Here is a 144,179-nt window from a genome sequence, read left to right on the forward strand (position 1 = left end):
GTTGTGTAGTAAGCTGTTAGTAGCCCATGTGCCTCACATTAATAATTTGGTCCCTTTCCCCCTCATAACTTAGCCTACTGTTCTGACTTGGTGGTGCACATGTAGCCTATAGCCTGTTTTAGAGAAATGTAATAATTTAATATTGTATGAGCTTTCATTGTCTGCTTATATGCCCCCTTTATTTATCCTTCGGTTCTGACTTGGCCCATGTTCTGAATTCTGTCGCTGTACATTTCAAAAGTGCTGAAATAATAGTTATACATCCAAGGTCGCCCATTAATGTCTTCATCGAAATTACGGATTGCCTCTTATCCGCTCGTCGTCCCCTCATGCCATAGTTTGTACATCTCAATTGTCATTAGAAACCACACTTGTTTAAGCAAGTCAGCCATATCAGCTATTTTTTTTTTAAAGGCAGTAAATGAGGCTGAATGAACTGTTTCGCTGCCAGACAAGTCTCCGCTGATAGCCAGGTGTAACATTGGTAAGATGTTGGGACTGCTGTTGGGACTCTGCTGTCTGGACAGCTTTATGTAGGCCCTAACAGTTAGTGGGCACTGTTTGTCACCGTTATAGTCCAATTCATGTATTGTTTAGTGTTGTGTTGTGGCTTTGCAGCCATGCATCAGTTTGACCCCGCCAAGATTGACATGCTAAAATCGCAACTGTAGACTACACTTTAACAATGGGGTAAAAGGTGATTGGTTCAACTGGACCGCATCATTTTTGTTGATGCCTCATTCAAACAACCATTGGTCTTGTATTGTACCATGACTCAGACAGGAGCTGCTATTGATTGGTCTTGCAAGAAATTGTGGTTTGTGATTTTCTCACATTCATTCTCTCTGGACAGACCTGTGTGAAATAGTATTTTCTATTTCTATTGAGCTATTTCTTGTTTCCTCACACACTTACTTTAGTTGCAATTGATGGACCAGTCATGCTTAACCATGTGTACCTAAATTAACAAATACTATTTGGACCAGCATTGAACAGTTAGCTACAGTACTCCAGATGACATAGGAGGACTGTTTTCCATAGAACATATGTACAAGGGTGAACATAGGTGGGGTAAACACCTACAGAATGAAACAAGTACATGTTATGTCACTCTTATTCCTTGTATATCATTCACAGAAACATTCACTATGTGTAACACCTGAGAGTGCATACATGATTGGACACCACAGCCAACCAGCTAATGTGACACACTTTATCTAGTCTGTTTTACTCTGTGGTTATTGTGGTTCTGAAAGGAAGCAATCTAGCAGAAGGAGGATCCTCCTCTATTGGTCTCCTTCTCACAGAGCACTCTGCAGTAGTCTTTGTGCTTCACAAGGCATGTCTGTTTGAGAATGTACTGAAAGTTCTCCCATCACATCATCACAAAATGGCCCCTCCCCCTGGACCACAACTTAGACTAGATGGTGTTGCATCACACATGAGATGCTTAACTCAGAGGGTTGAAAGAGGGTTCATTAGCAGTCATTTGTGGTTTGTAGCTGATTTCAGATAACTACATATACAGTACATTGCAGTCAGTTGAATAAATAACTGTTTTGCTGTGGCTGTAAGATGTCAGGGGCAACATGAACAACAAGTAAAGATAAATAATAATAATATGCCATTTAGCAGACGCTTTTATCCAAAGCTACTTACAGTCGTGCGTGCATACATTTTTTGTGTATGGGTGGTCCCGGGGATCGAACCCACTACCTTGGCGTTACAAGCGCCGTGCTCTACCAGCTGAGCTACAGAGGACCACATAGATAGTGAGAACAACAGTGACACCACATAGACATCCTTCTGAAAACCACATAGAGACACAGAGACACAGAGAGCAGGTAGGAGGTCCTGTGTGCACAAAGCCAGCAGGCCAGAAGACCAAAGCATAGATATGGCCTTATCTCGGGCTTACAGAAGACTGCAGAGTATCTGTGAACTTGTTCACTGTGTGGGGGTGGGTCTTACTATCAACACAACTAAAAGAATACAACACATTACAGAGGAGAGATGACGTGAATAAAAAGGTTGTGTCCGTTAATTATGCAGCTACGACCTGGAACTCAATAAAAAAAAAACTACATTTAAACAGATGAGTCATTGTCTTCGTCATGTAGAGATCACACTGCTACCAGTTCTATTTTGAGTGATGCTGTGGCTCTTCCTGGTAACTAAGCTACACTTTAAAATAGCTTATTGGATGTTAGCAGTAATGATCTAGTGATGTAGAATGCCTGGCCTGTTAGATGCATGTGAATCTATGATGCTGAAATGGGTTTATAACATCTTATTGATTTGTAATAAGCATGTAATAACTATATTTCCTTGTTATAGATTCTTAACAGCCACACATTGTGTTTGTTGGGCACTTGTTTGACAGCTATTTCGGCTACACACAAACTATCACAGGAAAGTACGTTTTCAACGATTCAACAATTTGAACATTTTCACAACTTCTTAAAGTTGCTGCAACTCTAATTGTAAAGCAGTCAGAGGGACTTCCATATACACTGCTGCTCCTATTGAAAGATAAATGAATTGCAGTCCTGCAAGGTGGACTTATACCTTCACATTTTGTCAATAGTTTGTGAAAACTGCTCAGTCACAATGTGTAGTCATATCTGAAATCAGTCTCAACAATATAAATTCTGTTCAAAGTATATTCGCTAGGATGTTTATTTTTCCTTCAAGGCTTTCCTCATGAAGAGAGTGAGTTGTGCTCTTAGTGACATGGTTGTTTGTGGTTTAGATGCACTGAGGTGTGTGTAGAGAGCGCGTTGTGAGGACTGAAGGTCATTGCTGGGGATTTAGGGCATTCAGAACACCACAGAGATGTTTTCAGGATCCAGCTAAAAAAGAGTTTGAGACAAACTAAAACACTAGTCAATAGGTGTATATTTACAGTGCGTTATGCAAACAAAAAGAGCTTTGTTACATTGAGCACAAGCCTAATATGATTGTTGCAAACTGAATCTGTGGGTGAAATTTAAGAACAGAGAAAAATATGAATGCCTCTATATGAAAGCAGATGAATGTTTTATTGGATCTAAAATGCACAACAGTTTTTTTTTAACAGGAGATTGACAGAATAAAAGTAATTGTAACGCACAATGAAAAAGCCATAGTTGTACATATAGTATAGAAAACACAAAATCAATGCAAGTTATTAGAGAGCAAAAATTGACGTTTCAGTCCATGTTTTGGCACCTCACCCCAGAATACACAGTGTCTCTCTCCATGGCGCTCCTCTGTCTCTGGGTCTTTGGCTTCTTGTGGATGACATTCAGAGCAGCGTAATGGACCGACGTGAGTGTGTCATCATCTTCTTGATCCTAAGAGGAATAGCAAAACAAATTCCAAAGACATCAGGAAATTATCTGGTATTTTGATAGAAGGGCCTGTTTACAGTGTATATCTTTATAATAATAATAATAATATGCCATTTAGCAGATGCTTTTATCCAAAGCGACTTACAGTCATGCGTGCATACATTTTTGTGTATGGGTGGTCCCGGGGATCGAACCCACTACCTTGGCGTTACAAGCGCCGTGCTCTACCAGTTGAGCTACAGAGGACCACATTTATGGTCTGCATACCTGATTATGAGAACTGGGGACTGCCGGACCACTTGACTGAGTGTGCGTTCCTTTTAGACAAACACATGGTGGAATCATCATCATCATCATCATCATCATCATACATTGAATTAACCCAGTTTCATGACTAAAACATGTAATGTATACTGCACCAACAGTTTAAGCATATATTGTGGCAATGATAACACTTACCTCTACACAGCAGAGAGGTTTTCTTGGTCATCTTATACAAAACACAACCAAGGACAATGATGAGGATGACACAAAGAGCCAACACTACACCCAGACAGTACACCAAGAGAACATGGTCCTCCTTACAACCATCTGTAGAAATACAGACAGTGATAGAGGAAATTCAGGACATTTTGTTCAACCAGGCATACAATTTATTCACAGCAATGTGAAAGAATGTTAGACATTTTCAGAAATGTCAGAAATATCACTAACGGTCAATGTTCAGCTTGGTCCCGTTGCCAAACAGTATCTCCCCACATGAGGCCACAGCACAGTAGTAAGTCCCAGCATCAGAGAGGCTGGGGTTCCTCTTGGGGAGGTTGTAGACACAGCTCTGTGTAGGAGACCCAGCATCATGGCTCCTCTCACACTGATCACTCCTGTCTCAATTGGTGTAAATGATTCCTAGATGGGATACTGCTGAGCCATGTCTGAACCAATAGACACTGTGTTCTCCTGCACAGGTCTCAGTGTGTATTGTACAGTTCAGAGTAACAGAGTCACCTGGCTGGACTGACTCAGACACAGATTGCTGTAGCACAGACATGCTGTTGGAATCTGAACCTGAAGAGAGAGACGGAGTAAGATCACAGTGTGTAAATTGTATTGGCCTGGTATTTTCATTTAGCGCCAAATTCTAAAGTATATTTCTAATTTGATGGTGCAAAATTTAAAATCCAAAATTAGGGAAGGAAGTTAAGTTACCTTTGACAATCAAAACAGTTCCTTCTCCAAATTTGACTTTGCCCACTTCCATAGCACCACAGTAGTAAGTAGCAGAGTCCCCTGACTCTGTCTTGGAGATGGTCAGGTTACAGCTGTCAACTCCTCTCTTCACACTCAGATGTTTAGTCTCAGTGAAATCCTTGGTAAAGTTGTTGAAGTAAAAATCTTGTCCACTGGAAAGTGTCGATGTCATGAGAAGGGGTTTCTGTCCAAAAGTCTGCTTGAACCAAGCAACATTGGTATTCACATCAGTTGGCCAAAAGCAAGTGATGTTCACACTAGCTCCACGGTGAGTAACCATCACTGGATTTGGTTGAACAATGTCCTTGGTTAATGCAGAAACTCTCAACGCAAACAAACAATATTTATCAAAGATCAAGGTAAAGACTGAAAACCATCGAAAATACTTGCTACAAAGTAATTCAAATGGATTCTAAAAGCCAAAAATATGTATATTGTTTTAAAGGATCTAAATTAAAATTCTTACCAGAGTTGGCATAAAACAAAAAGATTGCACAATGTCTGATCATCATTGTAACGTCAATCCTTTCTGCACTGTATAGATGTAGGGTCTTTTATATATATGTGATACTTATATATGACACTTTACATAGTGTCAGAATGACGTGTATGCGCTAACGAAGTCAAGCGCAGGACACCGAGCTACTGGCAGACGTACTTTACTGAACACAGTATAGAAAGTACAAAACCAAAATACCTCCTAACAGGGAGGAAACAATACTAGCACACAACAGCTTGCCGACCTCACGAAAAACATTCACACACAATAAACTATGAGAGACAGGGGTATTTAAAGGGAATACAATGCAACATAATAGGAAACAGGTGTAAACAATAAAGACCAAACAAGACAAACACCGAAACATAGATCGGTAACAGCTAGTACTCCGGGGACGACGAACGCCCAAAGCCTGCCCGAGCAAGGAGGAGGAGCAGCCTCGGCTGAATCCGTGACAGTACCCACCCTTGACGAACCCCCCTTGGGGACGGCCAGGAGGACGCGGAGCAGGGCGAGTCGGATGACTCCGGTGGAAATCCCTCAACATGGAGAGATCTAGGACGTCCCTCCTAGGGACCCAGACCGTTCCTCCGGACCGTACCCCTCCCACTCCACGAGATACTGCAGGCCTCCCATCCGATGCCTCGAATCCAAGATGGAACGGACTGAGTACGCCGGAGCCCCCTCGATGTCCAGTGGGGGCAGCGGAACCTCTCGTACCTCATTCTCCTGGAGTGGACCAGCTACTACCGGCCTGAGGAGAGACACATGGAACGAGGGGTTAATGTGGTAATTAATGGGCAGTTGTAACCTATAACATACCTCGTTCAATCTCCTCAGGACTTTAAATGGCCCCACAAACCGCCAACCCAGCTTCCGGCAGGGCAGGCGAAGGGGCAGGTTTCGGGTCGAGAGCCAGACCCGATCTCCCGGAGCATACACCGGAGCCTCACTGCGGTGGAGATCGGCGCTCGCCTTTTGCCGCCTGATAGCCCGTTGCAGATGGACATGCGCAGCGTTCCAGGTTTCTTCCGAGCGCCGAAACCACTCGTCCACCGCAGGGGCTTCGATCTGTCTCTGATGCCAAGGTACCAGGGCCGGCTGATAACCTAGCACACACTGAAAAGGCGTAAGGTTAGTGGAGGAGTGGCGGAGTGAGTTTTGGGCTATCTCTGCCCAGGGGATATATCCCGACCACTCCCCCTGCCGGTCCTGGCAATATGACCTCAGAAACCTACCTACATCTTGGTTCACTCTCTCCACCTGCCCATTACTCTCGGGGTGAAAACCTGAGGTAAGGCTAATCGAGACCCCCAGATGTTCCATAAATGCCCTCCAGACTCTAGAGGTGAACTGGGGACCCCGATCAAACACTATATCCTCAGGTACCCCGTAGTGCCTGAAGACGTGTGTAAACAGGGCGTCAGCAGTTTGTAGGGCTGTAGGGAAACCTGGCATAGGAATGAGACGGCAGGCCTTCGAAATCACGAACGACCAAGATCGTCGTGTTCCCCTGGGAGGGGGGAAGGTCCGTGACAAAGTCCACCGATAGGTGAGACCACGGCCGTTGTGGAACGGGTAGGGGTTGTAACTTCCCTCTGGGCAGGTGTCTAGGCGCCTTACACTGGGCGCACACCGAGCAGGAGGAAACATAAACCCTCACGTCCTTAGCTAAAGTGGGCCACCAGTACTTCCCACTAAGGCAGTGCACTGTCCGACCAATACCAGGATGACCAGAGGAGGGTGACATGTGAGGCCAATATATCAATCGATCACGAACCTCGAGCGGCACGTACTTCCGACCCTCTGGACACTGTGGGGGAGTAGGATCGGTACGTAACGCCTGTTCGATGTCCGCATCAACCTCCCACACCACCGGTGCCACCAGACAAGACTCCGGAAGTATGGGAGTGGGCTCAATGGACCTCTCCTCTGTATCATATAGTCGGGACAGGGCATCTGCCTTAGCGTTCTTTGACCCTGGTCTATAGGTGAGCTTAAATACAAATCGGGTAAAAAACAAAGCCACCCTTGCCTGGCGAGGGTTTAGCCTCCTCGCCACCCGGATGTACTCCAGGTTACGATGGTCAGTCAAAATGAGAAAAGGGTGTTTAGCCCCCTCAAGCCAATGCTCTCCACACCTTCAGGGCTTGAACCACAGCTAACAGCTCCCTGTTTCCCACATCATAATTGCGCTCCGCCGGACTGAGCTTCTTAGAAAAGAAAGCACAGGGGCAGAGTTTTGGGGGCGTACCCGAGCCCTGAGACAGTAAAGCACCGATCCCAGCCTCGGACGCATCCACTTCAACTTGGAACGCCAAAGAGGGATCCGGATGTGCCAGCACCGGAGCCGAGGTAAACAGGTCCTTCAGATGTCTTAAAGCCCTGTCCGCCTCAGCCGACCACTGCAGACGCACCGGACCCCCCTTTAGCAGGTAGGTAATGAGAGCTGCTACCTGTCCAAAGCCCCGGATAAACCTCCGGCAGTAATTGGCAAAACCCAAGAACCGCTGCACTTCCTTCACCGTGGTGGGAGTCTGCCAATTACGCACGGCAGAAACGCGGTCAATCTCCATCTCCACCCCTGACGCGGACAACCGGTGTCCCAGGAAGGAGATGGACTCCTGGAAGAACAGACATTTCTCCACCTTCACATACAGGTCATGCTCCAACAGTCTACCAAGCACCAGGGACACATGCTCGGCTCGCGTAGCGGAGTATATTAGAATGTCATCAATATACACCACTACACCCTGTCCATGCAAGTTCCGGAAAATCTCATCCACAAACGATTGGAAGACTGAAGGAGCGTTCATTAAACCGTATGGCATGACGAGGTACTTATAGTGACCCGAGGTGGTACTGAATGCTGTCTTCCACTCATCTCCCTCCCTAATGCGCACCAGGTTGTACGTGCTCCTGAGATCCAATTTTGTGAAGAATCGCGCCCCGTGTAATGACTCCGTCATACTAGCAATCAGAGGGAGAGGATAGCTGTATTTGATTGTGATCTGATTGAGACCACGGTAATCAATACACGGGCGTAAACCCCCATCCTTCTTCTTCACAAAAAAGAAACTCGATGACGCAGGGGAAGTGGACGGCCGTATGTATCCCTGTCTCAGAGATTCGGTGACATATGTCTCCATAGCCGCCGTCTCCTCCTGAGACAGAGGATACACATGACTACGAGGAAGCGCAGCGCCTACTTGGAGGTCTATCGCACAATCCCCCTGTCGATGAGATGGTAATTGAGTCGCCTTCTTTTTACAGAAGGCGAGTGCCAAATCGGCATATTCAGGTGGAATGTGCATGGTGGGAACTTGGTTCGGACTTTCCACCGTCGTTGCCCCTACGGAAACACATACACACCGCCCGAAACACTGATCAGACCATCCCTTGAGAGCCCTCTACTGCCATGAAATGTTGGGGTCATGAGATGTTAACCAGGGAAGCCCCAACACCACGGGAAATGAAGGAGAATCAATCAAATACAAACAAATTATCTCCTCATGACCCTCCTGCGTTTTCATCCTGAGAGGCGCTGTGACTTCCCTAATCAATCCTGCCCCAAAGGGCGGCTATCTAGGGCATGGATGGGGAAGAGCACATCAACTGGTACAATAGGTGAACTGGCGATCGATAAAATTCCCAGCTGCGCCTGAATCTACTAGCGCCTTATGCTGGGAATGAAGAGAAACCTTGGGAAACACCACTTTAATACACATATGCGCAACAGAGAGCTATGGGTGAGTTGGGTGCCTACTCACCTGGAATGACTCATCAGTGCGCTGCCTACTGCCTCGATTCCTAGGAGACCCTCCCCAGCACCGACCAGCAGTGTGTCCTCTGCGGCCACAGTTGGTGCAGGGGACGGCCTCTCTCCTGGTCTCTCTACTGGTCTCCCTAGTTCCAGCACCTCCGAGCTCCATAGGGGTCGGCTCGGAAGTGCTGGGGGATGGAATGGACGGCCCTGAATCCGGACGTCCGCGGGTTGCCAACAGGGTATCCAGGCGAATTGACATGTCCACCAGTTGATCGAAGCTGAGGTTGGTGTCCCTGCAGGCCAATTCCCGACGCACGTCCTTCCTCAGGCTACATCTGTATTGGTCGATGAGGGCCCTCTCATTCCATCCTGCGTTGGCAGCCAGCGTCCGGAAGTCCAGTGCAAACTCCTGTGCGCTCCTCCTCCCCTGTCTGAGGTGGAATAGACGCTCACCCGCCGCTTTACCCTCTGGTGGATGATCGAATACTGCCCTGAAGCGGCGGGTGAACTCTGCATAGTTGACAGTAGCGGCGTCTATTCCCCCCCACACGCTCTCGTATCCCGAGGGCACCGGGTGGATGGTTGCCAGGTAGAGTTCAACCTGGAGCAGGAAACCCTGACACCCGGCAGCTGTGCCATCATAAGCCCTCGGGAGCGAGAGCCGAATCCCGCTGGACCCCGGAGGTGAAGCAATGGGCATCGCCGATGGTGGTGGTATCGTCGGAGGAGGTGTAGGCAGACCCCTCTTTCCCATCGCTCCATAGTGCTCACCAACCGTTCCATGGCGGTGCCGAGAGCCTGGATCATGGCCGCTTGTTGTTCGACGCGTTCCTCCATTGATCCAGCTGGCACCGCCGCTCCTGCTGACTCCATGTGTGGTGTGTGATTCTGTCAGGCTGACGTGTATGCGGTAACGAAGTCAAGCGCAGGACACCGAGCTACTGGCAGACGTACTTTACTGAACACAGTATAGAAAGTACAAAACCAAAATACCTCCTAACAGGGAGGAAACAATACTAGCACACAACAGCTTGCCGACCTCACGAAAAACAATCACACACAATAAACTATGAGAGACAGGGGTATTTAAAGGGAATACAATGCAACATAATAGGAAACAGGTGTAAACAATAAAGACCAAACAAGACAAACACTGATACATAGATCGGTAGCAGCTAGTACTCCGGGGACGACAAACGCCGAAGCCTGCCCGAGCAAGGAGGAGGAGGAGCAGCCTCGGCTGAATCCGTGACACATAGCCTTTATACAGTGTAGGAAGGAACACTGAAATTAGAGATTGTATTGGCTGTCCTAACAGGAATAAAAGTACTGTCTAGGATATATATATATATATATATATATATATATATATATATATATATATATATATATATATATATGTACATTACCAATCAACATTTTTTTACATTGTAGAATAATAGTGAAGACATCATAACTATGAAATAACATATATGGAATCATGTAGTAACCAAAAAAGTGTTAAACAAATCAAAATATATTTAATATTTGAGATTCTTCAAATAGACACCCCCCCCACACCTTGTCAAAACACCACTGATTGGCTCAAAAGCATTAAGAAGGAAAGACATTCCATAAATTAACTTTTAAGAAGGCACACCTGTTACTTGAAATGCATTCCAGGTGACTACCCCATGAAGCTGGTTGAGAGAATGCCAAGAGTGTGCAAAACTGTCATCAAGGCAAAGGGTGGCTATTTGAAGAATATAAAATATAAAATATATTTTGATTTGTTTAACACTTTTTTGGTTACTACATGATTCCATATTTATCCAAAATCGGCAGGTTATATATATGTAACACGAGGAATAAATACACAATGCACTATATAGTAACGATAATTTGGCTATACATGGGGTACCAGTACTGAGTCGATGTGCAGGGGTACGAGGTAATTGAGGTAGATATGTACGTATAGGTAGGGACAAAATGAGTAGGCAACAGGATAGATAATAAACAGTAACAGCAGTGTATGTGATGAGTCAAAATAGTTAGTGCCAAAAGGGTCAAGAGGATAGTCTGGGTAGCTATTGGTTAACTATTTAAGTAACTTTAGCAGTTTATGGGTTAGGGGTAGAAGCTGTTCAGGGTCCTATTGGTTCCAGACTTGGTGCATCGGTACCGCTTGTCATGCTATATCAGAGAGAATGGTCTATGTCTTGGGTTGTGGGGTCCTTGACAATTTATAGGGCCTTCCTCTGACACCACCTGGTACAGAGGCCCTGGATGGCAAGGAGCTCTGCCCCAGTGATGTACTGCGCAGTACGCACAACCCTCTGTAGTGCCTTGCGGTAGGATGCCAAAATGTTGCCTTACCAAGCAGTGATGCAGCCAGTCAAGATGCACTCAATGGTGCAGCTGTATAACTTTTTGAGGATCTGAGGGCCCATGCCTAATCTTTTCAGCCTCCTGAAGAGAAGAGGCGTTGTCGTGCCCTCTTCATTACTGTGTTGGTGTGTGTGGACCATGATAATTCCTTAGTGATGTGGACACAAAGAACTTGAAGCTCTCGACCTGCTCCACTACAGCGTCGTCGATGTGGATGGGGGCGTGCTCTGCACTCCATTTCCTCTAGTCCACAAGCAGCTTCTTTGTCTTGTTGATGTTGAGGGAGAGGTTGTTGTCCTGGCACCACTCTGCCAAGGCTCTGACCTCCCTGGAGAATGTCTCATTGTCGTCGGTGATAAGGTCAACAACTGTTGTTTCATTGGCAAACTTAATGATGGTCTTGGAGTCATGCGCAGCCACGCAGGCATGGGTGAACAGGGAGTACAGGAGGGGACTGAGCAAGCACCTCTGAGGGGACCGTGTTGAGGGTCAGCGTGTCGGATGTGTTGCTGCCTGCCCTCACCACCTGGGTGTTGTTGCCTGCCCTCACTCATCTGACCACTTCCGTATTGAGCATGTCACTGGTACTTCCTGTTTGAGTTTTTGCTTGTAGGCAGGAATCAGGGGGATACAGTTATGGTCATATTTGCCAAATGGCTCTAGTGGTAAATAGCATGGTCTACTGCTTATTATGGGGTTTTCTAACTCAGGCGAGCAGAAACTTGATACTTCTTTAATATTAGAGATCGCCCACCAGCCGTTGTTAACAAAGAGACACACAGCCCCTCCCCTGAGCTTCCCCAACTCCACCTGTTACGAATTCCCATGATGGTGACTGTTATCAGCAGCTCACAAACCTGAGCTGCACACTCCACTCCCCTTCCCCCACGACCTTAGCCTGAGAGACTAGGGGGTATCATAAACATGCCTCTAAAACTCTCTCTGACCTATTTGACCTGTAACCTGATAGGTTGCTGGGGAGGTTACTAGGAGGCCCATCCTCTTGACTATACAGGTCACACAACACTTGCAGTCTCCCTCAAGCAGCAGCAGAGAGCAACATCTCTGTCTCTGCCCATCAACAACTAGACTCAATAACATATTTCTGGGCTTGTGGGATGGTGTGCATGCACAAAGTGAGTTATATGATATTTGTAAATTGTTCATCATAGTTAGTTGTTAATGTTGTTGTATGCAGCCTTTGTGTATAGCTATATTGAAATGTGTAGGTAGCATATACATTTTCATACAGTCCTTCCCTTGTTAATAGCCTTGTTGCTCTACTTGTGCTATGAGATAGTATTGTGTACAGTGAATACTTTACCTCTGTTTCTCCTGTTTCAGAACCACTTCCATTCCACTACCTTTACCACTTTTCATTCCCATGTACATCCCCATGTCCATCATCTCCAGTGTGTTTAAATAAAGTTACTGTGTGTGTCAACTCTTGGACTGCCTTTACAAACCAGTAAAATACGTAGAGCTGATTTGCTCTCTTTCAGCACTGTTCTGTCCTGTCGATGTATAGAAAAAACAGCTTGATTTTTATTTACCATGTCCTTGTTCAGGCACGACTCTGAGAAACATAGGATATTAAAGTTCTTCAAATCACGTTGATATGCTAGTCTCGAAGGAAGCTCATCCAGTTTATTCTCCAGTGAATGGAGGGTAAAGGCGGTTTATCCACTCTCCAGGCATCCCGCACGCCAGCCTCTATATTTGGGTCGCCTCCTCCTTCTTCAGGTGTCGGGATTTGGGCCTGGTCCTGGATAAGCAATATGGTTTCGCCTCTGACTCATTGAAGTAGAAGTCCTCATCCATATTGAGATTAGTGATAGCTGTTCTGATTTCCAGAAGCTCTTTACATCATAGGAAACAATGGTGGAAACATCATGTACAAAAAAAGTTAAGATCAGTGCAAAGACCCCCACAAAATAACACAATTGGTCAGGTGCCCGTATAATGGCCGCTATTCCCTCCAGCGGCATTCCACATCAACATCAGCGTTATGCACTCAGCATTATGGAGATAGGTTGGGGATAACACCCTGTGATAGACTACAATCCTGTCCAGGGGTGTACTGTACATCAAGCCGCCTCACGCTACAGAAACAGGATATAGGCTGCTGCTCCTATGAGGCTCGTGCTAGACGACCTCCTTTTGACACCTAACTAGAAAACCTCCTGACTTCAGAGTCGATAATGAAGGGGGCTCTGCTTTTTTACTAATAGGTTCTCCTTTGTGTCTTTCTCACTCAAACACCCACAAGGACAGCCACACACAACCCCCTGTGTCTTCTTTGATACAAGTGTACCCTACATCTTTGAAAGAAAACTAATAGAATTTTGACGAGGACATTCAACATTTGCTAAAAAAGAGAAACCCGGCTTTACGTGTTTACTGGTCTCTGACCTGGAGATGTACATGGGGATGGAAAGTGGGAAAGGTAGTGTTTCTGTAGAAGGAAATTAAAGGCAATGAATATACTGAACATACGATATCACAAGATCTGTAATAACAGTAATACAGGAATGTATAAATGGCATATAATCCCTGAACATGTTTACAGGTAAGAAGCTGTACAGAGGCAGCATACATAATGCAACAATATCTAACTATTAAGAACAATGTAAACATGTCCCATAACTCACCTCGTGCACACACACCGTCTCACATGTCCAAAGAAATATTAATGAGTCCAGCTGTTGTTGTTAAGGACAGAGATGAGATTGCTGCTCTTTCTGTGGCTGCTTGAAGGAGAAGGGGGAGGCAGGAATTCGGGATCTGGGATCCAAGATGACTGCCTGTGATTGGCTGATCCCACAGTGTGATAAGGCCCCTGGCAACCATGACCCCTAGCAACCAAACGGTTTGGCTAGGGCCAGAGGTGTGAGAGGCCAGTTTTCGACCCATTGCCTAGCCTGCTAGGCTACAGAGGGGAGGGGAGCCTACTGCAGGAGTTACAAAGTTAAAGAGTTTGTCCCTGAGGGAGGGCTGTGAGAATGAGATGGTGTGTTAAGAGTCAACGGCAGGGAAATCGTAACAGTTACAATACTCCAGATGACCCATAGGAGGTCTGTTGTGCGTAGAGGTGTACAGTGCTAGAGAACATCAAATCAAATCAAATTGTATTTGTCATATATGCCGAATACAACAGGTGTAGACCTTACCGTGAAATGCTTACTTACAAGCCCTTAACCAACAATGCAGTTGAAGAATTAGAGTTAAGAAAATATTTACTAAATAAATTAAGTAAAAAATAAAAGTAAAAGTAACACAAAGAAATTACATAACAACAACCAGGCTATATACAGGGGGTACCGGTACCGAGTCAATGTGCGGGTGTACAGGTTAGTCAAGGTAATTTGTACATGTAGGTTGGGGGGGGTCAATGTAAATAGTCCAGGTGGCCATTTGATTAATTGTTCAGCAGTCTTATACAGTGGGGGAAAAAAGTATTTAGTCAGCCACCAATTGTGCAAGTTCTCCCACTTAAAAAGATGGAGAGGCCTGTAATTTTCATCATATGTAAACGTCAACTATGACAGACAAATTGAGAATTTTTTTCCAGAAAATCACATTGTAGGATTTTTAATGAATTTCTTTGCAAATTATGGTGGAAAATAAGTATTTGGTCACCTACAAACAAGCAAGATTTCTGGCTCTCACAGACCTGTAACTTCTTCTTTAAGAGGCTCCTCTGTCCTCCACTCGTTACCTGTATTAATGGCACCTGTTTGAACTTGTTATCAGTATAAAAGACACCTGTCCACAACCTCAAACAGTCACACTCCAAACTCCACTATGGCCAAGAACAAAGAGCTGTCAAAGGACACCAGAAACAAAATTGTAGACCTGCACCAGGCTGGGAAGACTGCATCTGCAATAGGTAAGCAGCTGGGTTTGAATAAATCAACTGTGGGACCAATTATTAGGAAATGGAAGACATACAAGACCACTGATAATCTCCCTCGATCTGGGTCTTTAATACAGGTAACGAGCTGAGATTAGGAGCACACTCTTAAAGAGAGTGCAGTTTTTTACCTGTATAAAAGACACCTGTCCACAGAAGCAATCAATCAATCAGATTCCAAACTCTCCACCATGGCCAAGACCAAAGAGCTCTCCAAGGATGTCAGGGACAAAATTGTAGACGTACAAGACCATCGCCAAATAGCTTGGTGAGAGAAGGTGACAACAGTTGGTGTGATTATTCGCAAATGGAAGAAACACAAAAGAACTGTCAATCTCACTCGGCCTGGGGCTCCATGCAAGATCTCACCTCGTGGAGTTGCAATGATCATGAGAACGGTGAGGAATCAGCCCAGAACTACACGGGAGGATCTTGTCAATGATCTCTAGGCAGCTGGGACCATAGTCACAAAGAAAACAATTAGTAACACACTACGCCGTGAAGGACTGAAATCCTGCAGCGCCCGTAATGTCCCCCTGCTCAAGAAAGCACATATACAGGCCCGTCTAAAGTTTGCCAATGAACATCTGAATGATTCAGAGGAGAACTGGGTGAAAGTGTTGTGGTCAGATGAGACCAAAATGGAGCTCTTTGGCATCAACTCAACTCGCCGTGTTTGGAGGAGGAGGAATGCTGCCTATGACCCCAAGAACACCATCCCCACCGTCAAGCATGGAGGTGGAAACATTATGCTTTGGGGGTGTTTTTCTGCTAAGGGGACAGGACAACTTCACAGCATCAAAAGGACGATGGACAGGCCATGTACCGTCAAATCTTGGGTGAGAACCTCCTTCCCTCAGCCAGGGCATTGAAAATGGGTTGTAGATGGGTATTCCAGCATGACAATGACCGAAAACACACGGCCAAGGCAACAAAGGAGTGGCTCAAGAAGAAGCACATTAAGGTCCTGGAGTGGCCTAGCCAGTCTCCAGACCTTAATCACATAGAAAATCTGTGGAGGAGCTGAAGGTTCGAGTTGCCAAACGTCAGGCTCGAAACCTTAATGACTTGGAGAAATTCTGCAAAGAGGAGTGGGACAAATCGCTCCTGAGATGTGTAAAAACCTGGTGGCCAACTATAAGAAACGTCTGACCTCTGTGATTGCCAACAAGGGTTTTGCCACCAAGTACTAAGTCATGTTTTGCAGAGGGGTCAAATACTTATTTCCCTCATTAAAATGCAAATCAATTTATAACATTTTTGACATGCATTTTTCTGGATTTATTTGTTGTTATTCTGTCTCTCACTGTTCAAATAAACCTACCATTAAAATTATAGACTGATCATGTCTTTGTCAGTGGGCAAACGTACAAAATCAGCAGGGGATCAAATACTTTTTTCCCTGACTGTAGGTCCTGGATGGCAGGAAGCTTGGCCCCAGTGATGTATTGGGCCGTACACACTACCCTCTTTAGCGCCTTACGGCCGGATGCCGAGCAGTTGCCATACCAGGTGGTGATGCAACCGGTCAGGATGCTCTCGATGGTGCAGCTGTAGAACCTTTTGAGGATCTGGGGACCCATGCCAAATCTTGTCAGTCTCCTGAGGGGGAAAATGTGTTGTCGTGCCCTCTTCACAACTGTCTTGGTGTGTTTGGACCATGATAGTTTGTTGGTGATGTGGACACCAAGGAACTTGAAACTCTCGACCCGCTCCACTACAGCCCCGTCGATGTTAATGGGGGCCTGTTCGGCCCTCCTTTTCCTGTAGTCCTTGATAATCTCCTTTGTCTTGCTCACATTGAGGGAGAGGTTGTTGTCCTGGCACCACACTGCCAGGTCTCAGACCTCCTCCCTACAGGCTGGGACTAAGATTAGCCTATGAGTGTAAATGGGGGAAATACCTACAGAATGAAACAAGTCCATTGTATATCAGTCTCACTCCCTATCATTCACATAAATATCCATTACTAACTGAAGTGTACCACCTGATAGTTCAGTTGGGGTCAGGGCTTTACCTGTATGGGTAGGGCTCTTGGCTGTAGCCTGGATACACCTTCTACTCTACACTCTGTAAACACAGTTCAAGAATTAATAAAACCTATAACTTGTAAGTAATTAGATGCTGTGTGGGTCTGCATGGCAGTGGGCTGTGTTTCTAATTGTGTCATGGGCATGAACAACAAAGAATGAGAGCAACTGACTGACACCACATACAGTAGACATCCTGCTGAAAACCACAGAGTGTGTAGAAGGGTATCAGACCAATCCAAAGCGTTTTGATGGCGTCGTTTTGAGCTCACAGCAGACCAAAGTGTTCAGATACCTGTGAACAGCTCACTGAGTGCATGTTGAGTGGGTGGGTTTAGCATGGTAACAGTGGTAGTCTCTGCAGAAGCCCTCTGCACAAACATTCATAGAGGCATACTGTATGTACAGAACACAAGGAAAATGTCAATTGGTATCAGTTGTTTAAGTTGTTGACACAGGATGCTGTAGAATGGTCTTGTAAGTAATTCTCTTGATGGTTTTACTTGTTTGTTGGTTTGTGGTTTTCTCACCAATCTGGACAGACCTGGGTTAAAATAGTACACTATTTATTTTCTCCCACTTACTTTAGGTGCACTTGATTTATCTTGCCTCCATTGCGCCGGTCAAGCTTAAGCAAGTTTACCTAAAGAATTGGAAAGAAAACTAATACTATTTTGACCATGTCATTCAACAGTAACAATACTCCAGATGACCAATAGGAGGTATGTTGTGTCTAGAACATGTCTTGTCTTGTCATGTTCAGTATCAGGGTGAACAGGGGTGGAGCATCATGAGTATGTGTGGGGGAAACACCTACAGAATGAAACAAGTAACTTTTAGTCAGTCTTACATTATCTGTATATAATTTACAGAAACATTAACTAACTGATGTATAACACCTGAAAGTGCATGTCTGACATGACACCCCAGCTTAACTAATACATGTGACACATTTGATCTAGTCTGTTTCACTCTCTGATTAGCAGTGGTGGAAAAAGTACCCAATTGTCATACTTGAGTAAAAGTAAAGATACGTTAATAGAAAATGACTCAAGTAAAATTGAAAGTCACCCAGTAAAATCCTACTTGAGTAAAAGTCTAAAAGTATTTGGTTTTAAATAAACTTAAGTATCAAAAGTAAATGTAATTGCTAAAATATATTTAAGTATCAAAAGTAAAAGTAAAAGTATAAATCATTTCATATTCCTTATATTAAGCAAATCAGATGGCACCATTTTCTTGTTTTTTTATTTACGGATAGCCAGGGGCACGCTCCAACACTCAGACATAATTTAGAAACGAAGCATGTGTTTAGTGAGTCCGCCAGATCAGAGGCAGTAGGGATGACCAGGGATGTTCTTTTGATAAGTGTGTGAATTAGACCATTTTCCTGTCCTGCTAAGCATTCAAAATGTAACGAGTACTTTTGGGTGTCAGGGAAATGTATGAAGTAAAAACTACATAATTTTCTTCAGGAATGTAGTGAAGTAAAAGTAAAAGTTGTCAAAAATATAAATAGTAAAGTAAAGTACTACTTAAGTAGTACTTTCAAGTATTTTTACTTAAGTACTTTACACCACTGCTGATTTAGTGTTGTTCTCATAGGAAGCAATCCTCCTCTATTGGTCTCCTTCTGACAGAGCACCCTGCAGTAGTCTTATAATGATTGTCTGATTGAAAATGAACTGTAAGTTCTTCCATGACATCATCACAAACTGGCCCCTCCCACTGAGCCCATAGATCTAGAATAGATGGTGCTGTATCACGCATGACACATTTAACTCAGAGAGTTCAAATAGGGTTCATCAGCATTTCTTTGTGGTTTGTAACTGATTTCAGATAACTAAATATATATTAGAGTTAGTTTAATAAATAACTGTTTTGCTGTGGCTGTAAGCTGTACGGTGCAACATGAAAAACAAGTAAAGATAGCTAGAATAACAGTGACACCACATAGACATCCTGCTGAAAACCACATAGAGACACAGAGACACCGAGACACAGAGAGCAGGTAGGAGTGTCCCTTGTGTACAAAGTCAGCAGGCCCTCCTGACCAAAGCGTAGATATGACCTCGTCTTGGGCTTACAGAAGACTGCAGAGTACCTGTCAACTTGTTCACTATATGGGGGTGGGTGTGAGTGACATATTATCAACACAACTAGAAGAGGACAACACATTACAGAGGAGAGATGATTTGAATAAATAGGTTGTCTCTCATACTTAATTAACTACTCCCTGTAAGTCAATACAAAACTAAACACAAACACATGAGTCATTGTCTTCGTCATATATAGAGCACTCTGCTACCCATTTTATTTTCAGTGTTTGTTTTGCTCCTTCTGGTAACTAAGCTGCAATTTATAACTTTGTTGATGTTAATAGTAATGATCCAGTGAGGATGACTGCCTGTGGTGTTTGATGCATGTGACTCTATGATGCTGAAATGGATTTGTAACCTGTAATAGATGTGTAAGCATGTAATACATACTGTTTATTACCTTGTTAAAGAGTCTAATATACATTGCTTTTGTTGGCCATTTGTTGACTGTTATTTCGACTAGGCACATGAGCTACCACAGTAAAATCCCTTCAACGATTATTCCTTTATTAGTTAACATTTTGAACATTTTGAAAAGTTGCTGCAACTCTACTGTTGAGCCAGTCATGGGGACGTACATGTAACCTACTGCTCCCTATTGAAAGATAATACAATTGCAATACTTCAATGTGCACATAAAATACATTCACAGTTGGTAGATTATTTATTAAAACTGCCCAGTTACAATGTGCCCATTGTCATATTTGAATTCTCTTTTGAACATTATCAACTGTAATATACTCAGCTATGAAGTTTATTTTTTAGTTCAGGCTTTTCTCATGAAGAGAGTGAGTTGTGCTCTTAGTGACATGGATGTTTGTGGTTTTGATGCACTGAGGTGTGTGAGGACAGTGTGTGGTGAGAGCTCACGGTCATTGCTGGGGGTTTGAGATGAGTTTGTGAGTGGAAAATCTATTGAGGGTCGTCAGAACACCACAGAGATCTGACACAGGATACAGCTTAAAAAGAGAGTTTTAGAAAAGCTTTGTTTTATTGAGAATAAGCCGAATATGGTTGTTGCACACTGAATCTGTGGGTGAAATTGTTGTAGAAATGTAACGACAGAGGAAAATATGAATGCAAATCACACAATACCTCATTTAACAGCAGTTTAATCGTGATTTGATCTAAAATACACAACATTATCAATGTAAATAGGAGGTTGACAGAATACAAGCCATTGTATTGTACCGCACTTACAATGAAAAAGCCTCAAGTTACACATAAAGCGTAAAACACAGAGAAAGTCTATACGGAGGAAAAGTCTATACGGAGGAAAAGTCTACGTTTCAGTCCATGTTTTGGCACCTCACCCCAGAGTACGCAGTGTCTCTCTCCATGGCGCTCCTCTGTCTATGGGTCTTTGGCTTCTTGTGGATGACATTCAGAGCAGCGTAATGGACGGACGTGAGTGTGTCATCATCTTCTTGATCCTAAGAGGAATAGCTAAACAAATTCCAAAGACATCAGGAAATGACCTGATATTTTGATAGAAGGATTTGTTTACAGTTAATCAAACATTTTTGTGAACTGGGGACTCCCGGAACACTTGACTGAGTGTGCGTTCCTTTTAGACAAACACATGAAGGAATCATCATCATCAACATAATCATCATCAACATCAACATCATCATCATCATGATCATCAACAAAATCATCATCAACATCATCAAGAAGGCCTCTGCAGTGTCATCAAACAAGCAAAAGGACAATATAGGAATAAGGTGGAATCATATTGCACAGGCTCCGACGCCCGCCGCATGTGGCAGGGGCTACAGTCCATTACGTATTACAAAGGAAGACCCAACTGTGATCTGCCCAACGATGCCTCTCTACCAGACGAACTCAGTGCATTTTATGCACTCTTTGAAACAACAACATCGAGCTGGGTGTGAGGGCCGTCACCAACCCAGAGGGGTGATCTCATGAGGCCAACGTGAGAAGGGTCTTTAATCAGGTCAATACCCAACGGTATTCCAGGGACGCATTCTCAGAGCATACGCAGAGAACAGCTGGCAGGCATATTCACGGTAATTTTCAACCTCTCGTTGTCCCAGTCTGTAATCCCCACTCTTTTAAGATGACCACAATCATCCCTGTTCCTAAGAACTGTAAGGCTTCATGCCACAATGACTACCACCCTGTAGCACTCACTTCTGTAATCATGAAGTGCTTTGAGAGGCTGGTTATGGCACAAATTAACTCCACCATTCCAGCCACCCTAGACACACTCCAATTTGCATACCGCCCCAACAGATCCATAGATGACGCAATCTTAATTGCTCTCCACACTGCCCTCAACCACCTAGATAAGAGGAATACCTACGTGAGAATGCTGTTCATTGACTACAGCTCATCGTTCAATACTATTATCCCCTCCAAGCTCATCACCAAGCTAAGGACTGGGTCTCAACACCTCCCTCTGCAACTAGATCCTGGACTTCCTGACGGGCCGACCCCAGGTGGTGAGGGTAGGCAACATCACCTCCACCACGCTGACCCTTAACACAGGGGCCCCACAGGGGTGTGTGCTTAGTCCCCCCCTGTACTCCCTGTTTACCCACGACTGTGTGGCCACGCATGACTCCAACACCATTATCAAGTTTGCTGACGACACAACGGTGGTAGGCCTGATCACCGGCGACGATGAGTCAGCCTACAGGGAGAAGGTCAGTGACCTGACAGTGTGGTGCCAAAGCAACGAACTCTCCCTCAACGTCAGCAAAACCAAGGAGCTGATCGTGGACTACAGGAAACGAGGGGGTGAGCACGCCCCCATCCACATCGACGGGGTGGCAGTGGAGCAGGTAGACAGCATCAAGTTCCTCAGTGTCCAAATCACTAAAGACTTAAAATGGTCCAAACACACACGCACAGTCGTGAAGAAGGCGCAACAGTGCCTCGTCCCTCTCAGGATATTGAACAAATTTGGCATGGGCCCGCAAATCCTGAAAAGGTTCTACAGCTGTACAATTGAGAGCATATTGACTGGCTGCATCACTGCTTGGTATGGCAATAGCACCTCGATCGCATGGCGCTACAGAGGCTTGTGTGGACAGCCCAGTACATTACTGTGGCCGAGCTCCCTGCCATCCAGGACCTATATATCAGGTGGTGTAAAATGAAGGACCGGAAAATCGTAAAAGACCACTACCACCCTAGTCATAGACTATTTTCTCTGCTGCTGCATGGCAAGAGGTACCGGTGCATCAAGTCTGACACCAACAGGCTCTTGAACAGCTTCTATCCCCAAGCAATACGACTGATAACTAGCTAACAAAATAGCTACGGGCCGAATAACCTTGTATCTTTATTGACCTTTTATTTTAGTTTTGCACTTGTATTGTCTCTATGCACACTCACAGGGCCCTACTCACTCACACACACTGTCTCTCCAACAAACACAAACACTCACTCCATCATTTTCACACTCACACATAATATGCACATACATTTATACTGACTCTACACACCAGCACACCCACTCACATGCAAGCTGCTGCTACTCTGAACTGACTTTTTAAATATTTCCTGTGTATAGTATGCTTACTTACTTACTTTGTTGTGTATTTCGTATTTCTTATTATTATTTCTCGTGTTATTTTTTCTAGTAATACATTGTTATTGATTATTGCATTGTTGGGTTTTGAGTTTGTAAGAAAGGCATTTCACTGTACTTGTGCATGTGACATTAAAACTTGGAACTTGAAACATCATCATCATCATAAAATGAAGACCAAAAACATGTTTAAAAAAGTTTTACTTACAGATGCACCAAAATAATTAATAGTATATTTTGCACCATACTATTGATACCATTTACCTCTGCACTGTCCACATTATCTCTGCTCATCTTGTACATGATGGACACAAGGACAGTTATCCAGATGAAATAGAGACCCAGGCAGTACACCAACATAAGATGTTCTTCCTTGCCACCTTCTGTGGAAATACAGACAGCAGTTTGCTCAACCAATTCACAGCACTGTCAGACAATATCAGAAATGTCAGATATATTACTTACTTACGGTCAATGTCCAGATTGGTCCCGTTCCCAAAACAGTATCTCCCCACATGAGGCCACAGCACAGTAGTAAGTCCCAGCATCAGAGAGGCTGAGGTTCCTCTTCGGGAGGTTGCAGACACTGTCCCCATGTGTGGAAATGCTTCCTGGATGCGATACTCCTGAGCCATGTCTGAACTAATAGACAGTTCAGAGTAACAGAGTCTCCTGGCTGGACTGACTCAGACACAGGCAGCTGTAGCACAGACATGCTTTTGGACTCTGAACCTGAAGGAAGTGACGGAGTAAGATAATTGTGTGTAAATTGTATTGACCTGGTATATTCATTTATCGCCAAATTGTAAAAGTATACTTTTTATTTGATGGTGCAAAATGAAAATCCAATATTCGGGAAGGAAGTTAAGTTACCTTTGACAATCAAAACAGTTCCTTCTCCAAATTTGACTTCGCCCCACTTCCATAGCACCACAGTAGTAAGTAGCAGAGTCCCCTGACTCTGTCTTGGAGATGGTCAGGTTAAAGCTGTCAACTCCTCTCTTCACACTCAGATGTTTAGTCTCAGTGAAGTCCTTGGTAAAGTTGTTGAAGTAAAAACTATCTTGGCCACTGTAAAATGGCGATGCCATAAGAAGGGGTTTCTGTCCAATAATCTAATTGAACCAAATGACATTGCTAATCACGTGACTTGGCCAAAAGCAAGTGATATTAAGTAACCATCACTGGGACTGGTTGAACAATGTCCTTGGTTAATGCACAAACTGTCAATGCAAACAAACAATATGGATCAAAGATCAAGATAAAGATAGAAAAACATCTCAAATACTTGTTACAAAGTAATTCAAATGGATTCAAAAAAGCCAATAATATCAAATCAAATCAAATCAAATTGTATTGGTCACATGCGCGAATACAACAGGTGCAGACATTACAGTGAAATGCTTACTTAAAGCCCTTAACCAACAGTGTATTTATTTTTAACAAAGAAAGTAAAAATAAAACAACAACAAAAAAAGTTTTGAGAAAAAAAGAGCAGAAGTAAAATAAAATAACAGTAGGGAGGCTATATATACAGGGGGTACCAGTGCAGAGTCAATGTGCAAGGGGCACCGGCTAGTTGAGGTAGTTGAAGTAATATGTACATGTGGTAGAGTTAAAGTGACTATGCATCAATAATTAACAGAGTAAGCAGCGTAAAAAGGATGGGGTGGGGGCAGTGCAAATAGTCCGGGTAGCCATGATTAGCTGTTCCGGAGTCTTATGGTGGGGGTGAAGCTGTTGAGAAGTCTTTTGGACCTAGACTTGGCACTCCGGTACCGCTTGCCGTGCGGTAGCAGAGAACAGTTTATGACTAGGGTGGCTGGAGTCTTTGACAATTTTGAGGGCCTTCCTCTGACACCGCCTGTTATAGAGGTCCTGGATGGCAGGAAGCTTGGCCCCAGTGATGTACTGGGCCGTACGCACTACCCTCTGTAGTGCCTTGCGGTCGGAGGCCAAGCAGTTGCCATACCAGGCGGTGATACAACCAGTCAGGATGCTCTCGATGGTGCAGCTGTATAATTTTTTGAGGATCTGAGGACCCATGCCAAATCTTTTCCAGTCTCCTGAGGGGGAATAGGCTTTGTCGTGCCCTCTTTCTACGACTGTCTTGGTGTGTTTGGACCATGATAGTTCGTTGGTGATGTGGACACCAAGGAACTTGAAGCTCTCAACCTGTTCCACTACAGCCCCATCGATGAGAATGGGGCGTGCTCAGTCCTATTTTTTTTCCTGTAGTCCACAATCATCTCCTTTGTCTTGGTCACGTTGAGGGAGAGGTTGTTGTCCTGGCACCACACGGCCAGGTCTCTGACCTCCTCCTATAGGATAAGAGCGTCTGCTAAAGAGCGCTAAAGAGCGCTCTGGATAAGAGCGTCTGCTAAATGACTAAAATGTAAAAATGTAAAATGTAAATAGGCTGTCTCATCGTTGTCGGTGATCAGGCCTACCACTGTTGTGTCGTCGGCAAACTTAATGATGGTGTTGGAGTCGTGCCTGGCTGTGCAGTCATGGGTGAACAGAGAGTACAGGAGGGGACTGAGCACACACACCTGAGGCCCCCGTGTTGAGGATCAGGTGGCAGACGTGTTGTTACCTACCCTTACCACCTGGGGCGGCCCGTCAGGAAGTCCAGGATCCAGTTGCAGAGGGAGGTGTTTAGTCCCAGGATCCATACCTTAGTGATGAGCTTGGATGCACTTTGGTGTTGAACGCTGAACTGTAGTCAATGAACAGCAGTCTCACGTAGGTGTTCCTTTTAAGCAGATGGGAAAGGGCAGTGTGGAGTGCAATAGAGATTGTGTCATCTGTGTATCTGTTGGGGCGGAATGCAAATTGGAGGTGGGTCTAGGGTGTTGGGATGATGGTGTTGATGTGAGCCATGACCAGACTTTAAAAGCATTTAATGGCTACAGACGTGAGTGCTACGGGGCGATAGTTATTTAGACAGGTTACCTTGGCGTTCTTGGGCACAGGGACTATGGTGGTCTGCTTGAAACATGTAGGTATTACAGACTGGGTCAGGGAGAGGTTGAAAATGTCTGTGAAGACACTTGCCAACTGGTCAGCACATGCTCTGAGTAAGCGTCGTGGTAATCCGTCTGGACCTGCGGCCTGGTGAATGTTAACCTGTTTAAAGGACTTACTCAAATCGGCTACGGCGAGCATGATTAAATAGTCATCCGGAACAGCTGGTGCACTCATGCATGATTTAGTGTTACTTGCCTCGACGCGAGCATATAAGTTGTTGCCTACCCTCACCACCTGGGGGCAGCCCGTCAGGAAGTCCAGGATCCAGTTGCAGAGGGAGGTGTTTAATCCCAGATTCTTTAGCTTGGTGATTAGCTTGGATGGTGCTATGGTGTTGAACGCTGAGCTGTAGTCAATGAACAGCAGTCTCACGTAGCTGTTCCTTTTGTCCAGATGGAAAAAGGCAGTGTGGAGTGCAATCGAGATTGCATCATCTGTGGATCTCTTGGGGCGGAATGCGAATTGGAGTGGGTCCGGGGTGTCTGGGATGATGCTGTTGATGTGAGCCATGACCATCCTTTCGAAGCATTTCATGGCCACAGATGTGAGTACTAAGGGGCGATAGTCATTTAGACAGGTTACCTTGCCTTTCTTGGGCACAGGGACTATGGTGGTCTGCTTGAAACATGTAGCTATTACAGACTGGGTCAGGGAGAGGTTGAAATTGTCAGTGAAGACACTTGCCAGCTGGTCAGTTTATGCTCTGGTAATCTGTCTGGACGTGCAGCCTTTTGAATGTTATCCTTTTTAAAGGACTTACTCACATTGGCTACCAATAGCATGATCACACATTTGTCCAGAACAGCTGATGCTGTCATGCATGGTTCAGTGTTGATTTGATTTTGATTTTATGTTATTAGGATCTCTTTTAGTCCTCATTTGGACTAATCATCCAAGAGTGCTTAAACATTAAAATACAATTTATAATACGATCACATTTTCACATATAACACTGTTACAAACAACAAAAATAATACACTGACATATTGACCAGATAAACACTCTAACAGTCTGAAAAGATAGATTGCTTGCCTCGAAGTGAGCATAGAAGATATTTAGCTCGTCTGGTAGGCTTGCATCACTGGACAGCTCGGCAGCTGGGTTTCACTTTGTAATCCGTGAAAGTTTACAAGTCCTGCCACATCCTATGAGAGTAAGAACCGGTGTAGTAGGATTCGATCTTGGTCCTGTATTGACGCTTTGCCTGTTTGATGATTAGTCGAAAGGCGTAGCAGGATTTCTTATATCCCGGATTAATGTCCCTCTCCTTGGCGGCAGCTTTAACCTTTAGCTCATTGTAGATGTTGACTGTAATCTATGGCTTCTGGTTGGGATTTACGTCACGAACGGTCAATGGGGGACGACATCGTCGATGCACTTATTAATGAAGCCTGTGACTGATGTTGTAAACATATTCCAGTATGTGCTAGCAAAACAGTAATGTAGTGTAGCATCTGCTTCATGCATACCACTTCCGTGTTAAGCGTGTCACTGGTACTTCCTGTTTCAGTTTTTCTTGTAACAGGAATCAGGAGGATACAGTTATGGTCATATTTGCCAAATGGCGTGCGAGGAGATATTTGTATGCGTCTCTGTGTGTGGAGTAAGGTGATCTACAGGGTTTTAGCGTCTAGTTGCACAGGTGACATGCTGACAGAGAAATGAGGTAAAACGGAGAACATGACCCTTCATGACTTGTACATCAAGATGCCTCACGCACAGAAACAGGATATAGGCTGCTGCTCCCGAGGCCATTCCGCTCGCAAAAGCCAAGGCTCGTGCTAGACTACCTCCTTTTGACACTAACTAGAAAACCTCCTGACTTCAGAGTCTGGAGGCTGTTTTGATGTTGTCGTCACGATGCGTCGATAATGAAGGGGGTTGTGCTTTTTTACTGATAGGTTCTCCTCTGTGTCTTTCTCACTCAAACACCCACATGGACAGCCACACAACCCCCTGTGTCTTCTTTGATACAAGTGTACCCTACATCTTTGAAAGAAAACAAATAGAATTTTGACGAGCGAGGACAATCAACATTTGCTAAAAAAGATGAGCAACTCAAGCTTTACGTGTTTACTGGTCTCTGACCTGGAGATGTACATGGGGATGGAAAGTGGGAAAGGTAGTGTTTCTGTAGAAGGAAATGAAAGGCAATGAATATATTGCACATACAATATCACAAGAGCTGTAATAACAGTAATACAGGAATTTATAAATGACATATAATCCCTGAACATGTTTACAGGTTACAAGCTGTACAGGCATACATAATGCAACAATATCTAACTATTAATGACAATATAAACATGTCCCACAACTCACTTCGTGCACGCACACAATAGCACATGTCCAAAGAGATATGAGTGAGTCCAGCTGTTGTTGTGAAGGACAGAGATGAGCTTGCTGCTCTTTCTGTGAATGCTTGAAGGAGACTGAGAGGGGGATCTAGAATTTAGAGACCTGAAACCCAAGATGACTGCATGTGATTGGCTGTCCCCACGATGTAATAAGGCCCCTGGCAACCATGACCCCTAGTAACCAATCAGTTTGGCTAGGGCCAGAGGTGTGAGGGGCCAGTTAACGACCCACAGCCTTGCCGGCTAGGCTTCAGAGGGGGAGGGGGCTCTGCAGGAGTTACAAAGTTAAAGAGTTTGTGTGCTTGAGAGAGGGCTGTGATATTAAGATGGTGTGCTAAGAGTCACCAGCAGGGAATTCATAACAGTTACAAAACTCCAGATGACCCATAGGAAATATGTTGTGCATAGAGCATGTCTTGTCTTGTCATGTTCAGTATAAGAGTGAACAAGGGTGGAGCATCATGAGTATATGTTGGGGAAACACCTATAGAATGAAACAAGTCAATTGTATGTCAGTCTCACTCCCTATCATTCACATAAATATCCATTACTAACTTAAGTGTAACACCTGATAGTTTAGGAGTGGTCAGGGGTTTACCTGGGTGGGTAGAACTCTTGGCTGTAGCCTAGATACACCTTCTACCCACACTGTAAACTAATGATTACAACTAAATAATTAATTAAAACTGTGATCTTGTAAGTGATAAGATACTGTGTGGATTTGCATGTCAATGGTCTGTGTTGCTAATTGTCATGGGGTGAACAACGAAGAATGAGAGCAACTGACTGACACCACATAGAAATCCTGCTAAAAATCCACAGAGTGTGTAGTAGGCCAGCGGGCCTGTCCAAAGCATATATATGGCCTCATCTTGGCATTCAGGAGTATACCACATCAGTGGTATACTCAATAAGTGCATTGACGACGTCGTCCCCACAGTAACCGTACGTACATATCCCAACCAGAAGCCATGTCACAGGCAACATCACTTTACCGAGCTAAAGGCTAGAGCTGCCGCTTTCAAGAAGCGGGACACCAATCCGGACGCTTACAAGAAATCCTGCTACGCCCTCAAACGAACAATCAAACATTCAAATCTTCAATTCAGGAATAAGATTGAATCCTACTACACCGGCTCGGACACTCGTCGGATGTGGCAGGGCTTGCAAACTATTACGGACTACAAAGGGAAGCACGGCCGCGAGCTGCCCAGTGACACGAGCCTACCAGACGAGCTAAATTACTTCTATGCGCCGAGGCAAGCAACACTAAAGCATGCACGAGAGCACCAGCTGTTCCGGATGACTGTGAATCATCAGCGCTCTCCGTAGCCGATGTAAGTAAGACCTTTAAACATGTCAACATTCACAAGGCCGCATGGCCAGATGGATTACAGGACGTGTACTCCGAGAATGTGCTGACCAACTCAAGTGTCTTCGCCCGACATTTTCAACCTGTCCCTGACCGAGTCTGTAATACCCACATGTTTCAAGCAGACCACTATAGTCCCTGTGCCCAAGAACAGCAAGGTAACCTGCCTAAATGACTACCGACCCGTAGCACTCATGTCTGTAGCCATGAAGTGCTTTGAAAGGCTGGTCATGGCTCACATCAACACCATTATCCCAAAAACCCTAGACCCACTCCAATTTGCATACCGCCCCAACACATCCACAGATGACGCAATCTCTATTGCACTCCACACTGCCATTTCCACCTGGACAAAAGGGGAACACCCACGTAAGAATGCTATTCAGCGTTTCAACACCATAATGCCCTCAAATCTCCTCACTAAGCTAAGGACCCTGGGACTAAACACCTCCCTCTGCAACTGGATCCTGGACTTCCTGGCCGGCCACCCCCAGGTGGTACGGGTAGGTACAACACATCTGCCACACTGATCCTCAACACGGGGGCCCCTCACGGGTGAATGCTCAGTCCCCTCCTGTACTCCCTGTTCACCCATGACTGCATGGCCAAGCAACATCAATAAGTTTGCAGACGACACAACAGTGGTAAGCCTGATCACCAACAACAATGAGACAGCCTATGGGGTGGAGGTCAGAGACCTAGCAGTGTGGTGCCAGGATAACATCCTCTCTCCCTCAACATGATCAAGACAAAGGAGATGATCGTGGACTACAGGAAAAGGAGGGCCGAGACGCCCCCATTCTCATCGACAGGGCTGTAGTGGGCAGGGTTGGAGAGCTTCAAGTTCCTTGGTGTCCACATCACCAACGAACTGTCATGGTCCAAACACACCAAGACAGTCGTGAAGAGGGACCGACAATGCCTATTCCCCCTCAGGAGACTGAAAAGATTTTGCATGGGTCCTCAGATCCTCAAAAGTTCTGCAGCTGCATCATCGAGAGCATCCTGACTGGTTGCATCACCGCCTGGTGTGGCAACTGCTCGACTTCCCGACTGCAAGGCACTACAGAGGGTAATGTGTACGGCCCAGTACCTCACTGGGGCAAGCTTCCTGCCATCCAGGACCTCTATACTAGGCGGTGTCAGAGGAAGGCCCTACAAATTGCCAGACTCCAGCCACCCTAGTCATAGACTGTTCTCTCTGCTACGAACAACAGGCGGTACCGGAGCGCCAAGTCTAGGTCCAAAAGGCTTCTTAACAGCTTCTACCCCCAAGCCATAAGACTCTTGAACAGCTAACCAAATGGCTACCCGGACTATTTGCATTGTCTCCCCCCCCCCCCCTCTTTTTATGGTTAATTCTACATTCTGTTTATTATCTATGCATAGTCACTTTACCTCTACCCACATGTACATTTTACCTCAATTACCTCGACTAACCTGTGCCCCCGTACATTGACTCTGTATCAGTACCCCCTGTATATAGCCTCGCTACTGTTATCTTTCCTCATCTATTTTTCATTTGACACTTATTTTTCTTAAAACTGCATTGTTGGTTAAGGGCTTGTAAGTAAGCATTTCACTGTAAGGTCTACACCGGTTGTATTCGGCGCATATGACAAATACAATTTGATTTCATTAGAGTTTGACTGAAACTCACGTGTGAATAGAAGGTCCTATGGTTTGTTCTTCAAGGTCCAACTGACATTAGAAAGATGACAAGAGCATCAACCACAGTGTGAGGTGACAGGAACTACAAGGCTGGAGCCAGAGATTACCTCATATTATTGGTTAGTAGCGCTGACACCCAGACAGAGCTTTGATCATGAGCTATAAGGCCGTCTCTGAAAAGACCTGTCTACCTTTGTAGCTGTAGCTACAGCCAAGCTAGGGTTAGCTTTAGGGTTAGGCTAGGGCTATAGGATTAGGGTTAAGGCTAGGGCTAGATTTCGGCTAGGGGTTGGGCTAGGGTTGTGGCTAGGGCTGGGGTTAGCACATAGTTAGTTGAACATCTATAAACCATCTATCCAAATAAAGCATTACCAGCAGCAGTAACCCTGATAATGGCCTTGTGGTCACCTTTGAACTCAACCGAACCCAAACACTTCTCCAAACATGTCAAACCCTATGGGGTATTTTCCGTAAGTCACTATATCCATTTGGATATACACATTCCACATAACATTTCTGTAAGAGTGTTATTCTGCTTTCTGAAATTGACATTGTGGTCCAATACCAACTACAACGCCCCCTACCAATGAAATGCCCTTTGACTCAGTGAATTAAGAGATATTCTCTGATTCCCAGCCAGACAGAGCAGAACAGATCTACACACATAATGATGAGAACCTATATACCAGCTCTACTGGTCTATGGATTGAGTAAGAAGGCTACTGTTAAACCTAACATAGAGAATAAGATTTAATCTAATATGAGGACAGTATATATGCCAACAGAATGCTTAGCACAGTATCTTAGCTCATTTGCTAAATGTACATTTAATTTAGCTAATTTCTTTAAAAGCGACAATCAGCAGTAGAAACAATAACAACAGAAAAAGCTGAGGATGGGGCTGGATAAATGTAACTTTCTCTCAAATTCATAGACAGAGCTATGGATTGCAAGGACTGACCATCCATGATATCAAAATGATCGTTTTAATTCGTGTTTGGAGGCTATATAGCGTTTGTTTACACTTTCTTTGTTTACAAGCGTTGGAGTAAAACAAGCTTATAGTTTGGGTTCTGATGGGGAGCGACTGTTGAACTATGCTCCTGAGGCATTTAGAAGTTATATTCTTCAAGAATCAACGGGCACACATAATTAATTTATAAGTCCAAAAATTAATGAATCAACTGCTGATTCCCCCTTTAATGTATATTATCTGTGCTTCAGGTTTGGACCCAGTTATGGTTTCTCAGACTATGGTGATCCAAATGGGATAAATCTCACCAGTTGGTCCCAGTTCTGGTTTCTCAGTCTCAGACTATGGTGATCCATAATGGGATAAATTTCACCCTCCAGTGCTGCAATGCTGCAAAGACTGTGGGACAAGGAGCAGCCTGGTTCAATCAAGTCAACGATTAGAGCCTGTGTGTACTGCATCTATGCACAGCTTTCCCACTGGGCACAGACGTCAGTGCCATGGCTAGTTTTGATTTCAATTTGGTTGAGTTATCAACTAACGTGAATTCAACTTGAAATATAAATGTGTTTTACCTTGTCATTGGATTTAGGTCAAAAGTTGCTAACATATGGAATTGTGTTACAGGAGGGGGTCGCAGTTCTGGAGGCGACCCACTAGGTATCATCCTTCGACAACCTTAGGCACCTCCTCACTCACAGTCTGGACTAATCATTATCCTATTGGTGTCACCTGTGTCTACCTGTTCACCTGTGTATTTATGCCCTCACTTCCCTGTATTCCCCTTGCTCTGTTTTTCTCTGCTAGTTTCTGATGCCAAACAGTACTAACCAGTGTCTGATCGTGAGACGTATGTACAGGTACTTGAGAAGTGTTCTCCCTGTTTCATTGTTGTTTTCAGTCGTAGTTAGTATTTCGTATGTTTGCTGTCAGCCTGTTTTTGGAGACCAATTTGCTCCTCCTTTATTTTATCGTGACAAGTCCGTTACTTTGTATCCTGGTTTTGGGACCACCAGTAAAGATCCATGTTTCACCATCTCTGCCTACTGCCTACTGTCTATCCTGCACTGCACCTGGGTCACACCTCACACCAACCCTTACAGAAAACAGAGCCAATATGGACCCAGCGGAGGCAGCACAGTATCATAGCGCATTGGCAGCACAGGGAGCTATGCTGACCCAGCACAACCACAGCCTGCAGCAGATCACGAGAATCTCCGCCAGTTGACGATCGCCGTGCAGAGCCGGGTGGACACCCGACCAGCCCCGGCAGCTGGCGGAGTGGAAGTAGTGGCAGCGGCGTCTCCATCTCGCCTGGACACCACGGGAACCCCGTCTACCACCTCCGGAGAGGTACGACGGACGTCCAGGGGCTGCAGGGAATTCCTCACCCAGTGTTCCCTGGTGTTCAGCCAACAACACTCCTCCTTCCCCGGAGCAGGACCGGGTGGCCTACATTATCACTCTGTTGACGGGTCGGGCCCTTTCCTGGGCTTCCGCCGGAGTGGGAGAGCCATACTCCGGCGTGTTCTGACTCCTACCAATTCACACTGGAGCTACGCAAGGTGTTCGAGCACCTCTCGGGTGGTGTCGGGGAACTATGCCCGGGAGGCGGCTCTGGCCTGTCGGCAGGGTGGGGAGGGTCTCCTATTTCTGGTGGACTGGGTAGGTTATTGGCCAGAGGAGCGGTCCTGGGTGCCCAGGAGGGACATTCTGAACCCAGGGCTGATAGCAACATTCCGTTCGTCGGGGGGGTTCGTAGAACTGGAGCGACCCACTAGGTGTCATCCTCCGACAACTGTAGGCACCTCCTCACTCACAGTCTGGACTAATAATTATCCTATTGTGTCACCTGTGTCTACCTGTTCACCTGTGTATTGATGCCCTCACTTCCCTGTGTTCCCTTGCTCTGTGTTCTCTGCTAGTTCCTCGATGCCAAACAGTATTAATCAGTGTCTGATCGCGAGACATATGTACAGGTACTTGAGAAGTGTTCTCCCTGTTTCATTGTTGTTTTCAGTTGTAGTTAGTATTTCATATGTTTGCTGTCAGCCTATTTTTGGAGACCAATTTGCTCCTCCTTTACTTTATCGTGACAAGTCCTTTAATTTGTATCCTGGTTTTGGGACCACCAGTAAAGATCCTTGTTTCACCATCTCTGCCTACTGCCTACTGTCTATCCTGCACCGCACCTGGGTCACACCTCACACCAACCCTTACAGAATTGTGTTAAGCAGGTCATACCATGGATCCTTAAGCTATTTGATTTAAAATGTTAAGATCCCTTGAAGTATCCCCCCAAAATATGAAAAAAATATTGGATGAAAAATGTAATTTGCCGTTACTGCTATTAGCCATATAAACTCATTAAATAACAGATTCACTACATTGAACAACAGCTAGTCCCACAAAAAATATCAAAAGGAAGTTTGTTCTGAAGTGTCGGTCCTTTATCTGAGATATAAGAAATATCGGGATGTTTTATATATATATTTTTGTACATGTATTATTTTTGGCACTAAACTGTCTCCATTTTTTCAACTGGTACTGGGAGACCTTCAGACGAGTCTTGTGAGTCCTGTGGGTGGCCTAGAGTAATAAACTGACATGTACATGTTCGTGACAGTCTCACATTGTTGTGTAGCCAAAACTGTTCGGACGCTACAGACAGAAGTTGTCAGATCAGCTGTACTGACTTTATTCTCTCTCTCTCTCTCTCTCTCTCTCTCTCTCTCTCTCTCTCTCTCTCTCTCTCTCTCTCTCTCTCTCTCCCTCTCTCTCTCTCTCTCTCTCTCTCTCTCTCTCTCTCTCTCTCTCTCTCTCTCTCTCTCTCTCTCTCTCTCTCTCTCTCTCTCTCTCTCTCTCTCTCTCTCTCTCTCTCTCTCTCTCTCTCTCTCTCTCTGCATCTAAACCACACACTCTCTTCTCACCAATCAGGCCTCACATCTCTTTCCATCCATACCGCCAGACTATTAATGCTTAACCAAAACCAAACTAACCCCAGGTTTTTAGACTAGATTTGTTCCATCTGCTGTTTAGTACAATAACTATACTTTAGTGGGCTATGTTCAAAATGACCATAAAATATGTTATATTCAACATCTTCAACACTTTGGAGCACTTGTAGGCCAACTTCAGTCATAGTGCATCCATGATGTATTAGCATACACAGTGAATGCATCCATAAACAATAGACCTACTGCTCTAATGTTGAGTGTACAGAGGCAGGTGTCAATGATCTCTGCAGACTCTCATCTGATGCATTCGCTGCAGACACAACATCCTCGGCCTGTGGTCAGTGTCACCTCGCTGGTGTGAACAGGGATGGAAAACAACACGTACAAAGATCTCTGTGGTCCGAAGTTTCCACTCAACAACTAAACAAACAGACATCATGCCTTCGCACATTTGGCATGAACAATTTTTTTTCTTAGGTACTTTTGAGTTCACACCTCCTTTGTTACTGTGACATTAAGGGTTTGTTATGGTTTGCTACCAATGCAGTTTGATTTGCATGCAGATACTTTGTCTCATTGTGTTTCTAAAGCCTGTGATAACCCTTGTGGTGTCTTTGGTCATCATGCACTTTTTTCAATTTCACTATTTCTGCTGGACAGATGGATTCTGAGAAGGTTGATAACCAACCCTCAGGTGTTACACTTCAGACCATTTTCAGGGCCATGCACTCTGTTTACTTATAGATAACAAAACCGTTATCAACCAAATGACAAGTGTGCTTCTGAAATGGCACCCCTATGGGCCCTGGTCAAAAGAAGTGCCTCTGGTCAAAGGTAGTGCACTATATAGGGGATAGGGTGCCATTTGGGATGCAGCAAGGTCTCCACCCTCACCGTCTACACCAAAACCTCTGTTTTAACCACACACACGGCATGTCAAAAATACAACAGAAATATATATACAGTGTGTGTGAATGTAGTAAGTTATGGAGGTAAGGCCTATAACTGGCCATAGTGCAAAATAGTTACAATTTCGTATTAACACTGGAATGATAGATGTGCAAAATATGATGTGCAAATAGAGATACTGAGGGTGCAAATGAGCAAAATAAATGGGGATGAGGTAGTTGGGTGTGCTAATTTCAGAATGGCTGTGTACAGGTGCAGTGATCGGTAAGCTGCTCTGACAACTGACGCTGTGGACAACTACAAATACCTAGGTGTCTGGTTAGACTGTAAACTCTCCTTCCAGACTCACATTAAGCATCTCCAATCAAAAGTTAGATCTAGAATCGGCTTCCTATTTCACAACAAAGCCTCCTTCACTCATGCTGCCAAACATGCCTTCGTAAAACTGTGTATCCTACCGATCCTTGACTTCGGCGATGTCATTTACAAAATAGCCTCCAACACAAATTGGATGTAGTCTATCACAGTGCCATCCGTTTTGTCACCAAAGCCCCATATATTACCCACCATTGTGACCTGTACACTCTTGTTGGCTGGCCCTCACTACATATTCGTCGCCAAACCCACTGGCTCCAGGTCATCTATAAATCACTGCTAGGCAAATCTTAGCTCACTGGTCACCATAGCAACACCCACCCGTAGTCTGCGCTCCAGCAGGTATATCTCACTGGTCATCCCCAAAGCCAACACCTCCTTTGGCCGCCATTCCTTCCAGTTCTCTGCTGCCAATGACTGGAACGAACTGTAAAAATCTCTGAAGCTGGAGACTCTTATCTCCTCACTAACTTTTAAGCGTCAGTTGTCAGAACAGCTTACCGATCACTGTACCTGTACACAGCCATTCTGAAATTAGCCCACCCAACTACCTCATCCCCATATTGTTATTTATTTTGCTCATTTGAACCCCAGTATCTCTATTTGCACATCATCTTTTGTACATCTATCATTCCAGTGTTAATACTGAAATTGTAACTATTTTTGCACTATGGCCTATTTATTGCCTTACCAGTCTTTAGGTGCCTTTTGGTAAACTCCAAGCGGGCTGTCATGTGCCTTTTACTGAGAGTGGCTTCTGTCTGGCCACTCTACCATTACGGCCTGATTGGTGGAGTGCTGCAGAGATGGTTCTCCCATCTCCACAGAGGAACTCTAGAGCTCTGTCAGGAGTGACCATCGGGTTCTTGGTCACCTCCCTGAACAAGGCCCTTCTCCCACGATTGCTCAGTTTGGCCGGGCGACCAGCTCTGGTTCCAAACTTCTTCCATTAAGAATGATGGAGGCCACTGTGTTCTTGGGGACCTTCAATGCTACCCTTCCCCTTATCTGTGCCTTGACACAATCCTGTCTCGGAGCTCTACGGACAATTCCTTGACCTCATGGCTTGGTTTTTGCTCTGATATGCACTGTCAACCGTGGGACCTTACAGTTGAAGTCGGAAGTTTACATACACTTAGGTTGGAGTCATTATACTTGTTTTTCAGTTTTGGCAAGTCGGTTAGGACATCTACTTTGTGCATGACACAAGTAATTTTTCAAACAATTGTTTACAGACAGATTATTTCACTTATAATTCACTGTATCACAATTCCAGTGGTTCAGAAGTTTACATACACTAAATTGATTGTGCTTTTAAACATCATGAGGAAGGAAAATTATGTGGATATATTGAAGCAACATCTCAAGACATCAGTCAGGAAGTTAAAGCTTAGTCGCAAATGAGTCTTCCAAATGGACAATGAACCCAAGCATACTTCCAAAGTTGTGGCAAAATGGCTTAAGGACAGCAAATGTTTACATCCATTTTACAATAAAGCTGTGACATAATAAAATGTGGAAAAAGTCAAGGGGTCTGAAACACTTTCCAAGGCACTCTAGATGCAAGTTCTTTCTGAGACCCTTCCAGATAATTAGTGAAAGTAGGTTTGAGACGGTATTGATCAAGCCTCCCCCTTTTGGAGAGGGCCTTCAGAAAGAGCTTGCATCTAGAGGGCCTTGAAAGTATTTCAGACGGAGCAAAAACAGGTTTAGAAATATTTGCAAATGTATTAAAAAATAAAAACAGAAATGCCTTATTTACATAAGTATTCAGACCCTTTGCTATGAGACTCGAAATTGAGTTACATTTACATTTACGTCATTTAGCAGACGCTCTTATCCAGAGCGACTTACAGTTTAGTGAATACATATTTTTTATACTGCCCCCCGTGAGAATCAAACCCACAACCCTGGCGTTGCAAAACGCCATGCTCTATCAACTGAGCTACATCCCCTGCCGGCCATTCCCTCCCCTACCCTGGACGACGCTACGCCAATTGTGCGCCGCCCATGAGTCTCCGGTCGCGGCCGGCTGCACAGAGCCTGGATTCGAACCAGGATCTCTAGTGGCACAGTTAGCACTGCAATGCAGTGCCTTAGACCACTGCGTCACTCAGGAGTTCAGGTGTATCCTGTTTCCATTGATCTTGAGTTCATCAGAACAAGATGACAATATGTATATGTGCCATATCAGAACAAGATGACAATATGTATGTATGCCATATTGACATTTACACTCTTCAGTGTATGCATTCAACAGCATAAAATAACGGAATGTGCATGATTTGTATTTTTTCTGTCTTTCTAATTTGACGCAATGTCCATGACTCTTGAATTAATCTAAGTAACATAATTTAAAAAATACCAATCAAAATCTGTCAGTTTAAGCTAGAGACATCTGCATGGGTTCTGTTTTAATCCACCACATCCTCCTATGTCAGCCTTCCTCATCTGCGGTGGAAGGTGGCCGAGCTACAGTGGTGTTTGTCAGACCATGAGACATCCCAAAAATAAATATTCTCATGAAAACAACTGTAGCGTATATGGAAAGATGAGACTCACGAACACCGTTTTGCTCTACGACCCCCACAAGTATCACGGGACTCGTCTGACGGTAACCCGTACAAACGAATGGACGTATGGTAGTTTTGTGCCAACAAAAATTAGGAGTTAAATATGTGTCTAAAAAACCTTTCCTATATCTCCAAATTCAATATTTAATAAATACTTTATTAGTTATTGATACCTAAAGGGTCCCTAAAGTTGAAAATAAAATAGGTAACTGATCCATGGTATGATCTTAAAACAATTCCATATGTTATCTTAGTAGAACCCCTGCCCTCCACAATGGCTTAGGAGTTTGAGATGTTTTAAACTACTGGAGAAGGCATTCACAGGCATTTGTCATACTTTAAATAATGTTAATGATATGTTTATTAAATGGCACCTTTATGAGTGTGTAGATAGGAGCTTGTCAATCATAATCATGCCATATTATCATAAACAATCAAATACAGGAACTGAAATGTGGACAACAATATATATGCGTTTGGTGTCCCTATCTCTCAATCATTACCAAGGCGATAGCTTTCTGAAGAAAATGGAAAGTGTACTCATTTAGCATGAGGATAGAACATGATCAGAGGGGAGGGTTCAACTGTCCTGTGCCGTGTCTTTACTAATGTCACAGCAGCCAATAAGGCTTGTGGACCCTCTCTCCAGTCATGTATAAAAAGACACCCATAACCTCTTGATTCTCACTCTTATCTGACACACAGGACGACATAAGGACATGCTATCCACAGAAGGATGATGACAAAACTGTGTCTCATAATCTCTCTTTTATTTAGAGCAGGTAAGACATTATGTTGACAAGATAAAAAATACATACTGTTATGGGACCTGTAAACGCATGAATCTGATGTGTACACTTTGATTGACATAAAAAATGTATATTTTCAGTGCTGTCAAAAGGTATCATTACTCAGTCTGATCTTTTGAAGACCTTCATCACTGGAGACACAGTTGATTTGAAATGCTTCATCTCTGGGACTGGTGGTGACTACTACAACTGGTTCAAACTCACAATAGGACAAGCTCCTGTGATGATGCTATCTCTTTACCTTCACTCAAAAGATCCAACGTTCTATGGTGAGTTTGACAACAACACTTCGGTTTGCTGCAGAGAACAACGGCTGACGGTTTTGTGCTGACCATTTCAGATGCCAAGCCATCGGATGTGGGGATGTACTACTGTGCTGCACGTGTTTATGATTACATGATCTTTGGAAATGGTGTATTTCTGATGCATAAGGGTAAGTAACACAGAAGTTAATATGCAATGTTACTGTTTCAGGGGTTTTGCATATGGAAATGGTGTATTTCATATTTAATTAGAAGTTCATTACAACCTTGGATTTATTGGGTAAAAGGTGCAGATTCCAGGAACCAGCATTTACTTACTCAACAGTCTGTGTCTGAGTCAGTCCAGCAAGGGAGACTCTGTGACTCTGAACTGTACAATACACACTGAGACCTGTGCAGGAGAACACAGTGTCTATTGGTTCAGGCATGGCTCAGGAGAATCCCATCCAGGAATCATTTACACCCATGGAGACAGGAGTGATCAGTGTGAAGAGCCCTGAGGCTGGGTCTCCTACACAGAGCTGTGTCTACAAACTCCCCAAGAGGAACCTCAGCCTCTCTGATGCTGGGACTTACTACTGTGCTGTGGCCTCGTGTGGGGAGATACTGTTTGGAAACGGGACCAAGCTGGAGATCAAGGGTAGGTGATGAAATGTACATTTTTGTTTATATCTGTTCTATAATCTACCGTGTAAAACTGTATACAGTTACGGTTATTTAGATCACATTAGAAAACGATGCAATCATCCTTCTAGTTACTATACTTCTACCACCATGTTAATTTTCACAGACAATGGCGCAGACCCTCTTCTCTTACTGTATTGTCTGGGCGCAGCATTGGCTCTCTCTAATCCTGATCATTGTCCTGACTTGCATTATTTACAAGATGAACAAGAGAGCATGTATGCAGTGCAGAGGTAAGTGACTTATTTATAGAAGTTGCTCTTCTTTGATATAACCATCAACAGATGTCTCAGTAATGAGAGGTTGCATCTTTATATTTTCTGTCTTTCTTTTTCAGGACCCGGTCTCAGACAAGAGGGCCAGCAGTCTCGAATTGGATACAAGGGTAAGTACAATTCTTTATATTTTGTATTTAATGGTTCCATTAAATAATCACATATTGCGAATACAGTGAGGGAAAAAAAGTATTTGATCCCCTGCTGATTTTGTACGTTTGCCCACTGACAAAGAAATGATCAGTCTATAATTTAATGGTAGGTTTATTTGAACAGTGAGAGACAGAATAACAACGAAAAAAATCCAGAAAAAACGCATGTCAAAAATGTTATAAATTGATTTGCATTTTAATGAGGCGAAATAAAGTATTTGACCCCTCTGCAAAACATTACTTAGCACTTGGTGGCAAAACCCTTGTTGGCAATCACAGAGGTCAGACGTTTCTTGTAGTTGACCACCAGGTTTGCACACATCTCAGGAGGGATTTTGTCCCACTACTCTTTGCAGATCTTCTCCAAGTCATAAAGGTTTCAAAGCTGACGTTTGGCAACTCGAACCTTCAGCTCCTCCACAGATTTTCTATGGGATTAAGGTCTAGGCCACTCCAGGACCTTAATGTGCTTCTTCTTGAGCCACTCCTTTGTTGCCTTGGCCGTGTGTTTTGGGTCATTTACATGCTGGAATACCCATCCACGACCCATTTTAATGCCCTGGCTAAGGGAAGAGGTTCACCCAAGATTTGACGGTACATGGCCCCGTCCATCGTCCCTTTGATGCGGTGAAGTTGTCCTGTCCCCTTAGCAGAAAAACACCCCCAAAGTATAATGTTTCCACCTCCATGTTTGACGGTTGGGATGGTGTTCTTGGGGTCATAGGCAGCATTCCTCCTCCTCCAAACACGGCGAGTTGAGCTGATGCCAAAGAGCTCCATGTTGGTCTCATCTGACCACAACACTTTCACCCAGTTCTCCTCTGAATCATTCAGATGTTCATTGGCAAACTTCAGACGGGCCTGTATATGTGCTTTCTTGAGCAGGGGGACCTTGCGGGTGCTGCAGGATTTCAGTCCTTCACGGTGTAGTGTGTTACCAATTGTTTTCTTGGTGACTATGGTCCCAGCTGCCTTGAGATCATTGACAAGATCCTCTGGTGTAGTTCTGGGCTGATTCCTCACCGTTCTCATTATCATTGCAACTCCACGAGGTGAGATCTTGCATGGAGCCCCAGGCCAAGGGAGATTGACAGTTATTTTGTGTTTCTTCCATTTTGGGAATAATCACATCAACTGTTGTCACCTTCTCACCAAGCTGCTTGGCGATGGTCTTGTAGCCCATTCCAGCCTTGTGTAGGTTTACAATCTTGTCCCTGACATCCTTGGAGAGCTCTTTGGTCTTGGCCATGGTGGAGAGTTTGGAATCTGATTGATTGATTGCTTCTGTGGACAGGTGTCTTTCGTACAGGTAACAAGCTGAGATTAGGAGCATTCCCTTTAAGAGTGTGCTCCCAATCTCAGCTCGTACCTGTATAAGACACCTGGGTCAAATACTTATTTCCCTCATTAAAATGCAAATCAATTTATAACATTTTTGTCATGCGTTTTTCTGGGTTTTTTTGTTGTTATTCTGTCTCTCACTGTTCAAATAAACCTACCATTAAAATGATAGACTGAACATTTCTTTGTCAGTGGGCAAACGTGCAAAATCAGCAGGGGATCAAATACTTTTTTCCCTCACTGTATTTCCCCCCATTCTATAATTGTTCTTCACAGAGCCAAGATGCAGACAGTCTCCATTACGTAGCTCTGAATCTGAGCAACAAAAAGAACAGGTCTAGAAAACAGAGAAGCAACATGGAGGAACAGACGGTGTACTCTGGGATCAGACAGTAAAACAATACAACAGACGTCCATTAAACTTCATTAGGAGGAAACATGGACGAAGAGACAATGGTCATGTACTCTGGAATTTGACAGTAGAACTGGATATATGAAACAATTTCCCCTTCATACTAGATAGCTCTGTTTAACTAGCTCTAGCTTAACTTGCTCTATATGAATGCTGCAGTAAAATGTGATGAAAACAGTGGTCAATGCTTTTTCAAATGTAATATAAAGTATACAGATTTTCATGCATTGCTTCTCTGTCAAACTCATTTTACATTTGATTTGCATTTGTAGTCCCGTGTAGCTCAGTTGGTAGAGCATGGCGCTTTGGCAACGTCAGGGTTGTGGGTTCAATTCCCACGGGGACCAGTATGGAGAAAAAAAATGACGCACTCACTAACTCTAAGTCACTCTGGATAAGAGCTACTACTAAAATGTGAAGAAAAATAAAGCATTTTCAATTGTAAACCAAATTAATTAGAATAGGTTGAACTCAACGCATTCTGTTCACACACCACTGTGGTCACAGTGGAGGGTGTTACAGTGTCTTTCCACTATTGGAAACTAACCTTTCATAGACTTTTAACAATGGAAGACTGACCTGCAGCAACACACTGCACTCTACTTTCCTTTTCAGGGCCACCGTACTGTTCACACCCCCTTAGTGCAACAATGGTCTCTAAACACAGTGCATACAATGTAAAGGTCAACGTCTTCTTATTTATGTTAAGTCAGGTAGTCCCTTGCATCATTTACAGTAAATAAAGTAGGCCTCTTTCAACATAATTACTCATAGTGAAAGTGGCACAACAGCCACCACCACAGAAGGAGGACAGGCCATACTCAGGCATCATGCAGTTGTAGTGGAGGAGGTTTCTTCTTTGTTTTCTCTTTAAGACATAGGCCTACTGATTGCATGACACATCCCCTCACATACACAGCAACATATTTAATGTATACTGATGTCTGTTATGAACAAAACACGAGGCTGTAGCTATCTACACTTTGATAAGGCCTGTTGGCCTTCTGCACAGGACCTCTCTCTCTCTCTCTCTCTCTCTCTCTCTCTCAATTCAATTCAATTTCAATTTAAGGGCTTTATTGGCATGGGAAACGTGTGTTAACATTGCCAAAGCAAGTGAAGTAGATAGTAAACAAAAGTGAAATAAACAATAAATATTAACAGTAAACATTACACTCGAAGTTTCAAAAGAATAAAGACATTTCAAATGTCATATTATGTATATATACAGTGTTGTAACAATGTGCAAATAGTTAAAGTACAAATGGGAAAATAAATAAACATAAATATGGGTTGTATTTACAATGGTGTTTGTTCTTCACTGGTTGCCCTTTTCTTGTGGCAACAGGTCACAAATCTTGCAGCTTCTCTCTCTCTCTCTCTCTCTCTGTGGTTTCAGCAGGATGTCTCAGTTGTGTCAGTCAGTTGTATGACATACGCTTTTGCTCTTCATGATGCCCTTTTTTATCAACAATAGAACAGTATTTATATGAGGCAGTTAGTTATATATACATGGTCTACTGATATCTGTGAAAAACCACAACAAACTATTTATTAGGTCATTTGACCTAGAGATCTGAAGTACGTAGTTAAACACAAACCATGGTTTGAAGTGGGATGTAAAGTGTCATCATCATCTGGGCCAAGAAGAAATAGCCTCCTTCTATTTATATAATGGGGAGGGCTTTTATTCGATCCATACATTGGAGAATAAATAGTATATGAGATATTGCTGGTTAAGCAAAGACTACTGTCATGTTTCCTGTTTCTCTGTGTTATGAAGTGAATGTGTGGTAGTCATAGAGGCCCTAGAGGGATGACAGGGTCAAGACATGTGGCCAACCAGGTCCCAACTACTGTATGACTCCCTTGGACCACAATGGCAAGACAAACATTAAGTAAAGGGATCAATTTAAACTTGCTGTTGTGCCTCTTACTTTGGGTGGACAAGCCCTCTGTTGGCCTGCTGCAGTACATAGTATTGTAGACAGCATGAGCTGTAGTTAGACCTAATTAAGGATATATCCACAGTAGTCACATTGTTTAAAAAATACATCTGAACATCCACATATTCAAACTTGCTATGTGATAAAGTTGTGCAACACAGAATCAAGCTGTACAACAACATGAAAGGACAGTGTGTGTTCCATTCATGGCCTACTGGGCGGCCTATCGAGTGTTCAGCCAATCAAATCTGACCATCAAAATCAGACGGTACCTGAGATCAACCAATGAACACAAACGCAAGTTTCCGTTATTTTCTGTAGAAAGACTGCATTTTACACAGGTCAATCTCGTCCCGTGAAGGAGCAAGCAAGACCGAATAAGCTCCTCACCCTTTTTTTTATCTGGAAAGCATGGAAGTAACATCTAGCTCAATTGACTAATGTTATACATGTTTACTATACATTTAAAGTGCTTACTATAGGCATTTGTTCAGCCCAATTCTTCCCAGAAAGCAGAGCTTGGAGGCAATTTGACTATTGAATGCCACATGACAAGTGAGAACATAAACTACATGGTAAGGTACAAACTCACCACCGGCATGGTGCTTCAGTACATCGCGCTAAATCTTCTAAGTACCTGAGTGATGTGCTATTCTACAAGGAATTTGATGATGGCTGATTCACTGTGATGGCTGTCAAAAACACATTTCACCTCAACATTTCTGCGACAAAGCAAGAGGACATTGGGACCTACTATTGTGGGAAGATTTTCTTGAATCACATGCTGTTTGCTCATGGAACCATGTTAATGCTGACAGGTGAAAATATTACAAATACAGTTTTTTTATTATACGGTACCTATTTATATTTTTTATTAGTAATTTTCCATAACCATGCTTTTTGTGCTCTACCATTCTTAGGCACAACGTCAAAATGCAATACACACTGAGACCTGTGCAGGAGAACACAGTGTCTATTGGTTCAGACATGGCTCAGGAGAATCCCATCCAGGAATCATTTACAACAATGGAGACAGGAGTGATAAGTGTGAGACGAGCCCTGAGGCTGGGTCTCCTACACAGAGCTGTGTCTACAACCTCCACAAGAGGAACCTCAGCCTCTCTGATGCTGGGACTTACTACTGTGCTGTGGCTTCATGTGGGGAGATACTGTTTGGGAATGGGACCAAGCTGGACTGTTAGTGATATTTCTGACATTTCTAAAATGTCGTAACATTCTATGCCTGGTTGAACAAAATGTCCTGAATTTCCTCTATCACTGTCTGTATTTCTACAGATGGTTGTAAGGAGGACCATGTTCTCTTGGTGTACTGTCTTGGTGTAGCGTTGGCTCTTTGTGTCATCCTCATCCTTGTCCTTGGTTGTGTTTTGTATAAGATGACCAAGAAAACCTCTCTGCTGTGCCAAGGTAGGCATTATCATTGGCCACAATATATGCTTAAACTGCTGGTACAGTATACATTACATGTTATTTGTGAAACTGGGTAAATTCATTGTATGATGAAGATGTTGATGTTGATGATTCCTTCATGTTTGTCTAAAAGGAACGCATCCTCAGCTAAGTGGTACGGCAGCCCCCAGTTCACATAACCAGGTATGTACCTTATGGTGAACTATTCTGAGTATGACTTTGATTTACTGTAAATTATTCTATCAAATTATCTGGTCATTTCCTGATGTCTTTGGAATTTGTTTTGCTATTCCTCTTAGGATCAAGAAGATGATGACACACTCCACGTCGGTCCATTACACTGCTCTGAATGTCATCCACAAGAAGCCAAAGACCCAGAGACAGAGGAGCGCCATGGAGAGAGACACTGTGTATTCTGGGGTGAGGTGCCAAAACATGGACTGAAACATAGATTTACCTCCTTTAAGACTTGCATTGCTTTTTCTGTTACACACTGTGTTTTTATCATTAGAATTGTGTTACAATTGCTTGTATTCTGTCAAACTCCTTTTTACATTACTGTTGTGATACTGTTGTTATAAAATAAAACATTAATTCACTGTAATTTAGTTGTGTTGTTTGATTTTCACTCATATTCTTCAAGTTAAACTGAGAAGTTTGTAGGGACATTGCATCCAGATTACATGTTGTGCATAATAGCATGCATAGAGGACATTCTATTGACTAACACTTTCAGTTGTCTCAAACTCTCTTTTTTTAAGCTGTATCCTGCATCACATCTCTGTGGTGTTCTGAAGGCCCTAAATAGATTTTCCACACAGCTTAACTCCTTTCTAGCCCCCCAGCAATGACCGCCAGTCCCCACCACACACTGTCTTGACAGACCTCAGTGCATCAAAGCCACAAACATCCATGTTACTGAGGGCACAACTCACTCTCTTCATGAGAAAAGCCTGAACTAAAAATAGACTTCTTAGCTGAGTATATTTTGAAGAGAGCTGATATTGTTGAAAATATAATCCAAATATGACAATGTACACATTGTAACTAAGAAGTTTTCACAAACAATACAAAATATGAACGTGCATATGTGCAGGTTGAAGTACTGCACTTCATTTCTCTTTCAATAGGGTGCAGCAGTGTACATGAAAGAGGGCGGCAGGTAGCTTAGTGGTTAAGAGCGTTGTGCCAGTAACCGAAAGGTCGCTGGTTCTAATCCCCGAGCCAACTAGGTGAAAAATCTGTCGATGTGCTGTTGATTGAGCAAGGCACTTAACCCTAATTGCTTCTGTAAGTTGCTCTGGATAAGAGCGTCTGCTAAATGACAAAAGAAAAAAAATGAAAGTCCCCATAACTGCCTTAATAGTAGAGATGGTAGCAAATTTTAGAATGGACAAAATGTTCAAATTAATCACAAAGAATCGTTGAAAACTTATTTTCCTGTGTGTAGTCATAATAGCTGTCAAGAAATGCTCAACAAAGACAATGTTTGGTTAAGAATCTTTAACAAGGTAATTTATTACATGCATATTACACATCTGTATCATGTTATAAATCCATTTCAGAATCATAGTGTCACATGCATCAAACAGGCTAGGTAGTCATCATCACTGGATCATTACTACCAACATCAACTAAGTTATTATAAAGTGTAGCTTAGTTACCAGGAGGAGCCACACAATCACTCAAAATAAAATGGGTAGCAGAGTGATCTCTATATGACAAAGACAATGACTCGTGTTTGTGTGTACTTTTGTATTGAGTTCCAGGGAGTAGTTGAATAAGTATTGGAGAGAACCTATTTATTCAAATCATCTCTCCTCTGTAATGTGTTGTCCTCTTCTAGTTGTGTTGATAGCATGCCATTCAAACCCACCCCCAAACAACAAGTTCTACAGGTTCTCTGCAGTCTTCTGTAAGCCCAAGACGAGGCCGTGTCTACGCTTTGGTCAGGTGGGCTTGCTGGCTTTGTGCACACAGCAACCATCTACCTGCTCTCTGTGTCTCTGTGTCTCTATTTGGTTTTCAGCAGGATGTCTATGTGGTGTCACTATTGTTCTCACCATCTTTACTTGTTGTTCATGTTGCCCCTGACAACTTTCAGCCAAAAGCAAAAAAGTTACTTATAAAACTGACTCTAATATATATTTGTTACCTGTTTCAGGAAGCTAGGCGTATGTCGCACGTCACTACTTCACAGGAGAGGCATTTAAGCGTTTATTTGTATTTTTATAAAAATGTGTTTTTTGGCAGAAATGCCTTCTGGAACATGTGAACTCTCATGTGCCTTAATAACAAACCTGTATGCCATTTGTAAATAGGAATAAATGAAACATATTTACATCATAGTTGGTTTAGCCACAGAAAAAGCTAGCTAACATTGAACCTAGTTGGTTAGCTTTAGCTACCTGCAGATTCATACTATACCATTTCATGCATGGTGGCTAGGTGGCTAGCTATGACAAACAATGGTTTGAAGTGGGATGTAAAGTGTCATCACGTTCTAATTATATAATGGGAGGGCTTTTTATTCGGCCATTCATTCAAGAATAAATAGTATATGAGATTCTGCTGGTTAAGCAACAAGTTTCCTGTTTCTCTGTTTTATGAAGTGAATGTGTGGTAGTCATAGAGGCCCTAGAGGATGACAGGGTCAAGACATGTGGCCAACCAGGTCCCAACTACTGTATGACTCCCTTGGACCACAATGGCAAGACAAACATTAAGTAAAGGGATCCATTGACTCTTGCTGTTGTGCCTCTTACTTTGGGTGGACAAGCCCTCTGTTGGCCTGCTGCAGTACATAGTATTGTAGACAGCATGAGCTGTAGTTAGACCTAATTAAGGATAAATCCATAGTAGTCACATTGTTAAAAATAAATAAACTGAACATCCACATATTCAAACTTGCTATGTGATAAAGTTGTGCAACACGGAATCAAGCTGTACAACAACATGAAAGGACAGTGTTTGTTCCATTCATGGCCTACTGGGCGGCCTATCGAGTGTTCAGCCAATCAAATCTTACCATCAAACTCAGAAGGTACCTGAGATCAACCAATGAACGCATAAACTTAAGTTTCCATTCATTTCTGTGAGAGAGACTGCATTTTACACAGGTCAATCTCATCCCGTGAAGGAGCAAGCAAGACAAATAAGCACCTTTCTTTTGATCTGGAAAGCATGGAAGTAACATCTAGCTCAATTGACTAATGTTAAACATGTTTGCTATATATTTAAAGTGCTTACTATAGGCATTTGGTAAATGTTGTAAATGTAGTTGTTTTTTTCAGGTGCATCTCAAACACCAGTTATTGTTCAGCCAACTTCTTCCCAGAAAGCAGAGCTTGGAGGCAATGTGACTATTGAATGCCACATGACCAGTGAGAACATAAACTACATGGTAAGGTACAAACTCATCACCGGCATGGTGCTTCAGCACATCGCTAAATCTTCTATGTACCTGAGTGATGTGCTATTCTTCAATGAATTTGATGTTGGCTGATTCACTGTGATGGCAGGCAAAAACACATCGCCTCAATATTTCTGCGACAAAGCAAGAGGACATTGGGACCTACTATTGTGGGAAGATTTTCTTGAATCACATGCTGTTTGCTCATGGAACCATGTTAATGCTGACAGGTGAAAATATTACAAATACTGTTTTTTTATTATATAGTACTTACTTATATTCTTTATTACACATTTCCATAACCATGCTTTTTTGTGATCTACCTTTCTTAGGCACAACGTCAAAACGCAAAACACACTGTGACCTGTGCAGGAGTAGTCAGTGTCTATTGGTTCAGACATGGCTCAGGAGAATCCCGTCCTATCCAGGTATCATGTACACCTATGGAGACAGGAGTGATCAGTGTGAGAACAGCCCTGAGGCTGGGTCTCCTACACAGAGCTGTGTTTACAACCTCCCCAAGAGGAACCTCAGCCTCTCTGATGCTGGTACTTACTACTGTGCTGTGGCCTCAGTCAGTTTGTTCATTCTTCGTTGTTGAAGTCGATGACAATTAGAAACACAGCTCCACTGATGTACTGCATGCCATGTTGACTAACACAATATCTTATAACTTACAAGATTATAGGTTTGATCAATTATTGAACTGTAATCATTAGTTTACAGAATGTAGAGTAGAAGGTGTATCCATGCTACAGCCAAGAGCCCTACCCAGCCAGTTACATCCCTGACCCCTACACGCTTAGAAAAAAGGGTTCCAAAGGGTTATTTGGCTGTCCTGATAGGATAGCCCTTTTTAGTTCCAGGTAGAACCCATTTCAAACTCAGCTAAGTGAATCGAACGAGCGTGCTCTCACGCTTCCTTAAAAATACCTTTGCTTGAAAAACTAGACAAAAGTGGCAAAAGCACTTTTTGTCCGTTTTGAGACGCCGTAGCTAGATAACTCAAGAAATGTCATTCATTTTGAAGTTTTTGCAGAGGAGATCTTAATCTTTTGCAAAGGATTTCTCAAGTGAAAAATGTGCATGATAACGATTAGTCTCTCATTGAATGACAACCAACACTTTATTGAAGAATCCCTACTGTTGACCAATCACAGACGAAGGGGCATAGACTTGGCTACCGGCTTTAGCTACCGACTTTGGCTACTGACTTCGGTTTGCCTCAATAATTTTTGGTGTTCACGAACAACCGAAAAACCCTTGTCGAAGAACAAAATGAACAAAAACATCACGAAATGTCGACATAATATATGCACAAACTATTCCGAACTGTTTCGGCTGGAAAGCATGTGGCCGCCTTTACACTTCAGAATGTTTCTGTGAATGATAGGAAATACACTTCACTTGTTTCATCCTGTAAGTGATTCCTCCATATACACTACGTAATGCTCCACCCCTATTCTCGCTGGCACATATCAATACATGCTCTATGCACTACAGACCTCCTAGAGGTCATTTGGAGTATTGTAACTGTGGAATGACCTAGTAAAAATAGTATTTTTCTCTACTTTAGGTGCACTTGGTTTAACTTGACCAGTGCAATTGAGGCAAAATAATTAAAGTACACCTAAGTGTGAAAAGAATAATAGCCTACTTTTTTGAGCTAGGTCTGTCCAGAGAGGTGAGAAAACCACAAACCTTCATCAGTCCAGTCAGTAGTCTGTGTGACTCTGTAGTGTACAAGAATATGCTACATAATCATAGGTGTCAACAAAAACGATGGGTGTTTCTCTAAATGCATACTACCATGCTCCGAGCACGCAAATTGGAGCACGGGAGTGTCGGAGTATCAAAATCAAAGTATGCTAAATGGAGCACGGAGGGCACTTCTTGAATGCGTACTCCGCTTGTACATATTCTGAAGCATGCATCAATGCAAGCTTCATCAGAAAGTATGGAAAGAAATATTACGCAACCACATAAAAATAAATCAACATTTCTTGAAATCAATTGCGTCCATTATTTGAGCTGAAGCGAGAGAAAATACAATCCGACTAAGAAATGAAATGTTGCCTATTCACATCTCATATGTTGCCACACTATTTTTATGTTGTTATGCCTTATCTTGATACGTTTAAAAATACATGCTGTGTTCATTTTTGGCATGTTTACCTGCCTACGGACATCGCAAGCCCATGATAAGTCAATAGGGCTAACTGGTATAAAGAAGATAGCCCTTTTGGTAAAAGACCAAGTCCATATTATGGTAAGAACAGCTCAAATAAGCAAAGAGAAACGACAGTCCCATCATTATTTTAAGACATGAAGGTCAGTCAATACGGAAAATGTCAAGAACTTTGAACGTTTCTTCATGCAGTCGCAAAAACCATCAAGCGCTATGATGAAACTGGCTCTCATGAGGACCGCCACAGGAATGGAAGACCAGAGTTACCTTTGCTGCAGAGGATAATTAAGTTCATTAGAGTTACCAGCCTCAGAAATTGCAGCACAAATAAATGTTTCACAGAATTCAAGTCACAGACACATCTCAACATCAATTATACAGAGGGGACTTTATGAATCAGGCCTTCATGGTCAAATTACTGCAAAGAAATCACTTCTAAAGGACACCAATAATAAGAAGAGACCTGCTTGGGCCAAGAAACGTGAGCAATGGACATTAGACCGGTGGAAATGTGTCCTTTGGTCTGGAGTCCAAATTTGAGATTTTTGGTTCCGACCACCGTGTCTTTGTGAGACGCGGTGTTGGTGAACGGATGATCTCCACATGTGTAGTTCCCACCATAAAGCATGGAGGAGGAGGTGTTATGGTGTGGGCGTGCTTTGCTGGTGACACTGTCAGTCATTTATTTAGTAATCAAGGCACGCTTAACCAGCACGTCTACCACAGCATTATGCAGCGATACGCCATCCGGTTTGGGCTTTTGTTTTTCAACTGGACAATGACCCAACACACCTCCAGTCTGTGTAAGGGCTATTTGACCAAGAAGGATAGTGATGGAGTGCTGCATCAGATGACCTGGCCTCCACAATCCCCCGACCTCAACCCAATTGAGATGGTTTGGGATGAGTCGGACGGCAGAGTGAAGGAAAAGCAGCCAACATGTGCTCAGCATATGTGGGAAGTCCTTCAAGACTGTTGGAAAATAATTGCAGGTGAAGTTGGTTGAGATAATTCCAAGAGTGTGCCAAGCTGTCATCAAGAAAAGGGTGGCTATTTGAAGAATCTCAAATCTAAAATATATTTTGATTTGTTTAACACTTTTTGGTTACTACATGATTCCATATGTGTTATTTCATAGTTTTGATGTCTTCACTATTATTCTCAATGTAGAAAATAGTAAAAATTAAGAAAAACCCTTGAATGAGTAGGGTGTACAACATTTTGACTGGTACTGTAGGTAGAGTTATTAAAGATAGCCATGAAGAACTATTAGCTAGTTACCCACAAAGAATTGACATTTATTTTGCATAACATTAGTTTAAGGTCATTTTTGCCTGTTAAACTATCTGGTTAGCTACATTATTATGATTCACATATAACTAGCTGATAGTTATGAAGTAAAACAGTTGCTTTGTGTTTATCTAGTTTTGTCTCTATTGCCATTGTCCTGGCTTGAAGACGGTTCAGTGAATGGGTAAGTCGCAAGTCCATAGTATGTCAATTGGGCTAACTGGATAGCTAGCTAACCACAAAGAATTGCTAGCTACCTACGAAAAATGTACATCTACCTTGCATAACATTAGATTTAGGTCATTTTGCCTGTTTAACTATCTTGCTAGATAGATTATTATTATTCACATATGTAGCTGGCAATTATGAAGTAAAACGTTTTCTTTGTGTATATCTAGTTTTGTCTATTATTACCATTGTCATGGCTGGAAGAAGGTTCAGAGAATGGGGAGGTGCAGCGTGAGGTAATATAGTAGGGGAGTGTGAATACTTCTCAAATGTAATATTTTAAGCATTCTCCACACTCTCGTGCTCACAAGAATATACTCAAGAGAATGTCGGAGAATGGACTCGGAGCATGAGAGTGTGGAGCACGGTAGAACGTATATTGAGAAACACCCTATGCCTACCAGTTGAACCGATCACCGTTTAACCCCATTTTTGAAGTGTTGTTCAAATGGGTAGACTTTTTCCACACACGATAATCTCTTCAAAGATGATGTCACTGTGTATGATATTTCTATTTCTCAAACAAATGGGTGAGTTAAACCTTTATAATTATGTGCTTCCTAAAAAAATACAAGAGGTATGTTAGTAGTATTCACAGACAATTTGAGGCATCTACATCCAACACTGGAATGGTTGTATTTTGTATAATGGCTAATATATTTGAATATGTAATGTTTTTTTTGTGACAGTCCCAGCCAGCCCTTTGTCTATAGTGTCAGCCAAAGTTGGAGGCACAGTAACGTTGCATTGTGTCAACTGAAACTGCCTGTGATGGTATAAATGTTTTTTTAATCTATATCTCTTATCCATTTTCTATTTTCTTATTTTACAGTTTGTGCATTGACTATGGACAACAAGACCTGGTGATAGTAACTCATCTGGGAGGTAGTGTGACTCTCAATTGCTTTTGTCCATCTAGTTTGATGACCTATGTTGCTTGGTTCAAGCAGACTGTTGGACGAAGCCTCTACTCATGGCATCATCATTTCACACCAATCAAGATAGTTGTTATACAACAACTTTATGAAGGACTTTAATGAGACTAAACGTTTGAGTGTGAAGAGAGGAGTTGACAGCTGTAACCTGACCATCTCCAGGACAGAGTCAGGGGACTCAGCTACATACTATTGTGGTGTGCTTTGTTCGTGAACAACATTGAATTTGAAGAAGGAACTCTTTTAGTTGTCAAAGGTAACTTAAATTACGTCTTTCATTTTGGCACTTGAGAGTGTTCATAAAATGATACATTAATTATAATAGAATGTCCTCCATGATCTTACTCATTCTCTTGTCAGTGTTTATTGGGTCAGACATGGCTCAGGAGAATCCCATCCAGGAATCAATTACACCCATCAGTGTGATCAGTGAGAGAAGAGCCCTGAGGCTGGGTCTCCTACACAGAGCTGTGTCTACAACCTCCCCAAGAGGAACCTCAGCCTCTCTGATGCTGGGACTTACTACTGTGCTGTGGCCTCATGTGGGGAGATACTGTTGGGAACGGTACCAAGCTGGACATCAAGGGTAGGTGATACATCTTACATTTTGTTTATATCTATTGGATGCTTTACTATGTAAAACTGTACACAGTATTAGTTATTTAGATCACATTAGAAAATGTGCAATCATCCATATAGTTACTATACTTCTATCCCCATATTTATTTTCACAGACAATGGCGCATACCCTCTTCTCTTGGTGTACTGCATTGGAGTAGCATTGTCTTTCTCTCTAATCCTGTTTCTTGTCCTGACTTGCATCATTTACAAGATGAATAAGAGAGCATATATGCAGTGCAGAGGTAAGTGACTTATTCTTAGAAGTTGCTCTTCTTTGATATCACCATCTACAGATGTATCAGTAGTGAGGGTAAGTAGAGGATCCGGCTCTCAAACAAGATGTCAAGCCTGTCTTGTCTTTGGATGCAGGGGTAAGTAGAATTCCTTATATTTTATATTACATAAAAAATATGTGAAAATGGTTCCATTGAATAATAACAAGTAAGTAATTTTCCCCTCCATTTTCTAATTGTTCTTCACAGGCCCACGATGCAGACAGTCTCCATTATGTAGCTCTGAATCTGAGCAACAAGAAGAACAGGTCTAGAAGACAGAGAAGCAACATGGAGGAAGAGACGGTGCACTCTGGGATCAGACAGTAGAACAATAAAACAGATGTCAATTAAAATGCATGAGCTCTTAGTTAACTGTATTAGCTTTGTTATTGTAACTGTAGCTACTAATAAATGAAATGCATTGCTTCTCTGCCATGTCATATTGACTTGCTTGTGATAAGATGAATGAAGTGTTTAACAATAATCAAGACAAAGGAAGTTGAATGTATTTACTTGGGCCATACTCTTTAAGTTGTGTCGTTGAATGTGTTTTCTCTTCTCATGCCACTAACACCCCCTCACACACAAAGCAACCGATTTACAGTTACTCTGTGGTCTGTGATGAACACAAGATGAGGATGTCTCTACGCTTTGTTAGGGCCTGCTGTCCTCAGGCATTCAGAACCCTTGTCTCTCGCTCTGCTGTTTTCACTCTCTCTCTCCCTCTCTATCTCTCTTTTTATCTCTCTTTTTCTCTATTTCTGTGGTTTTCAGCCAGATGTCTCAGAACTCTTAGTACTGTATGCTATACTGCTTCCTATTCAAATTGACAATTTTTGCAACAATAAACAAACTCTTTTGTTGAGGCAGCTTATCTATACCAGGTCAACTGAAATCTGTGAAAAAACACAATGATCTATGTATTAGGTAATTTGACGTAGAGATTAGTACAGTATTCTCAATGAAACAGAAACCCTGTATCATGGGAGGGCATTCTATCCATCTATTCTACTGAGTGTAAATACTGAATGAGAGATCACTAAAAGAAGACTACTGTATTGTGTTTGCTGTGTTTGTTATGTGTTTTTCATAGATGTTTTTGGTGAGGTGAAGTGACTGTTTGGTGATAGAAGACCTAGTGGATAACAATGTCATTGCATGCATGGTCCAAAAAAGTTCACAAATTTGAGTCTTTTAGACAACAGCAGCTGCAGTGATAAAGAATAAGGGAAACCGTACGTCAAAAAGTTGTGCTCTAAACTATAAGAGTCTACCTGTAGGACAATTCTGGGACTTTGGGACTCGTGCCTGAATGAGGCGTCAACAAAAATGATTTGGTCTAGTTCGACCAATCACTTATAACTCCATTGTTGAAGGGTGGACTCTTTCCACTCAAGACCCCTAGTTGTGAAGAGCTGACAACTTTAAAGATGATCACACTGTGTCTGATATTTCCACTTCTTGTAGAGATGGGTAAGTCAATATTTTACTTTTCTCTGCTTATGTGATGTCCATACTTGATTTGGAGACACAATATATCCAATTATTGTTCTACAGACACTTTGACAATCCAAAATTGTATTTGAGGTATGTAACAGCTAATATATTTTCATTTTAGTTCATGGGGTATCTTGGACTGAATCATCATCCATACATCAGGAGAGTGTTCTCATGTCAGCCAAAATTGGAGACACTGTGATTTTGCATTGCTTCCATGAAGGCGACGTGGGAATAATGTTCTCCTGGTACAAGCAAACCTTTCGAAATATTCCTCAGCTCATCTCAACCATCTATAAGTATCAGAGGAATGCAACATTTTACCATGAGTTTAAGGATAACCCTCACTTCTCAGTGGAAGGTGGACAAGGAAAGAATCACCTAAGGATCTCAGACACGCAACTCTCTGATTCAGGCAAATATTATTGTGGAAGTGCTAATGGAATCAAGTTGGAGTTTGGACAAGGAGTCAATCTTATCATAAAAGGTAAAGGGAACGTTTTTACTATGATTAATTGTTTGTAAATATGAATTCACAGATATACAGGGTAAATATGAAATATTATCTTAATCAGATGTAATCTTGAATTAATACATTTTGATTTACAACACTTGCTACAGTGATATTCTAAAGAGATTACATCTATTTAATGGCCTTCTTGTCAGGTTCAGGGTCCAGAAATATGTCTATTCTCCAGCAGTCTGTGTCTGAGTCAGTCCAGCCAGGAGACTCTGTGACTCTGAACTGTACAATACACACTGAGACCTGTGCAGGAGAACATAGTGTCTATTGGTTCAGACATAGCTCAGGAGATTCCCGTCCAGGAATCATTTACACCTATGGAGACAGGAGTGATCCGTGTCAGAAGAGCCCTGAGGCTGGGTCTCCTACACAGAGCTGTGTCTACAACCTCCCCAAGAGGAACCTCAGCCTCTCTGATGCTGGGACTTACTACTGTGCTGTGGCCTCATGTGGGGAGATACTGTTCGGGAACGGTACCAAGCTGGACATTGAGGGTAGGTTAAATAGCTGTCATTGTTCTTTATATCTACTCTATAGTCTACTGTGTAGAACATACATTTACTTGCTATTCTGAGTTTCTTCTATTGCTGTTTGAATTTCAACAGGCGAGAGTGCAGACCCTCTTCTCTTGGTGTACTGCCTGGCCGTAGCATTGGCTCTAGCGTTCATCTTGATCATTGTTCTTGCTTGCATAATTTACAAGATGAAGAAGACAACATGTCTGCAGTGCAGTGGTAAGTGATTAAAAGTTGCTATTCTTTGATGTCACCATCTCTAGATGTAGCAAAAGTGGAAGACATGGCAGTATCTCTAGTGTTTTGTGTCTTTGTTCTCAGAACTGGTGTCTCAGACAAGAGGTCCTACAGTTTCCCTGTCAGATGCAGGGGTATGCAGAAATCCTTATGTGTTGCATGTCTTATACAAATACAACATTATCAGACTTGGCTTGCATTACCAAATTGTGCAAAAAGTAATACATTTCATGTCAACAAAACTATTTTGTTATTCACAGAGCCAAGATGCAGACAGTCTCCATTACGTAGCTCTGACTCTGAGCAACAAGAAGAACAGGTCTAGTAGACAGAGAAGCAACATGGAGGAAGATACAGTGGTCATGTACTCTGGAATTAGACAGTAGAACTGGTTGAATGAAACAATTTCCCCTTCATACTAGATAGCTCTGTTTAACTAGCTCTTGCTTCATTTGTTCTTTTTTATTGGATATGCAATTTTTTTTTATGAAAACAGTGGTCAAAGGTTATTTTACAAATGTAATACAAAGTAGAAATAATTTCATGCATTGCTTCTCTGTCAGACTAATTTTACATTTGGTTTGCATATGTCAAGAAAAAATAAACAATTTCCAACTGTTAAACCAAATTAATTTGAATAAGTTAAACTCAATGAATTCTGTTCACACACCTCTGTGGTCATAGTGGAGGGTGTTACAGTGTCTTTCAACTATTGGAAACAAACCTTTCATAGACCTTTAACACATGAAGGCTGACCTGCAGCAACACACTGCAATCTACTTTCCCTCTCAGGGCCAAAGTACTGTTCACACCTGTTAGTGCAACATTGGTCTCTACACACGGTGCTTACAATGTAAAGGTCAATGTCTTCTCATTTATGTTAAGTCAGTTAGTCCCTTGCATCATTTTACAGTAAATAAAGGAGGCCTCTTTCAACATAATTACTCATAGTGAAAGTGGCACAACAGCCACCACCACAGAAGGAGGACAGGCCATACTCAGGCATCATGCAGTTGTAGTGGAGGAGGTTTCTTCTTTGTTTTCTCTTTAAGACATAGGCCTACTGATTGCATGACACACACCCCCTCACATACACAGCAACGTATTTAAATGTACTCTGATGTCTGTTATGAACAAAACATGAGGCTGTACTTATCTACACTTTGTTATGGCCTATTGGCCTTCTACACAGGACCCTCTCAATCTCTCTCTCTCTCTCTCTCTCTCTCTCTCTCTCTCTCTCTCTCTTTCTGTCTCTCTCTCTCTCTGTGTGGTTTCAGCAGGATGTCTCAGTGGTATCAGTTAGTTGTGTGACATACTCTTTTGCTCTTCATGTTGCCCTTTTTATCAACAATATAACACTATTTTTATGAGGCAGATAGTTATATGTACACAGTCTACTGAAATCTGTGAAAAAACACAGTTAATTATTTATTAGGTCATTTGACCTAGAGATCTAAAGTCCTCAGTGAAATACAAAGGATCATTATCATCATCTGGGCCAAGAAGAAAGAGCCTTCTTCTATTTATATAATGGGAGGGCTTTTATTCGTCCATACATTAGAGAATAAATAGTATATGAGATTCTGCTGGTTAAGCAACAACGTTTCCTGTTTCTCTGTGTTATGAAGTGAATGTGTGGTAGTCATAGAGGCCCTAGAGGATGACAGGGTCAAGACATGTGGCCAACCAGGTCCCAACTACTGTATGACTCCCTTGGACCATAATGGCAAGACAAACATTAAGTAAAGGGATCAATTTAAACTTGCTGTTGTGCCTCTTACTTTGGGTGGACAAGCCCTCTGTTGGCCTGCTGCAGTACATAGTATTGTAGACAGCATGAGCTGTAGTTAGACCTAATAAAGGATATATCCACAGTAGTCACATTGTTTAAAAATACATCTGAACATCCACATATTCAAACTTGCTATGTGATAAAGTTGTGCAACACAGAATCAAGCTGTACAACAACATGAAAGGACAGTGTGTGTTCCATTCATGGCCTACTGGGCGGCCTATCGAGTGTTCAGCCAATCAAATCTGACCATCAAAATCAGACGTTACCTGAGATCAACCAACGAATGCAAACGCAAGTTTCCTTTCTATAGAGACTGCATTTTACAGGTCAATCTTGTTCCGTGAAGGAGCAAAAAATATGAATAAGCTCCTCCTTTCTTTGATCTGGAAAGCATGGAAGTAACATCTAGCTCAATTGACTAATGTTATACATGTTTACTATAAATGTAAAGTGCTTACTATAGGCGTTTGGTAAATGTTTTAAATGTAGTAAATATAGTGTTATTGTTCAGCCTACTTCTTCCCAGAAAGCACAGCTTGGAAGCAATGTGACTATTGAATGCCACATGACCAGTGAGACCATAAACTACATGGCATGGTGCTTCAGTACATTGGTAAATCTTCTAAGTCCCTGAGTGATGTGCTATTCTACAATTAATTTGATGATGGGTGATTCACTGTGATGGCTGGCAAAAAAACATTTCATCTCAACATTTCTGCCAAAAAGCAAGAGGACATAAGGACCTACTGTAACGTAGACGCAGGGAGTCAGGAAGCAGGTGCAGTTAGTGTGTTCAATAATAACAAACATGGAACGAAACAAATTAAGAGAAGCGTCTGAAACACAAACAATACTACCTGATGACTGACAAAACAGAGTGCTATATAAAGGGTAAGTATTCAAGGGAGTAATGAAGTCCAGGTGTGACTGATTATAGGGCGCAGGTGTGCGTAATGATGGTTGCCAGGTGTGCATAAAGGTGGGTTGCCAGGACCGGTGGTTAGTAGACCAGTGACGTCGAGCGCCGGAGCAGGAGAGTGTGAGTAGACGTAACAGTACGCCCCCGACTCGCAGCTCCAGCCGCAGGACGACACCTGCTAGGGGGAAGGCCCCGAGGGCGAGGACCGGGCTGGTCCGGACGATGAAGGTGGAATTATCGGATTATGTTGGGATCTAGGATGTCATCCACTGGAACTCAACACCGCTCCTCTGGACCGTACCCCTCCCAGTCCACCAGGTACTGGAGCCGACCCCACGACGTTGGGAGTCCAGGTGTGATCTGACGGCATAGGCGGGGCTCCCCTCGATGTCCAAGGGAGGCAGAGGGGTTTCGTGGGGGGACGGCATCAGCCAGAGGACCAGGAACCACCGGCCTGAGGAGGGAAACATGAAAAGATGGTGAGATCCGGTAGTTAGTGTGGAGTTGTAATCTGTAAATTACCTTGTTGACGCTCTGGAAGACCTATTCAGCCCAAGGAAGGAATCAAACCCACTCCCCCTGCCGGTCCTGGTTCATCCTTTCCACCTGCCCATTAGACTGAGGTCGGTACCAGGAAGTGAGGCTGACCGTAACCCCCAGCTTCTCCATGAAGGCCTTCCATACACGTGATGTGAATTGGGGGCCACGATCGGAGATTATATCCTCCGGAAGGCCATAGTGCTGGAAAACCAGCTGGAACAGTGCCTCAGCGACCTGGATAGCGGTAGGGAGACCAAAGAGAGGGATGAAACGGCATGATTTAGAGAATATGTCCACTATCACAAAAATAGTGTTAAAACTATCAGAAGAGGGGAGATCAGTGACAAAATCAATGGACAGATGAGACCAGGGACGCTGAGGCACGGGAAGGGGAAGGAGTTTCCCTGCGGGAGCGTTCCGTGGGGATTTGGATTAGGCACATACGGAATAGGAGTTGACATAACGAGTGATGTCCTGCGCAAAGGTGGGCCATCAGTACTTTCCAGAGATGGACTGAACGGTGCGGGGGGATACCTGGATATCCAGCAACGACAGTTGTGTGCGCCCAGGTCAACAGCCGATCCCTTATCCCGTGGGAACGTAGGTGCGCTCAGGATGACAGGTAGCAGGTGTGGGTTCCCTCTCCAGGGCCTGGCGAATGTCCATATCTCCGTCCCAGAGCACAGGGGCTACCTCTCGCAAGGGAGGAATTATGGGTGCACTCAAGACAGGAACCTCTCCCGAATCGTAGAGACGGGACAGGGCATCGGCTTTGATGTTTTTTTAACCTGGGCTATATGTCAGCGTGAAATCGAATCTGGTGAAGAAAGGGCCCACCTGGCTTGGCGCGGGTTCAGTCGCCTCGCTGTCCGTATGTACTCCAGGTTCCAATGGTTGGTGAGGATGAGAAATGGGTCCTGGGTGCCCTCCAGCCAGTGTCTCCACTCCTCTAATGCCTACTTCAACGCCAGGAGCTCCCGATCGCCAGCATTCCTCTCTGAAGGAGATAGTTTTTAGAGTAATATGCACATGGAAACAATTTATGTGGATTACCTTGATGTTGGAACAGGACAGACACCACACCTACTTCTGAAGCGTCCATCTCCACCACGAAGGGCAGCAAAGGATCTGGATGTTTGAGCAATGGAGCGGAGGTGAAACGTCCCTTCAGTAGGCAGAAGGCTTCGTCAGCTGCAGGATTCCACCCCAACTTCCGGGGACCACCCTTGAGGAGAGAAGTGAGAGAAGAGGCGATCAAGCTACATTTCTTAATGAATCGGCGGTAGAAGTTGGCAAATCCCAAAAGCCATTGTAACCCCTTTATGGTGGTTGGGACTGGCCATGACCTGACAGTATCCATCTTCTTCTCATCCATCATGACTCCCTTGCGGACCGATCTGGTAACCCAAAGGGGAGACATATTCCTGATGGAATTGGCACTTCTTCGCCTTGACGTACAGGTGGTTGGCCAAAAGGCATTCCAGGACTACTCGGACGTGAGCGATGTGATTCTCCAAGGTAGCCGAGTAGACCAGGGTGTCATCGATATACCACGACCACCTGTCGTCCAAGCATTCGTTGACGAATGCCTGGAACACAGACGGAGCATTGGCCAATCCAAAACGCATCACCAAGTACTCGTAGTGACCAGACATCGTGTTCATCCTCCTGGAGGCGGATGAAGTTGTAGGCATTCCACAGGTCCAACTTGGTAAAAATCCAGGCCCCGCAGAGTTGTTTGATCACGGCCACCACCAACGGGAAAGGGTAGCAGTACTTCGTGGTGATGGAATTCAGATTTCTGTAATCGATGCACGGGTGCAACCCTCCATCTTTCTTGGTCACGAAGAAGGAGCCTGCCCACGCAGGTGGACGTGTGAATGAAACCCTGCTGGAGAGCCTCCTGGATGTCCTCCTCCATAGCCTTGGTTTCAGCCACCGACAGAGGGTAGATGTGGCCACGCGCAGCGTAGAGCCTGCAAGCAGGTTGATGGCACAGTCCCAGGGGTGATGAGGAGGGAGACAGGTGGCGCGGGTCTTGGAAAAAACCTATCAAAGAGCCTGGTATACCTCCGGGATGTTGGGCTGAAGGGCAACCACGGTGAGGGAGAGTGTTGCTGTGATGTGTGTGTTTGTCCCGGATCCTGGTGGTTGACTATCTAGAGCTTGAACCGGATAAGGAGAGGAGAGCGGGGTATGATGTGATGTTAAGGGAGGAGGCGAGGGCCTGGTCAATAAAATTCCCCACAGCACCGTAGTCCACTAGAGCTGTAGAAACAAAACATGAAGGACAGCCAGCCAGTGAAATCGATACTAGGAAAGGTTTGGCGGAAAGTGATGATGATGGAATTCTCATGCCTAACCCAGGAGATGGATGATCACGTGGCTGTCCCTCTGCTCTCATGGACCCCCGGTTAGAATGTGCTGGACAACGTTGAAGCTGGTGCCCTTCCTGTCCGCAATAAGGACAGAGCCCTAGCTGTCTACGACGGCGTCGCTCAGCCGCGGAGAGGCATGTAGCCCCCACCTCCTTGGGTTCAGGCTCTGACTCAGAACAGTAAACGAAGGAGGGAGAGAGGTGATGGGGGTACCGACGCTCCCGAAGCAGGTTATCCAGACGGATGGCCATCGCGATGAGAGCGTCCAAGGATAGGTTGTCATATCGGGCATGCCAACTCCGTATGGACCTTTTCGCGAAATCCTCTTCTGAATAGGGTACGGAGCGCCGGCTCAGTCCATCGTCTGGATGCTGCCACTGTCGGAAAGTTGAGTGCGTACTCAGCCGCGCTCTGGCCATCCTGCCGTAGTTGGAAAAGCTGTTCACCCCCTCTCTGCCCTCCGGTTAATGGTCGAAGCCCCCCCTGAACAGAGCCATGAACCCCTCATAGGAACCCATCTCCTCCTCTCCTCTCTCCCAGACGGCCGTGGCCCACTCCAACGCTCGTCCAGTCAGCAGAGAAATAACCATGGCAACCTTGGACCTCTCGGTGGTGGGGGCTCCCATTTGATGAGCAAAATATAGGGAGCACTGGAGTAGAAAGCAACGGCATTTCGATGGAGTCCCATTGTATTTGTCAGGGAGGGACAATCAGGCATCGCTGACCAGGATGGACTGCTGGACGGGCTGGGGTACTGGTTCACTGGGTTGACTTGTGGTAGAGAATCCTCTATTTGGAGATGACAGCCCTTGAGTAATGTCAACTCGCTGAAAAACTTGGAGGACCTCATTCATAGCCATTTTCAAATAAGCCAGCTGGTCGTGGTGTTGACGAAGTATGTGTCCCTGTTCGCAGACCATCTGGGAGAAGTCTTGATTAACTGCTGCTTCCATTTGTTGATGTAGTATTTTGCCTTTTCTGTCGCACTGAAAACTTAAGTAGAAAAGAAGACATACACAGTAGTATGCCTTTTAATTACTAAACAAGAAGAGGTTTCAAGTGTTTTACATGTTTTGTCATTTTTCTTTTAGCGAGGACCCCTTCTCAGCAAAGCCAGTATGGGAATCCTCATGCCAACACATCAGATCAACCGGTTAGCAGAATTGCTGTATCAAGAGTGAGACTGGATAACAGTATTAAAGCTAAATATTACAGCATTAGATTTGACCCAGAGTCTGAATTGAGTGAGTCTGTGTTTCATCCCCATACTGTAGCTCCACGGTGATGATGCTGCCCTAAACTACACTACCCTGAAGTTCACTGACAAGAAGAGTACCAATCCCAGGAGACAGAGGAGAGAACAGAGAGAACAGAGAGAGGAAGAAACCATCTACTCTGGAGTGAGTCATCAAGACAGAATTTAACATGTGAGGGTCATCCAATTAGCATCATTCTAAGTTAGGACCCACTCCTCCTCTGAACTCCACTTTGATCTTGACTGTGTCCTTGTCAACTGGCTATTATATACATTTCTCATTTGCTGTAGGATGCCATTGCAGGGGCCTAGCTTCGCTTAATATAAATGTAAAAACACTCAGGTGCAGAGCATAATTGTCCAGCAAGTGTGAAAGCTGATACTAGAATGGTTTCAGAAATCTCAAATCCTCAGCAATAGTGGCTTAGGTTGACTGACTGGATACATTTGTTTTTCTAGAAGTGTACAACAAAGTGTATATAATGATTTTGCAAATGTCTCAACTCTTACTTTTGATGATAAAAGTTGTAACATTGAACTCTGTAACCTGTCCTTATGCTTGTGTGATATTTCATTAAATGTTTTTCATGTTTTTATTTTAAAGTTTAATGACTTGCCCAATTCTTACCACTTATTTGCATCAGGTATCAACGGATCACATCTTTATTTTGTCAAAAAGGTGCCAACCTCACCAGAGTTCAATTCTTCCTGAAAGGTTGAACTGCTTCTACAGACATGAAGTGAGAAATACAATGTAAACCCCCCTGTTTATGTCAAAGAGGACATATGTACCACTAGTCTCAGCCACCGACCCAAATGATGAAAAAATACAAACCAGTAACTCTGACTTTATATATTTGAAGGGCTGCTCTAACTATGGTATGCCACAGGACACATGTTAGATTGTAGTTTTTATCACATGTTTTATGGTTGTTCAGACAGCCAATAATATCACTCAGTTCAGAGTTTCCACCTACTTCATAATGATTACACGATGAGTGTCATCATATAAAAGGTGCCCCGTTGTCCGACCCACCACTATGCAGTGCAGAAAGGACATTAAAATTATGATTATATATTGGACAATCTTTTTTGTTTTACGCCAATTTGGGTAAGTAAGAAATATTAATGTGGATCCTTTTACTTATTTATGTCAGTCTTTTTGAATCCAATTGAATGACCATGTAGTCTGAATAATGATAATAATGTATCATTCTGTACTATACCTTTGTCTTTGATTTATTTAGTTTGTTTGCTTCCCAGGTTGTGCACTTAACAACGATGTAATCCAACCAGACCCTGTGATGGTTACACACCTGGGACAAAGTGTATCTCTCACTTGCTTTTGTCGATCTAATTTGATCAGTGTCTCTTGGTTCAAGCAAATTGTTGGACAGAAGCCTCTTCTCATGGCATCATCATATTACCGCATTCAAAAGGCTTTTTATTACAACAATTTTATCAAGGACTTTAATGAGACTAAACGTTTGAGTGTGAAGAGAGGAGTTGACAGTTGTAACCTGACCATCTCCAAGACAGAGTCAGGGGACACAGCTACATACTACTGTGGTGCTATGAAAGTGGGCGAAGTCAAATTTGGAGAAGGAACTTTTTTAATTGTCAAAGGTATCTTAAGTCGGTACCTAAGTGTGTTCATATAATGCTAAACTAATGAATCTATTAGGAAAATTGAATGTACACACCTTGATCTTACTCACTCTCTTCAGATTCAGGGTCCAACAGCATGTCTGTGATCCAGCAGCCTGTGTCTGAGTCAGTCCAGCCAGGAGACTCTGTGACACTGAACTGTACAATACACACTGAGACCTGTGCAGGAGAACACAGTGTCTATTGGTTCAGACATGGCTCAGGAGAATCCCATCCAGGAATCATTTACACCCAAGGAGACAGGAGTGATCCGTGTGAGAACAGCCCTGAGGCTGGGTCTCCTACACAGAGCTGTGTCTACAACCTCCCAAGAGGAACCTCAGCCTCTCCGATGCTGGGACTTACTACTGTGCTGTGGCCTCATGTGGGGCGATACGGTTTGGGAACGGGACCAAACTGGACATTGACTGTTAGTGATATTTCTGACATTTCTAAAATGTTCTAATATTTTATGCCTGGTTGAACAAAATGTCCTGAATTTCCTATATCACTGTCTGTATTTCTACAGATGGTTGTAAGGAGGACCATGTTCTCTTGGTGTACTGTCTGGGTGTAGCATTGGCTCTTTGTGTCATCCTCATCATTGTCCTTGGTTGTGTTTTGTATAAGATGACCAAGAAAACCTCTCTGCTGTGTAGAGGTAAGTGTTATCACTGCGCACAATATATGCTTAAATTGTTGGTGCAGTATACATTATGTTTTAGTCATGAAACTGGGTTAATTAATTGTATGTGTTTGTCTAAAAGGAACGCATCCTCAGCCAAATGGTCCGGTAGTCACCAGTTATCCTAACCAGGTATGCAGACCTTATAGTGAACTATTCTGAGTATGACTTTGATTAACTGTAAACAAATCCTTCTATCAAATGACCAGGTATTTTCTTTGGAAGTCTTTGGAATTTGTTTTGCTATTCCTCTTAGGATCAAGAAGATGATGACACACTCACGTCGGTCCATTACGCTGCTCTGAATGTCATCCACAAGAAGCCAAAGACCCAGAGACAGAGGAGCGCCATGGAGAGAGACACTGTGTACTCTGGGGTGAGGTGCCAAAACATGGACTGAAACATAGATTTACCTCCTTTAAGACTTGCATTGCTTTTTCTGTTACACACTGTGTTTTTATCATTATAATTCTGTTACAATTGCTTGTATTCTGTCAAACTACTTTTACATTACTGTTTCGATACTGTTGTGCATTTCATATAAAATACAACATTAATTCACTTTTATTTAAATGTATTGTTTGATTTTCTCTCATATTCATCAAGCTAAACTGGTAAATTTGCAGGGACATTGCATCCAGATTACGTGAGGAGGATAATAGCATGCATAGAGGACATTCTATTGACTAACACTTTCAGTTGTCTCAAACTCTCTTTTTAAGCTGTATCCTGCATTACATCTCTGTGGTGTTCTGAAGGCCCTAAATATATTTTTCCACTCAGCTTAACTCATCTCAAAACCCCATGCAATGTCCGTCAATCCTCACCACACACTGTTCACCTCAGTGCATCAAATCCACAAACATCCATGTCACTAAGAGCACAACTAACTCTCTTCATGACAAAAGCCTGAGGTAAAATTCACTGGTAGGTTTGCAGGGACATTGCATCCTGATTACATGATGTGCATAATAACATGCATAGAGTACATTCTATTGACTAACACTTTCATTGTATCAGAATCTCTTTTTGAGGATGTATCCTGCATCACATATCTGTGGTATTCTGACGGCCCTAAATAGATTTACCACTCAGCTTAACTCATCTCTAACCCCCAGCAATGACCGTCAGTCCTCACCACACACTTCTTCCCACACCTCAGTGCTTCAAAACCACAAACATCCCATGTCACTAAGATTACAACTCACTCTCTTCATGAGAAAAAGCCTGAACTAAAAATAGACTTCTTAGCTGAGTATATTTTGAAAAGAGTTGATATTGTTGAAAATATAATCCAAATACGACAATGTACATATTGTAAATAAGAATTTTTCACAAACAATACAAAATGTTAATATGCATTTGTGCAGGTTGAAGTACTGTACTTTATTTCAATTTCAATAGGGTGCAGCAGTGTACATGGAAGTCCACATAACTGCCTTAACAGTAGAGTCGGCAGCAACTTTTAGAATTGTCAAAATGTTCATATTATTAATTAAGAATCATTGAAAACTTACTTTCCTGTGATAGTTAATGTGTGTAGTCCCAACAAAGACAATGTGTTGCTGTTAAAAATCTATAACAAGGTAATATATACCTTTATTACATGCGTATTACACATCTACAACATGTTATAAACCCATTTCAGCATCATGGTGTCACATGCATCAAACAGGCCAGGTAGTCATCATCACTGGATCATTACTACTAACATCAACTAAGTTATTATAAAGTGCACCTTAGTTAACAGGAGGAGCCACAGCATCACTCAAAATAAAATGGGTAGCAGAGTGATCTCTATATGACAAAGACAATGACTCATGTTGACTTGTAGTTTTATATTGAGTTCCAGGGAGTAGTTGAATAAGTATTGGAGAGAACCTATTTATTAAAGTAATCTCTCCTTTGTAATGTGTTGTCCTCTTTTAGTTGTGTTGATAGCATGCCACTTACACCCACCCCCACACATTGAACAAATTCACAGATACTCTGCAGTCTTCTGTAAGCCCAAGATGAGGTCGTATCTACGCTTTGGTCAGGTGGCCTGCTGGCTTTGTGCACATAGGACCCTCCTACCTGCTCTCTGTGTCTCTGTGTCTCTATGTGGTTTTCAGAAGGATGTCTATGTGGTGTCACTGTTGTTCTCACTATATTTACTTGTTGTTCATGTTGCCCCTGACAGCTTACAGCCACAGCAAAACAGTTATTTATTCAACTGACTCTAATATATATTTAGTTATTTGAAAACAGTTACAAACCACAAAGAACTGCTGATGAACCCTATTTGAACTCTCTGAGTTAATTGTGTCATGTGTGATACAGCACCATCTATTATAGATATTTTGGCTAAGGGGGAGGGGCCAGTTTATGATGATGTCATGGGAGAACTTTCAGTACATTCTCAATCAATATATTCTGATAGATTACTTCCTATTAGAACAACACTAACCAGAGAGTGAAACAGAATAGATCAAATCTGTCACATGTATTAGTTAGGCTGGGGGAGTCATGTCAGCCATGCACTCTCAGGTGTTATACATCAGTTAGTTAATGTTTCTGTAAATTATATACAGATAATGTAAGACTGACTAAAATGTACTTGTTTCATTCTGTAGGTGTTTCCCCCACATATACTCATGATGCTCCACCCCTGTTCACCCTGATACTGAACATGACATGACAAGACATGTTCTAGACACAACAGACCTCCTATTGGTCATCTGGAGTATTGTAACTGTTGAATGACATGGTCAAAAATAGTATTAGTTTTCTTTCCAATTCTTTAGGTAAACTTGTTTTAGCTTGACCGGTTCAATGGAGGAAAGATAAATCAAGTGCACCTAAAGTAAGTAGGAGAAAATAAATAGTGTACTATTTTAACCCAGGTCTGTCCAGATTGGTGAGAAAACCACAAACCAACAAGTAGTAAAACCATCAAGAGAATTACTTACAAGACCATTCTACAGCATCCTGTGTCAACAACTTAAACAACTGATACCAATTGACATGTAATTCCTCCTTCTCTTGTGTTCTGTACATGATATGCCTTTATGAATGTTTGTCCAGAGGGCTTCTGCAGAGTCAACCTACTGTTACCATGCTAAACCCACCCACTCAACATGCACTCAGTGAGCTGTTCACAGGTATCTGAACACTTTGGTCTGCTGTGAGCTCAAGATGAAGCCATCTCTACGCTGTGGACAGGCCTGCTGGCCTTGGACACACCCTGTGGTTTTCAGCAGGATGTCTATGTAGTGTCAGTCAGTTACTCTTATTCTTCGTTGTTCACACCCATCAAAATAAGCAACACAGACCACTGCCATGCAGACCCACACAATATCTTATCACTTACAAGTTCATAGTTTTAATTAATTATTGAATTGCAATCATTAGTTTACAGTGTAGAGTAGAAGGTGTATCCAGGCTACAGCCAAGAGCCCTACCACCCAGGTAAACCCCTGACCCTTACTAAACTATCAGGTGTTACAATTCAGTTAATAATGGATATTTATGTGAATGAGACTGACATACAATAGACTTGTTTCATCCTGTTCATCCTATTCACTAATGATGCTCTCTACCCCTGTCCACATCTATGCACAACAGACCTCCTACTCATCTGAGCATTGCAACTGTTACGAATTCCCTGCCGGTGACTCTTAGCACACCATCTCTTTCTCACAGCCCTCCCTCAGGGACAAACTCTGTAACTTTCTAATTCCTGCAGTAGGCTCCCTTCGCCTCTTACTAGGGGTCATGGTTACCAGGAGCCTTAACACACCGTGGGGTCAGCCAATCACAAGCAGTCATCTTGGGTCCCAGATCCCAAATTCCTGCCTCCTCCTCTCAGTTTCCTTCAAGCCGTCACAGAAAGAGCAGCAAGCTCATCTCTGTTCTTCACAACAACAGCTGGACTCACTCATATATCTTTGGACATGTGTGACTGTGTGCGTGAACGAAGTGAGTTGTGGGACATGTTTACATTGTTCTTAATAGTTAGATATTGTTGCATTATGTATGCTGCCTCTGTACAGCTTGTAACCTGCAAACATGTTCAGGATTATATGCCATTTATACATTCCTGTATTATGGTTATTAAACCTCTTGTGATATCGTATGTACAGTTTCATTGCCTTTCATTTCCTTCTACAGAACCTCTACATTTCCCACTTTCCATCCCCATGTACATTTCCTGGTCACAGACCAGGGTAAACATTTAGAGCCAGGTTGCTCTTTTTCAGTAGCTGTTGAATGTCCTGGTCAAAATTATATTTGTTTTCTTTCAAAGACGTAGGGTATACCTGTATCAAACAAGACACAGTGGGTTGTGTGTGGCTGTCCATGTGGGTGTTTGAGTGGGGAAAGAGACAGAGGTGAACCAATCAGTAAAAAAAGCACAGCCCCCTTCATTATCGACGCATCGTGCCGACAACATCAAAACAGCCTCCAGACTCTGAAGTCAGGAGGTTTTCTAGTTAGGTGTCAAAAAGGAGGTAGTCTAGAATGAGCCTTGGCTTTTGCGAGCCGGAACGGCTCCAGGAACAGCAGCCTATATCCTGTTTTTAGTAGCGTGAGGCAGCTTGATGTACAGTACACCTCCTGGAGATGACTCTAGTCTATCACAGGGCCTTACCCCCAATCTATCTCCATAATGCTGATGTTGATATGGAATGTCGTTGGAGGGAATAGCGGCCATTATACGGGCTCCTGACCAGTTGTGCTATTTTGTGTATTTTTTGGAGCTGATCTTAACTTTTTTAGTATATTATGTTTCCGCCATCGTTTCCTACAGTATGACGAAAAAAGCTTCTGGACATCAGAACAGCTATCACTAACCTCAATTTGGATGAGGACTTCTACTTCAATGAGTCAGATGCGATACCATGTTGATTATCCAGGACCAGGCCCAAATCCTGACACTTGAAGAAGGATGAGACGTCGCTATAGAGGCTGGCATGTGGGATACTGCGAGACTACGTCAGCGAGTGGATAAACCGCCTCTACCCTCAGTTCTATTGGCAAACGTGCAATCACTGGAGAATAAACTGGATGAGCTCCGATCGATACTAGCCTATCAACGTGATCTTAAGAACTGTAATATCCTTTGTTTCTCTGAGTCATGGCTTAACAAGGACATGGTAAATAAAAATCTAGCAGTTTTCTTCTATACATCGACAGGACAGAACAGTGCTGAAAGAGAGCAAACCGGCTCTCACGTATTTTACTGGTTTGTGACCCACTGACACCGCCCCCAGTTAGAGGGGAATAAGGCAGTCCAAGAGTTGACACATACAGTAACTTTATTTATACACACTGAGATTATGAATATGGGGGATGCATATGGGAATATACATGGGGATGAAAAGTGGGAAAGGTGGTGGAATGGAATTGGTTCTGAAACAGGAGAAACAGAGGTAAAGTATTCACTGTACACAATGCTATCTCATAGCACAAGTAGAGCAACAAGGCTATTAACAAGGGAAGGACTGTATGAAAATGTATATGCTACCTACACATTACAATGCAGCTATACACAAAGGCAGCATACAACAATAGTAACAACTAATTATGAAGAACAATTTACAAATATCACATAACTCACTTTGCACACGCACCCCATCCCACAAGCCCAGAAATATGTTATTGAGTCCAGTTGTTGATGGACAGAGACAGAGATGTTGCTCTCTGCCACTGCTTGAGGGAGACTGCAAGTGTTGTGTGACCTGCATAGTCGAAGAGGATGGGCCTCCTAGTAACCTCCCCAGCAACCTATCAGGGCACAGGTCAAATAGGTCATGTTTATGGTACCCCCCTAGACTCTCAGGCTCCGGGGTTGTTGGGGGAAGGGGAATGGTGTGTGCAGCTCAAGGTTGTGAGGTGAGGATGAACAGACACCAGCATGGGAATTCGGTAACAGGTGGGGTTGGGGAAGCTCGGGGGAGAGGATGTGTGTCTCTTCGTTAACAACAGCTGAGTGCGCAACTCACATTTTAAGGAAGTATCGAGGTTCTGTTCACCTGAGTTAGAATACCCCATGATAAGCAGTAGACCATACTATTTACCAATAGAGGTTTCATCTATATTTTTGTAACTGTCTATTGACAACCACAAACCGATTTTGGCACTAAAACCGCACTCAACGAGCTGTAAAGGGCCATAAGCAAACAAGAAAATGCTCACCCAGAGGGCAACGCTCCTAGTGGCAGGTGACTTTAATGTAGGAAAACTGAAATCCATTTCACCTAATTTCTGTCAGCATGTCACCTATGCAATTAGAGGCAAAAAAACTCTAGATCACCTTTACTCCACACACAGAGACACATACAAAGCTCTCCTCGCACGCTATTTGGCAAATATGACCATAACTGTATCCTCCTGATTCCTGATTACAAGCAAAAGTACCAGTGACATGTTCAATACGGAAGTGGTCCGATGAAGCGGATGCTAAGCTACAGGACTGCTTCGCTAGCATAGACTGGAATATGTTTACAACATCAGTCACGGGCTTCATTAACAAGTGCATCGAGGATGACGTCCCCACAGTGACCGTAAGTGCGTATCCTAACCAGAAGCCATGGATTACAGGCAACATCCACAATGAGCTAAATGCTAAACCTGCCACTTTCATGGAGAGGGACATTATTCCGGACGCTTATAATAAATGCTACTTCGCCCTTCGACCAAACATCAAACAAGCAAAGCGTCAATACAGGACCAAGATCCCTGACACAGTTTGTAATACCTACATGTTTCAAGCAGACCACAATAGTCCCTGTGCTCAAGAACGGCAAGATAACCTGTCTAAATGACTATCGACACTTAAGCACTCACATCTGTAGCCATAAAATGCTTTGAAAGGCTGGTCATGGCTCACATCAACACCACATCATCCCAGACACCCTGGACCCACTCCTATTCGCATACTGCCCCAACAGATCCACAGAAGCTCATCACTAAGGACATCTGGGGGCCAAGCTGGGGGCCGAGCTCCCAGCAATCCAGGGCCTCTATACAAGGCGGTGTCAGAGGAATTTATTTTTTTATTTTATTTAACCTTTATTTAACCAGGTAAGCCAGTTGAGAACAAGTTCTCATTTACAACTGCGACCTGGCCAAGATAAAGCAAAGCAGTGCGATAAAAACAACAACACAGAGTTACATGTGGGGTAAAACAAAACATAAAGTCAAAAATACAACAGAATATATATATATACAGTGTGTGCAAATGTAGAGTTATGGAGGTAAGGCAATAAATAGGCTATTGTGCAAAATAATTACAATTAGTATTTACACTGGAATGATAGATGTGCAAGAGATGATGTGCAAATAGAGATACTGGGGTGCAAATGAGCAAAATAAATAACAATATAGGGATGAGGTAGTTGGGCGGGCTAATTTCAGATGGGCTGTGTACAGGTGCAGTGATCGGTAAGGTGCTCTGAACACTGATGCTTAAAGTTAGTGAGGGGAGATAAGTGTCTCCAGCTTCAGATATTTTTTGCAATTTGTTCCAGTCATTGGCAGCAGAGAACTGGAAGGAATGGCGGCCAAAGGAGGTGTTGGCTTTGGGGATGACCAGTGAGATATACCTGCTGGAGCGCATACTACGGGTGGGTGTTGCTATGGTGACCAATGAGCTAAGATAAGGTGGGGATTTGCCTAGCAGTGATTTATAGATGGCCTGGAGCCAGTGGGTTTGGCGACGAATATGTAGTGAGGGCCAGCCAACGAGAGCGTACAGGTCACAGTGGTGGGTAGTATATGGGGCTTTGGAGACAAAACGGATGGCGCTGTGATAGACTACATCCAATTTGCTGAGTAGAGTGTTGGAGGCTATTTTGTAAATGACATCGCCGAAGTCAAGGATCGGTAGGATAGTCAGTTTTACGAGGGCATGTTTGGCAGCATGAGTGAAGGAGGCTTTGTTGCGAAATAGGGAAACCAATTCTAGATTTAACTTTGGATTGGAGATTCTTAATGTGAGTCTGGAAGGAGAGTTTACAGTCTAACCAGACACCTAGGTATTTGTAGTTGTCCACATACTCTAGGTCAGACCCGTCGAGAGTAGTGATTCTAGTCGGGTGGGCGGGTGCCAGCAGCATTCGATTGAAGAGTATGCATTTAGTTTTACTAGAGTTTAAGAGCAGTTGGAGGCTACTGAAGGAGTGTTGTATGGCATTGAAGCATGTTTGGAGGTTTGTTAGGAAGGCCCTAAAATTGTCAAAGACTCCAGTCTCCCAAGTCATACTGTTCTCTCTGCTACCGCACGGCAAGTGGTAACGATGCACCAAGTCTGGAACCAACAGCACCCTGAACAGCTTCGACCTCCAAGCAATAGGACTGCTAAATAGTTAGTTAAAGAGTCAAATCAAATGAAATCACATTTTATTGGTCACATACACGTTTAGCAGATGTTATTGTGAGTGTAGCGAAATGCTTCTGTTTCTAGCTCCAACAGTGAAGTAATATCTAACAATACACAAAATACACACAATCTAAAAGTAAAAGAATGGAATTAAGAAATATACAAATATTAGGATGAGCAATGTCGGAGTGGCATAGACTAAAATACACTAGAATAGAATACAGTATATACATATGAGATGAGTAAAGCAAAAATGACTAGTGTTCCATTATTAAAGTGGCCAGTGATTTATAGTCTACATATATAGAGCAGCAGCTTCTAAGGTGCAGGGTTACGTAACCGGGTGGAAGCCGCCTAGTGATGGCTATTTAACAATCTGATGGCCTTGAGATATAAGCAGTTTTTCAGTGTCTCGGTCCCAGCTTTGATGCACCTGTACTGACCTTGCCTTCTGGATGATAGCGGGGTTAACAGGCAGTGGCTCGGGTGGTTGTTGTCCTTGATTATCTTTTTGGCCTTCCTGTGACATCGGGTGCTGTATGTGTCCTGGAAGGCAGGTAGTTGGCCCCCGTGATGCGTTGGGCAGACCGCACTACCCTCTGGAGAGCCCTGTGGTTGCGGGTGGTGCAGTATTCCTTTTGTCCAGATGGGATAGGGTAGTGTGCAATGTGATGACGATTGCATCATCTGTAAGCAAATTTAAGTGGGTCTAGGGTGTCAGGTAAGGAAGAGGTGATATGATCCTTAACTAGCCTCTCAAAGCACTTCATGATGACAGAAGTGAGTGCTAAGGGGCGATAGTCATTTAGTTCAGTTACCTTTGCTTTCTTGGGTACAGGAACGATTGTGGACATCTTGAAGCAAGTGGGGACAGCAGACTGGGATAGGGAGAGATTGAATACGTCCGTAAAGTTGGTCTGTATTTATTCCTCGTGTTATACATTTTCTATAATTACTATTTTTCTCTCTCTGCATTGTTGGGAAGGGCCCGTAAGTAAGCATTTCACTTTAAGTTTGCTAAGCATGTGACAAGTGAGTTTGACTCTGATTTAATTAGCCAAGCACAGACGCATCAGGTCTTATTTTTACAGTCTTTGGAATAAGTTAGGTGTCAGCCAGACTAAAACTGTATTATAGATTAATTTAAACTCTGAGCTGGCCTGGGTTGGGATGGGCTCAGTATCAGAGGCACAAGAGAGCAGAATAGGATCATTAACTGTTTGTCCAAACATCAAAAGAGAACTGGTCTTTAATAAAAGTTTCATTTCCCAAATAAATAACCAGCTGTATCAAGCTACTACAGTGGGGGAAAAAAGTATTTAGTCAGCCACCAATTGTGCAAGTTCTCCCACTTAAAAAGATGAGAGAGGCCTGTAATTTTCATCAAAGGTACACGTCAACTAGGACAACAAAATGAGGAAAAAAAATCCAGAAAATCATATTGTAGGATTTTTTATGAATTTATTTGCAAATTATGGTGGAAAATAAGTATTTGGTCAATAACAAAGTTTCTCAATACTTTGTTATATACCCTTTCTTGGCAATGACACAGGTCAAACGTTTTCTGTAAGTCTTCACAAGGTTTTCACACACTGTTGCTGGTATTTTGGCCCATTCCTCCATGCAGATCTCCTCTAGAGCAGTGATGTTTTGGGGCTGTCGCTGGGCAACACAGACTTTCAACTCCCTCCAAAGATTTTCTATGGGGTTGAGATCTGGAGACTGGCTAGGCCACTCCAGGACCTTGAAATGCTTCTTACGAAGCCACTCCTTCGTTGCCCGGGCGGTGTGTTTGGGATCATTGTCATGCTGAAAGACCCAGCAACGTTTCATCTTCAATGCCCTTGCTGATGGAAGGAGGTTTTCACTCAAAATCTCACGATACATGGCCCCATTCATTCTTTCCTTTACACGGATCAGTCGTCCTGGTCCCTTTGCAGAAAAACAGCCCCAAAGCATGATGTTTCCACCCCCATGCTTCACAGTAGGTATGGTGTTCTTTGGGTGCAACTCAGCATTCTTTGTCCTCCAAACACGACGAGTTTAGTTTTTACCAAAAAGTTATATTTTGGTTTCATCTGACCATATGACATTCTCCCAATACTCTCCTTGATCATCCAAATGCACTCTAGCAAACTTCAGACGGGCCTGGACATGTACTGGCTTAAGCAGGGGGACATGTCTGGCACTGCAGGATTTGAGTCCCCGGCGGCGTAGTGTGTTACTGATGGTAGGCTTTGTTACTTTGGTCCCAGCTCTCTGCAGGTCATTCACTAGGTCCCCCCGTGTGGTTCTGGGATTTTTGCTCACCGTTCTTGTGATCATTTTGACCCCACGGGGTGAGATCTTGCGTGGAGCCCCAGATCGAGGGAGATTATCAGTGGTCTTGTATGTCTTCCATTTCCTAATAATTGTTCCCACAGTTGATTTCTTCAAACCAAGCTGCTTACCTATTGCAGATTCAGTCTTCCCAGCCTGGTGCAGGTCTACAATTTTGTTTCTGGTGTCCTTTGACAGCTCTTTGATCTTGGCTATAGTGGAGTTTGGAGTGTGACTGTTTGAGGTTGTGGACAGGTGTCTTTTATGCTGATAACAAGTTCAAACAGGTGCCATTAATACAGGTAACGAGTGGAGGACAGAGGAGCCTCTTAAAGAAGAAGTTACAGGTCTGTGAGAGCCAGAAATCTTGCTTGTTTGTAGGTGACCAAATACTTATTTTCCACCATAATTTGCAAATAAATTCATAAAAAATCCTACAATGTGATTTTCTGGATTTTTTTTCTCATTTTGTCTATCATAGTTGACGTGTACCTATGATGAAAATTACAGGCCTCTCTCATCTTTTTAAGTGGGAGAACATGCACAATTGGTGGCTGACTAAATACTTTTTTTCCCCACTGTACTTGAATGTCTTGATACAATAACTCTGACTTGCTTTACAATGTCTTCTTTAAAGTTTTTTTTCTGCTCAAACTGTGGTAAACCAGACGACATATTTGCTAGAAAGTACTTTTTATTCCTGTTCAGACAGCCAATACAATCTCTTGTTTCAGTGTTCCCTCCTACACTGTATAAAGGCTATGTAAAGTGTCATTATATAAAAGGTGCCCCGTTGTCAGACCCTTATTCTGTACAGTACAGAAAGGATTGACGTTTCAATGATGATCAGACATTGGGCAATCTTTTTGTTTTATGCCAACTCCGGTAAGAAATTACAATGTAGCTCCTTTTAAAACAATCTACATATCATTGGCTTTTATAATGCATTTGAATTATGTTGTAGCAAGTATTTTAGATGTTGTTCAGTCTTTATCTTGATCTTTGATCCATATTGTTTGTTTGCTTTGACAGTTTGTGCATTAACCAAGGACATTGTTCAACCAAACCCAGTGATGGCTACTCACCGGGGAGCTAGTGTGAACATCCTTGCTTTTGGCCAACTGATGTGAATACCAATGTTGCTTGGTTCAAGCAGACTTTTGGACAGAAACCCCTTCTCATGACATCGACACTTTCCAGTGGACAATATTTTTATTTCAACAACTTTACCAAGGATTTCACTGAGACTAAACATCTGAGTGTGAAGAGAGGAGTTGACAGCTTTAACTTGACCATCTCCAAGACAGAGCCAGGGGACTCTGCTACTTACTACTGTGGTGCTATGAAAGTGGGCAAAGTCAAATTTGGAGAAGGAACTGTTTTGATTGTCAAAGGTAACTAATCCCTAATTTTGGATTTTAAATTTTGCACCATCAAATTAGAAATGTACTTGGCGCTAAATGAAAATACCAGGCCAATACAATTTACACACCATGATCTTACTCCGTCTCTCTCTTCAGGTTCAGAGTCCAAAAGCATGTATGTGCTACAGCAGCCTGTGTCTGAGTCAGTCCAGCCAGGTGGACTCTGTGACTCTGAACTGTACAATACACACTGAGACCTGTGCAGGAGAACACAGTGTCTATTGGTTCAGACATGGCTCAGGAGAATCCCGTCCAGGAATCATTTACACCAATGGAGACAGGAGTGATCAATGTGAGAACAGCCCTGAGGCTGGGTCTCCTACACAGAGCTGTGTCTACAACCTCCCCAAGAGGAACCTCAGCCTCTCTGATGCTGGGACTTACTACTGTGCTGTGGCCTCATGTGGGGAGATACTGTTTGGGAATGGGACCAATCTGGACATTGACCGTAAGTAATATTTCTGATATTTCTGAAAATATCTAACACTCTTTCACATTGCTGTGAATAGATTGTATGCCTGGTTGAGCAAAATGTCCTGAATTTCCTCTATCACTGTCTGTGTTTCTACAGATGGTTGTAAGGAGGACCATGTTCTCTTGGTGTACTGTCTGGGTGTAGTGTTGGCTCTTTGTGTCATCCTCATCATTGTCCTTGGTTGTGTTTTGTATAAGATGACCAAGAAAACCTCTCTGCTGTGTAGAGGTAAGTGTTATCATTGCCCACAATATATGCTTAAGCTGTTGATGCAGGATACATTACGTTTAATCATGAAACTGGGTTAATTCATTGTATGATGATGATTCCACCATGTGTTTGTCTAAAAGGAACGGCACGCTCAGTCAAGTGGTCCGGCAGTCCCCGGTTCTCACAATCAGGTATGCAGACCATGATGTACATTCTTTTTTGTATGAGTTTGATGAACTGTAAACAGATCCTTCTATCAATGTATCTGGTCATTTCCTGATGCCTTTGGAATTGTTTTGCTATTCCTTTTAGGATAAAGAAGATGATGACACACTCACGTCGGTCCATTACGCTGCTCTGAATGTCATCAACAAGAAGCCAAAGACCCAGAGACAGAGGAGCGCCATGGAGAGAGACACTGTATTCTGGGGTGAGGTGCCAAAACATGGACTGATATTGTCAACTATTGCACTTTAATGACTTGCATTGATTTTGTGTTTTCTACACTATATGTATAACTATGGCTTTTTCATTGTGTGTTACAATTACTTGTATTCTGTCAACCTCCTTTTAACATTGATACTGGAAGTGCATTTTAGATCCAATAAAACATTCAACTGCTTTCACATAGAGGTATTGTTTGGTTTGCATTAATATTTTTCTCTGTCCTTAAATTTCACCCACAGATTCAGTATGCAATAACCATACTGGGCTTATGCTCAATGTAACAAAGGTATGTTTGGCTGGATAATGCACTGTAAATATGCATCTATTGACTGGTGATTTAGTTTGTCTCAAACTCTTTTTTAACTGTATCCTGAAAAGATCTCTGTGGTGTTCTGAATGCCCTAAATAGATTTAACTCTCAGCTAAACTCATCTTTAACCCCAGCAATGACCTTCAGTCCTCACCATGCGCTCTCTACAAACACCTGCATCTAAACCACAAACAACCATGTCACTAAGAGCACAACTCACTCTCTTCATGAGGAAAGCCTGAACTAAAAATAAACAGCTTAGGTGAATATACTTTGAACAGTATATTGTTGAGAGACTGATTTCAAATATGACAATGTACACATTGTGATTTAGCAGTTTTCAGAAACTATTGACAAAATGTGAACGTATAAGTCCACCTTGCAGGACTGCAATCCATTTATCTTTCAATAGTGAGCAGTAGTCTATATGGAAGTCCCTGTGACTGCTTCACCAGTAGAGTCGAAGCAACTTTTAGAAGTTGTGAAAATGTTCAAATTGTTGAATCGTTGAAAACGTACTTTCCTAAGATAGTTTGTGTGTAGCCGAAATAGTTGTCAAACAAGTTCCCAACAAACACAATTTGTGGCTGTTAAGAATCTATAACAAGGTAATATAGTTAATACAGGCTTATTACACATCTATAACATGTTATAAACCCATTTCAGCATCATAGCGTTGCATGCATCAAACAGGCCAGGCATTCTACATCACTAGATCATTACAGCTATCATCAACTAAGTTATTATAAAGTGTAGCTTAGTTACCAGGAGGAGCCACACAATCACTCAAATTAAAACTGGTAGCAGAGTAATCTCTATATGACGAATACAATGACTCATGTATTTACTTGTATTATTTTGTTTTTATTGAGTTCCAGAGAGCAGTTGCATAAGTAAGGCCCACAACCTTTTTAATCACATAATCTCTCCTCTGTAATGTGTTGTCTTCTTTTAGTTAAATTGATAGCATGTCACTCACACCCACCCCCCATATAGTGAACAAGTTCACAGGTACTCTGCAGTCTCCTGTAAGCCCAAGACAAGGCCGTATCTACACTTTGATCAGGTGGGCCTGCTGACTTTGTACACAAGGGACACTCCTACCTGCTCTCTGTGTCTCTGTGTCTCTATGTGGTTTTCAGCAGGATGTATATGTGGTGTCACTGTTGTTCTCACTATCTTTACTTGTTGTTCATGTTGCACCTGACAGATTACAGCCACAGCAAAACAGTTATTTATTAAACTGACTCTAATATATATTTAGTTACCTGAAATCAGTTTCAAACCACAAAGAACTGCTGATGAACCCTATTTGAACTCTCTGAGTTAACTGTGTCATGTTTGATACAGCACCATATATTATAGATCTATGGGCTCAGTGGGAGGGGCCAGTTTATGATGATGTCATGGGAGAACTTTCAGTACATTCTCAATCAGACAAGTGCAGCACAAAAACTACTGCAGAGAGAAACACAGAGTGGATCAAATGTGTCTTGTATTGGTTGGCTTGTTGACTGGTGTCCAATCAGACATGCACTCTCAGGTGTTACACATCAGTCAGTGCATGTTTCTGTGAATAATATACAGGTAATGAGACTGACATACAATAGACTTGTTTCATTCTGTTGGTGTTTTCCAGTATGCACTCTGCTCCACCCCCGTTTCACCCTTATACTGTACATGACAAGACATGTTCTAGACACAAAAGACCTCCTATGGGTCATCTGGATTATTGTAACTGTTGAATTATCAGCTGGACAAAATAAAACATTTTTCCTTTTAAAAACTTAAGGTACACTTGCATCAAATAATACATGTATTACAAAGACAAAGTATTACAGAGACATAATACACTTATAAGGGGACATGCCCAGTGCAGTGGCACAACTGAGGTTAATTAGAGGATATGGACTGACATATAAAAAAGGGCAACAATATAGCTATGCTATGTTTAAAAGGACATCAGTAACCAACAAAGGTCTGACATTTATAGGCCATGCTATTGCCACAACTAATAATACTACATTATTTAATGTTGGATGCCTAAGATGAAAACCAAGAGCCAAAAATGCAGGTTGTATGCTGTGGGGGAGAAACTTACAACATTATGGATTAATTTAACCTCTGGGCTAGGCTGGGTTGGGTTCAGTATCAGAGGCACTAGAGAGGGGAATATGATCCTTTACTGTTGGTCCAAACATCAAAAGAGAGCTGGTCTTAATAAGTTTAATTTCTCAAATAAAAAAGCGGTGTATCAAGCCACAATTTAATCGGCTTGATCTTATAACTCTGACTTGATTGTCTTCTTTAAAAGTCTGTTCGTGCTGCTCAAACTACTGTAAACAGCTAGACTGTAGCTTTTATTCTTGTTCAGACAGCCAATAGAGCTCTCTCAGTTCAGTGTTCCCTCCTACTGTATAACGGCTACATATAAGTTTCATCAGAAAAGAGGTGCCCTGTTGTCAGACCCTCACACTATACAGTGCAGAAAGGATTGACATTACAATGAAGATCAGACATTGGACAATGCTTTTGTTTTATGCCAACTTCGGTAAGTAAGAATTCAAAATGTGCCTCCTTTAAAAAAAAATCATGCCATAGTCTTTTAATCGATTTAAATTGCATTTAGTATGAATATGAAAAGTATAATGAGATATACTGTCTCTATAATGGGTATAAATTAATTTTGATTCGTTTTATGTTTATCTTTTACAGTTTGTGCATTGACTATGGACATTGCTCAATCAGACCCTGGGATTTGTACTGAGATTAGAGGTACTGTGTCTCTCCCTTTTTTGTCCATTAAAATAACATCAAATTGATCACAAATACAGTGTAGACATTGTTAATGGTGTAAATGGCTATTGTAGCTGGAAACGGGCTGATTTTTTTATGGATTATCTACATAGGCGTACAGAGGCCCATTATCAGTGTCAGACTGGTGTAGGTGGATGATAGGAATCAGGCGCAGGAAACCAGGAGGACGTCAACAGAACTTTACTAAGTCCAAACACAGAGTATAAGTCGCCAACCCAACCGGTGGTCGCGAACAATTACGCACGAAATACACAGTGCGGAAAAACAAGAAAAAGCGCACACAGTGCGAGCACTCGTAAAATACAACACAACGAGAGAACAAACTCGAAGAGGCAGGCTGACATAAACAATCACGCATAACACCTGACCCAAACAAACAAACTAAATAAGGGGAACAATCAAGACACAAATAAGGGACAGGTGTTATGAACAGACAAAACCAAAAGAACAAGAAACATCGAACGGTGGCAGCTAGTACTCCGGAGACGACGACCGCCGAAGTCCGCCCGAACAAGGAAGAGGAGCAGCCTCGGCCGAAACCGTGACAGTACCCCCCCCTTGACGCGCGGCTCCAGCCGTGCGCCGACCCGGGAGCTCGAGGACGACCCGGACGACGGGAGCAGGGCGCGCAGGATGACCCCGATGGAAATCGGTCAGTAGGGACTGGTCTAACACGTCCCTCCTTGGCACCAGCACCGCTCCTCCGGACCGCACCCCTCCCACTCCACAGAGATATTGAAGACCCCCATCCGGCGTCTAGAATCCAGGATGGACCTCACGGTGTACGCCGGAGCCCCTCGATGTCCAACGGGGCGGAGGAGTCTCCTCAATCTCAAAGTCCTGGAGTGGACCAGCTACCACCGGCCTGAGGAGAGACACATGGAACGAGGGGTTAATATTTTTGTAGTCAACAGGTAGTTCTAACCTATAACTCACCTCGTTCAATCTCCTCAGGACTTTAAACGGCCCCACAAACCGCTCGACCCAGCTTCCGGCAGGGCAGGCGGAGGGGCAGGTTTCTGGTTGAGAGCCAGACTCGATCTCCAGGTGCGTACACTGGCCCCTCACTGCGATGTAGGTCGGCGCTCGTCTTCTGTCGACGTATGGCACGCTGCAGATGGACGTGTGCAGCGCCCCACGTCTCCTCCGAGCGCCTTACCCACTCATCCACAGCGGGGGCCTCGATCTGGCTCTCATGCCATGGTGCCAGCACCGGCTGGTACCCTAACACACACTGAAACGGGGTTAGTTGGGTGGAGGAGTGGCGAAGAGAGTTCTGTGCCATCTCGGCCCAGGGCACATATCTCGCCCACTCCTCCGGCCGGCCCTGACAGTATGACCTCAGAAACCTACCCACTTCCTGGTTGACACGTTCAACCTGCCCATTACTCTCGGGTGGTAACCCGAGGTAAGGCTACCGACACCCCCAACCGTTCCATAAATGCCCTCCACACTCTAGAGGTGAACTGGGGGCCTCGGGCCAGACACTATATCCTCGGGTACCCCGTAATGCCGGGAAGACATGGGTGAACAGAGCCTCAGCGGTCTGTAGGGCAGTGGGTAGACCCCGGCATGGGAAGGAGACGACAGGCCTTCGAGAACCTATCCACAACGACCAGGATGGTAGTATTCCCCTGTGAGGGGAAGGTCGGTAACAAAATCCACCGAGAGGTGGGACCAGGGTCGTTAGGAATAGGCAGGGGTTGTAACTTACCCCTGGGCAAATGTCTGGGCGCCTTACACTGGGCACACACCGAACAGGAGGAGACATAAATCCTCACATCCCTAGCTAACGTTGGCCACCAGTACTTCGTGCTAAGGCAGTGCACCGTCCGGCCGATACCCGGATGGCCAGAGGAGGGGGACGTATGAGCCCAACAAATGAGGCGATCGCGTATCTCGAGCGGAACGTACGTCCGACCCACAGGACACTGAGGAGGACTCGGGTCGGTGCGTGAACGCCCGCTCGATCTCACCATCAACCTCCCACACCACCGGAGCAACCAGACAAGACTCCGGTAGTATGGGCGTGGACTCAACTGACCTCTCCTCTGCGTCATACCGCCGGGACAGAGCATCTGCCTTCCCGTTCTGGGACCCAGGGATGTATGTGATCTTAAACACAAACCGGGCCAGGAACATAGTCCAACGAGCCTGGCGAGGATTCAGTCTCCTAGCTGCCCGGATGTACTCCAGGTTACGATGGTCAGTTTGAATGAGGAAAGGGTGTTGAGCCCCCTCGAGCCAATGCCGCCACACCTTTAGGGCCTGTACCACGGCTAACAGCTCCCTGTCTCCTACGTCATAATTCCGCTCCGCCGGACTGAGCTTCTTTGAGTAGAACGCACAGGGACGGAGTTTAGGTGGAGTACCAGAACGCTGGGAAAGAACGGCCCCTATCCCGGCCTCTGACGCGTCCACCTCTACTTGGAACGGTAAAGAGGGATCCGGATGCGCCAACACCGGCGCCGAGGTAAACAGGTCCTTCAGTCTCCCAAATGCCCTGTCCGCCTCAGCTGACCACCGCAAGCGCACCGGACCCCCCTTTAACAGAGACGTTATGGGAGCTGCCACCTGTCCAAAACCCCGGATAAACCTCCGGTAGTAATTCCGCAAAACCCAAGAACCGTTGCACCTCCTTCACAGTGGTTGGGGTCTTGCCAATTACGCACAGCTGACACCCGGTCTACCTCCATCTTCACCCCTGACGCAGATAACTGGTAACCCAGAAAGGAGACCGACTTCTGAAAAAACAGACATTTCTCTGCCTTGACATATAGGTCATGCTCCAACAGCCTCCGCAATACTCGGCGCACCAGGGCTACATGCTCAGCACGGGTAGGACTATACACCAGAATGTCGTCGATGTACACAACCACTCCCTGTCCCTGCATGTCCCGGAAAATCTCATCAACGAAGGATTGGAAGACTGAGGGAGCATTCATCAACCCATATGGCATGACTAGATACTCGTAGTGCCCGGAAGTCGTGCTAAACGCTGTCTTCCATTCATCGCCCTTTCGGATGCGCACCAAGTTATATGCGCTCCTAAGATCCAATTTTGTAAAGAACTGCGCACCGTGCAGTGACTCCGTCATAGTCGCAATCAGAGGAAGTGGATAGCTGTACTTCACTGTGATCTGATTGAGACCGCGGTAATCAATACACGGCCGCAGACCTCCATCCTTCTTCTTCACAAAAAAGAAACTTGAGGAAACGGGTGAAACGGATGGCCGTATGTATCCCTGTCTAAGAGACTCAGAGATGTATGTCTCCATAGATTTTTTCTCCTCTTGAGACAAGGGATACACATGGCTCCGCGGGAGAGCTGCGCCTGACTGGAGATCTATCGCACAATCCCCCCGTCTATGAGGCGGCAGCTGCGCAGCCCTAGTCTTACTGAACGCCAGTGCCAAATCCTCATACTCGGGGGGAATCTGCAGTGCTGGCATTAGATTCGGACTCTCCACCGAGGTCGCCCCTATGGAAACACCCAGACACCGCCCCTCACATTGAGCAGACCACCCTTTAAGAGCTTTCTCTCGCCACCCAATAATAGGGTCATGAGTCATCAACCAGGGAAGACCCAGCACCACCGGATACGCAGGAGAGTCAATCAGATAAAGCTGAATTCTCTCCTCATGACCCTCCTGCGCCATCATCTGAAGTGGTGCTGTGACCTCCTAATCAACCCAGACCCTAACGGACGGCTATCTAGGGCATGGACGGGAAAAGGCTTATCCACTGGAAGGAGGGGAATCCCTAACTCTACACAGAACTGGCGATCTATAAAATTCCCAGCTGCGCCTGAATCTACCAGCGCCTTATGCTGGGAACGAGGTGCAACCTGTGGGAAACAAACAGGCAAGGTTAGGTGCACGACAGAAAGCTCTGGGTAAGCAGGACGCCACTCACCTGGGGGACCCCCCAATGCTAGACCTGCCATCTCCTCCCCTGGAGGACCCGCCCCAGCACCTAGCCGCAGTGTGCCCTCCACGACCACAGTTGGTGCAAGGGCCAGGTCCCCGTGGGCTCCTCCTCCTCCGTTCCCCAGCGCCCAGCACCCCCGAGCTCCATAGGACTCGGCTCGGGAGGCGCTGGAGAGTGGAATGGGCGAACCCCCTCCGGGGACGCCCACGGGTGGCGAGCAGGGTATCCAGCCGGATGGCCATGTCGACCAGTTGGTCGAAAGTTAACGACGTGTCCCTGCACGCCAACTCTCGCTGGACGTCCTCTCGGAGGCTGCAGCGGAAATGGTCAATAAGGGCCCGCTCATTCCACCCTGCATCAGCCGCTAGGGTCCGGAACTCTAAGGCAAAGTCCTGTGCGCTCCTCATCCCCTGTCGGAGGTAGAACAGACGTTCCCCGCCGCCTTCCCTTCTGGTGGATGGTCGAATACAGCACGGAAGCGGCGGGAGAACTCCGCATAGTTCGTAGTTGCGGCGTCCATTCTCCTCCACTCGGGCGTTGGCCCACTCCAACGCCTTGCCGGTGAGACAGGAGATGAGGCTGAGACGCTCTCGTGTCCCGAGGGCGCCGGGTGTACGGTGGCGAGGTAGAGCTCCACCTGCAGCAGGAACCCTTGACACCCGGCGGTGGAGCCGCCGTACGCCCTCGGGAGCGAGAGCCGAATCCCACTGGGTTCCGGAGATGAAACCGGAGGGCTGACCGCTGGAGCTGGGTCGGTGGTTGGAGGTGTGGGCACCCGCTGGTCTCCAATCGGTGTAGAGTGTTCATCACCCTCTCCAGGGCGTGACAGACTTGGTTCATTCGGTCCTCCTGACCACGAAGACGTTCGTCCCATATCGGCGGTCGGGCGCGGTCGCTCCTGCTGATTCCATTGCGATGCGTGATTCTGTCAGACTGGTGTAGGTGGATGATAGGAATCAGGCGCAGGAAACCAGGAGGACGTCAACAGAACTTTACTAAGTCCAAACACAGTATAAGTCGCCAACCCAACCGGGTGGCGCGAACAATTACGCACGAAATACACAGTGCGGAAAAACAAGAAAAAGCGCACACAGTGCGAGCACTCGTAAAATACAACACAACGAGAGAACAAACTCGAAGAGGCAGGCTGACATAAACAATCACGCATAACACCTGACCCAAACAAACAAACTAAATAAGGGGAACAATCAATACACAAATAAGGGACAGGTGTTATGAACAGACAAAACCAAAAGAACAAGAAACATCGAACGGTGGCAGCTAGTACTCCGGGAGACGACGACCGCCGAAGTCCGCCCGAACAAGGAAGAGGAGCAGCCTCGGGCCGAAACCGTGACAATCAGCAACCATCAGTCCTGTGTTCCAATGGCACATTGTGTTTGCTAATTCAAGTTTATCATTTTAAAAGGCTTCTTTGATCATTAGAAAACCCTTTTGCAATTGTGTTAGCACAGCTGAAAACTCTTGTGCTGATTAAATAAGCAATAAAACTGGCCTTCTTGAGACTAGTTGAGTATCTGGAGCATCAGCAATTGTGGGTTCGATTACAGGCTCAAAATGTCCAGAAACAAATAACTTTCTTCTGAAAATCGTCAGTCTATTCTTGTTCTGAGAAATGAGGGCTATTCCATGTGAGAAATTGCCAAGAAACTGAAGATCTCGTACAACGCTGTGTACTACTCCCTTCACAGAACAGCGCAAGCTGGCTCTAACCAGAATAGAAAGAGGAGTGGGAGGCCCCGGTGCACAACTGAGCAAGAGGACAAATACATTAGAGTGTCTAGTTTGAGAAACAGGCGCCTCACAGGTCCTCAACTGGCAGCTTCATTAAATAGTACCCGCAAAACACCAGTCTCAACGTCAACAGTGAAGAAGCGACTCCAGGATGCTGACCTTCTTGGCAGAGTTGATAAGAAAAGCCATATCTCAGACAGACCATCTTAATCTTTTATTTTTATTGGCCAGTCTGAGGCTAATTGATCATTAGTAGACTTTTGAACGGTAGTGTACTACTGTGGTGCTGTGTTAGTGGGCAAAATCAAATTTGGAGAAGAACTGTTTTAATTGTCAAAGGTAACTTAACTTCCTTCCCTAATTTTGGATTTTCATTTTGCAGCATACAATTCAAAATATACTTTACAATGTAAATAAACATAGCAGGAAAATACAATTTACAAACCATGATCTTACGCTGTCAATCTCTTCAGATTCAGTCCAACAACATGTCTGTGCTCCAGCAGACTGTGTCAGAGTCAGTCCAGCCAGGACACTCTGTGACTGAACTGTATAATACACACTGAGACCAGTGCAGGAGAACACAGTGTCTATTGGATCAGACATGGCCCAGGAGAATCCCATCCAGGAATAATTTACACCCATAGAGACAGGAGTGATCAGTGTGAGAAGAGCCCTGAGGCTTGGTGTCCTACATAGCAGTGCATTCAGAAAGTTTGCAGACCCCTTTGACTTTTTCCACATTTTGTTACGTTACAGGCTTATTCTAATATAAATTATGTGTTTTTTTCACCTCATCAATCTACACACAATACTGCATAATGACAATGCAAAAACAGGCTTCTATACATTTTTGCAAATGTATAATTTTTTATAAACTGAAATATCACATTTACATAATTATTCAGACCCAATACTCAGCACTTTGTTGAAGCACCTTTGGCAGCAATTACAGCCTTGAGTCTTCTTGGGTATGATGCTATAAGCTTGGCACACCTGTATTTGGGGAGTTTCTCCCGTTCTTCTCTGCAGGTCCTCTCAAGCTCTGTCAGATTGGATTGGAGTGTCGCTGCACAGCTATTTTCAGGTCTCTCCAGAGATGTTCAATTGGGCTCAAGTCCGGGCTCTGGCTGGGCCACTCAAGGACATTCCGAGACTTGTCCCGAAGCCACTCCTGTGTTGTCTTGGCTGTTGGAAGGTGAACCTTCGCCCCAGTCTGAGCTCCTGAGCGCTCTGGAGCAGGTTTTCATCAAGGATCTCTCTGTACTTTGCTCTGTTCATCTTTCCCTCGATCCTGACAAGACTCAGAGTCCATGCTGCTGAAAGACATCCCCACAGCATGATGCTGCCACCACCATGTTTCACCGTTGACCACAGGTGGACTGTAGAAACATCTCAAAGGATGATCAATTGAAACAGGATGAAACTGAGCTCAATTTCGAGTCTCATAGCAAATAAGGTATTTCTAAAAACCTGTTTTCGCTTTGTCATTATGGGGTATTGTTTGTAGATTGATCAGGAAAATATTAATTTAATCCATTATTGAATAAGGCTGTCATGTAACAAAATGGGGAAAAGGGGAAGGGGTCTGAATATCTTCCAAATAAACTGTAGAACTTTATATAACTTTCAAGAGATAGTAGATCCACAACTTTAAGCCCAACATCACCGGTCTTTGTGTAAAAGTGTTTGAGAAGAAATAACAGTAAATCATTTTAAATTATATTTGTTTTTATGTTTCAGACCTGTTGGGTGATCAGAGTCAGCTTATTTTCGTCATCATTCTATCTTGCCTGATAACTGCTGTGATTCTGAGTGTGGTTGTCAATTGTATCTTCTGTGTGAGAATGAAGAGGTCACGATGTGAACACTGTGCAGGTAGAGTAAAAGTCTTCATACTAATAGTAATAGTAAGAAAAGTTATAGATCAAAAAGAAGGGTGAAGGCTAGCTCTCCTTTTACCACTTCCCTCTCTGGACATTGTTTTCATTTCACAAGCCTACTTCATTTTGAAGCAGAAAATATGACATACATAGTAACGTTTCAAGTGTTTTGAATGTTTTATCATTTTTCTTTTAGCGGGACCCCTTCTCAGCATAGCCAGTATGGGAAGCCTCATGTCAACACGTCAGACCAACAGGTTAGCAGAATGACACTGGATACGAGTATCAAAACAAAATATTACAGTATTACATTTGACCTGGAGTCTGAATTGAGTGAGTCTGTGTTTCATCCTCATAGCTCCACGGTGACGATGATGGCCTGAACTACTCTACCCTGAAGTTCACTGACAAGAACAGTACCAAGCCCAGGAGACAGAGGAGTGAACAGAGAAAGGAAGAAACCATCTACTCTTGTGTGTCATATAAACAGGATGTGGTAGTCCTCCAATCGGCATCACAGGCGGTCGGTGGCACCTTAATTGGGGAGGACGGGCTCATAGTATTTGCTGAACGGGAATAAATGAAATGGGATTGAACGCATCAACCACATTGATACAATTCCCTAATCCATTCCAGCCATTGTTGTGAGCCGTCCTCCCCTAAGCAGCCTCCTGTGATCAGCATCATTCTAGGTTAAGCCCCACCCCTCCTCTGAACTGTACTTTGAGCTTGACTGTGTCCTTGTGACCTGGCTATTTGTACATTTCTCATTTACTGGATGTTGCCATTGCAGGGGCCTAGCTTTGGCTAATATACACTACCAGTCAAAAGATTGGACACATCTACTCATTCAAGGAAGATATCCCTATTTGGTAAAAGACCAAGTCCATATCATGGCAAGAACAGCTCAAATAAGCAAAGAGAAACGACAGTCCATCATTACTTTAAGACATGAAGGTCAGTAAATACCGAACATTTCAAGGACTTTTTGCAGTCGCAAAACCATCAAGCGCTACGATGAAACTGGAATCTCATGAGGACCGCCACAGGAATGGAAGACCCAGAGTTACCTCTGCAGCAGAGGATAAGTTCATTAGAGTTGCCAACCTGAGAAATTGCAGCCCAAATAAATGCTTCACAGAGTTCAAGTCACAGACACATCTCAACTTCAACTGTTCAGAGGGGACTGTGTGAATCAGGCATTCATGGTCGAATTGCTGCAAAGAAACCACTACTAAAGGACACCAATAATAAGAAGAGACCTGCTTGGATCAAGAAACACGAGCAATGGACATTAGACCAGTGGAAATGTGTCCTTTGGTCTGGAGTCCAAATTGGATATTTCTGGTTCCAACCGCTGTGTCTTTGTGAGACGCTGTGTGGGTGAACGGATGATCTCTGCATGTGTATTTCCCACCTTAAATAATTGAGGAGGAGGTGTTATGGTGTGGGGGTGCTTTGCTGGTGACACTGTCTGTGATTTATTTAGAATTCAAGGCACACTTAACCATCATGGCTACCACAGCATTCTGCAGCGTTACGCCATGCCATCTGGTTTGGGCTATCATTTGTTTTTCAACAGGACAATGACCCAACACACCATCAGGCTGTGTAAGGGCTATTTTACCAAGAAGGAGAGTGATGGAGTGCTGCATCAGATGACCTGGCCTCCACAATCCCCCCGACCTCAACCCAATTGAGATGGTTTGGGATGAGTCGGACGGTAGAGTGAAGGAAAAGCATTCAACAAGTGCTCAACATATGTGGGAACTCCTTCAAGACTGTTGGAATAGCATTTATGCTTCAAATAGGTAGTTGGAGTAATTTAGTAATTGTGGATGAAGTATATATCTCTCTCTCTCTTTAATTTAGAATCTGAACGTGGACACAGAGAATTACGCTGAACTGAGTGTACAAAGCTGTCATCAGGGCAAAGGGTGGCTATTTGAAGAATCTCTTTTGTTTAACACTTTTTTGGTTACTACATGATTCCATATGCGTTATTTCATAGTTTTGATGTCTTTACTATTATTCTACAATGTAGAAAATAGTAAAAAATTAAGAAAAACCCTTGAATGAGTAGGTGTTCTAAAACTTTTGACTGGTTTTGTACATACAAAATCACTCGGGTGCAGAGCATAATTTTCCACAAAATGTGAAAGCTGATACTAGGATGGTTTCAGAAATCTCAAATCCTCACCAATAGTGGCTGAGGATGACAGACTGGATACATTTGTTTTTGTAGAAGTGTACAACAAAATGTACATAATGATTTTGCAAATGTCTGAACTCTTCTTTTCATGATAATACTTGTAACATACAACTCTGTAACCTGCCTTTATGCTAGTATGATATTTCAATAAACATGTTTTTTTAAATTATTTTTTAAAACATATTTGCACCCGGTATCAAAGGATCACAACTTTATTTTGTAAAAAGGTGCCAACCTCACCAGAATTCATTTCCTCCTGAAAGCTTGAACTGCCTTCTACATACATGAAGTGAGAAATACAATGTAGACCCCCCAATGCATCACAAAGAGTACATAATGTGCCTCTAGATGTACCATTAGTCTCAGTCACAGACCCAAATTATGAAAAAAATACAAACCAGTAACTCTGATTTTATAGTGTTTTAAGACATACAGTGGGGGAGAACAAGTATTTGATACACTGCCGATTTTGCAGGTTTTCCTACTTACAAAGCATGTAGAGGTCTGTAATTTTTATCATAGGTACACTTCAACTGTGAGAGACGGAATCTAAAACAAAAATCCAGAAAATCACATTGTATGATTTTAAGTAATTAATTTGCATTTTATTGCATGACATAAGTATTTGATACATCAGAAAAGCAGAACTTAACATTTGGTACAGAAACCTTTCTTTGCAATTACAGAGATCATACGTTTCCTGTAGGTCTTGACCAGGTTTGCACACACTGCAGCAGGGATTTTGGCCCACTCCTCCATACAGACCTTCTCCAGATCCTTCAGGTTTCGGGGCTGTCGCTGGGCAATACGGACTTTCAGCTCCCTCCAAAGATTTTCTATTGGGTTCAGGTCTGGAGACTGGCTAGGCCACTCCAGGACCTTGAGATGCTTCTTACGGAGCCACTCCTTAGTTGCCCTGGCTGTGTGTTTCGGGTCGTTGTCATGCTGGAAGACCCAGCCACGACCCATCTTCAATGCTCATACTGAGGGAAGGAGGTTGTTGGCCAAGATCTCGCGATACATGGCCCCATCCATCCTCCCCCTCAATACAGTGCAGTCGTCCTGTCCCCTTTGCAGAAAAGCATCCCCAAAGAATGATGTTTCCACCTCCATGCTTCACGGTTGGGATGGTGTTCTTGGGGTTGTACTCATCCTTCTTCTTCCTCCAAACACGGCGAGTGGAGTTTAGACCAAAAAGCTCTATTTTTGTCTCATCAGACCACATGACCTTCTCCCATTCCTCCTCTGGATCATCCAGATGGTCATTGGCAAACTTCAGACGGGCCTGGACATGCGTTTGCTTGAGCAGGGGGACCTTGCGTGCGCTGCAGGATTTTAATCCATGACAGCGTAGTGTGTTACTAATGGTTTTTTTGAGACTGTTGTCCCAGCTCTCTTCAGGTCATTGACCAGGTCCTGCCGTGTAGTTCTGGGCTGATCCCTCACCTTCCTCATGATCATTAATGCCCCACGAGGTGAGATCTTGCATGGAGCTCCAGACCGAGGGTGATTGACTGTCATCTTGAACTTCTTCCATTTTCTAATAATTGTGCCAACAGTTGTTGCCTTCTCACCAAGCTGCTTGTCTATTGTCCTGTAGCCCATCCCAGCCTTGTGCAGGTCTACAATTTTATCCCTGATGTCCTTATACAGCTCTCTGGTCTTGGCCATTGTGGAGAGGTTGGAGTCTGTTTGATTGAGTGTGTGGACAGGTGTCTTTTATACAGGTAACAAGTTAAAACAGGGGCAGTTAATACAGGTAATGAGTGGAGAACAGAAGGGCTTCTTAAAGAAAAACTAACAGGTCTGTGAGAGCCGGAATTCTTACTGGTTGGTAGGTGATCAAATACTTATGTCATGCAATAAAATGTACATTAATTACTTAAAAAATCATACAATGTGATTTTCTGGATTTTTTGTTTTAGATTCCGTCTCTCACCGTTAAAGTGTACCTATAATAAAATTACAGACCTCTACATGCTTTGTAAGTAGGAAAACCTGCAAAATCGGCAGTGTATCAAATACTTGTTCTCCCCACTGTATGTGGAAGTAGCCTGCCATCATCCCAAATGTAAAGAAATACAAACCAATAGCTCTAACTTTATAATATTTTAAGCAGGGGTTGGAACTTAAATTATTTCCTAATCATTTCGTTCAGAACAAACAATTATTTTTTTGTTGTTCAGTTCCTATGTCCCGAAGAGCAAAATAGAGTTCTGAACAGGATCGAACCAATAAAAAGTAACTGTTTATATTGTTCCTTTCTGTTCCTTTTAAACATCTGAAATCATTATTTTTTAAACATTTTGCTCAACATTAATACATTACCTCAGTGTGGATAGAGCAGCTTGCTATGGAGCGGGCAAAGTATTTACATACATTGGACAGACAAGTCTAGAGTGCGAGATGCGACTGAAATTTGCTGGTGGGGAGAGAAAGAGAGAGGATGGAGGATGAGGCTTGGCTTGAAGCGCTGGGCATCTTGTTGATATGACATGCATTATCTGAATTAGGCCCACAGAATTATACCTTTCGGAGGACCGGTTTCTATGAAGGAACCTTTAATGTCTTTGAACTTCAGAGAGTTGGCTTAACGTTGGACCAAAACTAGCTAGCTAGCTAACAAGCTTGTGTTTGCAGAGCAGCACCAGAATTGAAAAAAAACAAACATGTCTTACCATTTTGTAGTTAATAAATCGAAAGTGAAACATGATAACTATGAATCGAGCTGGTAACATCAGTAGTAGGATAGTTGACTATGCTTGGGAGGGGAGGGGCAGGTAGCCTACACACACACAGTGGCAAAGATTTTCAGCTGGCAGGCAGACACTGGAAGGCCCCGAACGTAAAAAATAAAGTTATTAACCAGTTCCCATGCTTTTAAAATAAAGGTTCTGTTCTGGAACAGTATAGATCATGTTCGTTCCCGGTTACGTTTCTGTTCTTCGGAAAAATGACGTTATTTTCTGGTTTTCGGATCTGTTCCTGAACTGGTTCCAATCCCTGATTTTAAGACATTTCTGCCGGAAGTCAAACCAAAAGCTCTAACATTATAGTGTTTTAAGACAGAAAGCAAACGTTTATCATAGCATAAGCATTTTAGAGAGAAATTCCTAATTGATTCATCAATAAATACACATCTGCATGTAAGGTGAGACATTTTCTCAACCTCACTTCCTCTTCAAACAACCATTGGAGCCAACCTAAAAGACCCTCATCACAGTTGTTTTGTTACACCAGACCAGACGGAGAGAAGAAGCAGAAGGATGTTCAGGTTTTGTCTAGTCCTGGTTATCATCAAAGCCTGTAAGTTCATCTCATTATATGATCTATGTTATTGTCACGCCCTGGCTCTGGGGACTCTAGTATGTTGAGCCAGGGTGTGAGTTTTCATGTGTGTTGGTTCTAGTTGTTGTATATCTTTGTTGGCCAGGGTGGCTCCCAACAAGAGACGGCTGTAGCTCGTTGTCTCTGATTGGGAGTCATACTTAGGTAGCCGTTAGGCATTCATTCGTTGTGGTTTCTTGTTCCGTGTTGGTTCGTGTATGTAACCAGGGACGCCACGTTTTCGTTTGTTGTTTTGTTCGTGTGTTCATTCAAATTAAATAAAATGTTCGTTCATCACGCTGCGCCTTGGTCCTCCTCTCTTAACGACGATCGTGACAGTTATGTCAGTTCTAAAGTTTTAAAAAAGGACAACCTTATCTGCAACACTCCACTTAATAGTTTAAAGAGATCTGAATTTACAGCTATACTGTGTAAATATGATGTATTCTCTTAATCAGATGATTAAGATCTTAATTTAATAAATGTTTAGGTAAAACACTTGCTAGAGTAATATTCTAGAGATTCAATGTGTTTATTGGCCTTCTTGTCAGGTTCAGGGACCAGAAGCATGTCTGTGCTCCAGCCGCCTGTGTCTGTCTGTCAAGCCAGGAGACTCTGTGACTCTGAACTGTACAATACACACTGAGACCTGTGCAGGAGAACACAGTGTCTATTGGTTCAGACATGGCTGAGGAGAATCCCGTCCTGACATAAAATGGACTTGTTTCATCCTGTAGTGTAAGTGATTCCCCCCATATACAGTGAGGGAAAAAAGTATTTGATCCCCTGCTGATTTTGTACGTTTGCCCACTGACAAAGAAATGATCAGTCTATAATTTTAATGGTAGGTTTATTTGAACAGTGAGAGACAGAATAACAACAACAAAATCCAGAAAAACGCATGTCAAAAATGTTATAAATTGATTTGCATTTTAATGAGGGAAATAGGTATTTGACCCCCTCTCAATCAGAAAGATTTCTGGCTCCCAGGTGTCTTTTATACAGGTAACGAGCTGAGATTAGGAGCACACTCTTAAAGGAGTGCACCTAATCTCAGCTTGTTACCTGTATAAAAGACACCTGTCCACAGAAGCAATCAATCAATCAGATTCCAAACTCTCCACCATGGCCAAGACCAAAGAGCTTTCCAAGGATGTCAGGAACAAGATTGTAGACCTACACAAGGCTGGAATGGGCTACAAGACCATCGCCAAGCAGCTTGGTGAGAAGGTGACAACAGTTGGTGCGATTATTAGCAAATGGAAGACACACAAAATAACTGTCAATCTCCCTCGGTCTGGGGGCTCCATGCAAGATCTCACCTCGTGGAGTTGCAATGATCATGAGAACGGTGAGGAATCAGCCCAGAACTACACGGGTGGATCTTGTCAATGATCTCAAGGCAGCTGGGACCATAGTCACCAAGAAAACAATTGGTAACACACTACGCTGTGAAGGACTGAAATCCTGCAGCGCCCGCAAGGTCCCCCTGCTCAAAAAGCACATATACAGGCCCGTCAGAAGTTTGCCAATGAACATCTGAATGATTCAGAGGAGAACTGGGTGAAAGTGTTGTGGTCAGATGAGACCAAAATCGAGCTCTTTGGCATCAACTCAACTCGACGTGTTTGGAGGAGGAGGAATGCTGCCTATGACCCCAAGAACACCATCCACACCGTCAAACATGGAGGTGGAAACAGTATGCTTTGGAAACATTATGCTTCACCGCATCAAAGGGACGATGGACGGGGCCATGTACTGTCAAATCTTGATTGAGAACCTCCTTCCCTCAGCCAGGGCATTGAAAATGGGTCGTGGATGGGTATTCCAGCATGACAATGACCCAAAACACACAGCCAAGGCAACAAAGGAGTGGCTCAAGAAGAGGCACACTAAGGTCCTGGAGTGGCCTAGCCAGTCTCCAGACCTTAATCCCATAGAAAATCTGTGGAGGGAGCTGAAGGTTCGAGTTGCCAAACGTCAGCCTCAAAAAAACTTAATGACTTGGAGAAGATCTGCAAAGAGGAGTGGGACAAAATCCCTCCTGAGATGTGTGCAAACCTGGTGGCCAACTACAAGAAACGTCTGACCTCTGTGATTGCCAACAAGGGTTTTGCCACCAAGTACTAAGTCAAGTTTTGCAGAGGGGTCAAATACTTATTTCCTCATTAAAATGCAAATCAATTTATAACATTTTGACATGCGTTTTCTGGATTTTGTTGTTGTTATTCTGTCTCTCACTGTTCAAATAAACCTACCATTTGTCAGTGGGCAAACGTATAAAATCAGCAGCGGATCAAATACTTTTTTCCCTCACTGTATAATGTATGTTTAAAAAATAGAAAAGTACAAACTACATGAAAAATGTATTAAATTAACAACAACCTGTGACGGTAAATCGGGTGATAAAGTATGATTGCCAAGAAGGAAAAAAAGGTTGTTGGATGATATTTTAATTGTTCTTACACAGACTCTCTATCCAGTTAAGAGTTTTAACCGAATATTAGACAGCTTTCTTCCAGCCAGTTGTGGCAAATTATTAGCACTGGTCCACTTTTAGCATTGATTATATACGGTAAGTGATTCCCAGTTTACCTGTGAAGACCATGGTGGGCTGGATAAGGCATCAACAAAAATGACAGGTACAGTTCAACCAATCACCAAATAGCCCACTGTTGAAGTGTTGTCTACATGGGTAGACTTCTTCCACTCAAGACACAGTTAGAACAGAGGATGACAACTTCAAAGATGATCATCACACGCTGCCTGATATTTCCACTTCTCAGGGAGATGGGTAGGTCCAACTTTTATATTTCTTTGCTTATAGGGGACACACCCTAAATTTGAAGACACCCAGGAACTTTATTGATGCAATTCATATTTGTCTTTATGTGTATTCTAGCTGCGGTACAATCCTCAGCCATGCGCCTTGTGTCAACCAACATAGGAGACAAATTGACTTTGCACTGCTTCCATGAAGGCAACTTGGCACTGCAATTCTTTTGGTTCAAGCAAACCTTGGGTGACAATCCTCAGCTCATGACAACTTTTTACAAGTATGACAATAATTCTACATTCCACAATGAATTTAAAGGCAAAGGAATAAATCACATAAGAATCTCAGAAATGCAGCTCTCAGATTCAGCAACACATTACTGTGGGGAGTTCTATTTCCAACAAGGTGGAAGGAGCCATTCTCATCTGAATTAGAAACTAGAAACGAATCTTCAGCAACTATAACCTTCAGCATTTTTGCACTTTACGTTTTGAATATACAATGTCTTAATTAAATGTGAGGTATTTGCACAATCAGACATTACTGTAGCTTAAGTTTCGACAAATGTTGAGTTAGGACACAACATCGGAAAGACATTTACTGACATGTAAACCTTTTTTTAAGGTTTAAGGTCCAGAAACACCACTGTTGTACAGCAAGCTGTTCCTGAGTCAGTCCAACCAGGAGTGTCGGGTGACTCTGAACTGTACAATACACACTGAGACCTGTCCAGGAGAACACAGTGTCTATTGGTTCAGACATGGCTCAGGAGAATCCCGTCCAGGAATCACTTACACCAATGGAGACAGGAGTGATCAGTGTGAGAAGAGCCCTGAGGCTGGGTCTCCTACACAGAGCTGTGTCTATAACCTCCCAAGAAGAACCTCAGCCTCTCTGATCCTGGGACTTCCTACTGTGCTGTGGCCTCATGTTGAGTGATACTGTTTGGAAACAGGACCAAGCTGGACATTCAGCTTGGTCCTGTAACCTATATGGTCAAATAAAATGTACTATAACCTGATATTACTCCAATAAAATATTTATTGACAAGATTTAAATAATCAAAACCTTTCGTTTCAGAGTATGATTTTCCCCTGACTCCTACCGCTCTTGCACTGGTCACATTAAACATTGTTTTTGTGATTGTCGTCTTTCTACTGACATGGGGGATATGCAATGAAAGGACCAGAGGTACAGAACATGCATATTAATACTTACTAACAAACTGTTATGTAATGTTTCACAGTAATGTTTGACGATGTCTCCATGTGAAAAGAAAATATACATTGAGTGTTCTAAACATTAGAATAACCTGCACTATCCATGGCATAGACTGACCAGGTGAATCCAGGCGACAGCTAGGATCCCTTATTGATGTCACCTGTTAAGTCCACTTCAATCAGTGTAGATGAAGGGGAGGAGACAGGTTAAAGAAGGATTTTTTAAGCCTTTAGACAATTGAGACATGGATTGTGTACAATATGTGTGCCATTCAAGGGTGAATGGGCAAGACAAAAGATTGAAGTGCCTTTGAACGGGGTATGGTGGCAGATGCCAGGCGCACCGGTTTGGTGCAACAAAAAGGGGTGCAACTAAATATTAGGAAGGTGTACCGTGTTCCATTTCAATGCGATTTCTTGTGTTCTGTACTTAATATCATTTTTTACTTCCTGTTTATATTCTGAACCATCAACTGATAGATCACCAACCCCACCAGTCAATCAGGTAATCTTTAGCACATCATTTAACCCCATATCAAAATGGTTCATGTAGTGGATGTAACCAGTATAATGTCTTGTTTATGACTCCACCTCTCGCACAGTACAAAGAGAGGGACGTTTTGAACTATGCTGCTGTGAGTTTCACCCCCCAAGAAGAACTCCTCTTCCTCCTCCAGAAGAGCAAGAGAGAAGACCAGCAGAGAGGATGTAGTGTACTCTGAGGTCAGATACCTTCAGCAGGAGTGAGAGATACAGTATCACCATTGTCACAAAGACTCCAAGAAGCCTTTTTAAATGATAAACTTGGATTAGCAAACACAACGTGCCATTGGAACACAGTACTGATTGTTGCTGATAATGGGCCTCTGTACGCCATGTAGATATTCCATTAAAAATCAGCTTTTTCCAGCTACAATAGCCATTTACAACATTAACAATGTCTACACTGTATTTCTGATCAATTTGATGTTATTTTAATGGATTTGTTTTTGCTTTCCTTTTGAAAACAAGGACATTTCTAAGTGACCCCAAACTTTTGAACGGTATTGTAGGTACAGTATTATAAATTATATGTTTGTGTTTTTCTGGTCAGGAACCTTAAGAATTCCTGTCACGGATTCAGCCGAGGCTGCTCCTCTTCCTTGCTCGGGCAGGCTTGGCGTTCATGTCGTCCCCGGAGTACTAGCTGCTACCGATCTATGTTTCGGTGTTTGTCTTGTTTGGTCTTTATTGTTTACACCTGTTTCCTATTATGTTGCATTGTATTCCCTTTAAATACCCCTGTCTCTCATAGTTTATTGTGTGTGATTGTTTTTCGTGAGGTCGGCAAGCTGTTGTGTGCTAGTATTGTTTCCTCCCTGTTAGAAGGTATTTTGGTTTTGTACTTTCTATACTGTGTTCAGTAAAGTACGTCTGCCAGTAGCCTCGGTGTCCTGCGCTTGACTTCTACCGCATACACGTCAGCCTGACAATTCCCTCATTTTATGTATGTATTTTTCTTGCTTCTCAAGAGAATCAAACTGGATTGCTGAACTACATAACATTTGTTCTGGTTATTATCATTATCATTCTGATACAGAAAGCGGCACAGGTCCTAATCCAGGCACTTGTCATCTCCCGTCTGGATAACTGCAACTCGCTGTTGGCTGTGCCCTCCCCTGTGCCATTAAACCCCTACAACTTAGTCAGAACGCTGCAACCCGTCTGGTGTTCAACCTTCCCAAGTTCTCTCATGTCACCCCGCTCCTCCGCACACTCCACTGGCTTCCAGTTGAGGCTCGCATCTACTACAAGACCATGGTGCTTGCCTACGGAGCTGTGAGTGGAACGGCACCTCCTTACCTTCAGGCTCTGATCAGACCCTACACCCAAACGAGGGCACTACGTTCATCCACCTCTGGCCTGCTAGCTCCCCTACCTCTACGGAAGCATAGTTCCGCTCAGCCCAGTCAAAGCTATTCGCTACTCTGGCACCACAATGGTGGAACAAGCTCCCCACGACGCCAGGACAGCGGAGTCACTGACCACCTTCCGAAACACTTGAAACCCTACCTCTTTAAGCAATACTGGGGTGGCAGGTAGCTTAGTGGTTAAGAGAGTTGTGCCAGTAACCGAAAGGTCGCTGGTTCTAATCCCGAGCCGACTAGGTGAAAAAACTGTCGATGTGCCCTTGAGCAAGGCACTTAACCCTAATTTCTCCTGTAAGTCGTTCTGGATAAGAGTGTCTGCTAAATGACTTAAATGTAATAGTATAAAATAATCCTTCTTCCCAAACCCCACATGAAAAAAATAAAAAAAGGTGGTTGTCCCACTGGCTATCAGAAGTTGAATGCACCAATTTGTAAGTCGCTCTGGATAAGAGCGTCTGCTAAATTATGTAAATGACAGTAACAAACATTCTCCTGTTTATGTTGTGGAGGAGAGCTCTGCAAAAACGTAAGTAGTGTGCTAAAGTTTGTCTTTGTCATGCCGCATACAACATATATGATATATGAAAGCCACATATTAATTAATATTATATCATGTATGAATGGCAAACAATAATACACTAAAGGTATATGTGACCAAGGACACTTCACCCATAGTCCAAGTGAGTAATTTTGAATTATATTTTTGTCAGACGTTAAACTGCTTTTACATTCTCATGCTTCACATAGGTAGCTGGAGTAATTTAGTAATTGTGAATGAAGTATGTATCTCTCTCTCTTTATTTTAGAATCTGAACGTGGACACAGAGAATTCCGCGGCACTGAGTGTGCAAAGCTGTCATCAAGGCAAAGGGTGGCTATTTGAAGAATCTCAAATATAAAATGTATTTTGATTTGTTTAACACTTTTTTGGTTACTATATGATTCCATATGTATTGTTTCATAGTTTCCATGTCTTCACTATTATTCAACTATGTAGAACATTTTAAAAATGAAGAAAATCCTTAGGTGCTCTAAAACTTTTGACCGGAAGTGTAATTTTTCAAAATTGAATAAAACGTGTATTTTATTTCAACAGAGATGCGTTTATTTATTGGAAAGTCTGAACAGCAATATATGCATCATCAACATGTCAAAAGGCTGAGATATGGGCATTTTACTTTTACAATATGTCACCTAAGCTGATGAGCACTGAAACATTTGAAAAGACTGTAAACCACATTTGTGTTTGTAACAGCTGAAGGATTGAGAAACTGAATCATTGAATGAATCTATTTCCTGACGAGGTAGATGATGAAGAAGATGGTCAGACAGCAGAGGAGAAATCCAGTTCTTATGATGGAGAAGAGGACAAGGATCCTCATATCCGCTTCAGTCGCCACTTGAATATCACCACCTGAAAGAATGACATGTTTTCTATTATACAGCACGGGTTATTACAGTGTAATAGCATGTATTTTATTTTGCCTTTATTTGATCAGGTAAGTCATTGAGAACACATTGTCTTCTACAATAACTACCTGTGTATCTCCAGTAAGCATAAGAGGTTTACCTTGATCTTCAGCTTGGTCCCTTTCCCCAAACAGTATCTCCCCACATGAGGCTACAGCACAGTAGTAAGTCCCAGCATCAGAGAGGCTGAGGTTCCTCTTGGGGAGGTTGTAGCACAGCTCTGCGTAGGAGACCCAGCATCAGGGCTCTTCTCACACTGATCACTCCTGTCTCCATGGGTGTAAATGATTCCTGGACGGGATTCTCCTGAGCCATGTCTGAACCAATAGACACTGTGTTCTGCTACACAGGTCTCAGTGTGTATTGATCTTTTCAATAATGTTTCAATTATATTCTGATTATATTCTTCTTTTCAATGACATTCTGATTTAATCTCTTCAGTTTGCGTTTAAAAGGAAAGGGTTAAAAACTGAGAAGAAAAAGATCCAATCAGGATTTTTCTTTGGTTGTCTCTAGGGAGAAATTTAGCTAGATAGCTCAACATTGGTTAGGCCCTCAGAATCTCGATAGAAGGCACCTGCCATTCAACCATACTAGAGCAGAATTTTGGAGTGACAGTGGAATCAACCAATCACATTTTGACTTGTATTGGGTGGGACCGTTTTTACAAAAACGTGTGGAAACTTCCGCCATTCTCGAAGGTCGACAGGTCACCGCGCAATAGCAAAAGTAGTTTTCCCACAGTTTAAGCTAGCTAGTTTTTGTTGTAGGCTGGTGTGTGGCGGCTGCTGTTGCAGGTGTTATTGAAGATGATGTTGATGCTAATTTGCTAGCTTCATCCTTTTCGATTTTAACCTTCAACAAGAAGTTGTTTCAAATGATCATCATCTGGTGAGTGGAAATGTTTTTGCAGCTCGATTGCTGTTGTTAGCTATCTCTTTGAAAATAATGTTTATGCGTGTGAAACATTGTTGCATTTAAATTTTGGATCACTTTAGTGTGTGTGCTTAATGTGCTAACGATGTTTGCAATAGGAAGTAATAGTTATACATTTCCATTGGGAAATGCTTAGACTAATGGTTGTGTTTTTGTGTTCTTATGATTGGAACCTTCTGGCTTATTATGTCCTAGTGAATGGGCCGCTTATTCTTTAACATCATGCTGTGTGTGACAGCTGTCTTTCTATCAGCCTATGTGTTTAACAAAAGTGTCCTCTCCTACATGGAGTGAGATGGTAGGTATTACGGTCGCTGTCCTTTCAGCATCACGAACCTGTCAAACTCACATCCTTTGATGTGTCACTGTTGTCTCTTTTGGTGATAGTATGATAGTGATGCTGTTAGGCTACCATAGGTTGTGTAAGCAATGTGGCTGTTGTTGCTGGTAATGTTAGTGTGGGTGATTTCTCAGTTTTTCATGATTTTGAGTTGGTACAGCGTTTTGGAAGCTTTTTCCCCCTCTAAAGGCCTAATTCAATAGCCATGATTCGCCACTGCCTTTAATGTATACTATGGGTGAACTACAAGCCACTGCTCCTGCCAATGGCAAGAGTTCCTAAATTCATTGATCTTGGTGCAGTAAGTATAGTGCCCCAATTGGCTCAACCACCACCAATTCCAACCAATAATTACCCACTCCAGGAGGTCCTTCTGCCCACTACAATATATAAACACAACAATGAGGGAAATCTCACAGTGAGAACAGATTTAGATTTGGAATATTTACTGTCATCGAGACCCTTTTCAAAGTTTTTTACTTTAAAATTGACAAAATATGTTTGACCAAGAGGTCTGTTGAAATACATTTGATCAATTCTGAGTATTTAAAATTCTGGGAACCTCTATGATGATAAACTATAGTATGTAATTAAAATATCTTATCATTCTCTCTATCAAACCAAATGTGGAACATCAATTGTTGGTGGTAAGATTATTTTAATCTGTGGTCATTGTATGCAGCTATGGTTGTCCCGCCCATAATCACAAATTACTTTCATCTCTCGTATTTGAAGATTCAGTCCTTCCTTCATGGTCTGGCAGTGTAGATCTAAATACAGAATGGAACGCATATATGTACCAGCTCTCGTCCTCTCTACGGCTTTTGTAAGTTACTGTATCTTCAGTTCAGATTTTGTGATTCATCAATAGATTTGGTCTCTCACATAGTTGTGACTGTGTTTCGGTGTGTATATCATGTGCATGAAGAATACGTTTTATTTACTGTTTCTAAACCTTTGTTTTCTCTCTTTCAGATCTGACCCTTGTTGTGTCTGTCTCTCCACCACCCTTAAAGGTGGTCCAATCAGGGGAAAATGTCACCCTGCAGTGCATCAATGTCCTTAAAAACCCGGGACATGTTGGCTGGTTCAAGCAAGTCAACGGCTCAGAGCCCCTGTGCATCACGTCTATGTGGAGCTCTCTGCCAACTGTTCATCATCAAAATGGATTTCAGGGCAAACGTATGAAAATGCTAATGACCAATGGAACTTTCGTTCTCAAAATCACAGAGGTGGATGTAGCTGATTCTGGTCTGTACTTCTGTGGAATGTTGGATAACTATTTCATCTTCACCAACGCGACTGTCCTGAAGGTCCAAGGTAATATTTTCTATACATTGTCTGATATGACACCAAATGCACAAACATTTGTCCTAGGTATCAGATATATTTTTGACTAAACGTTGGAGATACAATACTTTCATATTACAGTTTGAATAACAGTAAAATATTTAACTCACCTAATCGTCCAAAAGGTCACAAAGATTATGACAAGGACCCTACAGAGCAGTATGAAGAAGGTATGTTCATTCTGTAATTTTAAGTGAGAATCTTTCAGAAATGAATTAATGCGATGTACCACAGAGTAGAAATTAAGTACAACAGCATCTTATACCAAACAAGCCTGAGAATTCGTATTATTTCAGTTGCTGATCCACAGATGAGAATCCTGGTCCTTCTCTCCATCATAAGAACTGGAGTTCTCCTCTGCTGTCTGACCATCTTCATCATTATCTACCTCATCAGGAAATAGATCAAGCTTAAGGCCATTATCAATAGAGCACATGTAATATGTTACTTGCTTTCGCTAACCCCTGTAAATGCACCTGTTGTATGTAAGCATTAATACATAGCACTATGAGCATTGATACTGAGGTGATAGAGGAAGAGAGTTGAAAAGAGTTGACAAATGTATTAATAAACTTTTTAAACTTTTTTTGTGAAATATTTTTAGCTCATTGTTTGTATTATTTACATACATAGTTTGAACATCTAATTGAGCAGCAGAGGTCTTGTCTGGTGTTTATCATCCAGATAAACAGATGAAGAGAGGTGTGAAAAGAGCGTGTTTGATTTTGATTCACTGAGGGTTGTACAGTTCTTTCAGAAAGTATTCACACTCCCTTGACTTTCTCCACAATTTGCTGTGTTACAAAGTGGGATAAAAATGGATTTAATTGTATTTTTTTATCAACGTTCTACAGAAAATACTCTGTAATGTCAAAGTGGAAGAAAAAATTCTAACATTTCTTAAAGGTTAATGAAAAATAAAACACTAATGAATCTTGATTCGATAAGTATTCAACCCCCTTAGTCAATACATGTTAGAATCACCTTTGGCAGCAATTACAGCTGTGAGTATTTCTGGGTAAGCTTTCCACACCTGGATTGTGCAACATTTGCCCAATATTATTTCCTTAACGATTACAAGCATAACATGATGCAGCCACCACTATGCTTGAAAATATGGAGAGTGGTACTCAGCAATGTGTTGTATTGGATTTGCCCCAAACATAAAACGTTGTATTCAGGACAAAGAGTTCATTGCAATATCAGGAACGTGTTCGTAACATTTTGTACACTCAGTGGATATTGAATGGTCGTTTTATAATTGACTGTTGTTGTCGTTGCTGTGCTCTGTCCCCCTATTATAAGTAGTCAAAAATCCCGTTGTGGCAGCCATTATGGTTAAGGGTCTGAGGTAGATTAGGAAGGACAAGTGACCGAATGCATTACTTCCTGTAGTGTGAGTGACAGGAAGGAGCTCTGTGTTGAGGGAGACCTGGGGGAGAATTTCCAATTGCAAACTCCTCACATCCTCTCTCTCTCTCTCCTCTCTCTCGCCTCCTTCTCAAATCCCATTGGAGGAAAAATTCAGAGGAGAGGGACCTCTGGCTTTCTCATCCAATGATTTTAGAGAAGGAAGCGAGAAGAGAGGAGAGAGGATGTAAGGAGTTTGCAATTGATATTCTCCCCTGCTGAGGTGAACATCACTGGACCTCTCATGACATAACATTTGTCTGAGAAACAGTGAAATATTTTTTAAAGAACAACTATTTAGAATCGATTCTCAGTATTTTACCATGTTTTGAAATTAAAGATGACATAGCCCTGGGGTAATATATCTAATTCTGTGTAAATAAATGTCAATTAAATAAGAAGTAGGACACAAACTGCAACAGACCTGCCACAAACTGGGGAACTTTTAACCAACCTCATAATACTTGTGGTAGTGTACTGTATGTTTAATAACCAATAAAGAAAGAAATTGAGTACAAAATAATTTTGGGGTACTTTGTGTGTATAATGGTGACACTGAAAGGCTTGGTTATATTCCACTGTGGTAAACTCATCTCATTCTCTTTCTCTCTGCTGAAGACCGAGCAACCTGAACCTCACAAAGACTGACCTGAAGCTCTCACCACACTGATCTGTTGTTCTGTTCACCCCGCCCACACCCCTTCTCTCTCTCTTTCTGTCTCTCTCGCACTCTCTCTCTCTGTTCTCTTCACACCACTCTCTCTGTCTCTCTCTCTCTCTCTCTCTCTCTCTCTCTCTCTCTCTCTCTCTCTCTCTCTCTCTCTCTCTCTATCTGCGCATCTAAACCACACACTCTCTTCTCACCAATCAGTCCCCACATCTCTTTCCATCCTACCTCCAGACTAAAAATACCTGACCAAACCCAGACTTACAGTTAGTGAGTGCATACATTTTCATACTGGCTCCCCGTGGGAAACGAACCCACAACCCTGGCGTTGCAAGCGCCATGCTCTACCAACTGAGTTACAGGGGACTACTAATATGGAGAGGTTGGGTGTCAGTTTAGCTCACCTACAGCATCAACCAAATGACAAGTGTGCTTCCAAATATTATGCACTACATTTGACCCATCGTCAAAAGTAGTGCACTGTACACTCTTAGAAAAAAGGTGCTATCTAGAACATTAAAGGGTTATTCAGCAGTCCCCGTATTATAACCCTTTTAAGAACCGTTTTTGGTTTTATTGTGTAAAAGGTGCAGATTCAAGGAAGAGCATCTTACTCAGCAGTATGTGTCTGTAAAGTAAATAAAAGTAAAAGTTTTTTTTTTTAAGTAAAAAAATATCATAACTGTGTATTGCAAATGATTATTTATTGAGATTGCTGAATTGTTTCATATTGCACTTTTTTTTATTAACGGCTGTGACCTTGTATGTGGCTTCTTTTTGCATGAATAAATATCCATTTAAAACAACTGATACTGACTACAATAGTTTTAACTGACACAACACATGGGTGTTACCATACTAAACCCAACCACCCATGCGTGCACATAGTGCACACGTTGGTCTCCTGTAAGCACAAAACGAGGCCACTACTATGCTTTGGACAGGCGTGAAAGCCTTCTACACACCCTCTCTATGTGGTTTTCAGCAGGATGTCTGTGTGGTGTCACTGTTTTCTCTCATTGTTGTTCACGACAATGACAATTAGCAACACAGTCCACTGACATGTAAGCGATGCCATGCAGACCCACACAGTGTCTTAACACCAAAACTTAATAGATGGCCAGGTTTAATTAATTATTGGACAACATTAGCTTATAGTGTCTAAATAGGATTTTTCTATTTATCCCAGGCTGCAGCCAGAAGGTCTTCCCAGTTAACTTTTTACACCCATACTAAACTGTCAGGTGTTACACTTCAGTTAGAGCATGATTCTGTGAATGACAGGTAATGAGACTGGACATACAAGGGACTTGTTTCATCCTGTAGTGTACGTTATTCCCCATATACACTCATGATGCTCCACCCCTGTTACCCTGGTACAAATCAAGACATGTTGTAAACCAAACAGACCTCCTGTAGGTCATCAGGAGTACTCTAACTGTTGCATGTGGTGGGGCCAAGTCTAAGGAAGATAACTGAGTTTCAGACCAAGAGCCTATACAGGTCCATGTACTGTAAAATGTAAAATTTGAAAATGTATCGTATGCTTACCAGATAACAATTTCTTCATTTCATATATTGTTTACTGAAGGAAATGCATCTGTTTTCACACTGCAACCTCAGTATTGTACAGTTTTTATCCAACTGGTGCTAGAAATATAAACAATGGTTCTACAAAATTAATTTATCATCTAGACACCTAAAAGCCTTTATGCTTCACCCACCCTGCACAACATATCCTACACAGTAAGCATTGGTCCACTAAAGGAATAGTTCACCCAAATTACAAAATGTTGGTTTCTTTACCCTATAAGCAGTCTATGGACAAGGCATGACAGCAATCCATGCTTTGGTTTAGTTTTCCTGGCACTGTTTCCAAATTTGTGGCTCAAATCCCATTGAAGTTATTGGACCGATATTAGCATTTTTCGCACATCATGGCCAAATCATTTGAAAGTATGTCGTATCGGGTGAATGGTGGCAATTATTGCTGATGAACAAAGGAGTCCGCTCATACTGAACTTGGATCATAAGGTTTATTCATATCACAAGCTTCAGCATAAGTGACAGATGTCATGACATCCGGAGAGCGACGCCTCAGATTGAAATGGCCGCTCTGCCTCTCTTTGTCTAGCCCTTACTTATAAACAATGCAAAAAGATGGGTGGCTCCCTCTTCTGGCCAATCACCAGTCTCCCTGTCTACAACACACTTCCTGTCTGTTGTATGTGGCGCTACACTAAAACATTCCCTCTTGATACTAAAATTAACGTCCTCTCTGGTTCCACTTAAAACATTAACAACGTCATAATCTCAATACACGACAAGTATCTCAAATTGATTGTGAAGCTCAACAAAGTCACTTATAGATGATTGAACATGATGCACGAAAAATGCTAAAATCAGTACCTTCTGCAACTGTTGGCACTTTTTGGGATACTATGTCTTGAACATGAGGTAACTATGCACATAATCAGATATCACTGTATAGGAAACAGATTTACTGACGTAGACTTTCTTGTCAGGTTAGAAATGTGACCAAGCTGGACATCAAAGGTAAGTGATACATCTTACTTTTGTTTATATCTATTGAATAATACTGTGTCAAACTGTATACAGTAGTAGTTCTTATATCACATAAGAAAATGTGCAATCCTCCATATAGTTACTGTACTATTGCACTAAGTGTAAATGTAGTTACTATAAAGTACTTCTATCACCATATTTATTGTCTCTCTCTCTCTCTCTCTCATCTTGATCATTGTCCTTGCTTGCATAATTTACAAGATGAACAAGAGAACATGTATGCAGTGGTAAGTGACTTATGCTTAGAAGTTGCTCTTCTTTGATATCACCATCTACAGATGTATCAGTAGTGAGGGGTTGTATCTTTATTTTTACTGTCTTTCTTTTCAGGACCCGGCTCTCAAACAAGAGGTCCAGCTAGTCTCGTCTTTGGATACAGGGGTAAGTAGAATTTTGTATTAAATTTTTATTTTTAGTCATTTAGCAGACGCTCTTATCCAGAGCGACTTACATGAGCAATTAGGGTTAAATGCCTTGCTTAAGGGCACATCGACAGATTTTTCACCTAGTCGGGCTCAGGGATTAGAACCAGCGACCTTTCGGTTACTAGCACAACGCTCTTACCCACTAAGCTACCTGCCGCCTTATATTTTATATTACTATAAAAAAGATGTGTGAAAATGTGTTATATTTAATAATAATGTGTAGTAATATTCTCCCTACATTTTATAATTGTTCTTCACAGGCCCAAGATGCAGACAGTCTCCATTATGTATCTCTGAATCTGAGCAACAAGAAGAACAGATCTAGAAGACATGGAGGAAGAGACGGTGTACTCTCCCGAGTGGCACAGTGGTCTAAGGCCACTAGAGATCCTGGTTCGAGTCCAGGCTCTGTCGCAGCCGGCCGCGACCGGGAGACCCATGGGCGGCGCACAATTGGTCCAGCGTCGTCCAAGGTAGGGGAGGGTTTGGCCGGCAGGGATGTGGGTTCGTTTCCCACGTGGGGCCAGTATGAAAAAAAAAAAACACAAAACAAACAAAAAAACATGTATGCATTCACTAACTGTAAGTCGCTCTGGATAAGAGCGTCTGCTAAATGACTAAAATGTAAAAAATACTCTGGGGTCAGACAGTAAAACAATATAACAGACGTCCATTAAAATTAATTAGGTATTTATTGACTCTAGCTTTATTAGCTGTAATACTGTAACTGTAGCTACTAATTAATAAAGTAAATTGCTTCTGATTTGACATGGATTGGCTTGTGATATGATGAATAAAGCGTTTAACAATAATCAAGACAATGGAAGTTGAATGTATTTATTTACGCCACACTCAGGCATCTTTAAAGAGGAACTGACATAGATTTAGCACCAACAAAACGTATTAAAATACACTATATATACAAATGTATACTGACAGGTGTATAAAATCGGAGCACACAGCCATGCAATCTCCATAGACAAACATTGGCAGTAGAATGGCCTTACTGAAGAGCTCAGTGACTTTCAACATGGCACCGTCATAGGATGCCACCTTTACAACAAGTCAGGATGTACAATCTCTGCCCTGCTAGAGCTGCCCCAGTCAACTGTATTGGGTACTAACTTCTAAACTTGAAATATGAAATATCCTTATTCCTGTTACCCTATTAGAACTGAGGGTATGGAAATCTACTGAGTGAGAAAGGGGGAGTACAGGAAGAACATGGTTAAATCTCAGGTATCCTATGGAGAGGAGAAGGGTCGCAGTCTGGTTCCAGTCAACAGATAAGGTAGGACAGCCGTGAGTTGGGGATGAGTGAGGAATTTGGGCCGAGGTCAGGTCAGATGAAATGAGAAAGAACAGGCATCACTAAAGTCCTGTCTAGCAACAGAGATGTATTGGCTGTCCAGATGTGCAAGGAGGAGACTCAGCATAGGAGGAAGATATACATACATGTGCTTGTGTAAACATGTCTTTGTCTTATGCAGCTGTTTGATCCAGTGGGTGAATAAACTTGGTTTGAGCTTTACTAGTCCTCCGTGAGTTTTACTCTGTTTGTTTAGAACCTAACAAATGTAAGGGCTGTTATTGTGAAGTGGAAACGTCTAGGGAGCAACAACGGCTCAGCTGCAAAGTGATAGGCCACACAAGCTCACAGAACGGGACCACCGAATGCTGAAGCGCATAGTACGAAAAAATCGTCTGTCCTCGCTTGCAACACTCACTGCAGAGTTACAAACTGCCTCTGGAAGCAACGTCAGCACAATAACTGTTTGTTGGGAGATTCATGAAATGGCTTTGCATGGCCGAGCAGCCGCACACAAGCCTAAGATTAACATGCACAATTCCAAATGTTGGCTGAAGTGGTGTAAAGTTCGCCACCATTGGACTCTGGAGCAGTGGAAACGTGCTCTCTGGAGTGATGAATCACGCTTCACCATCTGGCAGTCCGACGGACGAATCTGGGTTTGGCGAATGCCAGGAGAAAGCTACCTTCCCCAATGCATAGTGCCCACTGTAAAGTTTGGTGGAGGAGGAATAATGGTCTGGGGCTGTTTTTCATGGTTCGGGCTAAGCCCCTTAGTTCCAGTGAAGGGAAATCTTAATGCTACAGCATACAATGACATTCTTGATGATTCTGTGATTCCAACTTTTTTGGCAGCAGTTTGGGAAGGCCCTTTCCTGTTTCAGCATGACAATGCCCCTGTGCAAAAAGCGGGTTCATTAAGAAAATGTTTGTCGAGGATCGGTGTGGAAGAACTTGACTGGCCTGCACAGAGCTCTGACCTTAACCCCATCAAACACCTTTAGGATGAATTGGAATGCCGACTGTTAGCCAGGCCTAATCGTCCAAAATCAGTGCCCGACCACACTAATGTTCTTTTGGCTGAAGCCTTCCCAGATGAGTGAGGCTGTTATAGCAGCAAAGGGGGACCAATTCCATATTAATGCCGATGAATTTGGAATGAGTGTATGTACTTATACACCCTCTGGAAGAATATTACACATATTTTTATTTTTTTATTTTGTGATAAGCAACAAGGGTGGACTGGCCATCTAGCATTTTAGGCAAATGCCAGATGGTCTGGTTCATTTTAAGCCCAGTGGGCCTTTCTAACTTGGTTTTTCCACAAAAGAATATCACTATCTGGCTAGTAATGGGGGCCTCAGGTGAAAAAAATGGGCCAGTGTGGGGCCTCAAGGAAAGAAATGTGTTAGAAACGCCAAGGGGAATTTCTAGTCCCAGTACGCCCCTGACAAGCGAGCACATAGATATGCACATTTTCATGTTTTCATACATTCATTGACATTTCTATAGTAATGAATGGGAAAGCAGCCGTGCGTTTGGGCAACTGTCAGTCTTGTCCAGGACTGGACTCTACTGAGACCGGTGCGCCATAACCAATCAGCTAGAGTAGGCCTTTTATACAAATAGGCCATGCCATTCACTTTGATGTGGCACTGCACTGGACTGTGTTTACAGGCAGCAGAACAGCACAACTTTGTTTAGATCATTGTTCAGAAAGCAGCAAAAGTGACAAAGGAAACCAAAATGGTTTTCTGCGAATATATAAATACTACAGGAGTTTTACTTTTGGTCCGACTGATCAAACAACCAACAGGTTTTCTCTCCCTCAGTTGCCTATGCACAACAACAACAACGATGTTAGCCTGAGCCAGATGAGCTTAGATCTAGCAAATTGAACTGGTAGGTAAACCCTCTCAAACTTTTCAGCATGTAGTTGACAGCCAAAACTGCTCTTTGAATACGATGGGCAATAGTAGCCTGCTCGGCCTCCTGCAGCCTGCCCCTAGTCCCATAATACCCCATGTTTTAACAAGTGAATGGGATTTACAGCTTCCTGCCTGCTCATTTGATCGATGCCAAATACATTTTGATTGTCAACTAAGAAATATGCTAACAGTCGTTGTCACGCCCTGGCTCGGGGGACTCTCGTATGTTGAGCCAGGGTGTTAGTTTCTATGTTTTGTTGTGGGTCTAGGTTATTGTATTTCTTTGTGTGAGTGACTCCCAATCAGAGAGGTAACGAGTGTCAGCTGTTGGCTCGTTGTCTCTGGTTTGGGAGCCATATTTAAACTGTCGGTTTTCACTTTGTGTTTTGTGGTTTCTTGTTCTCGTTGGGTTGTGTTCAACTGTAGACGTCACGTTTCGTTTGTTATTTTGATCGTGTGATCATTTATCTAATAAAAGATGTTCACCTTCAACGCTGCGCATTGGTCCTCATTAGACGATCGTGACAGAAGAAACCACCAAGATGTGACCAAGCAGCGTGTCCAGGAGCCATCGCCAGGGAGATCCCTCACAGATCTCCTTCGCCTCCTGGACTGGGTCAAGCCGGAGTGAGGAAGAGAGGGGCTTGACATTATGGCAGAAGGGGCGAGAAGCTGGCGAGGAATGGAGACCTGGTCCGCGGGTGGAGAGAGCGCCCGAAAATTTTTAGGGGGGCTCACGACGCGGACCAGCAGGAGGCCGCGATAGAGCGGCCCAGTGGGTTGCCGGAGAAGGCCGCCGGGTTACGGGGGCCACTGGTCGAGAGGGGATGGAGGAAGTGAGGCACGGCGAGAGGTACTGGCGTGTGTTGCCAGTCCGGTCCGGCCCGTTCCAGATCCCGGTGTAGGGCCAGTGGTGTGTGTCCCCAGTACAGTCCGGCCCATCCAAGCTTCCCGCACCAAGCCAGTGGTGTGCGTCGTCAGTCCGGCACGGCCCGTGCCTGCTCTCCGATCAAGTCTACGGTGCGTCTCGTCAGCCCGGCTCTGCCCGTTCCTGCTCCCGCACCAGGTCTGTGGTGCGCGCCGCCAGCCCGGTCCGGCCCGTTCCTGCTCCCCGCATCAAGCCTGTGGTGCGTCTCGTCAGCCCGGCTCTGCCCGTTCCTGCTCTCCGCACCAGGTCTGTGGTGCAGCGTCGCCAGCCCAGTCCGGCCCATTCCTGCTCCCCGCATCAAGTCTGTGGTGCGTCTCGTCAGCCCGGCTCTGCCCGTTCCTGCTCTCCGCACCAGGTCTGTGGTGCGCGTCGCCAGCCGCAGTCCGGCCCATTCCTGCTCCCGCATCAAGTCTGTGGTGCGTCTCGTCAGCCGGCTCTGCCCGTTCCTGCTCTCCGCACCAGGTCTGTGGTGCGCGTCGCCAGCCCAGTCCGGCCCACCTGCTCCCAGCACCAAGTCTGTGGGCGTTTCGTCAGCCCTGTCCAGCCCAGTGCCTGTTCCCCACACCAAGCCAGTGGTGTGCGTCGTCGGTTCGGCACGGCACGTGCCTGTTCCACTGGGCCGGATCCGCCGCCTAGGCGGAGTGCCCACCCGGTCCCTCCCCCTGTTGTGTTTCGTTGGCGCGGTCGGAGTCCGCGCTTTAGGGGGTACTGTCACGCCCGGCTCGGGGACTCTCGTATGTTGAGCCAGGGTGTTAGTTTCTATGTTTTGTTGTGGGTCTAGGTTATTGTATTTCTTTGTGTGAGTGACTCCCAATCAGAGGTAACGAGTGTCAGCTGTTGGCTCGTTGTCTCTGATTGGGAGCCATATTTAAACTGTCGGGTTTTCACTTTGTGTTTTGTGGTTTCTTGTTCTCGTTGGGTTGTGTTCAACTGTAGGCGTCACGTTTCGTTTGTTATTTTGATCGTGTGATCATTTATCTAATAAAAAGATGTTCACCTTCAACGCTGCGCATTGGTCCTCATTAGAGCGATCGTGACAGTCGTTCAGGTTTCAGTAAATAGGTAGCTAGTTTAGTTAGTCACATTTCTTGGTAGATAATCCCAATAGTTGTAGCCAAAGCTAAAAAAAAAAAAAAAGTAATGTTTTTTGGGAAAAGGTCTGCCACTTCCTCACTTGTCCAGATGATAACATAACATCCTTCCAGCAGCTAGCTAGCTACAGTACAAGGCTCTGTGTCATTTTAGGTTTTAGCTAGCTACATTGTTTCGCTAGCTATCAAGCTATATAGCTACCTAAATAAGTAGGCATAAATAAATATTTAAGCTATAGCCTTAGCCACATAATGTTACTACATAGCTAGATTGATTGTGTTGAGGTTCCCAATCATTGCACTTTTCTTCAGTTTTTGTCCAAAGTATTGGGTCCCTTACAAAAAAAGATTGCAATTTTGAAACTGCTGTAAAAGTGCAGTAACTGCAGTCGACTGTGGTATTTTGGAAGGATTAACTGCCGAATAACTGCAGTGTGCTGCAAAATTACTGCAGTAAAAAAAAGTGTTATTTTGGACTCAGTATTTGCAGCACACTGCAGTTATACTGCACGCTAACTGCAGCCTTTTTCATAAGGGGTGAGTGAAACTGATACAGTTCATCCCCTGAATGGCTGGAGGCAGTAAACAATGTAACATTACCAGCTGTGATTTACAACCTGATGGCAATATTTCTTAGACTACTGTGGTATCGAAATAACAATGCCGATATGCTGTGATGTCAAGAAATCCGCTGACACTGTCCTTGAATATAATGGTTTATTACATCAAAGATTTCAGCGTCAATTTACAGACTCCTGCAGACATCTGGAGAACAACTGACCCAATCTCTAATATGTTATATTCTCCCCCTCCTTTGTTCCAACCATGGTATTTATAATATGTAACATAATATGGGTGGTTTTTCATTAGACCAATCCCTGGCCTTCACATAACAGACTCTCCTCTGTTTTAGGGGGCCCCTATAGTAATGCTTTCCAGATGCTTCCGCAAGCAGAGCCAACTTCCTCTAACACACCATTTGCAAACGTCAGCAAAATCATAAACTGTTTAGATACTACATATTTCCCCCTTCGAGACTAATTAAGTCTCGAAACAAAAAAGAATAGGATTATGACAAATATTTTTTTTCTTATTGAGTAACTTTAGCAATAAACCAACATTTATGGAGAGTAAACACATTTTTCTATGGAGTGTAAATACATTTCTATGAAATATGAACAAATCTTTATGGAGTGTGAGTGAAAAACCTGTCTGGCAGCTTTCTTTCCAAATATCCATCAATCAATCAAGACAGTAAAATTCTCTCACGGCCCCTCTGCCCCAGGCGACCACCTAAGTACTCCAGATCAATTTATAAATCTTTATCAATGCATTTTAAACTATGATGCAATTGAATACACATGAAAGCCTCAGAAAACAAAATACAATCAAAAATGTCCACATTCAGGCTGGTAGACCCATCGGACCCCCCTGTGGATTCTCTCTGTCCCTGCCTAGACCCAATATCCCTAAGCTTCAACGAAATAAACAAAAACATCTGAGGTCCCCACATGTACCCAGCAACAGAAAATATCATTCTTCAAAAATTTATACAGAAAGAATATGACACAAATTATGTATTACACATGCAAATATGTTTATATATATCATTGCAGACACTGGAATGTAGTCCACTACACTGCATCTCCTCAGCAGTGTCGACTTTCAATGCAACGTCGATGATGGAATCTGAACATTTCCACACCTTCCATGTTCCACTTCCTCCAGTCCATTCATATTGTCCATGTTTGAGTATTTGAATCCCCTCTACACATTCCCCCATATGCTTCTGGAAGAAAAGAAAACACCAACCAGTATCTTTTGCAAAACAACACATGCAAATTAAAACATCAATATCAACAATAATATAAAAATGATATATAAAATGAATCACATTCCATTTACCCCCTTAGATTCATAAGAAAATACTAAATATCATCAATAATATGTAAAGACATGTGAAAAATGATCGGATATTCAACATTTCCTAGAGTTACTTCAACCCTAGTTTTCATGACTTTTAGTCTGACTTTTTCCCCATTTTTTCAAAACCATTTCACTGATTTATCCACAAAACTCTTTCCCACTAATTTGAGGATATTTGATCGGAAGTCCCCACCTGCTTATGACTTCTTTACACAAAAACTTTGCAACCGACCGAGCATCTTTTAGCTTAGTTGGACATATTATGCACCTCTTGGTGTAGAAATGTAACCAGCAATAACAGTCACACCCCTGCAAACATTATTTTTTCAGACAGATTGTGCACCTGCCTATGACATAGTCAACCTGTTCAAGCAAATATGGTGCCCAAAAACCATACTCCTTTATGATCTTTCTCCTAACCTCCCCCCTTGCAACATGAGCTAACCCATGTGCTTCCTGAATCATCAGACCTAATAGGTCTAGAGGCACTACTATCAACCCCTCATGGTTTCTCCAAGACCAGTAGCATCTTTGATGGCACCTCGGTCTAGCCATAACTGTTTGTCGATCGTAGAAGCAGCTTCCTGCATCAAAATCACATCCTTAAGCATAATATTTTCTTCAAGTCCACTCCATGAGTGACCAGAAAAACTTTTCCCAATTTGTCCGCTCCTGTGACGGCTTTTGTAGCTTCATCAGCAGCTTTGTTCCCTTGTGTGACTTTTGACACATCTGTTTTATGAGCTGCACACTTAGCTATCGCTATCTCTTTAGGCTTCATCATAGCATGCAACAGTTTCATTATTTGCGCATGATGTTGTATCAGAGAACCATCCTTTTTCATAAACCCTCGACCTTTCCACACTGCTCCAAACAAATTACATACACTATGTGCATATGCTGAATCAGTGTATATCGTCACTCGCTTTCCTTCTGCTAACAAACATGCTTCTGTTAGCCCCACAAGTTCAGCAAGTTGTGCAGACGCGGGCTGTGGTATTACTTCAGCCTTTCAAACAACAAATCCAGTTCCTTGGGCTTTAACTACGGCATAGCCAGCACACAATTTATCTCCCACACGATAACAAGACCCATCAGTCCAATACTCCAGGTCTGCCTCACGTAATGGAAAGGCTTGCAAATCTGATCTAAGCCTTGAGTATTTCTCTGCTTCTTGGACACAATCATGTGGCTCACCATCCTCTGAAGTTGGCAAATTCTCGGGCTGGATTCACCGTATCACACCTCACTGTAATGAATACTCGGACAGAGTGGTAAGATCCAATCGCAGAATAGCGATGCTTTATTAGAGTACAGACAAAGGAATAGCTTAATCGTGGTCGGGCGGGCTGTGGTCAAAACCCGGGCCAGGCAGAGACAGGCAGAGGTACCAAGGGGAGCGGGCTTAGTCGTAGTCGAGGTCACAGGCACAGGATCAGAGAACGGTAATCACTGGGGTAGACAAGTAGAGGATTAAGCAATTTGGGGAGTCAAACAACAAGGCACAGGTCGGATACACGGGTAATCAAAAACAACAAACTCTCTCTCTCTCGGAACAAAACGCTTAGCAAGTCACAATGGAACAATACCGCACTCGACTGAGCTTCTGAGCACACCTTAAATCCTACCCTAATTACGGACAGGTGTGCTCAGAACTCAGGTGAACCAGATCGAGTCTGATGACTCCCCCTCTCTGTAGATCGGGGAAGTGTCAGACTCTGTCTAGACCCAGCCAACCCCCGATCCCTTACACTCACTAGGGTGACATCTTCCTGCTCTAAGAGCCTATGAAAGTCTCTAAGCCTAGGCATAGTCAATGTATATTTCCCATAGTTCAGAAGATTTCTGAGACTATGATGGGTAAGAATTGTTACTGGGTAACCCATCGTAACAGATGATGCTTTGTCATACATTGAATATACTCCCACCATTGCTCTGTAGCATAGTGGTAGCCCTAGTTCTACTTCTGAATAGGCAGTAGAGTAGTAGGAAATAGGCTGAGGATTCGTCCCTGTGCCTGTCGGCTGATAAAGAACTGCACATGCATATCTACCTCCAGTAGAAGTAGACACATATAGAAAAACATTATTAGAGTAGTCTGGTAGTGTGAGTGCAGGTGCCTCCTGCAACCTCTGTTTGATTGTTTCAAATGCCACATGGCCTTCCTGTGTCCAGGAAAGATTGCTATGGAGGTGACCATTTCCAGTATCCTTAACCATAGCTCTCAAAGGTCCCGTCAAACTAGTATAGCTCTCAACCCAAGCTGAAGAATAACCAGCAATACCAAGAAATGTCATAATCTCTCTGACAGTTCTAGGCTTCGGAGCCTTACGAATAGCTTCCAATTGACTGTCCGAAATGCTTCTATGTCCATGCATTATTTTCTGACCCAAATAAACAACCTTCTCCTGGCAATATTGCAACTTTTTTCTGTGAAACCTTATGCCCCTTTTCTGCCAATACCTGTAGCAATTTAATTGAGTTTCTATGACATGTTTCCTTATTCTGTGAGCAGATAATTATATCATCTACGTACTGAATGACAGTGCTTTGCAATATCTGATCTATCCCTACCAAATCATCCTTCAGTACTTTATTGAAAATGTGTGGGGCTATGCTTGTACCCCTGTGGCAAACGACTGTACTCATAGAACTGTCCCTTATATGTGAACCCAAATAAACCCTGACTTTCTACATTAAGTGGAACACTAAAAAATGCACCACATAAGTCTAACACCGTAAAATGTGTCGCATCAGGGAGGAATTTGGGCTAACAAGGTATGCGGGTCTGGCACTTCTGCTGGAAAGTCAGTCACTACCTCATTCACCGCTCTCAAATCATGAACCACACGATAAGTTTCATCTGGCTTTTTCACAGGCAACAAAGGTGTGTTACTCTGAGGATTTTTTGTTGTCCTTAAAACACCTGCTTTCGAAAGTCCTTCAATTTGTGGTTCGATCCCTTGGATTGCTTCATCTTTCAATGGATACTGATTCTTCCAAGGAGGTCTGGCTCCTGGTCGAAGTTCAACTTTCACCGGTTGGGCTGATTTCACAAGTCCAATATCGGTACTGTGTTGAGACCACAAACATTCTGGAACTTGTTGCAACATCTCCTCTTTCATAGGGTCTGAATCCATCTTCGCACTGCAAATAGATTCATGTGTGATCCGTACAGCTTGTGGCTCTCCTTGTCCTTGAGCCGAAATCATAATTTTGAGAAATCGCTGATCTTCACTCCTCCAAATCCCCAAATTCTCTTTCACGGTACAAAAACAGCTTTCTCTGCTTCTGTCATCATTTCTCCTATTTGCTTCTGCTCATAGCCTTCAGAAACCAACAAGGTCCCATGTGGCACACTCTTCTCAATCTCAAATTCTTTATCCAGATAATCGTCTGTGTTTATCTTCATAGCTGCTCCTTGTGGTCCTAAAATTATGCAACATGAGCTGAGTTGAACTTTCTTTGGTTGATGACTCAACCATTCCTCTGAGTTCGATTGGGCATCATTCTTGAAATACTTGAGCATACAATGAAATTGATATTCCGAAGCCTTGCATCTGGCATATTTGCCACAATGAATTTCTCCCATATCTTAGCCTGCTTCAAAAAATCTTCACTGAGATTTCCAATCCAGAATACTGAAGAAGAATCCATCTCTGTCGTCATCAACAATTGGTAAACCTTTTCCTTTGGCACTTTTACCAGACAGCTGTCTGGTGTACATTTTATTGTACAGTTCAATTTACACAATGCATCTCTTCCCAACAATGCAATAGGTGTATGTTCTGATACCAGTATGGGTATTGTAATTTTCTGATTTTCATAGCAGAGCTTAATTTGTTCCGTAAGAGGAATCAGCTGTTTCACTCCCTCAAATCCGATTGTCCTAATTAGTTGATTGGACATAGGGAGATGTGTAGCATCTTCAGGCCGAACACAGGTAAAAACAGCTCCGCTTATCCGCCATCACTTCCAATGGTCGGTTGTTTACTTTCACCTCAATTGTTGGATCTTTTTCCGGTCCTGATGCTACCAGCTGACACCCCCTTTCGGATCTTCTGGGCACCCCTAGAATCATTGCTCCGGGCCCCTATAAGGGTTCACCGGTCCTCCAGATGATCTTGACTGGCCCCTGTATCTTCCTCTGAAATTCCCTCTGGTGTTTCCTCCTGGCCCATTACACTCACGGGCAAAGTGACCAACCTGTCCACAATTATAACACACTTCTGAAGATTGCTGGAAGTATGGCTTAAATCTTCCTCCTCTTCCTCTTCCTAAGCCTTCTCGTCCTTTTCCTCTCCAATTCGTGTCTGTCCAGAAACTGGCTGTGGATATGAAACAACTGGTACCGCTATTGGTGGCTGGTACAATTCGCGGTTGGAACTGGTCCGGTTGAAGCTGTGGCAGTGATTGTTGATTTGGTGCACACTGATTCTGCATAACCAAAGCTTCTGTCCTCAAATTATCACTTGCATCATCTTCTTACTTGTGCTCCCTTGTCTTGGCCTCAATGTATACCTCTTCCCCAATTCTTGGGATCCTTTTTTCAGCAGTTTTTTCTTCTGTATCTTCAGCTTCTTGAGTTGTTCTTCCAGTTCTCTTACTTCTTCTAAATTATTGGCCTTATCCAGGCATGATACGCATCGGTCTATATCTTTTTCTATTTCTTCTGTGCTAGTCATTGTAGGATAAAATCCTCTTGAATATGAAGCACCTTTAATCTCAAAATCTTTAACGCTGTCTTCATCTTCACTTTCATCAGAACTCGAATCTCTTGTATTCTTCTTCTTCCAACTTCCATCACCCCTTCTTTCCGCTCTGGTCAACCTCCATCTGATCACAGGGTCATATCCACCCATGATCTCTTTTGAATCACTCTGATCATCATCATCATCATCTTCAAGTTCCATCCTCCTGAACCTCACTCCACCCTTAGTTTCCAGACATCTCGTTTTCTTCTTACTTTTGGAGTTTGGATTCATCTTTATGGTCGTTTCTGCTTGTCCTAGTAATTACTTTCGTAGTTTTGATGTCCTTTTTCCCCATTGTAACAACTATTTTATATTCCTTTATTGTGAATTATTTTATTATTATTATTATTTTAAACCAAATAATTTGTAAACCAAAAATACTTTAGACTATGTAGCTTATGTTTCCCTCCTTTATATATATATATATATATATATAAATTATTTTCTTTTTGTATATACAGGTAAAAGTCAGTAAATTAGAATATTTTGAAAAACTTGATTTATTTCAGTAATTGCATTCAAAAGGTGTAACTTGTACATTATATTTATTCATTGCACACAGACTGATGCATTCAAATGTTTATTTCATTTAATTTTGATGATTTGAAGTGGCAACAAATGAAAATCCAAAATTCCGTGTGTCACAAAATTAGAATATTGTGTAAGGGTTACATTTTGAAGACACCTGGTGCCACAAACTAATCAGCTGATTAACTCAAAACACCTGCAAAGGGCTTTAAATGGTCTCTCAGTCCAGTTCTGAAGCCTACACAAACATGGGGGAAGACTTCAGATTTGACAGCTGTCCAAAAGGCGACCATCGACACATTGCACAAGGAGGGAAAGACACAAAAGGTTATTGCAGAAGAGGCTGGCTGTTCTCAGAGCTCTGTGTCCAAACACATTAATAGAGAGGCAAAGGGAAGGAAAAACTGTGGTCAGAAAAAGTGTACAAGCGATAGGGATCACCGCGCCCTAGTCAAGATTGTGAAAAAAAACCCATTCAAAAATGTGGGGGAGATTCACAAGGAGTGGACAGCTGCTGGAGTCAGGGCTTCAAGATCCACCACCAAGAGACGCTTGAAAGACATGGGTTTCAACTGCCGCATACCTCGTGTCAAGCCACTGTTGACCAAGAAACAGCGCGAAAAGCGTCTCACCTGGGCTAAGGAAAAAAGAGCTGGACTGCTGCTGAGTGGTCTAAAGTCATGTTTTCTGACGAAAGCAAATTTTGCATTTCCTTTGGAAATCGAGGTCCCAGAGTCTGGAGGAAGACAGGAGAGGCACAGGATCCACGTTGCCTGAAGTCTAGTGTAAAGTTTCCACCATCAGTGATGGTTTGGGGTGCCATGTCATCTGCTGGTGTCGGTCCACTCTGTTTCCTGAGATCCAGGGTCAACGCAGCCGTCTACCAGCAAGTTTTAGAGCACTTCATGCTTCCTGCTGCTGACCTGCTCTATGGAGATGGAGATTTCAGGTTCCAACAGGACTTGGCGCCTGCACACAGCGCAAAATCTACCCGTGCCTGGTTTACGGACCATGGTATTTCTGTTCTAAATTGGCCAGCCAACTCCCCTGACCTTAGCCCCATAGAAAATCTGTGGGGTATTGTGAAAAGGAAGATGCAGAATGCCAGACCCAACAACGCAGAAGAGTTGAAGGCCACTATCAGAGCAACCTGGGCTCTCATAACACCTGAGCAGTGCCAGAAACTCATCGACTCCATGCCACGCCGCATTAATGCAGTAATTGAGGCAAAAGGAGCTCCAACCAAGTATTGAGTATTGTACATGCTCATATTTTTCATTTTCATACTTTTCAGTTGGCCAACATTTCCTAAAAAATCCCTTTTTGTATTAGCCTTAAGTAATATTCTAATTTTAGCACACGGAATTTTGGATTTTCATTTGTTGCCACTTCAAATCATCAAAATTAAATGAAATAAACATTTGAATGCATCAGTCTGTGTGCAATGAATAAATATAATGTACAAGTTACACCTTTTGAATGCAATTACTGAAATAAATCAAGTTTTTTCAAAATATTCTAATTTACTGACTTTTACCTGTATATTCTTTATTTTTTTAAATTAATTAATCAATCAATTAATTTATCAATATATATATATTTGTTTTTATTAATTTATTAATAAAAAATTTTAGTGCCAATCTTACCACATCCGATCAGGAAAAGTAAAGGAAAGTAGTCAACTTCAGAGCAATCCAAAAAAGAAAGACCTGTAATCCAGCAACACTACAGCACTCACAAACCAATTGCTTTATAATCACCCAATTACATTTACATTTTAGTCATTTAGCAGACGCTCTTATCCAGAGCGACTTACAGTTAGTGAGTGCATACATTATTTATTTATTTTTCATACTGGCCCCCCTTGGGAATCGAACCCACAACCCTGGCGTTGCAAACGCCATGCTCTACCAACTGAGCTACATCCCTGCCAGCCATTCCTCCCATACCCTGGACGATGCTGGGCCAATTGTGCGCCGCCCCATGTGTCTCCTGGTCGCGGCCGGCTACGACAGAGCCTGGATTTGAACCAGGATCTCTAGCGGCACAGCTAGCACTGCGATGCAGTGCCTTAGACCACTGCGCCACTCGGGAGACTTGCGCCACCCGTAAAATTACCTTAATTTTACAGAATAATGTCAGTGCTGGATTTTCAACACAACTCTAATCAAACCAACTCATGCACAAAAAAACTCCAATGTGCAATTCTTAATTACATCAATTGATCAGTCTGTTGCCAAGTCCCTGTCAAATTGTCACAACATGAAATATGCTTGGCACACACAATATCCTGTATGGGAAAGTAAGTTTTGTGAACAGAGCAGTACTGGCCTTGATTGGACTGGATCCGAGCAGCACACACTCTCGCGTGACGCACTGGTCAGCACCTCCTCTCTCTCTCTCTGTCTCCTCCTTCTCGTCTCTCACATGACAGAAGAACAAAAGGAACAGACAAGAATTTAGTCTTTTATGCACTCACTGGGTTATTTCAACCATACAATACCCTTTTAGACATACCTATGTTCACATTCGCGCTAAGAAATAAGCAAACAGCTTAACTCAGGAATATTATAAATAGCGCAATAACATGTTATTTTTTTTATTTTTTTATTATTTTATTTTTAATCCGTCAACATATCTCTCATTTATAAATTCAATAGATCTCAATCAAATAGTTTCATAGTTAAGCAACACCCGATTTAACAAACAGGATACTTTATTCGTGTGTAAGTCTCCCCCTTTCTTCTCTGTCTGCATGTCACAGCAGCTCAGTGCAGGCGGGGAGTGGCACATTTGCTCTACATAACTCTAAACTCATAAAATCCCACGCATGTGCAGTTCATTCACCAGTGCGATTTCAGAGTGAAAGGAGCTCTCCCAAGCAGCTCTCTCCAAGCTAAACAACAGAAAGCAGACAGACCAGCTGTCCCTCCGTTATTCCCAACACAGACAAACAGTAACACTTAACAAAACTCACAAACCAACACAGAACATAGAACACAAATCCTACTTTGAAGTTTCTTAACTTCACTTATCCTAATCTGCAGATTTATAGTTATTTTCTTATCCATTACAAAACATCTCTATACAATCATAAAATCCTCCCTGTAGGCTCATAGTCTTTTAACAGTTATTAAACGTTCTCTTTTATAGAGACTCATACAAGGTTTTAACCTTAACGTCCTCCCAGGGGCTCATCGTTTTTTAACAATTATTAAACGTTCTCTTTTATTAGAGACTCATAAGATTTTAACCTTAACTTCCTCCCAGGGGGCTCATAGTTTTTTAACAATTATTAAACGTTCTCTTTTATTAGAGACTCATAAGATTTTAACCTTAACTAACATATTTCCTTACAAAAACTAAAACCCCTGTTCTCAACCAAAACATATATATGTATATATCTCTAACATAAATCTTATCATATCATGAGTCGACACACAGCTGAAACACAACAGAGACGTCTTTATTAATTTTTTTCCCGCACACACACACACATGAAAATAATTCAATCAACAAGAATGCATTCATTCATTCGATACTCTAAAAGCATGCTACCGTCGCTCCTTATTTCTCATCGTTCCTTCCTAAATTTCTGCTACCTCGAGTTGCAGATATTCAATGAGAGGTTACTTGAACATATACCTCATCAACTATATGTTGAGAGGTAACTTACAATAAAATGTATCTACCACAAACTCCAGTTCCCAGAACTGACCTTAAAAATCAACCTAGTGAGTTTTCAGGATTTTCGGCCCATCCTAATGATCGCCTCGTTTGAGGGCTTCCGTAGATCAGCGACGTCCCTAATTAATGTACATTTTCCTTACTTCCTGGCCTTATTCCTTCATGCTATTCCTTTTCCCTTTAATTTTATTCAAGCCAAATATCCCTGTGCCCAGTGTTATCAATTCCTATAGACACTCCCCCCTGTTTAGAATTGAGAAATTTAGAATGGATTCTTATCCCACAGCAAATAACAGCAAAGTGCACACACAAGTCTTTAAACGGTACATCTCCTCAGCGCACACACCCACACAAGCACACGAACCGACCAGTGCCCAAAATTGTGAGAAATCTCAACTTATGTGCCGGCGTCTTGAGCGGGAGTCACTTCGTAGCTCATGAATGGAACGCTGGAGAGACGCAACACGTCCCAAAGGTCCTCGTCGCCATTCTGTGGTATCGAAATAACTGATGCCGATATGCTGTGATGACAAGAAATCCGCTGACACTGTCCTTGATTATAATGGTTTATTACATCAAAGATTTCAGCGTCAATTTACAGACTCCTGCAGACATCTGGAGAACAACTGACCCAATCTCTAATATGTTATATTCTCCCCCTCCTTTGTTCCAACCATGGTATTTAAAATATGTAACATAATATGGGTGGTATTTCATTAGACCAATCCTGGCCTTCACATAACAGACTCTCCTCTGTTTTAGGGGGCCCCTATAGTAATGCTTTCCAGATGCTTCCGCAAGCAGAGCCAACTTCCTCTAACACACCATTTGCAAACATCAGCAAAATCATCAAACTGTTTAGATACTACACTACTTAGCGATTTATTGGTGAATTTTATTAATCATACATTGACTGCATCCATTTAAATCTGCAAACAATGCAAAACTCACGTAATGTAATTTTGAGTCAAATAGAACCTACTTTTAACACCTTTAAGTTTTAACACAGTTTTTTTCTGTTCACATGCCACTAACACCCCCTCACACACAGTACATAGCAACCTATTTACAGGTACTCTGTGGTTTGTATCTACGGCCTGCTGGCCTATTGCACAAAGGACCCTTCGCCTTTCTCTCTCTCTCTCTCTCTCTCTCTCTCTCTCTCTCTCTCTCTCTCTCTCTCTCTCTCTCTCTCTCTCTCTCTCTCTCTCTCTCTCTCTCAGTTTTTTCTCAATCTCTCTCTCTCTCTGTTTCTCTCTTTCTGTGGTTTTCAGCTGGATGTCTCAGAGCTGTTACCTCTCTCATACTGAACTTAGTCTATACTCCACTTGTTCTTCAAGTTGACCGTTTAGTAACCAACAGTAAACCAACTCTTGACATTAAACTAAACTTTGATGGGGCAGCTTTACCTATTCATAGTCGACTGAAATATGCGAAAATACACAATTAGATATTTGTTAGGTAATTTGACCTATTGATCAGTAGTTCTTAGTCAAATACAAACCTTCTTTGAAGTGTGATGTTAGGCCACTAGAACCATGGACCTACTCAATAACAATATCATAGGAGGACATTCTCTCCATATATTCTACTGAGTGTAAATCCTGAATGAGAGATCACTAAAAGAAGACTACTGTATTGTGTTTGCTGTGTTTTTTCCATAAATTTTTTTGTTGAGGTGAAGTGACTGTGTGCTGATAGAAGCCCTGGTGGATGACATTGTCATAGCATGCATGTTCCAAAAAGGTCACAACTATGAATCTCTTATACTACAGTAGCTACAGTGATAAAGAATAAGGGATGCCACACTTCAATAAACAGTACTTCACTTGAAGTAAATCTATAATGATCAGGATCTACCTAAAAGATAACTATTCTGAGTCAGTCCAGCCAGGATAATCTGTGAGACAGAGCTGTACAATACTCATGAGAAGGACATGGGTGCGCCTGAATGAGGTGTCAACAAAAATGACGCGTCCAGTTCGACCAATCACCTGTAACTCCATTGTTGAAGAATTGTACATAGGGGTATAGTTTTTCCACTCAAGACAAGTTGTGAAGAGGATGACAACTTTAAAGATGATCACATTGTGTCATATATTTCCTCTTCTTGTAGAGATGGGTATGTCAATCTTTTATATTTCTCTGCTTATGTGATATCCACACTTGATTTGGAGACAAAATGTTTTAAAGTATTGTTCAACAGACCCTTTGACAATCCAAAGTTGCATTTGGGGTAACCTATAGCATAGTTAATATATTTTCATGTTCTCTAGTTCATGTGCTAGCTGGAACTGAGACTTCATCCATACGTCAAGAGAGTGGTATCATGTCAGCCAACGTTGGAGACACAGTGATCTTGCACTGCTTTCATGAAAGCGACATGGCAGTATTGTTCTCTTGGTACAAGCAAACCTTGGGAGTTAGACTTCAGCTCTTCTCAAGTGTCAATAAGTTTGAAAAGAATGCAACATTCTACCATGAGTTTAAGGATAACACTCGCTTCTCAGTGGAAAATGGCCAAGAAAAGAATCACCTAAGGATCTCACACATGCAGCTGTCAGATTCAGGCACATACTACTGTGGGAGCTCTTATAGCAATAAGATGGAGTTTGGAGAAGGAGCCATTCTCAATGTAAAGGGTAAAGAGAAAGTTAGTTTTTAAAACCTGAATTTAGAGATACAGTGAAGGAAAAAGGTATTTGATCCCCTGCTGATTTTGTATGTTTGCCCACTGACAAAGAAATGATCAGTCTATAAATTTAATGGTAGGTTTATTTGAACAGTGAGAGACAGAATAACAACAACAAAATCCAGAAAAACGCATGTAAAAAATGTTATCAATTGATTTGCATTTTAATGAGGGAAATAGGTATTTGACCCCCTCTCAATCAGAAATATTTCTGGCTCCCAGGTGTCTTTTATACAGGTACGTAGCTGAGATTAGAGCACACTCTTAAAGGGAGTGCTCCTAATCTCAGTTTGTTACCTGTATAAAACCGCCTGTCCACAGTTGCAATCAATCAATCAGATGCCAAACTCTCCACCATGGTCAGTGGATCAGTGAAAATAGTTACAAAAATGTACCTACACTATAGTAAAATCTCCCTCCATTTCATAATTGTTCTTCACATGCCCAAGATGCAGACAATCTCTATTACGTGGCTCCCAGTGTCGGTCAGTGCCATTTAAGATGAGGCAGGACGATTTCATATTCCATTCACTCAGTTCAATGTAACAGCAATAGGTTAATGCTACTACATGTTACTCAAATCTTCCTTATAAACATCATGAGGTTCCTACACCCTAGCCTATGATTGAAAGTTTACAACATAGGTGCACAAAGGTCAAGAGAAAGATTTGAGACACACATTGACACATTCAATACCTCCTTCCACATTTCTTGCCTGCATCAGCTGATACAGGGTGTAATCATTAGTACAACAGTTGCAAACAAGAGTTTCTATTGGGCAAATCCAGGTATGTTTATCCACTTTTGATCTGTTTGCTTCCGTTTAAGAAATGTGTTTCAACAGAATCGAGCGTAATGAATATACCCCTGATCACGCATAAACACAGTTCACTTTCATAACAGCCATGTTGTATTCCTTTTCACAGCTATGCGCCCCTCCTTTCACTTTTTCCCTTCGCTTGTGGACTTCAGTACACAACACATCAGCTGTATGTGACCAGGCGAAAAAAACCTTTCCAAGCCAAACCATATCATAACCGCTACACACAGCCTACATAGTTGTCACCATATTAGCTAAAGTAATGTCATCGTCAACATAGCTAATAGAACTAATGTGTTAGAAACCTGCTACAATCATGCAGTAACGTTAAAGTGTGCAGTCAGGAAGCAGTTTAGCACTTACACCAGTGGGCCCCGGTGGCAATACATTTGTAAAACCAAAAGCTTACCATGACTTGGAAGAGTTCCAGTGTTGAATAGTCATAGCCAGCTAGCTAACATAGCATCCTTCTGTTTGAGCAGGGTGTTTCAGTAGGCTATTGCTAGCTAAAAGTGAAAGTGAAAAAAATTGACGAAATCTCTCTCTATCTCTCTGTTTCTCCTTCATTTTGGAAGAAATGTATTTGTTCAAAACTATAAAACTATTGTTTTTCTCTCTCTTTGAGTCAACTACTCACCACATTTTATGCAATGCAGCGCTAGCTAGCTGTAGCATATGCTTTCAGTTCTAGATTCATTCTCTGATCCTTTCATTGGTGGATAACATGTAAGTTCATCCTGCAAGAGCTCTTATTGGTTGTAGGACGTCCTCTGGAAGTTGACATAATTATTGTATAAGTCTATGGAAGGGGGTGAGAACATGTATTGAAGTCAATGTACCCAGAGGAGGACGGAAACTAGCTGTCTTCCAGCTACACCATGGTGCTACCCTACAGAGTGCTGTTGAGGCTACTGTAGACCTTCATTGCAAAATAGTGTGTTATAATCAATTATTTTGTGACATGTGATTATATTTATTATAGTATTATCTTAAACTGATAACTTTTAAAACGTTTTTAAATTTTTATATTTATGAGAATTCACTGAGGAGGATGGTCCTCCCTTCCTCCTCTGAGGAGCCTCCACTGGTAGCTCTGAATCTGAGTAACAAGAAAAACAGGTCTAGAAGACAGAGAAACAACATGGAGGAAGAGAAGGTGTACTCTGGGATCAGACAGTAGAACAATAAAACATACGTCCATTAAAATTCACGAGCTCTTTATTAACTGTATTAGTTTTGTTATTGTAACTGTAGCTAATAATACATTAAATGCATTGCTTCTCTGCCATTTGATATTGACTTGATTGTGATAAGATGAATAATGCATTCAACAATAATCAAGACAAAGGTTGTTGAATGTATTCATTTGGACCATACTCAGGCATTCTTTAAGTCGTAGTGTTGAAAAGTGTTTTCTCTTCTCATGCCACTAACACCCCGTCACACACACATCAACCTATTTACAGGTACTCTGTGGTCTGTGATGAAAACAAGATGAGGATGTCTCTACGCTTTGTTAGGGCCTGCTGGCCTATTGCATGCAATATCCTTTTGCTCGCTCTCTCTCTCTGCTCTTTACTCTCTCTCTCTCTCTCTCTCTCTCTCTCTCTCTCTCTCTCTCTCTCTCTCTCTCTCTCTTTTTTTTTCTCTCTCTCTCTGTGGTTTTCAGCCGGATGTTAGAACTCTTAGTTCTCTCATACTGTAGGCTATACTACTTACCCTCTTCAAGTTGACCATTGTAGCAACATTAAACCAACACTTTTAATGAGGCAGCTTATCTATACCAAGTCAACTAAAATGTGTGAAAAAAACACAATGAGCTATATATTAGGTAATTTGACGTAGAGATCAGGACAGTATTCTCAATCAGTGTGATGTTAGGCCACTAGAACCATGGACCTACTCAATAACAATATCATGGGAGGGCATTCTATCTATCTATTAATTTGAGTGTAAATCCTGAATGAGCGATCACTAAAAGAAAACCACTGTATTGCATTTGCTGTGTTTGTCATGTTTTCTTCATAGATGTCTTTACTGAGGTGAAGTGACTGATAGAAGCCCTAGTGGATGACAGTGTCATAGAATGCACGTTCAAAACAGTTCACACATTTGAGTCTCTTAGACAACAGTAGCTGCAGTGATAAAGAATAAGTGAAACTGTGCTCCAAAAATTACTGCTCAATTTGTAGAAATCTAAACGATAAGATTCTACCTGTAGGGAAAATTCTGTGACTCTGAACTGCACAAGACACACGTAAATGCCACAGTCGTGCCTGAATGAGGCGTCAACCAAAATAATTCGGTCCAGTTCGACCAATCACCTGTAACTCCACTGTTGAAGTGTTGTCTACATGGGTGGACTCTTTCCACTGAAGACCCAAGTTGTGAAGCGTTGACAACTTTAAAGATGATCACACTGTGTCTGATATTTCCACTTCTCGTAGAGATGGGTAAGTCAATCTTTTACATTTCTCTGCTTATGTGAGGTCCACACTTGATTTGGAGACACAAGGTATCCAATTATTGTTGTACAGACACCTTGACAATCCAAAGATGTATTTGAGGTATGTAACAGCTTAATATATGTTTATGTTCTCTTGTTCATGGATTAGCTGGGACTGAGTCCTCATCCATCAGTCAGGAGAATGGTCTCATTTCAGCCAATGTTGGAGACGCAGTGGTTTTGGTCTGCTTCAACAAAGTCGACACAGGAGTAATGTTCTCTTGGTACAAGCAAACATTTAGAAATGTCCCTCAGCTCATCTCAACCATCTATAAGTATAGCAGTAATGCAACATTTTACCATGAGTTTAAGGATAACCCTCGCTTCTCAGTGGAAGGTGGCCAAGGAAAAAATCACTTAATGATCGAAATCATTCTCATCATAAAAGGTAAAGAGAAAGTTACTATTATGAAAATATTTTTAGTAAATCTGAATTTACAGATATACAGTGTAAATATGAGGTATTCTCTTAATCAGATGAGATCTTAATTGAATAAATGTTGAGTTAAAACACTTGCCACAGGGATATTTTTAGAGAGATTAAATGGGTTTATTGGCCTTCTTGTCAGGTTCAGGGTCCAGAAATCTGCCTGCACTCCAGCAGCCTGTGTCTGAGTCAGTCCAGCCAGGATACTCTGTGACTCTGAACTGTACTGTAGTATATGATGAAATGTGGTCGTCATGGCTGATGAACAAAAGGAGTCTGCTCATACTGAACATTGATCATAAGGTTTATTCAGATCAAAAGCTTCAGCATGAGTTTACAGACACGCGTATCCGGAGAGCAGTGTCCTCCCATTCTAATGTCTGCTCTGTTCTATCTTCTTCGTTCACCCCTATTTATAACCAATGCAACAAGATGGCTCCCTCTTCTGGCCAGTTTACAATACACTTCCTGTCTATTATATGTTACATTATACTAACCATTGTCTTGTGATACTAACATAACCAACATTCTATTTCTTCATGAAAAACATTTAACAAAGGCATAATCTTCAGATACCATATTCCCCCTTTCGAGACAACCCAAACGTCTCGAAACCAAACAGAATAGGATTATGACTAGTAACAACTTATCTTATTGAATATCTTTAACCTTAAACCAAACCATTCTCCTCTAGAGTGTAAATACCTTTCTTATAAAATACCTGTTTATGAAGTGTGAATACATTACTATGACCTATGAACAACTGTTTATGAAGTATGAACACATTACTATGAATTATGAATAAATCTCTATGGAGTGTGCGAGCGAAAAACTGTCCAGCAGCCATCCGTCCATATCAATCAAGACAGTAAAATTCTCTCACGGTCCTCTGCCCCAGGCAACCACCGTCGGTACTCCAGATAACCTCATAACTCATGTAAATGCATTTGAAAGTATGATGCAACTAAATACACATGTAAACAAAATCCTATCCATAAATATCCATTGTACAGCTGGTCAACCCATCGAATCGCACAATGAATCTCTCCTTCCTAGACCTTCTGTCCCTAACCCCATCGAAATAAACAAAAGCATCTAAGTTCCTCATCTGCATTCAATAACATCAAACATCATTCTACTAAAATCAATACCTAAGAATATGACACAATTATGTATTACACATCAAATATGTCTATATTTCATTGCAGACACTGGAATGTAGTCCACTACACTTCATCTCCTCCGTAGTCTCCTCCTCCAATGGACTTGTTGATGATGGAATCAGCTACACCCTCCTTGTTTCATCTCCTCCAGTCATATTGTCCCTTCATATTGTCTTTGTTTGAGTATTCCAATCTCCACATGTTCTCCCAAATGCTTCTGGAATGACAAGAAAATAAACGACCAAACAGTATCTTTTGCAGAACAACATTTTCAAATTAAACCTCAACATCAATTTTAAGAATATAAAAATGAGCTATAAATGATGTATGAATCACATTAACCTATCCCCCCTTTGATTCATAAATCATACTAAAAATCATACTAATATTGAAAAACAACTTGAAAAATCATCAAATAATCCAAAATGATATTTATCCATCAGTAGGCCACTTGTCCTCTTCGTCCAGATCCGGAACAGTCAACAATGGCATCTGAGTGTTGCCTCCAGGCACCACTCCTCCAACCTATCTCAATATCATAACTTTCTCAACGGTCAGTAACATATTACACAGTGCCTTAAAATGTACCCCATCACTGCCCCCTACTGGCCTAACTGATCTTGCAACCAAATCTTATCAGATCTCTCAAATGTTACACCATATCAGGGAAGAGGTCCCCCCTTCTCCCTTAGACTCATTCTCCAATGGTAGGCTTGAAGACTATGACATGTAGCCATGTCACCCTTTTAACCCTAGATTTAGCTGTGTTCGGTGCTAACTCTCTTTTAATAGTAAAAGCCTCATATGGAAGCTTCAATGTTGACATGTAACCAAATCCTGTCCATCCCTAATGTAAGAATATAGATGCTTTATCACCCCCAAACCCCTAAATATCTCTAAGATTCCCCATAGTCACATTGTCAGTCAAAAGCTAATCATTTAACCATCAAAGTCCTGCTTTTCTACTACCTGGTACATAAAAATTACATTATATTTGTCATCTCTAACCTTATGTTCATGCTTATCCAAAGTTATCATATAACATCCCAATATGATATTCCCATAAACATACCCTTTACCTCATATGTTTTATTAGAACAACAACAACTTTTAGCCCTCAATGTTTCACCTGAATACTTCAGGTTTCCACTGTTACCTGACTTTACTTTCCATCTAACAATTCCCATAGGATAATTCATTTACCCAAGAACACTTAAACCCTACTGTTCTGACAACTACATTATTTTATCTGTCAATGACTGTTGCCGATACCACAGTCATGACAAAGCATAACCCTGACCCAGACCCGCTAGAGGCTGCGCAACCATCCAACACGTCTTGGGCTGAGCATCCCCAACAGACATCAACCCTCAAGATTCCTCACTGATTCTTACAGAATGAGTTAATCTATCTCTAATTTCCACAACAGAGGAACGAGCAGCACTGATCAGATGCCCCCCCCCTCTGTCATCAAAATCAAAAGACCTCATCCTGCAGCTTCCATGATGAATCTCTCTTCTCCATTTCAGATTAATCTATATTGCTCTCTCTCTGCCCTCCTATTTTCCATAACCTCCTGAGTCCCTCTTGCTACCTCTAATTTCAGAAAAGTTGTCGTCCTCCTTATTACATTTGCTATTACCATCGTATCATTAATCCCTACCCAAAGTTACCATTAACGTTGTTGATTTAGTTGATGAATTAAAACCCTTGATTCCCTCTAGTGGGAAACTACCACCATCCTATTCGATTATTCCCTGTTGGAGTGACTACTGTAATAAACTTATCCTTAACTCCCTCTGTGACTGTGAAAAGTTTTACAGACCCTCAACTCTTCCATTATAAGCATCACTTTATGAATTACATAGCCCTTTACCCAATAATTCTTAACCGGAACAAATTTCTATGCTTTCACTAGATAAGTACACATATTCTCCCTGATCTTTATCTGTAACCTTACGCAAAATAAGTGAACAGTCACTCCTAACCCTCTTCTAAACTATACCTCCTTTTACTCCTGGTCCTGATAACAACACTTATTCTCCATAATTATCTCTCCATATGAGAGAAACGTCCCCATCCTAAACCCTAATAAGTGTTTTCCCCCCTAAAATTGGTGCTGTATTGGTTCCCTTATAATCAAATGCAATATATTTATGACTTTAATACCTATCAATGTTGAAAGAGTTAAATTGCTTCTCTCTGTTGTTCTAATAGACTGAAGTGTTAATGTCCTTATTTACTCCTAGTTTCCCCCAGTTTTCCCCTAAAACTTTGAACTCTTTCCTTGTACTTCCATCCATCACCCCCTAGTGTCACTTTTTCCCCAAATCTCAGTCCTATCTCTAAATCCCTGACTTTCAAACTTTTGATTACACAAAGTACACCTATAATGACCTTGATCTCCTGCTGGAAACTGTAAATATAGATACTTAATCACCCTCAAATCATTCAGCAACACATACTTTCTCAATGCATCTGCTCCTAATCGATTTAAACTCCTACCATATCTTCCCACTAAACTTTAAAATGTCCTTCCTCACTGTTCTCTCTCTGTCTTACTACTAACTTTGAAACTTAGCTTACTGTCTCAGAGTTCCTTCACCCCTAGTTCTCCTAACTTATTTTAATCTAATCTTTTCTCTCATAACATTTAAAACCTTTTCCCCTGATTTATTGACAAAATCTCTTACCACCAAATTTTTAGAATATGTGATTGGGAAAGTTCCCCACCTGCTTCTGACTCATTACACACAGACTTGGCAAAACCGACTAAACACCTTTAGCCTAGCCTGAAATCCCTTAGTGTAAGAATGTAACGCAGAATAAACAGTCACCCCTTTTAACTTTTCAGACAGATTGTCTTAATAGACAGTCTAGTGTACATCTTATTGTACAATTCAATTCTCTTCCCAACACTACAATAACAGTATCTTCTAATATTAGTACTTTAAGAGTAAGTACTACCTCAAATCCCTATCCTAATTAGTTATCAATTAGTGATATGTTTAACCTCTTTAGGCCTAAACCCAGATAAGTTTTCCCCTATTCACTATCCCTTCTAATGGTCGGGTTGTTTCAACTGTTAGCTATTTTCCTCTTCTTTCTCTAATCGATGCTCTCAGCAATGCACCCCTTCCGGATATTCTCGGCTTTCTAGAATATTTAGTGTTCACCTGAAGCACAGGTGATCTTCACTTGCTCGTTGATCTTCCTCTGTTTCTTCTTCTCCAATTCTGTGTCTGTCCAGAAACTGACAGTCGATATGGAACATCTGGTCCCCCCTTGGCTGGTACAATTGCCTTTGATATTGTTCAGTTAAAGCTGTAACAGTGATTGTTGATTTGATTCACTCTGATTCTTCATAACCAACACTTATTTTCTTCTTCTCCACCACCAGTTATAAGTTGTATTTGATAGAGTTTTCTTCGTTCGGTTCTTCTGCGTCGTTGACATATCAGTATTCTTCAAAAGGTTCTCTTCTAAATTCTGTCCTTGAAATATCATCTTCCATCATCTTCTTACTAGTGTCCTCAATGTGTTCTTCTTCTTTAATTCTTGGGATCCTTTCCTCAGCAGTTTCTCCTCTTCTGTATCTTCAGCGGTGTTACTTCTTCTAAACTATTCGCTTTATCCAGGCATGATAAGCATCGGTCTATACCTCCATTTCTTCTTTGCTAGTCATTGTAGGATAAAATCCTCTTGAACATACAACACCCTTAATCTCCAAATCTTCATCACTTTCTTCATCAGAACTCGAATCTCTTGTCCCTTCTTCGTTCAACTTTTAATCAGAGATTAAATCTCGTGTACCCTTCTTCGTTTTCTCTTGCCAACTTCCTTCTGATCACAGAGTCACCTCCACCCATGACCTCTCATCATCATCATCCTCTTCTCCTTAAGTTCCCAGACATCCCGATTTTCCTTCCTTCTTCTGGATTCATCTTCATCGTTGTTTCTGCTCGTATTCGTCTTCATCTCTGATGCCATAATCACCCTGCTGGATGATGTCTTTCTGCTGAATCCATATGTGAGAAAGGTGTACTAACTTCTGCCATTAGTCTCTCCTAACACTACTCTAACCCTACTTTGATCAAAAATGACTATTTTAATCAATTTTCCCCTATATCAAGCCCTTTATATTCCTTTATTGTGCCTATTTTAGACTTATATAAGTTATATAGACTTCCCCCTAAAATTCTTAATATAACCTAAACAAATCCATTAACCATCCTGAATAATTAACCCCAATTCCTATTCCTATGTCACCAATATCAATTAGTGTTGGCTATCTTACCACAACCCATCAAATGCAAATAAATGCAAGTTAGTCATCTTCAGACAAAATACCCCCTAAACAAAGCCTTTAACCCCTTGCTCTATAACCCCTAATTATCATAAATTTAAAGAATAATGTCAGTACCTGATTTCCAATCGAACTGTAATCCAAACCCAGTGATGCACATAGCCTCCAAAATGTAACTTTTATTGAAATAGAATTTGCCAAGCCCATGCAAAATTGTCATAACATCACATATCCTGTTAGGGAAAGATTTTGTAACCATAATCAGTACCAAAACCTTTTTCACTTGATCCTCTGCCACGTGACGTGATCACTTCCTGTATCTCCTCGCTCCTCTCGCTTAGCGTTCTCTCATATGACAGAAGAACAAAGACACAACATAACATTTTAGTCGTTAATGCAGTCACTGAGTATTTCCAACCATTCAATATTCGCTTTGTTCTACATTATTCACTGTAAGACTTTAACTCAGGACTAATTATAGATCGCCCAAAAACCTTTTGCTTTCAATCCGTCATTTAATTATTTAATTAAATCTATTATAATCCGTTATCCTATATTTGATTTATAACTTTACTACATCTTGCCAAATAGTTTAACGTTCAAATAACAATTACTTTAACGATTTTAAAAGATTCCTGTCCAACGTTCCTTCCCGATAGCTATTAAACCCTATTAAACCCCTGCCAAGAAACCCCCAAAGATAGGACCTTACGCCCCCATTTTGTTTCTTCGACCGCATGTCGTAGATTTAGTGCCGTAAACCAAAACGTGTCCTAATCTCGTGTCATAAACTCCCCCTTTCTGTAGTGTAGTGTCGCAAAATTAAACGCATGCGCACAACCAGTCAAAAAACCCCTTTTCACCGTGGAAGAAAGATTCTCTCTTCTCTCTCCCCAAACAGAATAATACCAGTCCAGCTGTAATTCCCATTTCCCCTTATAGTCAAACAACATTTAACAGCGCTCACAAAACACACAACCTGACTTACGAACACATAAACAAGTTTAAGAGACTTTCACCCGCCGCAACGGAATCTCTAAGGATACGTTAACATGTAGCACACAACACAATTAGCCTGTAGCATTAGCATTTAGCTTAGCCTAAAGTACATGGTGACACAACACACATTTAGCCGTTAGCATTAGCCGTTAGCATTAGCCACGATGTACCACGTGACCTGAAACAATGAAGAATAAGCTGTAGCCTCTAGCTAACTGCGGTATACTACACAAATCAATATCCTGCACCGTGGCCCAATCATTTTCCATGATTATCAATAATATCTCCTTCTAACTTTGTGTTGCCTTGAAAGATAAATCTCATATCAAGAGGTTATCCCCAAACCAATTTCCCGTCGACCAGAGGCGGAGTATAACGTAAATACACCAATTCACTTCATAATTCCCGCTTAAGGAATCAACCTGACCCAATACTAACTAAGTCTGGATTTCTGGCCCACTCCTGTGAGTCGCCTCCTCGAGGGCTTTTCCAGATCCCCCGGTGCCCTAATTATGCAGACATCTCCCAACATATTCTCTACCAATCCATTTGTACAATCCATTGTTGTAAACAGCGTTTACACATCAACCAAATTTAGAATATTTTCGTTCAGACTCCCAGTTAACAGCCATAACGCCACCCGAAACACGGTCGTAAGGGTACATTTCTCCAGTGTACATAAGCAGTAACAAAACCAACAACTTAGCTGTGTCTAGTCGGGTCATGACTCCAGACCAAAGTCAGCCTGAGTTAGCTTGATGACTCCAAATGCAGCAAAGAAGGATTGCATCATCCCTCTCCTGGCTAGCTCGCCATTATGTAGTATATGATGAAATGTGGTCGTCATGGCTGATGAACAAAAGGAGTCTGCTCATACTGAACATTGATCATAAGGTTTATTCAGATCAAAAGCTTCAGCATGAGTTTACAGACACGCGTATCCGGAGAGCAGTGTCCTCCCATTCTAATGTCTGCTCTGTTCTATCTTCTTCGTTCACCCCTATTTATAACCAATGCAACAAGACGGCTCCCTCTTCTGGCCAGTTTACAATACACTTCCTGTCTATTATATGTTACATTATACTAACCATTGTCTTGTGATACTAACATAACCAACATTCTATTTCTTCATGAAAAACATTTAACAAAGGCATAATCTTCAGATACCATAGTACAATACACACTCAGACCTGTGCAGGAGAACACAGTGTCTATTGGTTCAGACATGGCACAGGAGAATCCCATCCAGGAATCATTTATACCCTTGGGGACAAGGGTGATCAGTGTGAGAAGAGCCCTGAGGCTGGGTCTCCTACACAGAGCTGTGTCTACAACCTCCCCAAGAGGAACCTCAATATATCTGATGCTGGGACTTACTACTGTGCCTCATGTGGGGAGATACTGTTTGGGAACGGGACCAAGCTGGACATCGAAGGTAAGCTGTGCATAACCAAAATACACCACTAATGTTCTCTCAAATGGTAGGAAATATCAATATGTAAATCTATCACCTTCAATTCATAGTCGATTTCAAATATAACTTTTATAGCTAACTTTTATGCCAAAACCACTGAGAAAAAGAATAATAGAAAATAATCAAGCCTTGTTTTTTAAGTTTCAGAACTGTTGGGTGATCAGAGTAATATTATTTTTGTCATCATTTTATCTTGCCTGACAACTGCTGTGATTCTGAGTGTGGTTGTCAACGTTATCCTCTGTGTGAGAATGAAGAGGTCACGATGTGAACACTGTGCAGGTACAGTAAAAGTGTTCATGCTAATAGTAAAAGTAATAATAGTTATAGATCATAAAGAAGGGTGAAGGCTAGCCCTCCTTTTACCACTTCCCTCTCTGGACATTGTTTTCATTTCACAAGCCTACTTCATTTTGAAGCAGAAAATATGACATACATAGTATGTTTCAAGTGTTTTAAATGATTTTTCATTTGTCTTTTAGCAGGGACCCATTCTCAGCAGAGCCAGTATGGGAATCCTCATGCCAACACGTCAGACCAACAGGTCAGCAGAATTGCTGTATCAAGAGTGGAGTATTAAAGCTAAAGATTACAGCATTAAATTTGTCTGAATTGAGTGAGTCTGTGTTTCATCCCCATAGCTCTACGGTGACGATGATGGCCTGAACTATGCTGCCCTGAAGTTCACTGACAAGAGTACCAAGCCCAGGAGACAGAGGAGGGAACAGAGAGAACAGAGAGAGGAAGATACCATCTACTCTGGTGTGAGTCATCAAGACAGGATGTGACAGTCCTCCAATCAGCATAATTTAAGTTTAGCCCTACTGTCCTCCACTTTGCGCTTGACTGTGTCCGTGTGACTTGGCTATTTTGTACATTCCTCATTTTTTGTAAAATGTAATACTCGGGCCTAGCTGAAGAGATTGTCACTGCATTGGCATACTCTCCTAATATCAATGTAGAATCATTCAGATGCAGAGCATACTTGTCCAGCAAGTGGAAAGCTGATACTAGGATGGTTTCAGAAGTCTCAAATTCTCACCAATAGTGGTTGAGGTTGACTTACTGGATACATTTGTTTTTGTAGAAATGTATATCATGATTTTGCAAATGTCTGAACTCTTCCTTTTGATGATAAAAGTTATAACATTGAACTATGTAACCTGCCTTTATGCGGTGTGATAGTTCAATAAACATGATTTTATTTCCTACATTTAATGACTTGCCCAATTCTTACGACTTATTTGCACGAGGTAATCTTATGTAAGAATTTCTTCCACTTTGACATTAGTGTTTTGTGTAGATCGTTCACAAAAAAGTATAATTAAATCAATTTTAATCCCACTTTGTATCACAATAAAATGTGAAGAAATCCAATGTTGGTGTAGACTTTCTATAGGCACTGTATTTACCACAAGTCTCAGCAAATGACGCAAATGATGAAAAAATACAAACCATTAACTCTGACTTTACACCGTTTGAAAATAAATAGCACACCTTTTTGATAGCTTAAGCATTTTAGAGAGAAATGCATAATTGATTAATCGATGAAAACATACTATACTATACTTCCTCTTCAAACAACCTAAAAGTTGTGCCTCCTGTGGTGTATGTAGATACACATTTCCACTGATGCTGTCACTTCACTTTGTCTCTTGACCCTCATCTCAGTTGTTCTGTTACACCAGACGAGACCAGAGAGAAGAAGCTGAAGAATGTTCAGGTTGTTTCTAGACCTGCTTATCATTGCAGTTTAACAACTTCAAATACTATTGGTAAACCAAGGATTCT

The 144,179-nt window shown here is 42.6% G+C and overlaps 1 protein-coding gene and 3 pseudogenes across 1 annotated transcript; 3 read left to right on the plus strand and 1 right to left on the minus strand.

Annotated features, from left to right (window-relative positions):
* Nucleotides 1-3,167: 3,167 nt before the first annotated feature.
* Nucleotides 3,168-5,089, minus strand: LOC121562307 (annotated as a pseudogene).
* A 34,641-nt stretch (nt 5,090-39,730) lies between these two features.
* On the plus strand, nt 39,731-55,619 carry LOC123481287 (annotated as a pseudogene).
* A 1,094-nt stretch (nt 55,620-56,713) lies between these two features.
* LOC121563725 lies at nt 56,714-58,450 on the plus strand. Its single transcript, XM_045215273.1, has 6 exons — nt 56,714-56,765; nt 56,911-57,276; nt 57,456-57,806; nt 57,918-58,046; nt 58,149-58,198; nt 58,325-58,450. The coding sequence occupies exons 1-6, from the start codon at nt 56,723-56,725 to the stop codon at nt 58,448-58,450; spliced, it is 1,065 nt and encodes a 354-aa protein (XP_045071208.1). The 5' UTR covers nt 56,714-56,722.
* A 7,571-nt stretch (nt 58,451-66,021) lies between these two features.
* LOC121563728 lies at nt 66,022-108,842 on the plus strand (annotated as a pseudogene).
* Nucleotides 108,843-144,179: the final 35,337 nt, after the last annotated feature.

The sequence above is a fragment of the Coregonus clupeaformis genome, unplaced genomic scaffold (genome assembly GCF_020615455.1).
Source record: "Coregonus clupeaformis isolate EN_2021a unplaced genomic scaffold, ASM2061545v1 scaf0414, whole genome shotgun sequence".
Taxonomy (NCBI): domain Eukaryota; kingdom Metazoa; phylum Chordata; class Actinopteri; order Salmoniformes; family Salmonidae; genus Coregonus; species Coregonus clupeaformis.

Coding starts and splice junctions, on each gene's coding strand:
- LOC121563725 (XM_045215273.1), top strand. CDS start 56,723: ATGATCACACTGTGTCTGATATTTCCACTTCTTGTAGAGATGG. Junction 56,766..56,910: donor TCCACTTCTTGTAGAGATGG/GTAAGTCAATAT, acceptor TTTTCATTTTAG/TTCATGGGGTATCTTGGACT. Junction 57,807..57,917: donor TACCAAGCTGGACATTGAGG/GTAGGTTAAATA, acceptor GAATTTCAACAG/GCGAGAGTGCAGACCCTCTT.